Genomic DNA, 144,179 nt, shown 5'->3' with positions numbered 1-144,179 from the left:
ACTTAATTTTGAAAACCATGCATGAGGGGATTGTTTCAGTCCATATAAAGATTTTTCTAAGTTGCAAGCATATCCCTGTTTATTTTCGATTCCTTGCGGAATTTCCATGTCGACTTCTTCTTCGAGGTCTCCGTGAAGGAAGGCATTTTTGACATCAAGCTGCATAAGGCTCCAGTTTTTGTTAGAAGCAATTGAGAGAAGAGTCCTTACCAAATTCATTTTGTTACTGGAGCAAATGTTTCATTGTAGTCAATTCCCTCCTGTTGTGTGTACCCCTTTGCAACTAAGCGAGCCTTGTATCGTTCAACACTACCATCATTGTTGTATTTTATCCGATAAATCCATTGACACCCTACAACCTTCTTTTCTTTTGGTAAATGGACCACTTTCCACGCTTTGTTCTTTTAGAGAGCTGAGAGTTCTGCTGACATGGCTATTCTCCATTTGGGGTCTTTGCTGGTTTCTTCAAATTTAGTGGGTTCATGTTGGGTATAGGTATTAAGAATATAATCTTGATAAGGTTTGGATAAGTTAAAATATATATATAAATTTGTTGATAGGATACTTGCTAGTAGACGCAATATAGGTTTGGTAGTCTTTAAGATAGTTTGGTGGTCTACTAGGGTGGATAGATCTCCTTAATGAAGACTCGGTTTGGTTTTGGTCTGGTTCAAGAGTTTAATCAATATTCGATTCGGTTTGCGTAGTATCAAGTTTGGCTTCATTTCGGTCCTCATTTGGAGTAGATCTATCTTGGATCGGCAACACAGGACCTGTATGGGTGTGTTCAGACTGGTCATAGTCTTTAGGCATGGCAAACTCTCCCTGGTTGGGATTTTGAAAGAATGGTTCTTCTTCAAAAAAAATTACCTCTCTGGATATTATCATTTTTTTGTGACAAGATAGTAGCACTCGTACCCTTTTTTTTATCCTGAATACCAATGAATTATGCATTTGGTGGCTCTTTCTTCTAATTTGTTTCTATGGACAGCTTGTATGTGAACATAGCACTTACACCCGAAGGTTTTAAGGTGTCTAATGGAAATAGGTCTTTTGTACAACAATTCCAAAGGTACCTGATTATCTAGACTGGAGTTAGGGATACAGTTGGTCAAGTAGCAAGATATGGCAATGGCTTCCATCCAGAATTTAAAAGGGACATTTATATGAAACAACAAAGAACAAGCAACGTTGAGCAATTGTCTATTTTTTCTTTCCGCCATTTCATTTTGTTGGGGAGTCCGTGCACAAGTGTTTAGAGGCAAAATTCCATGGTTGTTCATAAAGTTATGAAGCACCTCATTCACATATTCTCCACCATTATTTGACCGCAAGCATTTGATTTTAGCATTGAATTGAGTACAAACCAGGTTGAAGAAATCTCTAAAAATTATAACTTCATTTTTTGTTTCTAAGAAAATAAAGCCAAGTAGTTCCAGTTTTATCTTCAATGAAAGTAACATAATATCAATAACCATTATGAGAGTCAATGGGCGCAGGTCCCCACACATCAGAGTGTACTAAATCAAATATAGATAATGATCTACTTTCAAATACAGGAAACGACAACTTGGTGGATTTGGACAGCTCACAGGCATCACAAGCTCTCCCATCAGAATGAAGATCTGGGACCATCTTGTTCAACACCTGATCTGATATGTGCCCAAGACGTGAGTGCCATTGACGATATACCTTGTGCTGATTTTTAGTAATCAAAAAATTAGAATGGAAATTTTTCAAAAAATACAAACCATTGTATTCCAATCCTCTACCAATCTCCTTCTTCGTTCCCAGTTTCTGAAAAACCACATCCTTTGGAGAAAAAATAGCAAGGCAGTTGTATGTCTTGGTAAGTTTGCTTACAGATATCAAGTTGACAAATAAACTCGGAATATATAAAACATTTGATTTTCTATTTTGCAAGAAAAAATCAGTATTGTTGATTCCTTCAATGGCTATGGGAGATCCATCGACAATGTAAACATGTTTGTTGATGATCTTGCATAGATCATTGAGCCTTGAAGGTATACTGGTCATATGATTAGTAGCGCCAGAATCGACAATCCATTTAGGTTTATCAAAATTTGCAAACAAGGCTAAATTATTACCTTCCATCTTGTTGGCCGATTGAGTGGTGATGAGGTTGGTCTTAGAGAATTTTTGCCTTAGTAACAAAATTTGCACTTTCTGGATTTTTTGTACTTTGTTTATCCTGATTTGGCCTTCCCACAATTTCCCAACATTTTTCATGAATGTGTCTAAGTTTTCTGCAATGGTTGCATCTAGGTCTTGTACGACCCCTTGATTCTTGTTTGTAATCGGCTATTTGTTGGTCTCCAAAAAAATCCCTTTTGTAGCTTTGAGTTTGAAGAATTATTTTATCTTTAATTTCTCCTTTAGTTTTGATTTTTGAATGTGTTCATGACTTTTCGCCTAGCATCCTCACGTTGAATGGCTTGACAAACAACATTATAACTTGGTAAAGGATTAGTCATTAATATTTGACTTCAAAGACCTTCAAAGTCGTCTCCTAGATTGGCCAACACTTTGAATATTTTATCTTCTTCAAGACGTTGTTTGTAAACATTTGGATCAGAAGTTGATGACCTATACTGCATGAGCTCATCCCACAATCCTTTTAATATACTCAAGCAAATATGAATTTGTTTATCATCTCTAGCGCATTTCAAAATTTCTTGTTGAAGTTGGTAAACACGAGTAGTAGTATTTTGTTCGCCATAGAGTTCGTAAAGAGAGTCCCATACCTCTTTTGTGGTTTCTTGGAATAAGAAAGAGTTGGCAATATGGGGTTCCATGTAGTTGAGAAGTCATCCCATGACCTGATCGTTGGATGAAACCCAATCATCATAGTTGGATTCAGTGATGGCTGGTGGCTTAATTTTGCCATTGATGTATCCAAATTTGGATCGAATGTTGCGAAAGAGGCGAGCAGCCTTTGCCCAACTCAAGTAGTTGGTGTCGTTCAAAAGGTGAGTGGTGATTTTCAGAGTATTGTCGCTCTCTTGATGATCTGAGCTGCCTTTACTTAGATTTGTGTTTTGACTTCCATGGCTGGATCCAGATGCACTTGATTCACTAGCCATCGAATAAGCAGGAAGGAGCAACAACTATAATGAAGATTGAATCACGACTAACCTCATTCTGATACCATGTTAAAATAAATAAGACAGAATGTAACATTGTTCGGCATGTAGCCTACATCCATGATGAAAGAGCTTGTTGTGCTTTTTCTTGTTATTGTCTCTTCCATTTTACAAATGCATAAAGGAGTCAGATCCTTGATTTTAGGAAATGACGAAGAAGGAAGACAAGCAATAGAGAAATGCTAAACAATTGAAACAAATATTTGAAATCTCCAAATGAGGATAAATGATCCTTATCTGATAACGGCAAGCATCCTAACAAAACCATGCTATTATAATTGCTAAGAATAGGAAAAAAACTTACAGAAGGTTTACCTCATTGATTCTCACCAATAATAGGAAAAAAAACCAAGCTTTGGAAAACCCACTTTCAAAATATAAGAAACTTTATTCCTTTTAATAGTAAGCGTGCTTCCTCATTTTTCATGTACTTGCTTAATCACTTCACAATTGTATCCCGCTTTCCACTACATACTACTTGTAAGCACTTGCCTCCCCGCTTTCACTTCACACATCGCTTCTTGTATCTATTTCATTTCTTGGTAATTATATTATAGATTGAAATGATTATAGTGACTTCACACATCGCTTCTTCCCTGCTTTCACTTCACACATCGCTTCTTGGATCCTATTTTTAAGATCTATATCCAAGGGCAGTGTCTAATTTGGATCGTAGATCTGTTGACCAAAACTGGTTCATTTGGTCCACCTATGTTTATCAACATTCATCAACATAGCGAAATGTATTAGAACAGGTATTGAATATGAGTATGTGCCATAGTCTGAGTTACATGGGAAAAGCAGATTTGGGTCAAGTTAAGGTGTCCTAAAATTATCCAAGTTGATAATCCTTTCCTCCTCTTTTTGTGCACCCTATTATTATTGTAATCAAGTGTTTGGCTTGAATGCCACCTGCCCTCCTACAGGCTGTTGGTTTGAGCTGGGCGGATCCAGTGCAGGCCCATTTTGGGCCTGGAAGATTGGCCCCTTGACAAGCTATATCTAAGCTTGGTTCTATGCAGGTGAGGGATAGCCCTACTTAACAAACAATTAATAACAAGGATGGACCCCCATAATAGAATTTGAACAGATTTTTGTATCACTCTTTAATGTTTTGCAACTTAAAAGCCCCCTCAAGATTGCAACCGAGTCTGGAAAAGGAAATGGGGTGATCGTGGCTTGACTCTCTTCAAGCCGTAGAGAGCCCTCGTCCATACTTGTACAATATGCTCTACAATCTGAACATGAACAATGAGTTTTTGCTCGGCTCAACTCGTATAAGCTCGTTAAACTTTTATATCATAAAAGGTAGATGGTTGAAGTGTTTTGCATGCAAGCCATAAGTTTAGAATAAAATCTGATTGCTTACAACTTTGAAACAATGCATTTATTTTGTAAATAAGTCAATTTAATCTTAGCTCAACAAGTTTAGAGTGCAATTTCTATCTTTCTTTTATAAGATGTATTTATCTTTTTCTTCTCAAACAGCAAGTTGGGTTTAGGCAAACCCCAACCAATTTATTACACCAAAAAATGGATGTAAAAATTATACAAGGTTAGTCAAGGGATATCGATCTGGTGGTCTGTCTTGCCAGTGGCACTCATCAAAACAATTAGACATGCTAATCAGCAATCTGGCAATTTTATTACCGGTCCTAGTAATATGTATTCTTAACCTATCAAAATTGTACAATGTATTCACAATTCCATGGGTAACTAAATTTGGTATGTTTACCTCTTCCTTAAATCATCCTAGTAAGATGGAGTATCAGACCCCATTGAGAAAGACTATAATAACTTGTTGCTTGGCATTCATCGAGCCCAAAATTTCCTCTCAATTGGCACACGTAAATCTTCTTTGTCTGTGGTACATGTTCTTTGTGTGTGCTCTTGTTTTAGCATGGTATCAAAGCTTACACACTAATGGCATTTTCTTCAGCTTCTTCAAGTTCAATTCTCCCTCCACATTGTCTGGTATGGTTGTTAATCCTATCATGCCTAGGGGCTTGCACATTTTTTTTGTTTATCAAGTTGCTTGCTTAGGACTCTTGTTCATGTATGACCTAATGGGTCTGGTTGATGCTAGTCGGCCTGCACCACCGAAGTTCAAATATAACAGTAATGAGTAAGGTCCTATTTTTCTGACAATCTGGTCAGTGTTTTCTCATTGTGGATTAAGCACCAGCACTCTAGAACGTGTGAGACACTTTTCCAACCTTTTGCATACTTGTAAGTGGTCTTTAATCTCAAATCCTACCCATAGTTAAGCCTTTGACATTTTTTAAAACCTAGAGACAGAAACCGCTTCCTATCTAGAACCTGACCTACCCATTAGACGAATCTGATATCTTCAAACCGTCAAACAACCTACCCAGCAAACCAGTCTCTATGCAGACATTCTCTCATGTCTTAGACATTGTCACCTAACCTCGAGAAGCTTCGTTGAACCCTGGTGACAACCCTTAGACTCGAACTCCTCAAAATGACTTTATCGATTAGGAAAACCCATGTGGAATTTATCATTCAGCCGCTTCAACCTTCACCAGATTCTTGCTTGTAATCACAAACCTTTAGAGCATGTATCAAATCTCTACACACGTCCCAAGGTAGCCTAGGTACTCATAAACCAAGTACCCAAAGTCCTAGCTCTATAGACATACCCGAACCTTTCACCGAACATATTATGAACTTATCTGCTTACTCGATTTGTTATAAACCTACAAGGCCTCGTCTCCCATAAACTCGTAAATCCCCAAGCCTCCTACCCATCATACTCACAAGGGTGCAAACTGATCATGCATATATTTTAGGGATATTTCATATAAAAATATGCATGATTTCATGAGAAAATGATTTAAAAACCCAATTTTATGTTAGTTTCGAGTAAATGTGCTAAAATGATTTAAAAATAGAAAATGCATGAAAAATAGTTTTATTTTACATTTTAATGCTTATTTTAGTTTTTGTCATAATTGTAGTTGTTTAGTTTTTGAAAATCATAAAAAAATTAGATTTCAAATAGACTTAGTTTTATAATTTCTAGAACATAGTCATTTTGAGTTGTTTTGCAAATGTTTTTTTTAAGAGAGGTTTTGAAATGGAATTCTTTGAAATAAGATGGACTTATGGAAAAACTTTCAAAATTATAAATACCATACGTAGGGGGAAGAGAGGCTTGTCTTCTCTTTTATGCTTTTGCCTTCTTTTCTAACCCTTCCCCTTCACCTTGTTTCTTTCCTCCTTCTTCTCCTTCTCCCTTGATCTCTCTTCTTTCTCAATCCGGTGGAGGTATCCAGCTACGATAATGGCATATAAGAGGATTCCACTTCTCTTCTAACCCTTCCAGTTCGGTAAGTTCTTCTTCTTCTTTTTCTTCTTCTTCTTCTTCTTCTTCTTCTTCTTCTTCTTCTTCTTCTTCTTCTTCTTCTTTTTCTGTTTGATTAGTCTGAATTCTTGTAACAGTAGATATAATGTTTGTTTTCAATTCTTGTAACAGTAGATATAATGTTTGTGTATTAATTCTATTTTGTTTTTGTTTTTTTTCTCTGTTTGTTGTTTGTTTGTTGTTTTTGTGAAATAAAAAAATCGGTTCACTTTGATCTTCAATCTGATATATTTTTGCTTCTATCAGTATGATTTTGTTAACTAAGCCAAAGTAATTAAGCATAATTCATCAGATCTGTGTGCATCCGATTGGATTTCAATTGTTTTTTTTAGAAATTTGATCTCAAATCCATTATTCTCTTATTTTAAATCTGTCGCTTGATTCCAAAACATTTCTATAAACATTTGATCGATCATCTGGATCGATATTTTTTTTTAGGAGACAGATTTGTGCTTTGTTACTTTGATCTGAATGTTTAAATGGATCATCGGATCTGAATGTCATTTTAAGCTGATTTGAGGTTGCCGATACTCTGATTTGAAATTCCGATTCACCGTGACCTGAATCTGTCACCGAATTTAATACCTTTTAGCAAGTTCTGATGCATCCAGATCATCTTGATCGGGATCGATTTTTTTTTGTCCTATTTTTTGTTCATCTGAATTTAGATCATCTGGATCATCTGCAAGACACAAAAAAATACAACAATAGAAGTAATGTTCACCGGAATGACAAATCCAGATCATCTTGAACTTTGATCTGCCGTAATGTCTGTCCGGCAGAGTCATTCCGGTGGATTTCAAGTTGATACTCTGAGAAATTCACATTCCGGTAACATAATGATGTTGTGTTCCTTTTTGGTGGATGCGTTTTCTTCCGGTGCATCCAGATTATCTTGATCTGAATCGATTCTGTTGAGTGGAATTCCATTGAATCTATGATGTTGATATTTCCCATTCACGATTAGAATCGTGAATAGTGCATTCTTCCGGTGACTACTGTTTACTACATCCTCCGGTGAACATTATTTCTGTTGGAAATAACTGTGAATGTTTTTTTTTTAAATTTGATCGGATGTCTGAATCTCATATGAAGGGGGAAATTACCGATTTTTGAATTTGACTACTATTTTCCAAAGCTGATTGAATTTGATTTCTAATTTTATCAAATAGTTGAACTTTGAATCAAATTCAGTGTATCAAAATTATCTCTTTGTTATCTGTTATTCCGGCAAGAGTGATGGGGTATTGGACCAGTTAATTGGAGATTCGGATCCGGTTTGAGATATCGAATTATCAGATGATAATACCTGGCTGATATTTTTTTAGATAGATACAACTTAGTACTTAGATTACTTAGTGTGTTGATATTAGATTTCTTAGTTAATTGATTAAATCATTGTTAGATTACATAGCTGCTAATCATTTTGCTATTAAAAATAGTTTAGTTAAGAAAGATAATTAGCATTGTCAATTACTTTGCAATTAGTTAGTTAGACTTAATAAAAATAAAAAATATATCATTTGCATTTAAAATTGTCATTTAGATTTCTTTAATGATTTCTTTCGTATTCTTAGCATTTAGTTAGTATATTTTGTTTAGTACATTCTATTTCTTCTTTCTTTGGTACTGCTTGTGTTCATTTGATTTGTGCAGGATAGCACCATACTGGAGCGGAAGCGATTACGTGACACGAAGTACGAAGAATAAAGCTTCTTTTTGCTTTTATTTTTAGAATTAGGAATTTAATTGGGTTTGTAAATATTGCACTTTACGCCCTCTTCGAAGGGAATTCATTTGTTGTAATAGTTAGTTGTTTTACTTTTCTTAAGCATTTTACATTTCAATAATTCGGCAATAAAGATTACTTTAGATTTGTGTACTTGAATACGATATATTCCCGTTCTCTGAGTTCGACCCGGTCTCATCCACTAGTGAGAACCGGTTTTTATTATTTGATGTCTGGTTTTCACATGTTTTTCATATAAAAATCTTTTCAAAATTACAACGATTTAAAAGAAGACATCAAATTTTTGGCGCCGTTGCCGGGGAACGGCGTAATATTAGTATTCACTTTATTGCCTAGTGTTTGTGTTGCATTTAGGTTTAGAACCACGTATGTGCATATCTTAGAGACGAGCTTACTTTTCTGCATAGCCCACCTATTAGGACTCCCTTAGAGGTGACTGTGTACGATTGGTACCGTACACATAGATTTCATATTTCTTATGCATAATCTCTGTTATGTGTAATTGCGTGGTGTTTGTTTAGTTTTTGTTGTTTTTAGTTTACTCGCTTTGTGGTTTGTGTGGTTTGGCCGCTTAGTGCGTTAGTTAGGTAGAAAACCCAAAGTTAGGACGTGTGCTACACCGGTCTACTCTAAGGTGTACGCAATGGCTGACGATCATCATTTGATCCATCCTTTGAGGGAGTACTTCATGCCAAATACGTATACTCCCGCCTCCTGCATCACTAGACCTGGTGTAGGAGCGAGCCATTTTGAGATTAAGGCCAGTGTGATTCAAATGTTACCTTCGTTTTATGGCCTTAGCGATGAGGACCCATATCGTCATCTCGACGAATTCCTTGAGATTTGCTCGACTGTGCGAATCAATAACTTTGGAGACGACGCTATGAGGTTAACTTTGTTTTCATTCTCTCTCAAAGATAAAGCCAAGCACTGGTTAAAATCTCTTGAGACGGTTCGTATTACTACTTGGGAAGGAATGCAAAAAGAAATTTTAAAAAAATATTTCCCAATTGGTAAGACGAACCAGTTTCGTAAAGCTATAACCAGTTTTTCTCAATTTGAGGGAGAAAAGTTTCACGAGTCTTGGGAGAGATTGAAAGATCTTCTCCGCAAGTGTCCCCATCACCAGGTGCCTCGTTGGCAGTTGGTGCAGTATTTTTATGACGGGCTTACTGAAAAGCACCGTCAAATGGTTGATTCGTCTTGTGGGGGCACTTTTATGCTCAAAAGTGAGGACGAGGCGTGGTCTCTATTCGAGACCTTGAGTGAAAACACGATGCATCATACCTTGTCTTCATGACTCGATAGGACTACATCTCTGTCTAGTGGTCCTAGGAAAGTTGGGATTTCCGAAGTTGGGTCCGAGTTAGAATTACGTACCAAGGTTGACCAGTTGACTAGGAAGTTAGATCAATTCCTAGCCAATTCTTCGAGAAGTCCAGTAGAAAGAGTGTGCGAGCTATGTGCTAGCCCTGCACACTGTGTTTCAGATTGTCCGGCAGCGCCATTATATCCTGAATTTGTTCAGGAGCAGGTGAATGCTGCCCAAGGTTTCGCTAAACCCATGCTCGATTCATTTACATCCTCATATAACCCAGGTTGGCGAAACCAGTTTATTTCCCCATCCCATCAGCCCTCCCAGACATAGTATAGACCTAGTAACCCTTCACAAGGTTACTCGCATCCTATATTTCCACAGGTTCATCCCCAGTATTGTCTACCTTCTCCTCAGGAGCCCATTCCAAATTCATCATTTCAAGAGAAGATGTTAGAAGCCTTTTCTGATATCAAGGCCACTCTTTGTTCCCATACGCAGTCAATAGCCAAGCTAGAGACTCAAATGGGATAGTTAGCTCAGACATTGAGTAGGCAAAACCAGGGGAACCTTCATAATCAGTCTGTTGTCTCAAAGGGAGAGGATTCCATGTCATTTGACTTGCAACCCACTGCTTCACATCATGAGCAAGTCAAATCTGTTACATCCCTTCAGTATGGGAAGGCGTGTCACCCCACTCAGGAATCAACTCATGAACCCCATATCAATTCTACTGACGAGTCGATCTCAATAATACCTCAGCAGAAGGGGCCAGACCTACAACATACATTTTCATCATATAAAGCCCCATTTTCTCAGCCTTTAGGATCACCAATTTTTAGTAAGCAAGAGGTACAAATGCAGAAGGTGCTTGACCAAGTCAAGCCAGATCATATTCACCACTTGTCTGAAGTTGCATTCATTGATACTCGGTCGGTCCTAGACTCTCGATTCTTAACCAGTCTCTCAGATGAGACTAATCTCCGTTCTTCATGTCAAGAGAGTCATGATACTACATTTGGAGGTAGAAGGGATGGAAACACAGTGCGTAGTGTCACAAATGACACTCTTTTCTTCATAGAGCCCGGTTGAGTCTAACTTCATGTCCATTAATCTCATGGACGATGAAGGTTTTTCCAGGGATCCGTCTGACTGGGGATGTGAAACTTAGCGCTTTATGGGAGGCAACCCATATTCTGTACAGTATTACATTTGTTGTTAGGATTTGTAGATTTTATTTGGTTTTATTTTTCGTTTTCTATCTTTTTCTATGAGTTTCATGTTTTGTCATATATATATTGCATTCATTACATTCATAGAACGTGCATATTTTTTCATGTCAGGTCATTCTACTCTTTTCCCTCATTTATTTCTCCCATGTGCATTCCCGTAGTTTCATATAAGCATGGGGGAGTGCCACTGGGACAGTGTCATTCAAGCATGGGGGAGGGTGTAGTTTGCACACCTTGATATTTCTGTTTACGTTCTTGCACATGTTTACACATATCTCATGAAAAGTAGATTTTTAAAGAAAGAGTTTGAACTTATATGAATGTTATTTCAAATCTATTGTTTTTAGAGGATTTTTAAGCCCAATCTAATGTTTTTAGAGGATTTTTAAGCCCCACGAAAAAATTTTCTGACATAGATCTAAAAATTATGGTTGTTTATGCGGATTTCAAAGAAATGATGATAGATACATGTTAGAATTTATTTTGAATCATAAATATGAATATGCACATTTTTATTTTTGAAAAACTAAGCAAATAAACAAAAGTGTAAAAAATGAGCTCAAAAGAGAAAAAATAGCATGCGTTAGGTTGTTTGGATAATTCCACAATCCTTAGTAGATGGAACTTAGATGTAAGTTGAAACTTTTAATTCCATTTTCGAAAAGGAGAGTGGAAAACTTCGTGATCCTAAGTAACTGAGAACAAATACAAGTTGAAATGTTTGACTCTCATGTTATAAAGGTGAATGAAGGAAGTCACTTTTATGTCTTAGTTGATATCTTTTGGTATGTATTGAAAAAGTATAGAAGATATTGACATTGCACAAGGCATAAAAGCAGACCACACGCAAGCTATAAGAGAAGAATAAGTGCGCAAAAAGAAAAAGCGTGAAAAGAAAAAAAATTGAGAAAAGAGCTGAAAAAGAAAGAAAAGTTCAATGCTTAGAAGTGTGATTGAGAAAACCTGTGTAGAAAACATATGAGTGAGGATAAGTAAATAATAATATGTTTTATTGGATTTTCTAAGAATAAAACATAAATAACTGTGATATTTAGAAAAGTGAAAGAAATTCTTTTTTTGTGGTGGTGCATAAAAGACTCTAATTATATTTCGATTTTGAAATAATACAAAATATTTGTGAAAACAAAGTCTTTAATTACCTACTGCTTATGAGGATGTGTAATATTTTGCATACATGACAGAGATGTTTGTGGGTAGCATCACTGCAAACCCTCACGAGACCTTACTCGTCCATTGGGGTAACTCAGGGGTTGAAAGGGCTTGTTGCATGAGCTAAATGCAACCGTGATTCCTACGAAAGTGAGTTAGGTGATAGTTTAATTTCTTGCATTTTTCTAATTTGCTCGAGGACTAGCAAAACATAAGCATGGGGGTATTTGATCATGCATATATTTTAGGGATATTTCATATAAAAATATGCATGATTTCATGAGAAAATGATTTAAAAACCCAATTTTATGTTAGTTTCGAGTAAATGTGCTAAAATGATTTAAAAATAGAAAATGCATGAAAAATAGTTTTATTTTACATTTTAATGCTTATTTTAGTTTTTGTCATAATTGCAGTTGTTTAGTTTTTGAAAATCATAAAAAAATTAGATTTCAAATAGACTTAGTTTTATAATTTCTAGAACGTAGTCATTTTGAGTTGTTTTGCAAATGTTTTTTTTAAGAGAGGTTTTGAAATGGAATTCTTTGAAATAAGATGGACTTATGAAAAAACTTTCAAAATTATAAATACCATACGTAGGGGGAAGAGAGGCTTGTCTTCTCTTTTATGCTTTTGCCTTCTTTTCTAACCCTTCCCCTTCACCTTGTTTCTTTCCTCCTTCTTCTCCTTCTCCCTTGATCTCTCTTCTTTCTCAATCCGGTGGAGGTATCCAGCTACGATAATGGCATATAAGAGGATTCCACTTCTCTTCTAACCCTTCCAGTTCGGTAAGTTCTTCTTCTTCTTTTTCTTCTTCTTCTTCTTCTTCTTCTTCTTCTTCTTCTTCTTCTTCTTCTTCTTCTTCTTCTTCTTCTTCTTTTTCTGTTTGATTAGTCTGAATTCTTGTAACAGTAGATATAATGTTTGTTTTCAATTCTTGTAACAATAGATATAATGTTTGTGTATTAATTCTATTTTGTTTTTGTTTTTTTTCTCTGTTTGTTGTTTGTTTGTTGTTTTTGTGAAATAAAAAAATCGGTTCACTTTGATCTTCAATCTGATATACTTTTGCTTCTATCAGTATGATTTTGTTAACTAAGCCAAAGTAATTAAGCATAATTCATCAGATCTGTGTGCATCCGATTGGATTTCAATTGTTTTTTTTAGAAATTTGATCTCAAATCCATTATTCTCTTATTTTAAATCTGTCGCTTGATTCCAAAACATTTCTATAAACATTTGATCGATCATCTGGATCGATATTTTTTTTTAGGAGACAGATTTGTGCTTTGTTACTTTGATCTGAATGTTTAAATGGATCATCGGATCTGAATGTCATTTTAAGCTGATTTGAGGTTGCCGATACTCTGATTTGAAATTCCGATTCACCGTGACCTGAATCTGTCACCGAATTTAATACCTTTTAGCAAGTTCTGATGCATCCATATCATCTTGATCTGGATCGATTTTTTTTTGTCCTATTTTTTGTTCATCTGAATTTAGATCATCTGGATCATCTGCAAGACACAAAAAATTACAACAATAGAAGTAATGTTCACCGGAATGACAAATCCAGATCATCTTGAACTTTGATCTGCCGTAATGTCTGTCCGGCAGAGTCATTCCGGTGGATTTCAAGTTGATACTCTGAGAAATTCACATTCCGGTAACATAATGATGTTGTGTTCCTTTTTGGTGGATGCGTTTTCTTCCGGTGCATCCAGATCATCTTGATCTGAATCGATTCTGTTGAGTGGAATTCCATTGAATCTATGATGTTGATATTTCCCATTCATGATTAGAATCGTGAATAGTGCATTCTTCCGGTGATTACTGTTTACTACATCCTCCGGTGAACATTATTTCTGTTGGAAATAACTGTGAATGTTTTTTTTTTTAAATTTGATCGGATGTCTGAATCTCATATGAAGGGGGAAATTACCGATTTTTGAATCTGACTACTATTTTCCAAAGCTGATTGAATTTGATTTCTGATTTTATCAAATAGTTGAACTTTGAATCAAATTCAGTGTATCAAAATTATCTCTTTGTTATTTGTTATTCCGGCAAGAGTGATGGGGTATTGGACCAGTTAATTGGAGATTTGGATCCGGTTTGAGATATCGAATTATCAGATGATAATACCTGGCTGATATTTTTTTAGATAGATACTACTTAGTACTTAGATTACTTAGTGTGTTGATATTAGATTTCTTAGTTAATTGATTAAATCATTGTTAGATTACATAGTTGCTAATCATTTTGCTATTAAAAATAGTTTAGTTAAGAAAGATAATTAGCATTGTCAATTACTTTGCAATTAGTTAGTTAGACTTAATAAAAATAAAAAAATATATCATTTGCATTTAAAATTGTCATTTAGATTTCTTTAATGATTTCTTTCGTATTCTTAGCATTTAGTTAGTATATTTTGTTTAGTACATTTTATTTCTTCTTTCTTTGGTACTGCTTGTGTTCATTTGATTTGTGCAGGATAGCACCATACTGGAGCGGAAGCGATTACGTGACACGAAGTACGAAGAATAAAGCTTCTTTTTGCTTTTATTTTTAGAATTAAGAATTTAATTGGGTTTGTAAATATTGCACTTTACGCCCTCTGCGAAGGGTATTCATTTGTTGTAATAGTTAGTTGTTTTACTTTTCTTAAACATTTTACATTTCAATAATTCGGCAATAAAGATTACTTTAGATTTGTGTACTTGAATACGATATATTCCCGTTCCCTGAGTTCGACCTGGTCTCATCTACTAGTGAGAACCGGTTTTTATTATTTGATGTCTGGTTTTCACATGTTTTTCATATAAAAATCTTTTCAAAATTACAACGATTTAAAAGAAGACATCACAAACCACGATGCCCATAACCCACAAGCCCTACCTTAGATCCAGTAGGTCTGATCTGCTCAAGTTTGTGGGAGTCTGATTAAAGTGTCGGTCATTGCACTCCGGTCCTACCCATTGGGACCGATTTAAATTCCATCCCCGATGTGTCCATCACGAATCCAAATTTTTTGGAGGGTGCAACACAAATTGATGCAGATTGTGCGGAAGAGGTGGTTGTCATTCAAGTCAGAGGAGAATGAGAACCAGCAGTAGCCAACAGCCTGTTGAACCTTTTCAGTTTGGTAGTGCGGCCAATCAACATCAACTTGAGTCAGAATAGGCAAAACATAAACTAGTTGACCCTTGCTAAAAGTCAGAACATGTAGGAGAGTGTGGTGCTCTCAGTTCCACTGCTATGGTCGTAGATAATGTAGGGCAGTTGGGAGCGCCCAGGCCATTACCCGCCTGAACAAAAGGCACGTTCAATAGCCTCTTGTTCATGGTGTGTATTGTGGCTAGACAAACCCCTTCTCGTTGGTAGTTCTCACATGAGGGGGGGCATAGTTCCTTGTGTGGGCATTCAAGAGCAGCAAGCTGAGTTTTTCACATGTGCACACAACGACGCTTATTTTGACTTCGACGCATTGCAACCCAAACCCAAACTCCTTTGCCTAGACTCAACCCAGCATGGGAGTTGGGTAGCGACTATGTGACAACAAAAGTGCAACAACAGAATTGCTGCAATGCATAGGGTTGATCAAAACATCATGTTTGATCTGGTAGGGGTGGCCAATCAGTTGGGCCTTGGTCTCTCCAACTGTGGGGGCAAAGTGTTGTGAAACGTGGTGGTCTGTTACCATCTAGAATTGACCCCAATTTACTTTGACATTCTTTTAATTTTTATTAAATTTGATGTTTTGGTTTCTTTCTCCAATGGAGGAGTGTAGCAGGTCTTTGGGTTTGGATGTTAGTATTTGATTCATTTATTTTTAAATAAGTGGGTCAGGTATGTACGAATCAAGATCTGACAGTTGTCTTTGACCCAAATCCAGCTACAGCTTCAAACCCAAGAGGATATCTAAATCCAGCCAATGATCTAGATCTAAATGGTGTCCAAGATCCAGTGTTGAGGTGGACAGCCCAATTAGTGTGGGACCCACACATGCTAATATGGTAGCTTAGGTGGTGGGTCAAGAATGGACCCTACTCAAGACAAGTTCAGCATCCTACAGAGTTTCTGGAATTGAGATGGCATCTTTAGCATATGACACATGTCAACACCAAAACGAAGGAGAGAAAGCCAAAGGGACCCACAAGGGGGTCATGTTTCGTCCTATCTGAAAAAATCTTACTCCTTCCAAGAAGGAGAGAATGTATAGAGTTCAATTATGCTTATTTAATTATCTTTTATGATTTTAGAAACAAGGTTTAATAAAGAGTTTTGTCATGATGAGACTCTAGACTTCATTATCTAATTTAGCTTTTGTTGCCAAGTAGGACTCTTATTTTGGCAACTAGAGGGTGTTTTAATTTTATGGGTTAGCTTTAATTTAGTACTTAGAATTGGACTCTACCCCAAGCCCCAAAGCTAAAAATAGAGGCTTGGAATTCCTTTTTTATTATGAATCAATAAAATTGAATGAATTTGGCTTTATAAGCTTCTCTCTATATCTTTCTCTAGGTGTCTCTCTCTTCTCTCTCATATTTCTCTCGCTTCTCACTTTGACATGGACGTGAGTCCAAGCCCTCATGAAAAGGTTGGTCACATCCCTGCAAGGGCCCAAGCCCTTCTAGCCCCTTGGTGCCAACGAGAGGTGATGCCTGTTCTGAGGATTCGATGTGGTGTTGCTCCTAAGTTGTGGTTCGGATGGTTCAACCACTTATTGGAATTCCTAGAGGTATATTTGAGGTATACCTAACCTGACATAACCTTTGAAGCCTCGTTGAACTGTCCCATAATCCAAATTTAACTAAACACCCAAAATTGTACCTACTAAATGAGTGTTATTCACATACCAGGATATTCTTGAATTTCAAAACCAACATGTGCCTTCTCCTGCATCTCAAGCCTATACCATAACACAACCCATGTCCCAGGACCTATCCACATCACATCCAAACCATGGACAAAGCCCTTGACCCAACCTTTGACTTGTAGAACCCAAACTGCCTAAAATAGGCCTACCCAATCTAGACAATGGGACCTGTTTGACCTAGATCCACCTCCCTGTATCTATCCCAATGTCCCAGACCCCTTGAATGTGTCATACCTCATCCCACATTCCAAGAAAGTCTCAGAATCTCCTAAACTAGACCCTAATCCATTGAATCTTGAATGACGAAGATCCAAAGCATTGGGTCTCACCTATAGCTTGTGGCTATCTCAAGGCTAGACACAACCCATAACCCATAGCTCCTAGGATCGAAATTATATGCCTAAAATTTGGTACACAACACCTCACAATATAGAAAATCTTAAAAATGTTGATTTTATAGTCTAGATGAACGGTCCCACCTTAAGCACCATTCTATGGATCTCAAATTTTGAAAACAAAAAAGAGGGTTTTTCAAAAGAAAATGTTTTAAAGTGAATCTTGAAATTAGATCTAAATTTGAGAGTTGTGGTGTCCATTCTATAAGTTATGTACCTTTCCTCCTCCATTGAGCAGGGATCTACCACACCAGAAGCTTGAAATCTTCATTTGTAGGTCTTTAGCTTAAGAGTACATGTACCTCGTACGTTGGTCCTAAAAGATGGTGAGCTTAGTGGCGTGGGCCACCAAAACTTGAAAAAAGAATAAAAACGAATACAATATATGAAAGTTAGAGAGGTGGGTTTGAACAAGGTTCCTATGAATTTAGGAATTTCATATCTGGACCCACTCATGGAATGACATGGTGAAATCCGATTGGTGGGATTTTAAATCAATGATTTTAAATCAATGATTTTGATTGGCTAGGGATACTTTTAGTCTGATTTTAGAGAGTAGGTTGGTTTGAGGTTAGGATAGGATAAATCTATTTTTTTTTTAAGATTAGGATAGGATTTTGGGCAATTTCTTCAAATGGCATATATTTTTTAACTCAAGAAAGGTGACTGATGACAAACAGAGATTGTCAAAAGTGTTGACGACAAACCCAAAATCGGTTGACGGGTGATGACAAACATATGTGTCATTAGGAAAATCCTAACGACAAACTATGGATCGGTCAACTAATGACGACAAACACATGTGTCATTAGAAAATTCTTAACGACACATTTGAAAAGACTAATTGTTGATGACAATCAAGAGAAGATGTTAACAACAAACCAGATGTGTTATTAGAATATAACAAATTATTTTTCCCATAACTTTAGATTCTGATATCAGATTGATCTGATTTTTAGCTTGATGAAAAGCTGAAATTCTCTACCTTTAATTCTCATTTTGGTCAAAAATATTGAGGAAATATTTATGAAGGACAAAAATAAGATTAAAGTTTACTTTATTTTAGAATAAGCTGATAACATGAGATTTTTGTTGAATGAAATGCCTCGATAAAAAATAGGGTGTCTAAATCCATAAAATCCTTCTCTAATGGTTAATTTGTATCTGACCAACACTTTACTGGATAAGAATCAAGTCTAACGACAATAGGATTTGGATCGGGTCTAATGATTTGAATGATAATTAGATCCCGATCAGGTTTATGATCCAAATAACAATTGGATCCAAACTTGGTCCATGATCTAAATGACAATTGGGTCTAGATTGGGTATGACTGACCATTTAGGTAGGATATGGATTGAATCATATCTCTTTTGACATAAAAAATTGTTTTGGCTATAACTTTTAATTTAGGAGTTTGTTTAATGTGATGTTTGGCTTGTTGAAAAGCTTATGACCTTTTTTAATTTGTCTTTTAAGAACAAAGCTTGAGAATGTCAGTTTCTTAGCCAAAAATTTATTTAAAGTTTAAGATGGCTTAAAACTTTTTTACTATGACATAGCGGATTTTAATAAAAGGTATTTGGCTCAAATTTGAGGTGTCTACAGATTCCTTTCTTTGTCGTCGATTGTGAAAAGCTTGAACGATGAAAAAAAGTAGACAATCAATTTTAAAAAGACAAAAGACATTTCATAGAAAAGTTTGATGGTCATCATAATACCTTATCAAAGACTTTGGACAGTTTTGGGATTGAGTGCATTCCATAGCTTTAGGCGCATGCATGGTTACATGCAAGGATCTCCTAGGCTCTTCATCAATTGACTCAAGGTTTTGTGGAGCCAACATCTTGTCCCACACGAGGGTCTCCTAGGCTCCTCATCCATTGACTAGAGGTCGTGACAAACTGATTTAAAAGATGAGACAAGTTCCTATAATCGTAATATTATATGAAAAATATGGTAGACAAATTTTAATATATAAGGTTGCTTTAGAAAGAGATGATGTGAAACATTTCTTGAAAATGCCTAGACTATTTGGACAAAAAGGATTTTTTGGAAATTATTTTTTTAAGATATGAAACTCACTTGGTTGGGCAACGGATTTCTCCATCAATTTAGAAGACATCTAGGTTAGGACCTAATGTTCAACTATCTAAGTTTATAAAATCCTAAGATAGGATGGGGTAAGGCTTACCTAATAGAACAATGTTAGTCATAAGAAAACATATTATTAATGTGGAATACTCATGGAATAATGCATGAAATGTACATTAAGAGATGCAAAGAAAATTTTGAACATGCGTGCAAGTTTAAAATGTGCATAAGATTGCATAGAATATGCTTGAAGTTTAACATAGATATCTTAGGCATGAAATATGAATGCATAAAATGATGGTTTTTGTTTTTTATGTTGGTTTAGAGCTCTCAGAATAATGATATTGAATATCATACCCTTTGCTTTTTGACCTTTTTATTTTGATGTTTTAAAAAAAAACATTAGAAGTATTTTTAAAGTATCAGTGCTTCTTTCACAAAATGACAAATATAAGAAGTACACGAGAAATCACTCCTGCACATTTTCTCCTTAACACAGCCAAAATCACATTTAGATACTTCTCAGGAGCTTATCTAGGGTTTTCAAGATACAAGATTTAGCTTGACGAATTTTTTGTCATTGACATGCAAGATATAGGAAGTAGACAAGGATTGACACTAGAAATGTGATTCGTAGATCTAAGATTTTCCCTTGGCACTATTGACTATGATCTTCATGATATGATTTTTTGTGATGCATCTAATAGAAAATGCATGCATGCATGCATGCAACTTTTGGGTAATGAATGAGAAAACTTGAGCAAGAATAAGTGAGCAATGCTTTGATACCATGTTTCAGACTTATCTAATCCAAAATTTTAGAATTTTTTTTTAAAAATCAAAGCTATGTGTGTAAAAAGTGTGCCCTTTTTATCATTATTCAATGTGGTCTTCCTGAAATTTTAGTTGATGTTGACTTTAAAATTTAGCCATGTTTATCTTCTTCCTCCTTTTGAGGTTATCATAGGTCAAGGAAACCAATTTGGCTTCATTGTCATCCTCCTTATTGATCCTAATGGAAACTCAAAGTTGACGAGTCATAGGTGTTCTTAGTTAGGATTCATAGCACTTGACTACCATAATGAGTCATACGACGGCTAAAACTCTATATGTCGCCAAATAGGGAAAGCACCTAGGGGAATTTTTGTTGCACTCAGGGAAGAGAAGATAATAAAGATAAGTCTAGGTTCACCCTAAACTAGATAGCTTCTTCATGATTTCCCCAACCAACAATCACCTCATTTCCTGACTTTCACACTTTCTTTTATGTGTGTCCCTTTTGACTCTTTTTTTTATATTTTTCTCTATGTGTGGGCATTTTGGCTTTTTTCACATCTCAGACCATTGCCACATGAACCTAAGACTAGACGATATCCTCCACAGAAACCTTCAAGTCCAGAGGTATGGCAAAAAATTTCCTCACTTTTTATACATGTTTCTCACGTTTAGCCCTTTTTGGCTTTTTGCACCTCTTTAGTTTGGCAATTGGTGAAGTCCAATGAAGGCTATTGACTTAGGATTTCTTATGACCGACCAAAGGATGTTGAGAAACAAGGCCAAGCAGAAGGTGTCTTTAGCCTACTTTTAAGCTCATAGAGCTAGTCACCTAAGCAAGTCCCATATGGTCTTATGCTGGTCTGTGAGAAGGCTAACCTGAATTCCAATGATTCATCTCTCCAAGCTTCAATTTAGGATATAATGATTTAGATAACTGTCTCACCACCACTTCACCTTTTCTAGAATATTCTTTGAAGACTTTGGGTTGTCTTTCAAAATTTCAAATTTGACCCAATCTTACGGGATAAACTTTTCAAATGCATGACATTGATTGGATCAAAAGAATTTCAGGTAAGATTTGTCTGACAATATATGGTACTTTCTAATCTAGATGTCATAGAGCTTTCAATAAGGACCAACACATTGGCTTGAAATGATTGCCTAATAATATCACTCACCCTTTTTCATGCATAGAGTAGTAGGTTTCTAACAGATTACACTCACAAGGGGACAACTGCTCAAGCAATAACTCGTAAGGAAATGCAATGGATGGGTAAGAATGACTATATGCAATAATGCAATTTTTTTATGATAGAAAATATAAAGTTTATGAGCCCCTAAATTTGTTCCTTCTAAGCTAGGTCCTAGAAAGTGATGAATGAAGTTTGAAAGAGAGAAGCATTGGTTTTTTTTGGATTTTGAGATTTTCTCCTTTTTTGGATTTTGGATAAAAACCAAGGACATCAACGAAAAAGTGGATTAGCACAGACTCATGGGGTTTGGGCATGAGAACCCAGTTGTTCATTTTTGAGTGATCCATGATCTGGTAGTAGTTCTTGCATAAAGAGACATACCAAAGAGAAATACATCCAAACCTAGGGCTTCAAGATCTAAATCCAAAAGATTGGATCCAGCCGAGAATTTAGGGTTATTACACACTTTGGCTACCATGGGAGGAAGATCCATTGTTTGAGATTGATCCAAGTTATTAGAAAAAGAGTTGAGACAATTTAAGACATTAGTGGGTCCTTGGCCTTACATAATCTACAAATGAGGAATCCTTTTAAACCTTTTAAGTGTGACATGGATGATGTTCAAATCTACTTGAAAGATGCTTTTTAGTTCAAAAATTTTCATTCTGCATCAAACAATCTGAAATTAATCTTATACTGCTTCTAGTGAAAGGCTTTATGCTCAAATGTTGGATGTGGGGCCTCATTGTAGTATTTGTATTTCTTTCACTTTCTAAATCCAATGCCTTCTCTACTATGCCTTATTTGGATCTTTAAGGGCTCTTGAATCATTTGCTCAAGGGCTAACCAATCTTGCCTCTTTAGAAACTCAACATATGGATCCTTTGGCTTTCTTTCCTTCATTTCTATTTCACTGATCAATCATGAATCATTTACACCAAGAGATTTTTGAGGAGGGAATGGTATTTGCCTGTATTTTTGGTCTATTCTCTCTAACTCTTCTTTTATGAATGAAGTTGCATCTTCTTTAGTGAGAAATTTTTGCTTCTGCTGCTCCACCCACTTCTCATACTCAAGTTGTACTTTCATTGCCTTGTTAATAAATGGCATCCATTGAGAAGAGTTATAAACACATTTCCCATATATTTTTGTTTTTGGGCTTACATGAAGACTGGCACTCCAATTTTGAAGCAATGTAGGTTTAGGATCTTGATAAGGGTCTTCCCATTTTTGGTCACTTGTTTCCTCCTTGTAATCAGTGCTCCATGGGTATTTTGCTTCTAGCATCCTTGGGCCCTCCTCTTGGTCCACTTTAGTATCCTGGGATATGACATCTTCTAATTCAATTTCCAAATCTTGAGGACTACAACCACAAAAAATGTCTTACGGGCTTAGTAGATTATCCTCCACCATCTCTAGATCAACTTACATAACATTTTCCATGGGCCTATCTTTATGTTGATACCCAAAAGCTTCTTCTTTCAGGTATTGGTCCCAAATCGGTTCGCCCAATTCTTATTTCACAATGGATGCTAGATATATCTTCTTATGAAAAATATTGGATAGATGGGTCATGACCTCTGGTATTGGAGTAAAGGAATTTGATGATTCCTTTAAGGGCATAAGTTGATAGTTCACTCCTTCAAGCATGGTCAAGTCAGGGAGAGGTGGAGGGACTTTCTCATCTTGACTTAGTTGGCTTTCCTTTTTTGTTGAACCAACCCTAGTGATTGGTATCATGGTCCACTTTGGAGTGACCTACACATCTTACGGATCTATGTAGATTTGTTGTATAACCACCACATTAGACCACCTTTCTTAAGAGAATATTCTTTGGCATGGACTATGAATAGTATTAACTTGTTGGTGACCGAAAAAAGGGTTTTGGTATATTTTCATATCTCCATTACTTGTTACTTTATCCTCTATAGTGAGCTCGAGCTCTCCCTTATCAAGATAATCTTAGCTAATATGTGTCAAGGTAATGCGTTGTTCTTTGTCAAGACCTACGGCTTTGTGAAACTTGTAGAACTTTAAGGGATCCTTGCCCTAGACTTGTGGAGGGTTTTGTACTCCTGGAAGTTTCATCATGCTTGATTGCAATAGAAAATCTCACACTTTTGTCAAGCATTGGCAAAACTTGGTGAACTTCCTTTCTCGGGTCCAATTTGGATTGTATTGCTTCTAAGTTTGTTGTGGTCTGCACTGATTTATGGTTTTTGGATCAAGTTTTGAGTTGGTTTTGATTTCATTTTTACCCTTTTAATCCAATAATATTATTTGGGTTCTTGAATTCAGATTTCTATGATCCATTGTTTTTTCCAAATCCAATCTTAGGAATCATATATTTATAAAGAACTCGCTTGATTCCCATCTTAATCCGATTGGCATGATCAAACTAACTTAGAGAAGCTCTTAATATCTTTGAGGGCCAAAAGATCTTTCAAGGGCTATGCAAAACTTTCCAAAATAATGGTCAAGGCATGTAGTTATGTTATGCGATCTTTTATCTTGTTGCAGATCACTTTAGTCTTTCTTTTGCTTCAAGTCATATAAATGACTTATAATAGGAAGTACAACCTTTCAAGGAATAAATTCATCGTATCATTGAACTTTTGGATTTATTGGAAGTTCAGGGTGTAGAACCAAGCAAGGGCATCACCCTCTAAGCTTCTTGGGAACCAACGGATCAAGACTCAATCATTATTTTTATGTTCATAGTTGTAATTCGGGAACATGGTCAAATGGGTCCTTGGATCTCCCCACTCATTAAACTTGATGAGTTTTCTTGAGACATTATCAGGCATTTCATTAACTCCCTTTAAGATAAAATCATTCACGGTATAGTTCTATCTCTCACCTTGGTTACCATAGACCTGCTGAATTAACTCCCAAACCATATTCTCCAAGTTTTTCATCTTTTGGTCCTGGTTAGAAGGTTTTGTTTGGACCCATAGTGAAGACTCTGTCTGACAACATAGGACCCTGATACAGCAGGTCCGAGCTTGCTCATCTTGCTTTTCTATCATCTTTCATTGTCTACCAGTTTGTGCGGAAGTTCCAAGATCAATGTCTTGATGGCATATATTTCATCACTCTTTAGATCAACATCATTGTTCTTGCTTATAAATCCAGATCCATTCTCCCTCTCCCTTCTCTCTTTCTTCTATTTTTTTCTCTTACACGTTTTTGGGAGAGTCCTCTTATATACATATATTAACCTTTACATATTAAGAATCTCTTAAGAAAGGTTACCAACATTTACAAGCATGATGTATGTAAGGTTTGCCATAAGATAATTTCCTCTCATAAGGTAACATGAATTTCCTTGCTTCATAAATCATCCTTGTTGACATACCTTCTATTCTCTTCTCATCCTCTTTCCTTTCTCTCCTCTTTGCCATGTTTAACATATTGTCATCTTGCTGAAGCTTTCTCAATTGAACCTCCTCATGTGACTGAGAGTCAATGTTACCTTTTTTAATATTGTCATACATTTCGACATTACCATGCGTCCTCACATTGTTGCCTTGATGTGGATGACCAACTTCCACCTTCTTGACCTGACCATCTTCATCCTTCCTTACGTGGATCATATCTTCCACACCTTCCTTAACAATTTTCGATCGAGTAAGTGTAACAAATTCAATTACTTGCTCAAGTCAAGCTAAAAATACAAGAAACTGTATCATTTTTTAAGGATCCTAATAAGTTACCAAAATTTTTATGGCCCCATATCCTCACTCTAGAGAGAGTGTTAGAAAAAGAGGAGACAAACAAGTATTTTTCTTAAGTGACCTCACCAACTTGCACAAGACCCCTCTCTCTCTCTCTCTCTCTCTCTCTCTCTCTCTCTTTTGCCACTCTATGGGCCAGTGGCTCCTGCGTGAGCCCCTTTTGTCTATCTGGTGTTCTTTTTCTCTTCTACTTTCTTTTATTTGTTTTGGCTTTTGCTCTTATTCGGCTCATGGGTTCAACATTTTGTTGATCTTCATGCGTGATGATGCTCTCTCTCAATGATATAAATGTCCCTGTCGGCTTTAAAATTTTCTATTAATGTTAGTTTGTTTTGCACAGGATTGGAACCACCAATTATACTATATCCAGATGTCATCATTGTCACGGGCTTAGAAGCGAAGGCCCCGACGACGTAGCTTCGGTGAAAAATATGGCGGTCCAGAACAATCATAGTGCATATGTATAAAAGAAATTCAGTTCACTTTTAACTATGAGTAAATTGACCATACTCTACATTTCTGTTGTAGCTTCAAATATTAAGAAATAAACAAATCTAAAACCATAAAAAAAATGTCTAAAATTGTATGCCAAGTCAAAAACTACTCTGTGAAGAAAAAAAGTTGGTCAAAGATTTGACAAGATTAAAGTCACCAACCAATATAGTGGAAAAGTCAATAACTGCTTATCTAATGTTGTTTCGTTACCCAACAAAAGTGAAGGTTCATTTGTTGAACTTTGTAGCATAAGTGGGATCAACATATCTCAAGTAGTTGGTGATTTCATTATGGTCACCTACTCCTTTTTTAATGAAACTGTCAATCTTTGACATGATAGCAGCCCTTGCACAGTAGGGGTGCAATTGGATCGGGTAGTGGCTGGATCATGTCAGATACAAATCTGAATGACTAAATTTCAATAAATTGCCAAGTTGTTTGGAATTTGCTTTGGGCTTTGCCCCATCATTGTAAGAATTGTTGTGAATCAGTCCATTTGTATGGAATCGGCTCGAATTTGATTTTACAAATGGCCTATTGATTTAATCTTTTTTAAATTTTATATATTTTTTAAACAGAGTTTAAATTATTTTTTATATTTTTCATTGTTTTTATTTTTAATGACATATGTGTTTTTATTTTTAAAGACATATGTATTTTTATTTTTAAACACATTTGCCAATTCAGCTCGATCCGGTTTAATTCTGATTCCACCAATTCTCTGAATCATTTTCAAAATCGATTCTAGCCCAAACAGATTCTAACAACATAAATTGCTTTACGAGACTAGCTAGGAGTTTGTGAAAAGTGCATTATTTGGAATCTATATGATTATCAAGGGAAAGTTTCATTTACAGGCTACCCTTTTGCATCTAATTCGAAATATGGCCACATGTTTCTAAAATTTCCAATACAACAACAACAACAACTATGCCTTCATCCCAAAACAATTGGGGTCGGCGAAATAAACCAAAAAAGAAAATCATTCTGGGTCTTCCACATGAATCCTTCTCTTCCAATCATTTCTATCCAATGTCATGTCCTCGGTGAGGTTCAAAGCATTCATATCCTTTCCTATCATCTCCATCCTGTCTTTCTAGGCCTACCCCGACCTCTTTTAACCAATATATTTTTTCATTTCTCCATCCTTCTAACTGGAGCATCATTAGGCCTTCGTCGAATATGTCCAAACCACCGTAAATGATTCTCTCTCATCTTATTTTCAATGGGTGCAACGCCTACCTTTTTACGTATCTCCTCGTTCTGAATCTTATCTTTTATTGTATTTTCACACATCCATCTAAGCATATACATCTCAACTACACTCATTTTTTGAATATGATGTCTCTTGGAAGCCCAACATTCCATACCATATAGTAAAGCGGGCCTAATAGTCGTCCTATAACACTTTTCCTTCAACCACAATGGCATTCTACGATCGCACAACACTCTAGTTGCACTTTTCTATTTCATCCACCCAACCTTTATCCTATGATTTACATCTCCATCAATTTCTCCATACTTTTGAATGATAAATCCCAAATATTTGAAACAATCATCCACTGGTATTTTTTGCTCACCAAGCTTCACTACACTCCCATCGCTACTTCGTTGCTTACTAAACCGACATTCCATATATTTTGTCTTACTCTTACTCAACTTAAAACCTCTTGCTTCCAATGTCTGTTTCCATAATTCTAACTTAGCATTAACCCCAGCTCTAGACTCATCAATCAAAACAATATCATCAGCAAACAACATACACCACGGCACATTTTCTTGAATTGATCTCGTAAGCTCATCCATCACTATAGCAAATAGGAAAGGGCTTAAAGCAGATCCTTGATATAACCCAACACTTATAGGAAAATTGGTTGTCACCCCTTCACAAGTACGAACATTGGTTACTACTCTTCATACATATCTTTAATTATACTAATGTACTTGAGATAGATGCCTTTCTTCATCATTGTCCACCAGAGAACGTCCATAGGTACTCTATCGTATGCTTTCTCCAAATCAATAAAAACCATATGCAAATCTTTGTTCTTCTCTCTATTTCTCTCAATAAGTTGTCTAAGAAGATGTATAGCCTTCATAGTTGATCTTCCAGGCATAAAACCAAATTGATTCTCTAATATCATGACAACCTTCCTCAACCTAGACTCAATCACCCTCTCCCAAAGTTTTATAGTATAACTCATGAGTTTTATACCATGATAGTTTGTCCAATCTTTCATATCACCTTTATTCTTATATAGAGGCACCAAAGTACTCTTCCTCCACTTATTAGGCATTTTATTTGTCCGCCAAATCTTGTTAAAAAGATTTGTCAACCATTCTAAACATTTCTCTCCCAAGCATTTTTAAGCCTTGATAGGTATACCATCTGGGCCAACTGCCCTTCTTGATTTTATTTTCTTCAAAGCCTCTGCAATTTCTTTCTTTTGAATCTTGCACATGAAGTTACAATTCATCTTATGAAAAGAAATGAAGAAGTCTCCAAGATCCTGAGCATGACTTCCATTAAATAGCTTATCAAAATAATTTTTCCATCTCTTCTTAATCTCCTAATCTTTGACTAAAACCCTTTGCGCTTCATCTTTGATACATCTAACCATACCCAGATCCCTCGATTTTCTATCTCTCATCTTTGCAAGCCTATAAATATCCTTTTCGCCCTCTTTGGTATCCAACTTGTCATAAACCTTCTTATATACCTTATTCCTCGCGTTTCAAACTACTTTTTTAGCTTCCTTCTTTGTTATCATATACTTCTTCAAATTCTCATTATCACGACTTAGATTTTTATAACACTCTTTTAACCTTAATAGCTAATTTGACATCCTCGTTCTACCATGATGTATCCTTACCTAGCGGTGCATCGCCTTTAGACTCACCCAATGCCTCCTTAGCCACCTTTCTCATGCCATCTTCTATCTTATTCTACATTGATTCTGAATCCTCCTCGAGACACCAATCAGCTTCCTTAACTATCTGCACTATAAACATTTCTTGTTTAGCTCCTTTCAGTGCCCACCACTTAATTCTAGGATCTATCCTATGTCTATCCCTTTTGCGGCATTGTCTAATTCTAAGATCTAAAATTAAGACTCTATGTTGTGTAGCTACACTTTCTCCCAGTATAACCTTACAATCGATGCAACAACCCCTATCTCTCTTTCTAAGTAGAAAAAATCTATCTGACTCGTATTAACCCCACTTTTAAATGTTACTAGGTGAGACTCCCTCTTCCTAAACCAAGTGTTTGCTAAGATCATATCATAGGACAACCCAAAATCTAAAATCTTTTCTCCACTTTCGTTTCTTTCTCCTATACCATAGCCTCCATGGGTACTCTCAAATCCATCCCTACTAATGCCTACATGTCCATTAAGGTCACCGCCGATGAAAAGTTTTTCTCCATAAGATATTCCTTGTACTACTCCATCTAAATCTTTCCAAAATTGATGCTTAATGGAATCATCTAAACCTACTTGAGGTGCATAAACACTAATAATATTAATAATATCCGTACCCAATACTAATTTAATAAGTAAAATCCTATCACCCTTCCTACAGACCTCAACTATATTATCTATAAACTCATGACTCATAACAATCCCTACTCTATTCGTATTCTTATTTATTCCTGTATACCAAATCTTATATCCTCAAGGTTCTATCACTTTTGCTTTCTCACCTACCCATTTGGTCTCTTGTAGACATAAAATATCAATTTTTTTCCTACACATAACATCTATTAACTCTACCAACTTACCAGTTAAAGACCCTATGTTCTAAGTGGCTAACTTAATTTTATGGTCTTGGACTAACTTGTTTACCCCCACCCGTCCAACAAAGTGAGGGCACCCTTGCCTATTTGACACCACACCTAGGCGCCAGTGTGATGCGTCGCTTCTGGGTGACGACCTAGCAACCCTTGCTCATTTATCGCTACCTCCGAGCTAATAGAGTACAACGCGTCGCTCAGTAGGGAACGCCCCAACGAAATTCTTATATTGATTCATATTCATAGGGTATGACTAAGTTTTTATGTTGGCTGTCACTGGCCTACCGCAACCCTCCTCCTTTATCCAGGCTTGGGACCGGCAGTGTATAACTAAATAGTTATACACATGCAGAGTTGTTTCTAAAATTTCCAATATCTGAGAAATTTTCTTGGAAACTTTCAAACAAGGGCTTGCACTTATTAAGTCAAATTACAGCAGTGACCTTCATCGATAAAAGTTTACACTGTTTACTTTTTGTTATTTTTATGAGGATAACTAAGTACTTTGTAGTTTTTCAGGGACACTACAACAAACCAAAAAGGACTTATGTTTTTCAAAATGATGGGTGTTGACTTGAGCAATGTTGCCAGTATCGGTGCTCGTATCAGCAGAAAATCAATACGATACTAACCTGATTGGGCTATTTTTAATCAATATAAAGAAATACTTAAAATTATTTATTTATTTTTTTAATAATTTTAACACGTGTCACGTTCTGATTGACATGAAACATTTTTAATTATTTTTTAGCCGATTCAAAACCATTCACTTGAGAATCGGTATTGGTCGATTCACCTTAATCATTGGCCAAACGAATTCAGCACTGATACAGATACTGACAATATTGGCCTTGAGGTCCTTTGATAGTTTTCATAAAAAGTTTGACATATATTTGGAATTTCAAAAATGTGTGGCTCGTAGAACTAATGAGCTAGAAATCATAAGAGCAAGTTGTATTGACTCAATCTAAGCATAGCGATGTGTTCAACATGGCTTGTTTGCTAAGGATCAAGCCTTGGATTGTGCTTTTCTGATATAAATATGTGATCTTTTTGAGTTATAAAATTTTTGGACCCCTTTAAAGACCTAATTGCTTGCCATAATCACATGATTCAAAACAAGTTTCTTACTAAACAAACCATGTAGATCACATTCGTAACATTTGATATACAAAAAAAAATATAATAAAAAAGTGATTTTTACTAATTAGTTTGTTACCTTCATTAGTAGTCAATATATATATATATACTACTATTTTTTAAGCCTACCGCCAATGAATAGGTGTTTTTAGGTTGTTTTGAGCAAATTTGACCTTTTGGGATGTGTTTGACATGGTCGATTTGCTAGGAAAATGACACGGGAATCATATTTTTTAGATAAACAACATGATTTTTTAAGCATTTGAATATTTTTGAAAATATTACAGGCTGCCTACCAAACTATTGAAGGGTTTTTTCATATTTTTTCTTAATTTTGTTGTTAAAGATGTGTTTTAAATGCTTGATTTTATAAAAATTCACTCTTGGATTGTCCAATTTTGAAACACGGGTAAGTTTTTATAAGGTTTAAAAATCAATGTTGTAATATATTCATAAATATTCAAGGCTTCAAAAACATGTTTTTGATTGAAAAACATGATCCAAGTATTGGTTCCTTTTAAATTCATGATTAGGTCGTTGTAAGATTCAAAGAGCTACGTTTCAAATTTGAGCGAAAATGAAGTTAAAATGGAGAAGTTAAAGGCATTTTAATGTTTTGGAGCAAAATCGATAGTGGATCGAGTCCAAATCTGACCCAAATTTAGCATTTTGGGTTTTGGATTAAACAAGATCCTAATATTCATTCCAAAACCCAAACCCACCTAACTTCATGTTTTACAAATTTCAAAATAACTCAAAAGAAAGGAGCATTTTTAGGCTAAACACATATGTAAGATCAAATTTAACAAAATAACTTGAAAACACTCATCAGTAAAAAAAAATCTCTATATATATAAAGAGAGGTGGTAGTTGCTAACCACTTTTTTAGCTAATCGTCGTGCTAACCAGACTTTTGAAGAAATTTCAGTGTTTTTCCTTAAATCAGATCATACAAATGTGTTCTACATGCTTGATTTTATAAGGAATAGACTCTTGGATCATCTCATTTGGACACACAAGTAGGTTTTTATAAGGTTTAAAAAATTGTCAGTCTAAGATTTCTTAAATATTCAAGGCTTAAAAAATTATGTTTTTTAAAAAAAAAAGGATCCAAATGCTGTTTCCTAGTAAAGAGACCATGACTAACACATCTGTCCGATTATATTATAAAAACCTTTGAAAAATCAGTTAGTAGATGAGTTAGCTAGAAAAACAGTTAATCACTATCACCTTTTATATATATATATAGAGAGAGAGAGAGATTAGTAGCTGCTCACAAGTTTGGTGCTAAATGAAATGTACAATATGGGTTTTTTGGCCCTTTTGGTGTTTTTTCGTAGTTTGAACCTCATAAATGTGTTGGACATGGTTGATTTACTATGAATCCACACCTGAAATATGTGTTTTTGATGAAAAAATTGATTTTTGGAGCCTCAAAAATTTACAAAGATTTTGAATCGTTGATTTTTTGAACCTTATAAAAACTCACCCATGTGTAGGAATCAAATGCTTCAATAGTTGATCTCTATAAAATCAAGTACATAGATCACATCTGTATGGTCAAAATTTATAAATAAAATGAATGAAAAACCCATTTAGCACCTAACGTGAGCATCTACCCATATATATATATATATATATATATATATATATATATATATATATATATATATATATATATATATATATAGTAATGGATAGGTGCAAAATGAGACGTGCTAAATGAGTCTTTTAGGGTATTTGTTGTTTTATTTTTAAGTTTTGATCGTACACATGTGATTTATGTACTTGATTTTATAGCTCTTGAAGTGTTCGATTCCAAAACACAAGTGAGTTTTATAAGAATAGAAAAACTCTTTGTAAAATTTTACGACTCTAAATATCATTTTTTTCTTGGAAAACACATAAATCAAGTGTTGATTCCTTGTAAATAGACCATGCTAAATACATTTATGGGATCAGAACTGTGAAAAAAACACCAAAAGGGCAAAAACAACCTATTTAGCATATATTAATTTCACACATACTCCTTTCTCTACGTAGTAATGATAGGGTGCTCCAAGAGTACCTAGTCCCTAATCACAATCATATGACCTGTAATGATTCAATGGTTGTGATAATTCATTTATTACATGATACTCAAAAAATAAGAAATAAGAATCATTTATTACATTTAAAATGGGTTTGTAAACTTCGATATTCTCTCTCTCTCCGTGACAAACTTAAATAGGATGCGTTTAGCGTGGTGTTTAAATTACTATAGTATAACTTCCCTACGTGGCTATGCTCTCTCTCTCTCATGACCAATATCATCATTTAAAAAAAATTATGTGATAAAATTGTCAGAAATTATTTTTTTATTATTTTTAAAAATTTCTTTGTGAATAATAATTAAAATTGTATTATTTAAATTAAATTTTTTCTATTATTATGAGAATTTGGTTGTTGATATTCACTGGAAAAAAATATTGTGTTGATTACGCTCTGTTGCATATTGAGTTTGTTTATTTTTAAGCAACCATACTTAATGGCTTATCACAGCCAATGGATTGTAAACGATAGCTTATTTAAGGAGTAGGTGCACTGGTTCGCTGGTTATATGTCCCCCCGTTAGCTACCATGCGTGTTTAGGGGTCCCAATGAGTGCCACGTATATAAGCTCGTGGAGCTCATATCCCCGTGTGTGTCTGCATCACTTAGATGCGGTTGCAAAGACTTAAGTACCATTTCCCGCCATTCTTGCCATGAAACTATAGTTCGAGAAAAGAACAAAAATGTCCTTCATTCAAAAAAGGGAAACGACAGTTCAAGATCCTCCATCTAGAAAAGTGAAATGCCGGTTCAAGAATGATGTTAACTCTTCAAAGTCCAAACATTCTGTTTTTGCCCTAAGCAATAAACTTTTGCACCATCTACTGTAATAGGAGATCCCTTTGACGACGCACCATTTGTCGTCGTTTGCTGCCACCAGACCCTCCTTTGTTGTCCTCTGCTACCGCCGGGGCATCCTTTGTCGTTGTCTGCGTCGGAGCATCATTTGTCGTCATTTGCTGCCGTTGGAGCACCCTTTGCCATCATTTGTTGTTGCTAGAGCACCCTTTGTCATCGTCTGTTGTCGTCGGAGCATCCTTTGTCATCGTTGTCACTATCGTTCGCGTCTACCTTCTGGGTGTTTCTCTTCCACTGTCGGATTACCAAGGTTTCGTTATGCAAACAAATCGATTTATAAATCTAAATGTTAAATCTTACAACTGGTTTTACTATTCATGCTAAATAACACATATTTTCATACTGAAACAAATCGATTTGTACCTATCCACCTTCTGGGCATCGAAAAACAGTTAGCACGATTTGTTCTTATGAAAGCCAAACATTTCAACAATATGTACTTATGAAGGGTAAATTTCTATAATGATTTGTGTGTTTGAAGCATGGACAATTTATACATTCAAATCAGTAGCGATTTGTACGTTCGATGCAACAACAATTTATACATTTGAAACAGTAACAATTTAATGAAATTACCATGATTTGTACTTAACTTTAATAAATCATACAACAATGTTTACGTATAAAGTCAAACGTTACAACGATATGTACTTATGAAGGTTGTGATTTATACAACGATTTGTAAGTTTGAAGCAACAACAATTTATACATTTAAAGCACTAACAATGTGTATTTATGAAGTTACCTCCATTTGTACTTAAGTTTGCTAAATCTTACAACGATGTTTACTTATGAAGCCAAATATTGTGATGATTTGTAATGTTGGTGATTGTGTAATGAATAGGATAATTTGTATTATGATATACTTGGGGAGGCGGTTGTAATATATAATAATGCAGTTAAATTTATATGTTGTGCAGGTTAGAATGTCTAAAGCTCGTCAAACAAGAAATCTCTCGTCGTTCTATGGGATGATTATTAGAGAAGTTATCCACTAGTCCCATCTATATGAGCGTTATGAAATGTACCAAAATATAATGAAGATTGAGAATGATAAAGACAGGGATAAAGCGTTGGAATTGTATTATACGGAGGATTATCTATCAAATATTGAGGCAGAAGAGCAAAGGAAGAATGAGGAAGAACTAAAAATGAAGAAGAAGAAGAAGGATGAAGAAAAGGAAAAACAAATGAAGAAGGAGGAGGAGAATGAAAAGCAAAGGCAAAGGAAGAAGGAAGAAGAGAATGAAAAACAAAGGAAGAAAAGGCAAATGAAGGAGGAGGAGGAGAGGGAAAGGCAATTGAAGAAGAAGGAGGAAGAGAAGGAAAGGCAAATGATGAAGCAAGAATATTTTGAAAAGCAAAAGAGGATAATCCAAATGAAGAAGGAGGCAGAGAAAAGAGAAAGGCAAACAAAGAATAAGGAGGAGGAGGAGAGGGAAAGGCAATTGAAAAAGAAAGAGGAGAAAGAGAAGGAAAGGCAAAGAAAGAAGCATCATGATGAGGAAGAGAAGGAAAGAAAGGAGAAGGAGGAGGAGGAAGAAAAGGAAAGGCAAAGGAAGGAGAAGGAGGATGAGGAATATAAGGAAAGAGAAAGGAAGAAGCAGAAGGAAAGGGAAAGGAAAAAGCAGAAGCAGGAAGAGAAGGAAAGGGAAAGGAATAAAGAAATTGAAAAGCAGAGGAGGGAGGCAAAGGAGCAATGAAAAGAAGAATTAGAAAAGCAAAGAGAGGTGGTGGAGCAACAAGAATGGCAGAGGATGGAGGGAGGGGATGAAGAGGAGAAAAGTATGACTAAGGTACATAAATCGATCATGTCATTCATGATTTATTGTGATAGGTATTACTATGACTGTGATTACTATGTATAGTGATTATTGTGATAGCGATTACTGTAAACAATTTACTGTGATAGGTATTACTATGATAGCGATTACTATGATAGTGATTACTATATATAGTGATTACTATGTATAGCGATTACTGTGATAGTGATTACTATGTATAGCGATTACTATGTATAGCAATTTCTGTGATAGTGATTACTATGATAGTAATTACTGTGATAGTGTGTGTACAATGATTATTATTTATAGTGATTATTGTGTACAGTGAGGTGTAGAAGTACAAATGAGACTAATTTACAATTGATACGAATAATATGCTATTTTGTGTTACAGGGAGGTCAGAAGAGAAGTAGATCACCAGGTGAAAAGCTCAAAGGGCGGTGTTAGTGGTCTGTAGTTCTGTCGTGGTATGGACAGCTGAGTGAATATCAGAAGGATCAATTACGAAATATGCACTTTGACAGCCTTTTGGACCAACATTATTTTAAAACGTGTTGGAACACCATAACCCACCTGGTAAATAAGTGGAATCATCAAACAAACACATTCCAGTTTGATTCTTTTGAGATCACCATGACCCTAGAAGATGTAGTGCGGATTATTGGCCTTAAGTGTCATGAAAGTGTTGTCCTATTACGGGATTCAAAGTATAATGCAAGGGAAAAGTGCACAACCCTTCTAAGAATGTCGATGGACGACTGGAGTCAATGTATTTCTTATGGAAGCAATTCCACATCGATGAAAGTTTCTTCTTTCCGTAATAAATAGGAAGACTGGTCTGCTACATGTGTATCTGAAAGAGTCTTCCTTCGTTATTTTCTTGGACTTACTTTATTTTCTGATTGTTCTGGTTCAAGAATAAGTTACTTGTGGTTGTAGTTCCTGGAAGACTTAGATAAAGTCGACAACTGGGCATGGGGTGCTGCTATGCGCACACACTTGTACAATCAACTTTACCGTACGAGTAAAGGTACAAAAACTGTCGGGGGGTTTTGGCCATTTGTTCAGGTATTTGTTTATTATATATTTAGTACTTGTAGAATAAGCTCGTTAAAGGTTGTAGTGTTATTAATATATTGTTTTTGTAGGCCTGGGCGTGAGAGCATATTGTTGCATTGCGTCCTCAGTGTGGCCCTGTGATTTATGGTTTTCCAAAAATCGGTCGGTGGGCTAGAATAAATGTCAAAGAGGATAATGCTAAGTTTATTTTAGATGGTCTGCAATTAAATGAGGTAAATGGTTTAAAATCATTTACAATCGTTTCAGCATTTATCATTTATTAGTATAAATCATTGAAATGTTTAGCATTCTTAAGTAATCATCACTACAGGATTTTGTCTTTGTTGGTACAAATCATTATCGCTTTAGCATTTATCTTTCAGTACTGTAAATTGTTGTAATCGTTTGCATTCTTAAGTAATGATCGTTGCAGAATTTTGTATTTCTTAGTACAAATCGTTACCCCTTGAGCATTTAACTTTCATTAGTGTAAGCCATGTGATTGTTTGCATTCTTAGTAACAGTCGTAATATATTTAACACGCGTTATTATAAATAATTTTAATATTTAGCATTCATTAGCATGAATAATTATCTATACCTAGACCATAATCTCCAATATACAGGTTATGTGGAGACCATATAGAGATTGAGAGGATGATGACCAAGAGCTTGTTGCTGAGGGTGCAAGACTGTCTAACCGCGATATTTGGCTGTTTAGCAATTATGAAGCCGAGTTGCAGCATGGTAGTCGAGTTCTCCTACAATCTGGCTTGGGACAGTATATCCCAAAGAAGCCTGTGGAAGTGAGAAGGAAAATGAATAGTGGTGGGGCCATCTACGTGAATTGGCACAAACGCTACAGGAAACAATTGGATAGCTGGAACAAAGGAGGTGTTCATGATATAGCATATGATTATAAAGAACGATAATATGATCCCAACTATTTTAAAAATTATTGGGAAGCCATGCATCAAAATCTAGAGATTGAGAATATTGGGAACCCATGCCTCCCTCCTATCCCCCATTATGTCGCATCTCAGCATAAAAAACATGTTCATCGTCTCCCTTCGGCTACAACAACGATTACATCAGTAACACTACACGATGAGGAGCGAACACAACTCACAAAAGAAAAGGTAGTCTTCGGCACAAAGTTTGAGATGTTGGAGAGGAAGAATAAGGAGTTACAAAAGCAGATGAGGAATTTGAGGAGACAAATGCGATCACTGGTAAAGATGATGACCTATGTTTATAATAAGATCGAGGGAACCAAGAGGCCACTGAGGATAGAGAGTCCACCAAGAAAAAGAAAGAGACTAGTCCATCTGAGTCGTTAAGTGCCATTGAATAAATGATAGCGATTCTTTTTATCCCGATAATTATTTATTATAATTCTATAATTCTTTGTTGTAATTCTATAATTCTTTTTTGTAACATGACATTCTTTAATTCTTTAATTTTTTTTTAATAAGGGTAACACATAAGTGCCACTAAATAGTTCATTGTAATGTTCAGCTTTCATAAATAAAAGTCATCACATTTATTTTTTATAAGAGATCGCGATTAGAGATCGTGATTTGTTTTTTATAGAAGGTGTTCTATCACAATCTGTATAGTCATCCCACCTAAACCCATCAAATAATCGAACTAAATCTGTTTGAATATCCTATTGCAATTTTTTTTCATGAGCTTTTTCCTAGGGAATGATATGTTCCATCGCAATTTACATAATGACATTAAAAAATGGCAGAAAAAAAATAAACAAATCGACATGATGTTTAGACTTAGTAAAGAATAAATCAAGTTAACTTCATTGATACAGACGTCATTGTATATATTGCTTTGGGACAATATCTGGTATAATAATTCAGATACAATATATGTACAATGATTTGTTTTATCGTGATTTACACAATGACTGATAAAAAGCAAAAAGTAGAAAGAAAAAGCAAATCGACATGATGTTTATTGGTGAAGTCCAAATCTAGGTAACTTGATAAATACAAATTAAGTTAACTTCAATGATACATTACAACCACATTCATTTACATGGGTATTTAGTTACAATATATCATAAGCAATGGTTTGGCTTAAATACAATACATGACCATCATCATCAAAGAAAATAGACATCATCATCAGCATCAACCCCACGTCCAAATAGTGATGTACTTTGAAACAGATATCATCAACATCATCATCAGTATCAGCACCTTCAGTTTACTAAGTGGCCTTCGCTAGTCACTGAGAACGATAGAAGGCAAATCTATCTATCAATGGAGGTCCTTATCTCTTTGCAAGTTTTTTTCATCAAGTATATTGAGAACAGATAAAGGTATGGATCTCAACAGGCAGAGAATATGCAGTTCGCATGACTAACATATTTGTCATGAAGTATATCAAAGATTAGGCAGATATTTTTTCAACTGAAAAGTATGGTTTGTGAACGATTGAGGGACCGACAGTAGGAATAGATCAAATAGATGGTCATATGCATCCCCTTGTCTATCATGCAAAATATATGTGCTTGCTCCGGTATGGCGGCAAAGATTGAGGATGATTATGGTCGTTATATTCTGCGTAAGCTTCGATATACTTCACAACAAATATGCCACAGTCGTATGTGTCATGAATATATCGATGTATCCACAGAAGATAACCACTATAATCATCATCAAAGATTATATAGATCTTTCCTCACAGCATGAAACAACTACGGTATCAGCATCAAACCCTATCCATCAAGCATAGGTAGAAGGAACATAGAAGAAGAAAGAAAAATACAAGAAAGAAGAAGAAGAAGAAGAAGGCGGAGAAGAAAAAAGAAGAAGAAGAAGAAGTTGCTCCGCCACAGAAAAGAAAGAGGAAGAGAGGTTAAATAGATTAGGGCTTTAGACCTGGATAATGGGTCGAGTCACTCTCCCACCTAAACCCATCACACAAATCGAGACGTTGTTTAGACTAAATAAAGTTAAAATCAAGGTAACTTCATAAATACAAATCGATTTACAAATCGCCATGATGTTTATTGGTAAACTACAAATCTAGGTAACTTAATAAATACAAATCGACTTATAACCAAAATACTTTAAGTTTCATAATTTAACAATATTTGTCATATTACAATTTGTTGTTACGAGCTTTGTCAATATGAACGATATGTCCTATCATGATTTACACAATGACTGATTCATAAATGGCAGAAAAGAAAAACAATAAACAAATCGAGACGATGTTCAGATAGATAAAGTAAAATCAAGGTAACTTCATAAATATAAATCATTTTACAACTTGATACTGATTTAAGTAAGAGTTGTGAATCAATTTATGCCATCACGATTTGCGTTGACGAGCTTTGTCTGTGTGAATGATTTATCCTATCATGATTTACACAATTACAGATTCATAAAATTCAGGAAAGAAAAATACTGTCTAAACAAATCGACACGATGTTTAGACTTAGTAAACTACAAATGGAGATTAGTTGCAAATCGATTTCACTGTAACGATAAGTGCCATCACGATTTGCTTGATACATCCTATCGCGTTGACTAGTTTTGTAAAAGGCAGATAAAACAATGTTTTTTTATTTAATTAATGCGCAATGCAATTAATTTATGCACGTTTTTTTAAAATGGGTGGTAGGTGAAATGACTTTTTCTTTATATATGAATGACATGTCGCACAAGTTCAGGAGGGTGTCACTTCGCTTCGTGATTAAGGAACAGATGAACTGATGTTTCTTTTAGAAATGATGTGTTCGTGAAATGAACATATAACCTACTTCATTGCAAAGGGGGCATCGATGTCAAGGAAGGAGACGACGATAACTATACAGCGAGTGATGTCGAGGAAGAAGACGACGACAGCTACACGGCTAGCAATGGCGATTCAGGCATATATTGTCTAAACCTCATGACTAGTTTCTTCAATATTTGCCTCTTTTATGGTGTATATTCGATTTGTGTTGTGTATTGTAGAAAGGAATTATAATGTCGTTCATTGAATATTTTGCTTATGTCAGTGGAACATCCACAAAAAAAAGTGGTCGAAAACTCTGCAAAGAGCTCCAAGAGAACATCAATCGACTGCAAGATAAATTTGCATAAGGGAATACTATCAGTAATTTTGTACGTATGAAACCACTATCAGTTATATATTTACGTATGCCATGGGTATGTATGTTAACAAGTTCATATTTGCTGCAAACAGACTATATCTGATTTTGTTATGTATATTAAAAACAACGCAACAAGCAATACTAGATGCAAAGTCACCCCTTATTTCATGGTATATCGGTCCTCTTATTTGTTTATTTTTTTTTATTTACTCTTATTGCTTTGTGTTTTAACCTTACTATTATCATGATTTCATTCAACAGACTTACGCCCGTCAAAAGCCATACACCATTGGATTTCAAGATGCACTACCATGTTGTGATAACGATGATCACTGCGGAGACTTTAATCAAGTAAAAAGGTAAGTAAAGAAACATTTTGTCCAAGGTTTAGGCCTAACAGTCCTAACACGATTTGTAAGATATTGCATCGATTTGCAAATATTGATTCCTACACTCTGGCAAACTGCTGAGCATTGGGTCTTATACGTAATGGATTTATGGGAAAAACAACTATGGTGCTACAACTCATTGGACTTTCACACTGTTATACAACGTAACATTATGCATTTGGTAAGTTGCTATCTATAAGTGTATTGTATCTTTTACGGTGGCTTAGATTTTACTTAATTTTGCATTAACCATAGAAGAGATTCCTTAAAGATGTTTGGGGTGTTGACATTGGCGAGTGGAGCTTGCTCTGTGCAGACCATGCTCCTTTACAAAATAATGGCATCGATTGTGACATGTTTGTAATAAAGTATGTTGAAGCAATATACAAAGGATGAGAACCTGATTTCGACGTTGTATGCTCTTTATTATCATCTATTATTGGGGACTCAATTTATATATTGGTGTCACACTATATTTTTGTTGCAGGATGATATACCTGAATTTCGCACAAAACTATGCCCAAAATTGATTGAGTTTCTAATCGTGGTAGAGAAAAAAACTCAACCAACAAGAATACTTAAAAGGCAATGAACGACGCGACCCTCTCAAGAGTAATATGATGTATAGAGATTTCTAACAGATTTTGTAACTGTGTATAACAAATTTTGTATAAAAAATTTATAAGACTGTATAAAAATTATGTAAATCTCTCTGGGTTGAAATAAAATTTTAATTTTACTAAACACGCGAATAAGTTGGACTCTTATTTGTCACTTCTATAGATGACTACTCTCTGTACATGTATCTCTACTTACAATTTGAGAAATTTGAAGTCTTTCAGGTTTTTAAAAACTTCAATAGAAAACTATAGAAACATACTGGTAAAGTTATAAAAATAGTCAGGTCTGATAAAGGTAGAGAATACTATGGGCTTTTTACTGAGATGGGACAAAAGAAGGGTCATTAGTGTGGTTTCTAAAAGAAGAAGGCATTATGCCTCAATATATCATGCCTGGTAGTCCCTAATAGAATGGTGTATCTGATAGAACAAATCAAACTCTTAAGAAAATGGTTTGAGCGATGTTAAATCACTTAACATTTTCTTTGACCTTATGGGGTGAAGCTCTTAGAACAACAATGCAGATATTGAACCAGGTTCCTATGTAGGTTGTCTCTGACATAGACGTCATTTTGCAAATAGTATTTATCCTATCACGATTTGTTTTTGCGAACTTTGTCTATGTGAACAAATCGTTCTAATGTTCTCCCTTCATAAATGAAAATCATAAAAGGGATTAGTGATGTGTACGGTGAACAAATCGGTGTAATGTTTGCCCTTCGTTAATAAAAATCGTAAAAGCGATTAGCGTTGTGTACTATTAAGAAATCGTTGTAATGTTTACCCTCCATAAATGGAAATTGTAAAGCGATTACCGTTGTGTACAATGAACAAAGCCTTGTAATGTTTGCCCTTCATAAATGAAAATCCTAAAAGCGATTAGCGTTGTGTATAGTGGAAACGAGTTGTTTTCTATAACGTAACATTCTATAAGTGTAGCACACAAATGTCACTGAACAAATCGTTATAATGATCGACCTTTATAAATTAAAATCGAACAAGCGTTTATATAAGTCTGAAAAGATTTGCACAAACATTCATAAATGGCTAATACGATTTGCACAAACAATGACCGTGCACTTTTACTGCGATTTATATTCATGCATAGTATGATTTTCATCCAGTTGTACCATCACGATTTACACAATGATGTATGAAGGCTATGTCTATGTCAACGATTCCTAATCGCTTTTACGGGAGATTGGGAAATAGGGTTTAGGGTTTGGGATTTGGGGTTTAGGTTTTAGGTTTAAGGTTTAAGGATTTTGGGTTTTACTTCAACGATATAAAATGAGTTAACTTCTTAAATGCAAATCAATTTTGTTCATACAAATAAACAAAAACATATCGATCTCGCTGTAACTTCGTAACTACAAATCTACGTGATTTACAACCACATTCATATAGAAAAAATATTAGTATTTAGTTACAATATCTATGGGAGGACATTTTCATCAAACACATATCTATCTTTTAGAGACTCCCATTTTTACAGAAGAGATCACCAAAACATCCATATCGTTCATCGTCGAGTTCATTTTCTGCTGCAAAGCGATTCTATATGTAGTTGAGGATACATCCTCTCCAAGAGAACGAGCTCATTAGTAATGACAGACCACTATACCGTTTTTCTATGACTGAGGTTGATTCTTAGAGACTCTAGCAATGGTGCACTCTTGAAAATATGCTTCACAAACTTCAGCTCAAGCACTGTACCATATTTGTCATAAAGTATATCAAAGATTAGACATATATTTTTCTAACTGTGAAGTATGGTTTGCGAACAATGGATGGTCCAGCAGTAGGAATAGATCAAATAGATGGACATCAGCATCACCCTTATCATGCAGAATATATGTGCTTGCTTCGGTATGACAGCAACGATTGAAGATGATTATGGTCGTTATACAAATCTTTCCTCACGGCGTGAAACAACTACGTTATCAGCATCAAACCCCATCTAGCAAGCATAGGTAGAAGGAACAAAGAGGAAGAGAGGTTAAATAGATTAGGGTTTTAGACCTGGACAATAGGTTGGGTCGGGTAGGGTAGGGTTTTATATATAGATCTATATTAGGGTTTTACATTTTATAGGTTTTTACGCACGTGTGCACAAATTGACACGATGTTTAGACTTAGTAAAGTACAAATTAATTTACAACTTGATACTGATTTAAGTAACAGTTGCAAATCGATTTCGCTGTAATGATTTGTACAACCACGGACATAAAGCAAAACATATTTATATCATGAATCGATTTAGGGTTTAGGTTTTAGGGTTTAAGGTTTAGGATTTAGGGTTTAGGGTTTAAGGTTTAGGATTTAGGGTTTAGGGTTTAAGGTTTAGGATTTAGGGCTTAAGGTTTAGGGTTTAGGTAGTAGGGTTTAGGGTTTAGTTTATAGGGTTTAGGGTGCAGGGTTTAGGGTTTGGGGGATTAGGGTTTAGGGTTTAGGTAGTAGGGTGTACGGTTTAGGGTTTAAGGTTTGTAGTTTAGGTTATAGGGTTTAGGGTTTAGGTTATAGGGTTTAGGGTTTTGGGGATTAGGGATTAGGGTTTAGGGTGTAGGGTTTAGTATTTAGGGTTTAGGGTTTTAGGATTTAAGAAGCTACCGCGACAATGATATATCTTTGTTTATCTTTGTGAACGGTATTGATATATGATATCGCGATTGACGAGATTTTTGTTTTAGGTTTATGGGTTTTTAGTTTACGGATTTGGATTTAGGGTTTAGGGTGACGGGCTTTGTCTATGTGAATGATATATCCTATCACAATTTAAAACTTGATATCGATTTAATTCATAGTTGCAAATCGATTTCGCTACAACGATTTATTCTATCGCGATTTGTTTTGATGAGCTTTGTCTAAATTAATGATTTTTCTATCGCAATTTACACAATGATAGATTAAAGATGGAAAAGAGGATGAAAAACAAATCGACACTAGACGTGCTATCATGATTTGACCGATACGGCCTATCGTGTTGACGAGTTTTGTAAAAGGCAGATGAAATAATATTTTTTTAATTTAATTAATGCACAATACAATTTATTTACTCACGCTTCTTGAAAACTGGCGGCATTTTTTTGAAAACTGACAGTCTGTGAAACAATGATTCCTTTATATATGAATGACACATCGCACAAGTTTAAGACAGTGTGGCTTCGCTTTGCTTCATGAACAAGGAACAGACATACAGATGGTTCCTTTATAAATGATGTATTCGTGAATCGAACATATAACCTGCTTCGTCACAAAGGGGATATCGATATCGAGGAAGGAGATGAGGAAGGAGAAGATGACAGCTACACGACCAGCGATGACGAATTAGGTGTATATTGTCTAAACATCGTATTGATTTTCTTTAATTTTTGTCTCTTTTATGGCAAATATTTGATTTGTGTCGTATATTATAGAACAGAATTTCAATATTGTTTCTTGAATATTCTACTAATGTCAGTGGAACATCCACAAAAGGTGGTGCCCAAAAACTCAGCAAAGAGCTCTAAGATAACATCAAACAGATGCAAAATGAATTTACAGAAGGGAACACTATCAGTAATTTTGTATGTATGAAACTACTATCAGTTATATATTTATGTATGTCATGGGTATGTATGTTAACAAGTTCATTTTTGTTGTAAACAAATTATATCCGATTTTGTCGTGTATATTCAAAGCAACACAACAACCAATACTAGACGCATCGTCAGCCCTTATTTCATGGTATATTGGTTCTCTTATATGTTTATTTTTTTTTATCTACTCTTATTGCTTCGTGTTTTAACATTACTACTATCACGGTTTCGTTCAACAGAGTATCATCCATTGATTGCCATACTCCATTGGATTTCAAGATGGACTACCATACTTGAGTAACGATGATCATTGTGGAGACTTTTGGTCAAGTGAAAAGGTAAGTGAACAACCTATTATCCAAGGTTTAGGCACAACAGTCCTAACATGATTTGTACTATCGATTTGCAGATATTGATTACTACACTTTGGCAAACTGATAAGCATTGGGTTTTATACGTGATGGATTTACAGGAAAAAATAATATGGTGCTACAATTCATTGGACTTACACAGTGGTGTACATCGTGACATTTTGTGTTTGGTAAGTTTTCATCTATAAGGGTATTGTATCATATACGATGGCCAGGAATTTACTTTCTTCTGCATTAACCACAGGTGGAATTCGTCAAAGACATTTTGAGTGTCGACATTAGCGAGTGAAAATTTTGCTTAGTACACAATGCTCCTTTACAAAATAATGGCATCGATTGTGTCATATTTGTAATGAAGTATATTGAAGCAATATACAATGGATAAGAACCTAATTTCAATGTTGTATGCTCTTTATTATCCTCTATTATTGGGGACTCAATTTATATATTGGTGTCAAATTACATTTTTCTTACAGGATGATATACCTGGATTTTGCACAGAACTATGTGAAACATTGACAGAGTTTCTAATTGCGGAAGAGAAAAAAAATCAACTGGCAAGAATACCTAGAAGGCAACGAACGACACGACCCCCCAAGGGGTAATATGATGTACATCGACTTCTAACAAATTTTATAAACTGTACAACCAATTTTTTTATAAAAAAAATTGTAAGACTGTGTATACAAATTATATAAATATCTCTTGGTTGAAATAAATAAAATTTCAATTTTACTAAACACGCCAATAAGTTGGACTTTTATATAGTAAAAACAAATCATTGTTATGTTCGTCCTTCATAATTGAAAATCATAAAAGCAATTAGCGTTGTGTAAAGTGAAAATGAGTTGTTTTCTTTAACGTGACTTTCTATAAGTGTATAAATCTATTTTAATCAGTGTAGCACATAAATGTCACTGAACAAATTGTTGTAATAATCAGCCTTCATAAATTAAAATCAAACAAGCATTTATATAAGGCTAAAACGATTTGCACAAACATTCATAAACGGTGATCACGATTTGCACAAACATTGACCATTCACTTTTACTACGATTTATACTCATGCACAGTGCAATTTTCATCCAGTTGTGACTGACATAGACGTCATTGTGTAAATCGTTATGCCATCACGATTTACACAATGACGTATGTCTTTTAGACAATGAGATTTGTTTAAGTGAACGATACGTACCATTGCAATTTACACAATGATGTATGAATGCTATGTGTTATCGCGATTTGCTTTTATGGGCTATATCTATGTCAATGATATTTCCTAATCACTTGTATGGGCGATTGAGGTTGAGGGTTTAAGGATTTTGGGTTTTACTTCAATGATATAAAACAAGTTAAATTCTTAAATACAAATCGATTTCATTCGCAAATACAAACAAAAATATATTGTTCTCACTTTAACTTCGTAACTACAAATTCACATGATTTACAACTACATTCATATCCAAAAAATATTAGTATTTAGTTACAATATCTATGGGAGGATATTTTTGTCAAACACATATCTATCTTTTAGAGACTCTCATTTTTATAGAAGAGATCACCAAAACATCTGTATCGTTCATCGTCGCGTCCTTCTATGCTGCAAAGCGATTCTATGTACAGTTGGGGATACATCCTCTTCAAGAAAATGAACTCATTAGTAATGACAGTCCACTGCACTATTTTCCTCGAATTGAGGTTGATTCTTAGAGACTCTAGCATTGGTGCACTCTTGACAATAAGCTTCACAACTTAAGCTCAGGCACCGTCTCCTTGAAGGAGCCGAGGGGCTATATGATAAATCACTTTTACGTATTTATCATGAAGTATATCAAAGATTAGGAAAATATTTTTTCAACTGTGAAGTATGGTTTGCGAACAATGAAGGGTCCGACAGTAGGAATAGATCAAATAGATGGACATCTGTATCACCCCCTATCTATCATGCAGATAACCACCATAATCATCATCAAAGATTATACAAATCTTTCCTCACAGAGTGAAACAACTACGTTATCAGTATCAAACAACATCTATCAAGCACATGTGGAAGGAACATAAGAGAACAAAGAAGAAGAAAAAATACAAAAAAGAAAAAGAAGAAAGAGAAAGAGAAGAAGAAGACGAAGGTGGAGGAGAAAAAAAAAGAAGAAGAAGAAGTTGCGCTACCGCAAAAAAGAAAGAGGAAGAGAGGTTAAATAGATTAGGGTTTTAGACCTGGACAACGGGTTGGGTCGGGTAGGGTCAGTAGGGTTTTATATATAGATCTATATTAGGGTTTTATATTTTGCAGGGTTTTACGCACGTGTATAATAATCGACACGATGTTTAGACTTAGTAAAGTACAAATCGATTTAAGTAACAATTGCAAAACATTATGAGTAAATCATTATATTACATATCGATATCGATCACATAGACAAACAAAGACATATCATTATCGTAGTTACTTCATAAATACAATTAGACGTCCCATTAATTACCTACTGGTGATGATATCTATTTTTTTATGATGATGGTCATGCATTTTATCTACGCCAAACCATTATGGTCAGGTAAAAAAGACTAGGTTTTTTCATAAATGATTGTGGTTGTAAATCACATCGATTTGTAGTTTTAAAGTTATTGCATCAACAATATGTCTTTGTTAGTCTTTATGAACGAAATCAATTTATATTTATGAAGTTACCGCGACAACGATATGTCTTTGTTAGTCTTTGTGAACGAAATCGATTTGTATTTATAAAGTTACCTCGATTTGTATCATTGAATTATTCTCGATTTGTTCTTTACCAGTCATTTTGACCATTGGTCATAATGTATTGTAAATAGATACTAATATATAAGAAGCTACTGCAACAACGATATATCTTTGTTTGTCTTTGTGAACGATATCGATATATAATATAACTCATCGATTTGCAATTGTTACTAAAATATTGTTTCTGTATAAAACATAAATCGGTACCATGCTGTAAATCACTTCGAATTTACCCCAATTTTTTTCATTGAATTTTACATCAATTTGTAGACGAGACAACGATTTATCTGTGCACTTTTATCGTGATTTGTACTCATGCACATTATGATTTCCATCCAGTTGTACAAATCATTATACACATGGCAGAATATATTACAAAAATCAATATGAAAATGCAACATAATAACTTAAAAAACGATATTAACAAACAAAATAATATCTCACAAATCGGTATTATGTTACTACAACAGCGATTTGCGATACATTGCATATACTGAGTGAATGGACAATATCGATTAGTGTAGACGCTCTCCCATACAATATGGATGATACAATATATGTATAATGATTTGTATATGTGAAGGATAGATAAGACAATAATTTTTACTAATTGTATAAGTACTGAGCAACGGCGATTTACTTATGGTATCAAAATTGCAGCTCTGTATGCTAGATGAGATAACAATTTATACATGTGAATGATACATATTATAATGATTTATACATGTGAAAGATACATTATTAAACAGAGCTCACACGCGATTTCTTTGTTCCATAACTTTTTAGATGAAGCCATTTTCATGAACGGTGATCCACAAAAATATTAACAATTCTATTTTTGTGGCTCACAATTCATGAAAATGGCTTCATCCAAAAACTTTTTCTTAATAAGACCATCCAATATATAAGCATATTTACCTCCTATTTTGTTAAACCCTTAACAAATCCGACAATGTAGAAATTGAGTCATGCAAAGAGGCATGACAACTAACTTTATGGTAAGACTTAAACAAATCTACAACATGCATAAATGACCTACATAGTGGTTTGTAACGGGAGGCTATGTGGCACTTCTCATCAACGCTAGATTGTCTGGCATTATCTGCATCCAACAATTCAATCTTTGCTTGTCTCCTCCATATTTGCATTAAATATGACTCAGGTATTTCTTATATCTTTTCTTAATTAAGTGTCTTTATTGCATGTCGACATCAAATACCTTTGAATTCATACTTTTTGCACGTACATTCAACTATTTTGTTGTCAACATTATACGTGACATGTGCTTCTTACCTTTTCTGATACTCTTCGCCCTCCCATACAATATGATATTTGTGCATATTCACAGTTTGCACATGTTCTTTTATGTTGTAATTCATGACCTGTATAACCTCTTTAATCCATTCAAATACAATTAGTGTGTACAAATCTGCAGGTAGCATCAATATTTTCATGTCCAAAGTTACAGGGTGTGTATTGAAGCATTTCACATCTTGTTCAAGCTCATTCTTTCTAAGACCGCCTATAAATAATTCATATTGTTCCATGAAGTAAAAAATTATTAAACATGAATACAGGGTTTTCTTCAGTGTGGCATGCATAGATTCAGCTCTTTGTGTGCTTATCATACCTACACAAAAATATTATCTTCTATATGCCAATGCCCACTTCTTCTTTTTTGCATATAAATTTTGTAACCACAGATAGTCTTCAAGGTCGTGTATCTGAATCATTGCCTCCCAATCAGACATAAATATGACCTCATCTATGCTCTCAAGTACATACATTGTAAACTTTTTGTCAAACCCTGTCTTCTAATTAAATACGTGTCCTATGTTCTTTGTTGCATTTTGAAAGATATGCCATAAACATAGGCGATGATGTGTATCTGGCTACACATGAGACATTGCAGCCACAATTGCGTGATCATCATCTATAACTACAGCTTCAGGTTCCTTCCCATTCATTGCCTATGTAAATATTCTAAACAACCACTCAAAGCTTTCCTTGGTCTGGTCATACAAAAAAATGTCGCCTAATATACAACTTTGTGAGTGATGGTTTACTCCGACAAACTGCGCAAATGGTCACTATTCAGTATTAATCTTCACTGTCGTATAAAAATAAGCACATCATTGAAGCATTCATAATCTACTCTTGACTTTGAATCTGCCCAAAACATATTCACAACATATCCATCTTCATCCATTTGCATTGCACTAAAGAAACCAGGGTCAATGCTTGATTTCTTCTGTGAGTAATCAACCAAAGAACATATTTCTCCATTCTTCATGTTATTTGTCATCTTCCTTCTCAAGTGGTTTCTTAGATCCATAGGTGTGAATGACATATTTTCACTACCACTATCTATGTGCGCACATAGATTGTATGTCTTTCTTGATGCAATGTCAACGCTATCAGTTATTTCAGCAATTGCAACATGCACTTCAGTTACTTTATCATAGGAGTCATAAATGAAGCAGAAAAATCATGGTTATGATCACTGATTAAAGTATGAACTACATATTTCTTATTCAAGTCTTCTTAACACCATTCTCACTGAACATCCACATCTTGATTCTGACTTGCTTCTTGTTGGATTTTCACTTGACTTCTTCCAATCTTCCTTAGAACAAACATATGTCATTCTCACCACGACACCCTATGCATTTTTTGACCAAGAATACCTTCTAACACTGAAGCTAAATTTTAAGGCATAATCATTGTAAAATTTATATGCAGCATACTCATTATTAAATTGCATTTCTTCTACGGGAACAAAGTCAGATATACTATCATGTACATTCCCAGTGCCTGCACCTTTATCAAGTATACAGTCACGATCGTCTACCTCATTATCGAATTGCATTTCTTCTACTGAAACATTCAAGTCAAGAGTGAATCCAATGTTTGCACCCTTCTTATCATGTGCATCATTAGTGCACATGTTCACTTAAGGTGCATTATTAGTATAAATGTTCTCTTCTACATAACTGTCTAATGATTGAGATAGATCATCTTCATTACAACCAGATGATAAGCTCACTACTATTATAAGCAAGATATCAATTTGCGTTAGCCAACACATACGTTTACTACGATTTATTCAAGATGCATATAACAATGAATACCGATAAGGTTAAGCAAGTCAAAGAAACGATTGAATGAATCATAATATAAAAGCAACATTGATTTGTTATTTGCTTATACTATGTAACAAGTTGTTATTTACCATGCCAATAAAAGAAACTATTTGTCGTATATGTGTGTTGACGATAGCGATTCACGTGACAACGATTTAATTATATCTACGACACTGTGAAGCGATTTCGATAGAAATAGTTAAATAAGCAGCGATTTGAATACGAAAATCGCCACTGTAAGCGCACAATAATGTATTTCCGCATACACACATTTTAAAATTCTTTCTACAAATATCTTACAAATCGATACTAGAAAATATACAATATCTTATAAATCGATATACACATCGCGTAATATATTACAAATTGATACGATAATTCAACATAATAGCTTACAAATTGACACTACAAAACACATAATATCTTATAAATCGATATAGATATCACAAAATATATTACAAATGGATATAGAAATTCAGCATAATAGCTTACAAATCGATATTAACAAACAAAATAATATCTCACAAATCGGTAGTATGTTACTACAACCGCGATTTGTGATACATTGCATATACTGAGTGAATGAACCATACCAGATGTGGTAGAGCCCTTTCACGCATATGTAAACAAGCATTTTTTTCCACAGGTCCCAGCGTCTTACAAATATCATTAAGTTTTCAACAGTCGAAAGGACAAGATCCCCCTGCAATAATAAAACAATGCTTTAATGACACTCACGACGACATATGTTCTTCAACAATAGCATGATGACATGGAAATGTACTCACGACGCCTTAATGGCAATTGTTGGAATGTTTGTGCATCATTGCTTTCTTTCATACTGCCTAACGCCAACAAAACAGAAGAGAAGACTGTAAAAAGAGATGACCGACAAATGCCCCTATGACGCCTACCAATGATCAAACCAGTCGATCGTGAACCAGGGAATGTTTTGTAACACAAGGCAGGAACGAGAAGGCAACAATGTGTTGTAACACAAGCTAAAAACCAAGGCGGGAACCTGGACTTGAGACGACGACAAAGGTTGTTCAGACGACAGCAAACGACGGTAAATGTGCGTCGTCAAAGGGAGCTCCTGTTACAGCAGATGGTGCAAAAGTTTACTGCTTAGGGCAAAAATGAAATGTTTGGACTTTGAAGAGTTAACATCATCATCGACTTTGTGGATGAAGAACATTTTTGTCCTTTTCTTGAATCGTCGTTTTCATTTTTTTGAATAAAAGACATTTTTGTTATTTTCTCGAACCATCGTTTCATGGCAAGAATGGTGAAAAATGGTACTTAAGTCTTTGTAACCGCACCACATTCTGATGTTAAGTGATGCCGACATACACGGGAATACGAGTCCCACATGCTTATATATGTGGCGCTCAATCGAACCCCCAAACACGTACTATAGCAAACAATGCATTTTCGGGGGAGAACATACAACACCCAGGTTATATCCCCCCCCCGCCCCCTTAACACGCAACACACACTCTGCATCAGGAGAACCCTATAATATATATATATATATATATATATATATATATATGCAAAATGAAATATGTTAAATGAGTTTTCCTGTTTTGGTTTTATTTTTTAAATTTTGAGTGTACAGATGTGATATATGTACTTGATTTTATAGGGATCAACTCTTGAAGTGTTCCATTTTAGCACATGGGTGGATTTTTATTAAGTTAAAAAAATCAATGATTCAAAATCTTTGTAAATTTTTAAGCTCAAAATATCATTTTTTTTCATCAAAAAACACATGATCCAGGTATGAATTTCTCGTAAATTATCATGTCCAACACAATTATTTGGTCAAAACTGCAAAAAAAATACAAAAGAGCAGAAAAATCCATTTAACACTTTTGATTTAGCATATATATATATATATATATATATATATATATATATATATATATATATATAGAGAGAGAGAGAGAGAGAGAGAGGGAGAGAGAGAGAGAGAGAGCTACTGTCTCAATTTGGATCTATCAATCGGTTTATATCTTGATCCAACATGCAACTCATCAGCAGCCATGCACTTTTCCCCACAAACAACATCATATTAAATAAGCAAAGAGAAAGCATTAAAAAGTCTCAAACAAGCGTTGGTATCCGTTCCACACCAACCAAACATTCCAAAACCCAAAAGAAGAGAGAAAGACCAGGTGACCTCCTCTTTCACAGTTAACACACAGCAGTTGTGTGTGTGTGCGCGCGCGCTCTCGCTCCCTGACTTATGGTCGTAATGATGGCTCCAAACCGATCGTAATAATCAAACCCACACTCGCTGGTGGATGCCAGGCTGTTCCTGCGCTGTCCCCGAGGTCATCTCCTTGCCGGATTCCTGCCGGAGACCAGAGTTTTCCGTGTCCTCTCTCTGCTGTGTTTGGACGGAGGAAGAGCGTGACTTCAGAGTGTGGGAATCGCGATTTCTGGAGTTCTTTTCGTGATTTTTTCTCTTAGTTTTGCCTTTGAGCTTTTCTTCTTCTCGGTTTTCCCTTTTTTTCTCTCTCGGATCCTTTCTTATGCCGTGTTTGGTTGAGTAGGGTTCGGTTTGTGTCTTTTGAAGTGTGGGATTAGGGTTAGGGTTCAGAGTGCCGTTTCCGGCGTTCTTGGAGTCGGGATTGGAGGATTAGGGTTTTTATGGTGTCGAATTTGTTTAGGTTTAGGGTTGTGTGTGAGCTTGTGAGTTGGAGTTTGTAGGAGAAGTTCGTTTTAATTTGTTTCTGGTTTCAGAATTTCTTTGTGAGGTATGAGAGGCGGAGTTCCGCTTCTGCTGGATGGTTTAGGAGTTTTTGGGGGTTTTGTGAGTTGATGTGAGAGTGAATTGTGAGCGAAGGAGGAAGGAAAGATGATGTCGCGGGGATTGTTTGGGTGGTCTCCCCCACACATACAGCCGCTGACGCCGGTCTCGGAGGTGTCGGAGCCGCCGGAGTCTCCGTCGCCGTACTTGGATACAAATGCGGAAGGGATTCAGCTCGAAGATGAAGAGGAGATCGAGGCGGAGGAGGAGATCGAGCCTCCACCGGCTGCTGTGCCATTTTCCAGGCTTTTTGCGTGCGCCGATGGCTTCGATTGGGTCTTGATGATTGTCGGCTCGTTGGCTGCGGCAGCTCACGGTACTGCCCTGGTTATATATTTGCATTTCTTCGGGAAGGTGATCAATCTGCTGCGACTTCAACACTTGCCTCCCGATCAGTTGTTCGACGAATTCAAGAAGGTGTGTGTTTCGATTTGTTTATTGGTTGTTTTTCTATTCTTGGTCGTGCTAAGCACGACTTGGTGTTGCATATCTGGAGTTGTTGCTTATAGGAAATCTTGTTTGCAAAATTCAGTTCGTTAAGATGATGCATCCATCTTTCTTTTCTTTACATGTAGTTGTCCGCTGCATATCTGATCATGTTCGTGACATGTTATTGATCTCAAGTCAGCCTCATTGTTGATTGAGTTTAAGAAGTTGACATTGCGGGGACTCTCCATTTCACAAATTTAATGGATCTCCGTTTCAATTGAATTCTAAATTCTTGCTATTATATGATTATATCACTAGGAAAAAACTGAAAGCAAATCCGAATAGGATTTGGTGCTACGCTAAATAGAAAATATGAAAAATAAATTGATATAGGTACATGGTGTCATAGGAAGATTGCGGTAAGAGGCTATACTGTTGGTGTCGTAAGAAAATTGCTGTAAGAGACCATACTGTTCTATGTTGTAACTTGGATTTTCTTGGAAAAGTAGACAAACTCTGGTGAGAGAAGTTGCATGAGATAACTGACGCTTCCAGCGAGAAAAGCCTAAAGCACTCACAAAGCTACACTCAGTACCTTTAGAGCAAAAATTGGTGTTTAAGCTCGGTAGCTGGACAAGTCCTCATTTAATTCTTTTGAAGGAATTAGAGCCTTTTCCTCGTTTGAGCTTCTCCTCCCTTCTTCCACTCTGTCCTGAAGAGTAACTATGTCCAATTCAGTTACGTTTTCATGTTTCAATTGAACACTTTCCATTTTTTATTATGATCAAGGGAGAAGATTATTCTTGAATGGATGATAGAGGACTAGCATATATGGGATTTTGTGAGAGTAATGGATTGGAACTGAGGAAGACCATTATGGCCATCAGATATATGCGACTCAGAGATTACTGCCGACACTGCAGGAATAGGTACTTGTTGTGCAGAAGTCATATGTGTTGGCACTCTTGAACACCGTCTTGATCGATATACACAGCAAGTCCTATGCATTGGTATACATATAGTTTTTTCCTTTTTTTTTTTTTGAATTTCTGGTGGAATTGAGGCCTAACACTTTAAATAATAAACTGAACTCTGGAAATTGTTATCACTTATTGAATTTCAGATACAACTTTGAGTCTTGGCAAAATATGGAACCTATGATAACAATTTGAATCACAATAGCTATGAGCGTGGTTCATGGCTAACAACAGTGTTTGATTATTCTGGAACTATTGATAGTTATCTGGATCAGTTCAACACAAGACAATGGTGCATAGCATTTATGCCAAACAACTGGTCCTTGCGCTAAGCCCGACCTTCAAAACTCATTAGACCTTTTCCAATTGGCTTTCTTTCACCATGGTGCTTGTGCCTTCCACTAGGCTCTTTAAATGCTCACTGGCCTTATCCATGACCGTAAGTCCTAGGATTTCATGAAAGAGGTCTAGTGAGGCTTCGGGAGTGTCAAAGGCTTAAAGGAAATAAGAAACAGCTTGAAAACTACCATGATTTGAGAGTGACTGATGGACTGTGTGGAAGATTGTGGAAGGGTTGGAGCAGAGGGAAACCAAGGGCATTATGAGTAGTTGGTGCTACAAAATTCTTCATAAATTGACTGATGGACAAGTGTAAAGTAAATTCTTTGCTAACATTGAAGGTCACACTTGGGCCAACATTACGTAGGCGCAGAAAAACTGCAAAGGGATGTTTCTTCACATCAACACAAAGCTTGTGATTCTGATGGCTTACGAAGAAGAAGCTATGAGCAGCTAGATAATCTCAGATGTGCTTCCTTTATGGACAAATGCTTGCCTAATGAAGCACCAAGCAGAGCTCCCTCAGGCTTCATGGAAGGAAATACAATAAATAGGTTCTTTTCCTTTCTCCCTTAGGGTAATGGTTCTCAAAAGGGTACTAAATAGTTGATACCAGAGTTACCGGAAGCGCGAAACGTCGCGCTTCCGAAGCGTGATGGGAAGCACACTTCCCTTTTATGGGAAGCACACTTCCCTTTTATGGGAAGCACACTTCCCTTTTATGGGAAGCACACTTCCCCCACGTTTCCCCCACGCTTCCCCCTCGCTTCCCCCATTTTTTTCATTTTTTTCGCTTCCCCCTCGCTTCCTAGGTCGCTTCCGGTTCGCTTCTTAGGTCGCTTCCGAGACGGTTCGAAATTTTCTTCTAAGTGGTCCCACGCTTCCCCGCTTCCTAAAATTTTGAAAGTGCCTCGCTTCCCGCTTCCTCGACTGGTAACTCTGGTTGATACAAATTCTCCTTGTGAAGGCCAGTACAAGGCTTCTATAGCACCAGCAATCCTTAAAAAGTTAGTGGTTGCACTCACTAAGGTTTTGCAGTCTACCTTCTAAGACAATCATTTTTTGTCTGGAACAGTCTAGATGCTGATCCTTTGATTCAGTTCATATTGCATGGAGTGGTGGTGCTAAAGATTCTTTAGGCACACCCTCTTCAGTTACATGATTGAGTTTTTAGTGATGATTGTGACAAATACCATCTTCTTTATTGCTTCACATGCTACAGAAGCTTGATGCTAAAAGGCGCTTTGGAAAAGGCGGGGGTGTTGGTGGTGGGGAGGGTCATGGGGATATTGTGTTTGGAATGAAGGAAATTTGGTAGCTGATTTATCAAATTCAGTGAAACCTCCTTGTTTCTATTTTGCATTTGTTCATTTTCTTTTACTACAGTTTTTCTTTTTTATTCCTTTCACCAAGAAACAAGAAGGTTAAGCAATGCCATCTCCCTTATTTCCAAAATGCTGAAAATGGGGATACAAGATCATTAGTTTCCTTTTTCCCTTTTTGGGTTTACTGATTTTCTCTAACCAAAATAGGTCATTGTTTCCAAATTGAGATGATAAACTTGTGCATGATTGATTCATGTGAAACCTTAGTTGTCAAAAACAAGGTTGTAAGTAGCGTATCATTACCCATTTCGGTCGGGCCCAAAGTTAGATATGTATTGTAAAAAGACATAATTTTTTAATAAAATTTTCAAAAATTCCTAAAAAAAACAAGAAAAATCAGAAAAAATAGCAAAATATTTAAAAAAATCATAACACATGAAACAATGATGAATTTCACAAAATACAACCATAAATTTACATATGAAACATTTATGTTTCTTTGAGCTGCATAAGACATCATTAAACATCAAGTAATATAGATAATATTGCATGCATATCTCATAAGAACAATGCAAAATATTAAATATCTTGCAATTAAGAATATGCCACAAGACTCGTACTTTCAAATTATCTCTAATGACATATTTTGCCTTATCTATGACATCATAGATATAACCCATAGTTGGTCTACCTTCACTTGTCAACCAATCAAAACACCTTCACCAAGGGTATAGTGATTCTCAACAACTTCACACATTAATATGCAAAAAGGATGAAAATGTACTTTTACGTGAGAAATCCACAAAAGCCCTCTCCCTTGTGCACAAATCAGCACCCAAATCGCTCTCACACCTCTTAGGGTGCATGAGTTCTCAAAAGGCCTCTACACAAACGAGAGAATCAGTCCTAAGGAGGTCTTTAAAACCCCAAATTAAAAAAGTCGAGTTTTGACCCTTTTAAAGTGCGCTAGACATGTATCGTATGATACGTTACGATATAAGGGATATATTGTACCGATACATATACGAAACACACTCGTATCAATATGAGTGTGTATCGTATCGAGTTAGGCCATAGTTACGTACCATATCGTACGATATAGTATGATACTTACAACATTGGTCAAAAGAGGTGCTTAGGCAGGCTAGGCATAGGGCCATTGCCTAGGCTTATGAGTCTAGGCAGTATGCCTAGGAAGCGCCTAGGTTGCATAGGCATGGTTGTCTTTTCTTTTTTTCTCTTTCTTTTTCTTCTTCTCCTCCCAAACCCTTTCTTTTTTCTTCTTCTTTCCTTTTTTTCTTTCTTATTTATCCTTTTTTTTTCTTCTTCTTTTCTTCCTCCTCCTTTCTCCCCTCCACCTTCTCTTTTTCTTCCTCTTCCTTTTTATCCTTCTTTTTTCCCCTTTTCTTTTTTTTCATTTTTTCCTTATTAAATTTTTCCTTTTTTCTCATTTTCTTCTTCTTCCTCCTGTCGCCCCTCCACTCTTCTTTTTGTTCCTTTTCCCCTACTTTTTTCTTTTTTTTCTTCCTTCTATTTTATTTTTGTTCTTTACATGTATGCTTGTGTTTTTCACAAATATATATATATATATATATATATATGTGTGTGTGTGTGTGTGTGTGTGTGTGTGTGTGTGTGTGTGTGTGTGTGAATTACACACTTGTACTTCATTCATAGTTAAAATCATAGTTTTTTACTAAATTTAACTATTCATTGTATTATTTTTGCTTTTCCTTATGTTTTATCTTTATGGCAGTGACTAGTTCTTTTAAGGGCCTTTCGCCTAGGCTCTGACTAGCGCTTTTGAAAACTAAGTGTAAAACCCAAAGCGAACCAAAATGGTGATGGATACCAACTTGTGGAATCCTAGTGCATAACTTCTCAAAGGGGTTGGCAATATATTGAGAGCGAGAGAAAAAACTCAATAACACATTGAATTAAGATCCACTCTTGTTGCTTCAATATTTTAGCTCTCACAAAGAGAATACAAAAAGTAAATGTAGAATAACATGGAGTTTGTTAAAATATAAAATATAATATATATATATATATTTATTATATATATTTTTTGTATTTTATCTTTTATTTATTTTATGTTTTTTATTTTCTAGTTTAATTAGAACTAGATTTAATAAATTAGTCAAGTCCCAACTAGGACTTGACTAGCTCATAGTGGCTATATTTAGAGCCGTTGGACTAGGGTCCAACAACTCTATGGAGAGCTCTAAATGAGCTCTCCTCTTCTCAAATGTGTATAAATAAGGGTGAACTCCTCCATTGTAAGTACTTCAATGCTTCTTAAGCATTTTTTATTATTAATAAAGATTTATTATTTCTTTGTTGTGTTATTCCTTTTATACCCTTTTATGGGTTTGCTTGAAGTGTCATTATAGACACTCTTTTGGTGGATTCAAGTGCGTTTGTGGAAGACCACCATTTTATTACATGGTATCAAAGCCGTGGAGATTTTAGATCTTGAAGAGCATTCACCTCGTTTTTTGTGCCTCACTTGCAAAAGGTGTTTCATCACCTTGTTCTTGGCTTAAGAAGATTCATTTAAAGAAAGGAGGACTTGCGCTACAAAAATTTGTATTTTACCTTCTCTCTTATTCACTTATCCACTCTTTTCTCTCTCTCTTCTCCCATCTATCTCTTTCTTACCCTTGTAAAAGATGGATGACAATGATAAGATCAACATCATACCCATGAAGCTAAATGATACTAATTATATAATGTGGACTTCGATTATGAAGCACCACATTTGGGGAAAAGGGTTATGGGGTATAGTGGATGGTTCTGATTTGGAACCTAAACTATCTCTTATAAAAAAAGAGGGTGATAAAGAGGTTCCTCTAACGGAAGAGGAGAAGTGCAAGACGTTAGCCACTTATGAAAAGAAACGGAAAGAGTGGAGGATAGGGCATGCAAAAATTATGTCATGGCTAACTAATAACATAGACATTAAAAAATGCTCTAGTCTTGCCAAGTCCGAAAATGCTGATAAGGCTTGGGAATACCTTAAAAATATGTATTCTCTTAAAGATACTGCGCATGTGTGCAATCTACAAGACAAAGTTCAGACAATGACTCAAAAAGATAAAACCATTCGAGAATAGTACAATGAGTTGTCCGAACTTTGGGAAGAATTGGCTCTTTTAGAGCCAAAACGACATTGTCCTGAAGACATTAAGCTCTGTAAAAACGACTTGATATGGAGCATTTTTATCAATTTATAAACGGTTTAAGATCGGAATTTGAGTCGAATAAATCCGCTCTTCTTCGTCGAGGAAAAGTTTCCTCTATTGTTGATACTGTAGAGGAACTTATTATAGAGGAAAACAAAATTAAAAATAATACTCCAAAACCGTAAGATGATTATGTTTTAGCTGTTTAGACTGGGTAATCATGTGCACTCTTACAGGCCACCTCACTTCAATAGGCAAAATGGTGACTTTGACAAGAGAAAAGTCATTTGCCACCACCGAGGCACTATAGGCCTCGGTGTCCTAAACTTAGAGAATTAAGAGAAAAGAGAGCGACAACTATTGGATCGGAACCCAAAGATCACGATGCACCAGTTTTTATGACTCAATTAATGGAGATTCTCCAACCTCTTATCAAAGGAGCTTCTTCCTCATCTGAAGCCTCAATTGGAGCAGTTGTTTCGTCCTTATCCAATCCAGGTAACTTTCCTTGGCTTCTTGATTCCGATGCTTCCTTTCTTCAAATAACAATAGCTTATTTGGATGTTTAAAAAATAAGTCAAGTGTGTCAAAAGTTTTTATAGTTGATGGAACCTCTCTTGAAATAAAAAGAATAAGAAAATTTGAAAGAATCCATAAAACTAAGAAAATTGTTATTTCAGAAGTCAGATATATTCCTAAATTAAATTTAAATCTTTTATCTATTTCTCAAATAACTGATTATGGATGTAATGTCTCCTTTTCGTCTCATGGTTGTTGGGTACAGGATCGCCAGTCAAGAAAGTTGATTGGGGAAGGCTATAGAGAAGGATGACTCTATTACATGGATTGTTTGGAATTACCTAAGAATGCCTTTTATTATAATATTTAGAAAATAGAGTTAGATTTGTGGCACAAAAGACTTGGTCATCCTCATATAGCCAAAAACCAACATTTTCCTAGTCTTGAAAAATTTTGTAATTATGAAAATTTTACTTGTAAAGATTGTATTCTTGGCAAAATGAAAAGATTGCCATTTTTTTATAGAACCTTTGTTTCTTTTAGATCACTTGAATTAGTACTTTCAGATGTTTGGGGTCCTGCACCAATTATTTCGAAAGGTGGATTTGCATATTATGTTATTTTTGTTGATGATTTTTCTAGACATACATGGATTTACTTCCTCAAACATAAATCAGATGTCTTTTCGTACTTTCAAACATTTCATAACATGGTTAAGAACAAATTTCAAAATGATATATCCATTTTTTGCACAGATTAAATGGAAAAATTTATGTCTTAAGAATTCAAAAACTATCTAAGTTTACATGGCATTACGCATCAAAGGTCTTGTCCATACACACTGTAAGTAAACATCGTCGTATCATGGAAACAACTAGGACTTTATTAATAGCTAATCATGTTCCAAAGGAATTTTGAGCAGAAGCGGTCTTAACTACTACCTATCTTATTAATCGAATGCCATCTTCTTCCTTGAAAAATATAACTCCAATTGAAAAACTAGTGAATCTTTCTCCGGATTACTCTAGATTGAGAGTGTTTGGAACTAAATGTTTTGTTTTCACTAACAAAAATAACAAACTCTCTCCCCGTGCGATTTCCTGTGCCTTTTTAAAATATGCCGATAATAAAAAAGGCTATAGGTGTTTTGATTTTCAAAATGAAAAACTATACGTGCTGAGAAATGTATCTTTTCTTGAAAAGGAAAGCTTCTTTGATTTGGAAAACCTAAGGAAGTCATTGAATATTCCTTCTTAATAGATTTGACCTCAAAACCTATTGAATGTGACTTTGGCAATGATCAAATTACTATTGATCTAGAGCGCAATGACGATAATGAAGAACAAGACGATAAGGATGTTAGTTTATAATATTCTAAACGAAGAGAGTCAAATCTTCCATGTGCATTAGAAAAATATTCCGAAGTATCCACCAGGAGGTCATCCCGAGTTTCGAGGCCTCCTAAAAAATTTGTGTCATACGAATCCTTTTCACCAACATATATGACAATTATTACATTAATACACTCATACGAGGAACCATCATCGTACTCTCAAGCAAAAAATCGTGTAAAATGGGTAGAAGCCATGAAAACTGAGTTAGATGCACTTGAAAAGGTGTTTACTTGGACTATTCAAGATCTTCCTCTAAGTAAGAAACTTATAGGTTGTCGATGGGACTACAAAGTGAAAACCAAGAGTGATGAAACCTATGTCACATGGGTGCGGGTGCAGGGGTGCGGCACTTTAAAAAAACTTGGGTGCGAGGGTGCGGCAAGAATATAAATAAATAAATAAATAAATAAATAAATAAATATATATATATATATATATAAAGTCCAAAAGTTGGACATAAATGACCCTGTGTGCGATCAGGTTGATCGCATCAGGTGCCGTACTCGCACGTGCACCCGCATCGACGTAGGTGCGGCACCCTGTTGGCCGAGTCCCTGTGACATAGGATGGAACTCTTGAAAGATATAAAGCCCGATTAGTGGTCAAAGGCTATGCCCAAGAATATGGCATTGATTATGAAGAAACCTTTGCCCTAGTGGTCAACGCACCCAGGGTCATTTATGTCCAACTTTTGGACTTTATATATATATATATATATATATATATATATATATATATATATATATATATATATATATATATATTTGCCGCACCCCTGCACCCCCACACCCAAGTTTTTTCAAAGTGCCGCACCCGCACCCATGTGACATAGGATGTGATCTACAAGGTTTGTTTAGTAGAAATGAGTTTTGAATCTTGTGATTGTGACATGTAAACATGTTTTTTAAGGGCTTCAAAAATCAAGGACCTATAGTGCACTAAAATTTCATGACTCCAAAGTATCATATTTCTAGGTCAAATAACATGATCTAAGGTTTGATCCTTAGCAATCAAAGTATGCAGAATACATCTCTGTGGTCAGATTGAGTTGATAAAGCTTGAACCTGTTATTTCAAGCTCAATAGTTTGATTCCTTCAATAGTATCAAATATTAACCTTATATATATGTATGAAATTTTTTCCCCACTAACCATCCATACAATGTGGACAGTGCTGTGTTTTTTTAATGTTTCAAGTGTTGTTTAGCAAATCTGACCCACCTTCAGCATGTTCCATTTGCTAGGAATGGACTGTTGGATCATGTTTCTTCGGTGAAAGAATATGATTTTATGAGCCTTTAAATTTATGAAAATTCTAAGTCATTGATTTTGAAGCCTTATTAAAACCTTGTCACTTGTCATAATCAGATAATCCACAAGCCTATTCTTACTAAGCATGCCATGTAAATCACATCTGTAAGGTTTGATTCTAAGAAAAAAAAACTAAAATGTTGAAAATTAAGACTGTCCGCACCTTCCTACTGTTTGGAGGAACCAATCACTATATATATATACACACACAAATGAGTTTTCTTTTTCATTTTTTTGTTATTGTTTTTCATGAAACTAACCTTACAGATGTGATCTACATGTTTAGGTTAGTGGGAATCAGCTCTTAGATCGTCCGATTACGATGTGCAGGCACAATTTTATGAGCCTTGAAAAATCAACGGTCTACAATGTGCGATATTTTCTCTTTTTCTCAAAAACACGATCCAACAGCCGATCTCTAGCATTTGGACCATGTTAAATCCATCTATGAGGTCCAATTGGGTCAACATGACCCGCATCTATGTGTTTCAGCTCATTCAAAAGGATATATATATATATATATATATATATATATATATATATATATATATATATATATATATATATATGTGTGCTGCCCCTTTTTTTGTTAGGTCACCATTAGGACCCTCCAAAAATTGTAGGTTTAGGTGTTTTATGCTAGATATGAACCATTAGATGTGTTTATCATTGATTATTTATTAAAAAACAAGCTTTGTATCAAATTGATTTGATGAAAAAATGTGAATATTTTATCATCAAATTTTAGTACAATGTCAACCATTATTTTTTTTACCTCTTTAAAATGCACATATGAGCATAAAGATGCTTAATCAAAAACATATTTTCTATTGAATAAACAATGATAAACACATCCAATGGCTCATATCTATCATAAAACTCCTAAAAGTGTGAATTTTGGAGGGTCCTAAGCCTCCTAACAGTGTGACCTAACAAAAAAGGGGACAGCAAAATCCCCATTCTCTCTCTCTCTCTATATATATGTGTGTGTGTATCAATGAGTAATACTTCATTATTCATGCATTTTAAAGTAAATCCGACCATACAGATGAATTTTCTTGGTTCATTTATTTTACGGTATACTTGAAAGACTGATAAATTTAAATGACTTATTTTGAATAAGAATAAAACATGGTTGCATGATTATGAAAAGATGGTCTTTCACATCCAAATTGTGTGATGGAAAACATGATTTTTAATAAATAAACCATGTTAAGCCCATTGGTATGGTTCGATCTACTTGAAAATGCATGAATAGGCTAACTTGCACTGGCTTTACATGGTATGCACATCATTATACTTGCGAACATTGACCAAATCTAAATTTGGTTGTACTTGACATTATTTGACCATATGCAACCATGCGTAGTGTAGTAGAGTTGCAAATGGATTAGATTCAGCAATCTGAATGAGATTCTTTATTTTTTAGTATGGGCCTTAAAATAGAATCTGAATGTTCTTCTGTAGTGGGTTTAGACACATGGATGGACTCTTTTCAAAATTGGACCTGGATTCAGATTGACAATTTTCTGTTGGATCTATCCAGATCTAATCTGATCTGTTTGTACTTTGCTACATGCAAAATACATCTTTTCAGCCTGGTTTTACTGGATCTGATAGTGCCATATAAAATTTGGATCCTGATCCAAATCTACTCCATCAGATCTATTTCTTATTCAGATTTGGTTCAACTGTGATCCAACCTGTATCCAATCCATTTGTCCCATTGCAGGCAATGCAGATGCCTGTACCTTTGTCGCACTATGTCGACATTGGGACCTGGGCCTTGTTACATTGCAAGCGATTAATTAGATTAATAGCAAGATTTTCAGGGACACATTCCAATTTTTCTCTTTCAGAATTCATCTGTGGACCAGCAAAATATAAGGGAGAACATTGTATGGTTATGGCAATAATAGGACATATGATACTCCGTTTAGGTAGGCATGCATGTTTTGTGTGTGCATACTCATGACCACATGGAGCAGATGAGCGTTAATGCATGTGTGGGAAGCCATTTTGTGAGATTATTTGCCCATCTAGATGATTATGTTAAATATATGTATGTATATATAAATTATTAGAATGTAATTTAGGATTTAATGTAATTCCTTTTTTGTTTATTTTTATGTTTTTCTTTTTTGTATTTTGCCCCTTTTATAAGGGGCATTTAGGACCTTTTTGCTAGTCGTTGGGCTAGACCCAATGGCTAGCTAGTTAGCCGTTGGGACTAGCCTTCCTTTCTCTCGTACTAGCTCTCTCTCTCCTTTCTCTTATGTTGTATATATATATATATATATATATATATATATATATATATATATATATGGGGTAAATCCCTCCTCTCAAGTATGCTTCTCTTGAGAACTTTTGAGTATTAATAAAAATATATTTTTATATTGTGAGTGTTGCCCTCTAGTGGCTGTGTGTGCTCTTGAGTGTTGCTCTTTACCCATTGGTGGCTTATGTGTGTCCCTTTAGTGGACTTGTGTGCATGTGCACACATTTTCATATTTCATTACATGATATCATAGGTGATAGGCTCTTGATCTTATTGGAGACCTACACTGATCGAACTTTGTCTTGGGAAACATGACAAGGCCTCCAACCTTCGTCAACTCTCTCTCTCTCTTGTCTCATCAACTTTCTTTCTTATCATGGAGAATGAGTTCGTGTTCGTCATGCCTCTTAAGTTGAATGGCTCCAACTATCGTACTTGGGCCTGCACTATGGAAAATCACATCCTATCCAAAGGACTTATTAAGTACATTCAGGGAGATTGCCCAAAACCTCAACTCTTGTTCACAAAGATTGTGGATAAAAATGTGAAGTTCCTTGAAGAAGACGAAAAGATCGTTGTCACTCTTGAACTTGAAAAAGACATATGGAGTGGCGTATGGACAATGCAAAGATTCTTGCATGGATTGTAAGTAGTGTTGACACCTCAATTCTTGATAGTGTGTGCACAACACACAACACAGTCACTGTGCACAATGCACAACACAGTTGTGACTGTGCACAATGTAATGAAGTGCCAATCGAGAGAGGCAAGAACTCCAAGAGCAAGCACGGAAGCACGCACATACACAAGAGGCCACTAGAGGGCACACAATAAACCACAAAAGGTGGTCAAGCACACAAAGAAGAAAAAAATATATTTCATTCACTAAATGCTTCACAAGAAGCTTAAGAGATACATGGGGCCATGCCCCTTATTTATACACAGCAAGGGACCCAAGGAGGGGCTCCCATAGGGACGTTGGAGCCCCTCCAACGGTCATATTTATGACCGTTGGAGGGGGTCCAACGTCTCTATGTGGGACCCCCTTTAACAATAAAAAGAAATAAATAAAAAACAGAAAAAGGAAAAAGAATAAGGAAAAAGAAAAGGAAGCATATCTAGGATATGCATGTACATGTGAAATGACATAAATACCCCTATCGGGTATTACAATATAAATAGGTGTGATTGCTAGCAATCACACCTTTCAATGTGCTTTGTTCGTTCATGAAAGGTGTGATTGCTAGCAATATAGATAGAGCTCTTGTTGTCGCAACACAACTTTGAAGGAGTTGAGAAGGAGACACCCATATCTTTAAGCAAGCGTCTTAACCATACAATCTCAGTTGTGGTAGTGGCCATCGCACGATATTCTGCTTCGGTAGACGAGAGAGAGACTTTATGCTGCTTCTTACACCTCCATGAGATAAGTGAATCACCAAGAAACACACAATAACCTGTGGTAGAAATACGGTCATCGGGGTTACCCCCCCAATCGGAGTCAGTATACGCAAGTAAAGTAAGAGGTGAAGAAGAGGATAAGAATACTCCCTTAGTTATGGAATTTTTCAAGTATCTGATAATCCTCATTACTGCTGCCATATGAATAGTAAAGGGAGCAGTCTGAAATTGGCTTGCACTATGAACTGCATGAGAAATGTCGGGCCTGGTGATAGATAAATATGTTAGAGATCCAATCAGTTGACGGTAAGGCGTGGGATCTGCTAAAGGAGTGCCATCACTGACTCTCATCTTGGCATTGATGACTTCTGGAGTCTCCACCCTTTTGTCATCTGTCAGCCCAGACCTAGCAATAATGTCAGAGGCAAGCTTCATCTGAGATAGGACATACCCCTTGGGGGAGTATGCAACTTCAATACCTAAGAAATACCTTAGAAAACCCAGGTCAGACATATCAAAATTTTTCTTAAGAATATTTTTAATAAGGTCAATACCTTTCTTATCATTACCTGTGATAATCATATCATCAACATATAGCAATAAGATAGTTATGTATTCATTAGAAGATTTAACAAACAAAGCAGTATCGGTGTAACATGAAGAAAAGCCATTATCAAGCACTACTTTGCTAAAAAGATCATACCAAGCTTTTGGTGCTTGTTTAAGACCATAGAGAGCTTTGTTCAACTTTAGAATATTTCCTTTCCCAATTTCAAGACCCGACGGAGGATCCATAAGAACTTCTTCACACAGATTTCCATTTAGGAACGCGTTTTTAACATCAAGTTGATATATCGGCCATTGCTTAATGGAAGCTAGAGCAATTAAGGTTCGTACACTAGTCATCCTAGCTACAGGAGCAAAGGTTTCTTCATAATCAATCCCATATTCTTGGGCGTAGCCTTTTGCAACCAAGCGAGCTTTGTATCTTTCTAGGGATCCGTCACATTTGGTTTTGACTTTATATACCCATCTACACCCAATTGCTTTTTTTCCTAGTGGTTGAGGAATAATGCTCCAGGTTTGGGCTTTATTAAGAGCCTCTAACTCAATTTTCATAGCTTCAATCCAATGTGGATGATCTTTAGCTTCCTTAAATGACGAAGGTTCATGGTATGAATGTATTAACATAAGGCAAGACCTATAATTTGGAGAAAAGGATTCATAAGACACAATTTTTTGTGGTGGCCTACTAGTACGAGAAGATCTCCTAGGTGGATTGTTGTCAATAGATTCTTCTAAGGAGAAGTCTTGAGAGTATCTGTCAATAGCAGGTTGATGTTCATTTCCTAACCGCCGGGTATATACATTTATATCATTTAGACTTTCATTTTGGGAACCATTATCTTGTTGTGAGATATCATTATAGTGTAAGATGCCATCACAAGTAGTATCACAAATAATTGCCTCAGGGGATTCAAGTCTAGGAGCTAAGTCAAATAGAAAAGAATAATCAATGTCTTCCCTAGATGTGTGGATATCGAAACCATTTTGTTCTTCAATGAAGTTCACATTTCTTGACACATAATTTATTATTTCGAATATCATAGCATCTATAGCCTTTTTGATTCTCACCATAGCCAATGAACACACATTCAAGAGCTTTAGGAGACAATTTATCTTGTCCTTGACTAAGTACAAAGCATTTGCATCCAAAGATTCTTAGTCTATTAAAATCTGGAGTAATTTGAAATAGTTTTTCAAAAGGTGAAATATTTTTTAAAGAGGAGGAAGGCATACGATTTATAAGATATGTTGCGGTAAGAAGGGCTTCGGCCCAAAAGTTTTTGGGAACTTTTTTTTGACACAAGAAGAGTTCTTGTGGTTTCAATTAAATGTCTATGTTTCCTTTCCGCAAGACCATTTTGTTGCGGAGTTTTAGGACAAGAACGTTGGTGCACAATTCCATTTATTTTAAAGTAATTTTGAAAATCTTTAGACATGTACTCTCCTCCCGAGTCTGATCTAAATATGGCTATATTGTTTTGAAATTGGTTTTGAATAAGAACATGAAATTCTTTAAAATTAGTGAAGACATCGGATTTATTTTTAATGATGTAAACCCAAGTATATCTAGTAAAATCATCAATAAAAGAGACATAGTAAGAATAACCTCCTTTGGACATAACGGGTGCCGGCCCCCATACATCGGAATGCACAAGTTCAAAAGGTCTTTTTGACACAAAATTACTATGTGAATATGGAAGAGAGTGAATCTTTCCAAGAATGCAATCATTACATGTAAATGTATTTGTATTACAAAATTTTTCCAAAAATGGAAAGAGATTTAACTTGGAAATACTAGGATGTCCAAGCCTCTTATGCCAAGTCTCAATATCTTTAGTTTGGACATGATTACAAAATGATTTGGATGGCAAAGACAAAAAATCCATATAGTAAAGATCCCCTATTCTATGGCCTTGACCAATCCGCTTCCCGGACCGGAGATCCTGCACATAGCAATGAGTAGGTGAAAAGGAGACATTACACTCAAAATCGGTAATTTGAGACACGAAAAAAAGATTTAGGTTAAGTTTTGGAATAATACGGATTTTGGGAACAAAAAATTCTTTATTTTGGTCATAGATTTTCTCAAGATTTCCAATGCCTTCAACACCCAAGGATGTTCCATCGGCAGTGGAGACGTATGATTTAAATTTATTGAGACTTGGTTTTGACAAAAGTGATGCATTTGGGGTCATATGAAATGAGGCACCCGAGTCAAGAATCCAAGAGGTCATACCTGGAAAAGAGGAGATGGCGGCGCTGGACGTGGAGGGTGAAGACGATGATGAAGAGTTCATCTTTATGAATTGTTGGAGAGTTTCAGTTAGATGAGCGATGGACTCCTTTATGTCTCCATCCTTCTTTGAATCTTCATTGGCGTTTGGAGGAGTTTCACCAACGGAAGCCACCTTCTTCTTGAACTTGGGGCAATCCGGACGAATATGGCCCGGTTCATTACAATTATGACAAACGATTTTCCTTCCTCCACCACCATTATTCTTTCAAAAATGTGGTGGTTTATATGTTCTTACATTGTTGCCGGGTCTAGACACGGCATGAGCTTCATCAACATCTCGTTTTAAAGCCAAACGAGTTTCTTCTTGACATAAATCGGCTAAAATATCACTTAGAGGAGTAGAGGCCCTATGAAGAAGGGATCCTCTAAGTTGCTCAAATTCGGGGCGAAGCCCATGAATAAATTGAAAGAACCTTTCTTTTTCCATTTGCTCTTGCCTCATGGCAATAGCACTACCTTCCCATTGAGGTTTGAGAAGGACAAGTTCATCCCATAGAGAGGATAGGGCACTATAGTAGTCCCTAATACTCATATCACCTTGCTTGGTAGCCCTTACCTTCTCTTGAAGAAAAAAGTGTCTAGCAAGGTCCCTTTGAGTGTACATGCCTTTCATAAAAGACCAAGCTTCATTAGCCTTCTTGAATTTGGCAAGATTTGCACAAATCTTCAATTCGACATTGTTCATGAACCATGCTAAGATTTTAGCATGCTCACTTTCCCAATCTTCTATTTTAGAAGAATAGTCAAGGATAGCCTTCTCCTTTTCTTCTTCATTTAATGCTTTTTCCTCATCACCTTCAAATTTAGTCAACTTCAATTGTGGTTCCGGAACGGTTCCACATACATAACCCCAAAGTTTCTTACCTTTGAGATTGTTCTCCATTGCGGCTGCCCACATGCGATAATTGGTCCCATCCAATTTGAATGAGAGATCGATTTTTGCATCCTTGTTTGCCATTTGTAGAAGAAGACTATGAAGGCAAGAAAGAGAAGGATATTGCTTGTCAAAAGAGGATCCGATGAAGCTTTTTCAACTTGGCTCTGATACCATGTAATGAAGTGCCAATCGAGAGAGGCAAGAACTCCAAGAGCAAGCACGGAAGCACGCACATACACAAGAGGCCACTAGAGGGCACACAATAAACCACAAAAGGTGGTCAAGCACACAAAGAAGAAAAAAATATATTTCATTCACTAAATGCTTCACAAGAAGCTTGAGAGATACATGGGGCCATGCCCCTTATTTATACACAGCAAGGGACCCAAGGAGGGGCTCCCATAGGGACGTTGGAGCCCCTCCAACGGTCATATTTATGACCGTTGGAGGGGGTCCAACGTCTCTATGTGGGACCCCCTTTAACAATAAAAAGAAATAAATAAAAAACAGAAAAAGGAAAAAGAATAAGAAAGGAAAAAGAAAAGGAAGCATATCTAGGATATGCGTGTACATGTGAAATGACATAAATACCCCTATCGGGTATTACAATATAAATATATATATTTATATATATAGATAGACATATATATGTCAATGTATATGTGTATATGTCATAATCTAAATATATAAATATATATATACAACATATTTTAACACACAACACAGTCACTGTGCACAGCACAATCTCTTTATATATATATATTTTAAATATATAAAAAAATCATTTTTTCTTAGTTTTTTCACCTTAAAAATGAACGAATATAGACTCGGTCAACGTTGATCAAGTCCAAAACGAGGACGGATTCGACCTCGATTCGTTGACCGAGTCCGGACCATGTCTTAAGCCGCACCCGTGTCGGGGCATGTCGACTCGGGTGCGGCGCCTCTCTAGCTGAGTCTGTGTGACTTAGTTTGAAACAAGGTTGTAAGTATCGTATCGTTACCCGTATCGGTAGGGCTCAAAATAATATACTTATTGTAAAAAGTCATAATTTTTTAATAAATATTTTTCCAAAATTTCCAAAAAAATCATGAAAAATCAGAAAAAATTGGAAAAAAAAACATAACGCATGAAACAATGATAAATTGCACAAAATACAACCATTTCTGCTAGGTCTGCACATAGTCCATTTCTGCTTCACTCATCTTTTTTTTTATGTCTTTTTTCTCTCAGGCCAGTAAATAATTGCCGACATTGTCATTTCACGACATCCGACAAATTCCTTGACATGCATGCCGCAACATTGAGATGTGTCCCAACTAAATTATGCTTCAATCGAGAGATACCACCTGAAAAATTATCATAGCAATAGTCTTGTTGGATGATGTGAGAATTATTGGAGGGTAGTTTTGTAATTTTATCCTAAAGGTTGCCCTAGATTAGGGATTTTTTTTACCTTAACCCACTTCCTTGAGTGAAAAAATGGTAAAAATGCACTCTTGAGCAAACCGCAAAAGCCCTCTCTCTTGCGGATAGATCAGCCCTCAAATCGCTCTCTCGACTCCTAGGGTGCGTGGATACCCCTCTAATGGCCTCTATATAAATGGGGAAGTTGACCCTCAAGAGGTCTTTAAAACTCAAAAAATAAAAAGCAAGTTTCGGCTCTTTTTAAAGTGCGTTGAAGGTGTATCATACAATACAAGGATGTGTATCTTATCGCTTTTCCCCATAGTATCGATTCGTACCGTACCGTACCATACTCTGATACTTACAACATTGATATGAAAAATAAAAACTATATATTTTGAGAATGCAACTTTTCTTGAAAATGAAAATGGTTTTGAAAAAGAAATGACTAAGAAAGATAATGATTATTCTTTCTTATTTGATTCATTGCCTAAGGAAGTAAATCAATCATCAATGCCAAACCGTGAGCTATCGATGGGATTCCTTTGGACGATCCAATGTTGTATAGACAACTGATTGGGTCCCTTGTCTATTACTCAACCTGACATAGCACATGCAACACACAACACCAGCCGATTTCAACATGCACCCATTACGGTTTATATGAGTGCCATCATGAGGATCATCCGATACATCAAGAGAACCTTAACTAAAGGATTACTCTTCTCCTTCTCTTCTTGTTTAAATTTGATTGCTTATACTGATTCAGATTGGGAGAGACAATCCTAATGATCACATTTCTACTACACGATATTATATTTTTCTTCGAAGTGTCGCTTTCTTCCACCAAAGCAGAGTACCATGCAATTGTGACTACTATCTCATAGATTGTTTGATTGAGAAATCTGTTGAAAGACATGTTTGTCATCATCTCAGCTCTATTGAAGATGTGTTGCGATAACAAAAATTCTATTTACATTGCCAACAATCACACCTTCTATGGCCGCACAAAGCACATAGAGATGGATTCTCACTACTTTTGCGAATAGTTTCTCAGATTTACTATTGAGCTTCCCTATGTAACATCTGGATATCAAATTGTGGACTTTTTCACCAATGCATTGCCGATGCCTCATTTTTCTTTTCTCCTTGTCAAACTTTTGGTGGTCTCACGCCAGTTTGAAGGGGGGTGTTAAATATATATATTCATGTGAATATATATATATATATATATTATTAGACTGTATTTTAGGATTTAATGTATTTCTTTTTTGTATTTTGTCCCTTTTATAAGGGGCATTTAGGACCTTTTTGCTAGCCATTGGGCTAGACCTAATGGCTAGCTAGTTAGCCGTTGGGACTAGCCCTCCCCAACGGCTCTCTCTCTCTTTCCTTTCTCTCATGTTGTATATATATGGGGTAAACCCCTCCTCTCAAGTATGCTTCTCTTGAGCACTTTTGAGTATTAATAAAAATATATTTTTATATTGTGAGTGTTGCCATTTAGTGACTGTGTGTGCTCTTGAGTGTTGCTCTTTATCCATTGGTGGCTTATGTGCATGTCCCTTTAGTGGACTTGTGTGCATGCACACACATTTTTCATATTTCATTACAGATTATATTAGAATCTATTACTATCTACTTCTGTATCTTATGTTAAATATACAGTCTTAGGGTCTTTTGATAATTAGGTTTGAATTTGAATATGATACCTGGACTGAGCTGGGGGTTCGAAACCATGGAGGTTATCATCCCTATTACCATTCAAAAAGAGGAAAAAAGAGTTTCCTGAAAAATATACTTTAGACAGTTCAGACTGTGTAGATGCGATCTCTACTTTGTATTTGTAAGTATAAATGAGAAACTAAATTTTTTCTAACCTATCCAAATTTCAGCTTGATCTTCCTTTTATATTCAGGAATATGGTTGAGTCCTTACTCCTTAGAGCATCTCCTGTCGTTTGTCTTTGAAACGCAGAAGCGTTCACCACAACCAATAATGCTAATTATATATTTGTCCTTGTTTAATGTGCACTTATATTGGTGATCAAAATTCCTTAGAGCATCAAACTATTTTGTTATGCTTTCTTGTTTGTTCTTAATGAATTACAATATTTATGTCCTGATCATGCTGTGTTTTCTGCATATTGTTTGTTTCTTTTTGTTTCTCTTGTAATGTTTGATTTGTTTGTTCCACAGCATGCTCTAAACATTGTTTACATAGCTGTTGCAGTTTTTGCTGCTGGATGGATAGGTATGCTTGGATGTTTTTCATTGCCAGTTTCTTATTCATGTTATGTGGTTGGCAGTTGCATATTCCCCACTTTTTCAATCCTCTAACTACTTATTTTATCTTCTAACAGAGGTCTCTTGCTGGATTCTTACTGGGGAAAGGCAAACTGCTGTCATTAGGTCAAAGTATGTCCAAGTGTTACTTAACCAGGACATGAGTTTTTTTGACACATATGGGAACAATGGGGACATTGTTAGTCAAGTATTGAGTGATGTGTTGCTTATCCAATCTGCTCTCAGTGAGAAAGTATGTTCCATATTTTGCAGAAGATTACATTACCTAGAGATTTTAAATTTGCCTACATAAACTTTTTTGTGTCTCATCATGTTTTACAAAGGATTACATTATGTAGAGATTTTAAATTTGCCTACTTAGATTTGTTTGTACCTCATCTCTTTTTGAGTGTTTCTGAGAATGGTACTTTTATTACAGGTTGGAAATTACATTCATAACATGGCAACCTTTATTGGTGGTCTTGTAATTGGATTTGTTAACAGCTGGCAAATTGCACTTCTTACACTAGGAACTGGTCCCTTTATTGTTGCTGCTGGAGGAATATCAAATATTTTTCTTCACAGGCTAGCTGAAAATATTCAAGATGCATATGCTGAAGCAGCTAGTATTGCTGAGCAGGTTGCCCATGCCTTTGCCTTTAAATTAATGCAGTATACTTGTGACCATTCATGTTCCACCTACCGATCTATCTTCATTTGCCTTTTCTTGAATATTGTGAGCCTAATTTTTCTTTTTAGCAAGCCACGTGCTAGTATGACTTGTTACTGGTACTGGCTTGACGATTGAGATAAAACTTTTATGGCGCTTTGATCTGAATTTGTTACAGGAGTAGACTTCATGATTGCTTGATATGCCAGCTATTTCTCATCACATGTATATGTTGCATAACACATGCAGACAGCACAGATGAAATTGGGCACATGAGAATTAGCTTGCATTATCTTTGACTCTTGGGACATTGTTTATGACAAGCACCCAAAAGTTTTGTGTTGATTATGATGTTAATATCACTTTTCCATGGTGCATCTTTTGGTTTCCTAGAAGGATAGTTAAATGTGGAAAAATACTGACAGGGTTAAAAAAAGGATACATTAGATTCTATGTTTTTTGAGGAAAATGTGAGTGGCATTGGTGTATTACTTTTCCAAAATACCATTTTTGTTGAAGTACTATAAGTTAGCAAAATTATGGCTATTGTAGGATGTCATGAGTTTTTTTTTCTTTGTGATTTTTGCTTATTTACATTCCTTTCTGAGGTTTGGCTTTGGATCATAGCATGGTTAGAGGCAGTTAGCATTGAGATTGGTCATCAATATAAATATGTTGACACAATGCCATATTCAGCAAAGGCTGCAATTTTGTTACTTACACTATGAATTGTTTGGAAGCCTTATTTGAAGCTGGTGATGTATGCAGGCAGTTGCTTACATAAGGACCTTGTATGCATTCACAAATGAGACATTAGCAAAGTATTCTTATGCAACTTCACTTCAAGCTACACTTAGATATGGAATATTGATTAGTCTTGTCCAAGGCCTTGGGCTTGGTTTTACTTATGGCCTTGCCATATGCTCATGTGCATTACAACTTTGGGTTGGACGATATCTAGTTTCGCACAAAAAGGCCAATGGAGGTGAAATAATTACTGCCCTCTTTGCTGTGATACTGAGTGGCCTGTAAGCATATCCTTCTCTTTTCTTAATCACCTGATTGACATGATATTGTTTTCCTAAATCACGTCTTTTATTTCCTATTGTTTGCTTGATGTTTTCTTGATTGTTATTTTACAGTGGACTAAACCAAGCCGCTACAAACTTCTACTCATTCGAGCAGGGAAGAATTGCTGCATATAGGCTTTATGAGATGATAAGCCGTTCAACCTCCAGTGTGAATCAGGATGGAAATACTTTAGCCTCAGTGCAGGGGAACATTGAGTTCCGAAATGTGTACTTCAGCTACCTCTCTCGTCCAGAAATCCCCATATTAAGTGGATTTTATTTAACTGTCCCGGCAAAGAAAACAGTGGCCCTTGTTGGCAGAAATGGCTCCGGAAAGAGTAGCATAATCCCCCTAATGGAGCGTTTCTATGACCCTACATTGGGTATGACTAATTAATTTTGAACACCTTGGCTCTGTTATTCCATTATGTATTTATATGCAAAGATTGTGATAAATTCTTGCACAACCCTTTACTTTTGTGCTTTTGCTTTTGGTTCAGGAGAAGTGCTCTTGGATGGGGAGAATATCAAAAGCCTCAAATTAGAATGGTTGAGGAGTCAGATAGGACTGGTAACCCAAGAACCTGCTCTTTTGAGTTTGAGCATTAGGGACAATATTGCTTATGGCCGGTCAGATGCCACCCCTGATCAGATAGAAGAGGCTGCAAAAGTAGCACTTGCACATACTTTTATCAGCTCGCTTCCCAAAGGATATGATACTCAGGTAAGGGGTCCTAAATCAGTTATTGATTGAATTAAGGTATGATAATTACTTATATGTTGTGGACGTTTCACCTCAGGTAGGTAGGGCTGGGATAGCTTTGACTGAAGAACAGAAGATAAAACTCTCTATTGCTAGAGCAGTACTTTCAAACCCTTGTATTCTGCTACTGGATGAAGTCACTGGAGCTCTTGATATTGAGGCAGAAAGGACAGTTCAAGAAGCTTTGGATATCCTCATGTTGGGTCGGTCAACTATCATTATAGCCCGACGGCTTAGTCTCATTAGAAATGCTGATTATATTGCTGTGATGGAAGAGGGCCAACTTGTTGAAATGGGTACACATGACGAATTATTAGCAGCAGATGGCTTATATGCAGAGCTTCTGAAATGTGAAGAAGCAACAAAACTTCCAAAGAGGTGAATTGCAATGCATTTGCTTTTCTGTTATCATAGGCATGTTTCTGTTTGATTTGCATGCTAGTGTTGCCTACAAAAGTTCAGAATGCCAGGTGAAGCAGCAGCATAGAGTTTATATGTTGTCTAAGTTGTGAATGCATAGGGAAATAGGATCTTCTGATAAATATTAAGATCAAGTAATGTCCTCCATGGACCTGAAAAATTGATGCCATTTCAGCAATTAATCATCTGGTTGATGGTGGTATTGTAAAACTGGTGCAATCCAGCAAGAGGCTTTTATAATCTCAGTTATACAGATTTTGCATGTATTTGAGCTCTGGCACTTTGCCCAGATTGTATAGAGATGATTTTGGAATCATGTGCAATCATGTTTTTGAAGATTCTGTTGTTCTTTACATGATATAAATATTTTTGCTAGAGGAGAAAGATTGATTTGATTCTTTATATTCTGAAACTTAGAATCTGGACGCTGTTGTTCATTGGTTATGTGATTGTCTTTATCTGTAAATTTAGATTTTGGTTACAGACATAGACGTGTCTTTTATGTGTCCTTGTTAACATTTTTCTCCTGTGGCAGAATTCCCATAAGAACTTACAAGGAAGCTGCTCCTTTCCAAATAGAAAAGGATTCCTCAGCAAGTCATAGTTTGCAAGAACCTTCCTCGCCTAAGATGATTAAGTCCACTTCTCTTCAAAGGACAGACAGCGTCCATGATTCACATCAATTTGAATCTGGCTATAATTTGCAGGAATCCCCTAAGGCACATAGTCCACCATCAGAAAAAATGCTTGAAAATGGGGTGCCTTCAGGTGGACTACAGAAAGTACCTTCAATAAAGAGGCAGGATAGCCTTCAGATGTTATTGCCTGAATTACCAAAAATTGACGTACATCCCACACAGCAGCAAACTTCAACTAATTCTGACCCAGAATCACCCATTTCACCACTTTTGACTTCAGATCCTAAAAATGAGCGCTCACATTCCAAGACTTTCAGTCGACCCCTTTGTCAATTCGATGATTTCCCTATGAAAGAGAGGTGCTTCAGAGACTCTCAGCATCAGAAACAACCTTCTTTGTGGAGATTAGCAAAGCTTAGTTTTGCTGAGTGGCTTTATGCTCTTCTTGGAAGCATTGGAGCTGCTATATTTGGTTCATTCAATCCACTTCTTGCATATACTCTGGCACAGATAGTTTCATTTTATTATAGAGCACCTGGTCATCACATGCAGATTGAAGTGAACAAATGGTGCTTAATCATCACATGTATGGGTGTTGTGACTGTGGTTGCAAATTTCTTGCAGCACTTCTATTTTGGAATAATGGGAGAGAAAATGACAGAACGAGTAAGGAGGATGATGTTTTCAGGTACATCAGAAAAAATGTGACCTGCATGTTTTTTACCTGTACTTGGAACCATTCGATGTTGCGTATTGTTGGATTATTAACAAGTGGACATCAATCATGCCTTTTGATCGATCCATGACTTTGTTATTTCAGCTATGTTGCGGAATGAGGTGGGTTGGTTTGATGAAGAGGAGAACAGTGCAGATACCCTATCCATGCGCTTAGCAAATGATGCAACCTTTGTTCGTGCAGCCTTCAGCAACCGTCTTTCGATATTTATCCAGGATGCTTCAGCTGTTATTGTTGCACTTCTTATCGGGATGCTGCTAGAGTGGCGAGTAGCACTGGTGGCACTTGGAACTTTACCAGTGCTTACTGTTTCTGCTATTGCACAGGTTGGTAAAATGTTTTTTATTCAAAAATTATGGTTTTGTTCTTAAACTACATTGCTTTGTTGCTACTATGTTTCATTACCAAGTTTTTGATACATGAAGTGTCTTTTTGTCCCTTTGGTGTGTGATATTTTTACCTGTTGGTATTTCTATCACTTAGTTTTTATAATTTCAGTTAGCTGTATATTTTTTGTAGTTACAAATATCGGTCTCAGCTATATCTAGGTGAAGCAAATCTCACAATAATATAGGTTTAGTTGATAAATCTTGGGAAAATCTCAAAAAAATCTCAGGACTTAAAATTTTTTAAAAGTATAAAAATAGCAGGAATAAGAAATGATATGTTTAGATAATAAAATACACATGAAATATAATAGAAAAAAGAAGTAAAAAATATAAAATAAAGAAGAAAAAACATATTTAAGATATATAGAAGAAATAAAAAAGTAAAATTAACTGAAAATATCACAATGTTATCATGATATTATCACGTTTACATCACTATAAAATTATTTTTGAAAATATCTTGACATTTTACCTTTTAAATCATTTTTCCAAAAAATAAAAGATTTATAAAGGTCGATATTTTCAAATTATCGGCTATATCTGTAATTATGATATTGTTCAGTTAATTTGCTTTATGAATTTATTCATTCTTGTATATATGGAAGCCTGGTCCTTATGCTCTATTTTTTGTCAGTTCATTGTGCTTCATGTTATTAGTGTCAAGAATTTCAAACAAGTCTACATCTCGACTGAGAGCCCACTGGTTCAAGTTTATGCTGATTAGAAGTGTGCAATTGCCGTCTATCTTTCTGCTAAAAAGTGGGTCAACATGTGACATGGATACTCCACGTTTACATCTGTACTCTGTCCCTATAAATGCTATTCTTAATGGAAACTCCAGGAGAATCCATGTCCCATATCTACTTTGTGATGTGTGTGAGCTGGACCCAATGTTACAAATCTCAGTATTAACATTTTCTAGGCGTGGGAAAGTCTTGCAATAAATTACTTTTTTTGGGAATTCTTGAAAAAAATAAAATTAAAATATATAGAAGTATGTAAAAGTATAAAAAATTGCACAATATAATCTTAGTATAACTTCTAAAATATTCTCAATATTTGTTAATATTGGTTGGACCCATGTGTTAAGATTGTCAAGGCCTTTTTGTATGTCAAGGACGATTCATTTGCATGCTGTCTAGTTAGTGTGTGCAATGCATGTAGTATCCTTTTGCTAAAGAAGAAAATTTCACTAGTCAAATAAAAGCATTTTACACCAAGAGAAATGGTCAAGTGATGAGGAGCCATTAGCTAGACCCGGGAAAAAAAGAGAGTAATAGAGGATCACAACAAAGAAAAAGGTAGGAGACCTTATTAATTCAACACTAAGATCAAGCAAGATTTATGTAAGCCCATGGGTACAAGTAGGAGTGTCAATAGGTCGGGTTTACCTAGACCCGACCCAGAACAAACCTTATAGGGTCCGGGTATGGTGACAAATAAGAAGATCCGATTAAGACCCAGGTCCAGACCCTAAGGTCCGATTAATACATGGACCCGGGTATAGTTTGTGAAATTTTATACCAGACCTGGGCCTGATCCGAGTTCCGATTAAGACCCCCAAATTTTCAATATAAAAATTATTACTTTGTCGGGTATTCTGCCTGGTTCATGTTGTTCTTATCGGGTCCGAGTATGGTTTCTCTTATAGTAGACCCGATTAGACCCAGATCCAAACCCATTACCATACCCAAAAATCTGGTCCAAGTCTGGTTCCACCTGGCTCCGAACCAAACCTGACTCGTTGACACCTCTTGTCCTATGCCCAAGATAAAGAACATTTTGAATGGGTAGAAGCCATGAAAGTAGAATTAGAGACCTTAGAAAAGGCCAAAACTTGTATTCTTTAGTACCTCCCACAGGGAAAGAAGCATATAGAATATAGGTGGGTGTATAAAGTAATGGGGCCCTTGAGGGTTATAAGGCTAGATTAGTAGTCAAAGTGTATTCCCAAGAATATGGGATAGATTATGAAGAAACCTTTGCCCTTGTTGCCTAAATGACTACTTTTAAGATCTTTGTAACAGTTGCATCTATTAGGAACTGACCTATATACCATATGAACATTAATAATGCTTTTCTTAATGGAGATCTTGTTGAATAAGTGTACATGGAGGTACCACCTGGTATCAGTATCCCTAAAGGGAAGACACTTCGCTTGAGTAAGACACTTTATAGCTTAAAGCAAGTGTCAAAAACATAGTATGATATATTTAGTAAGGTTATGGTTGATATTGGTTTTAGATATTGCTTGACTAACACAACTTTGTTTGTTAAAAAAACTGATGAAGGTATTGTCATTTTACTCTTATACATCGACGATATGATCATCATTGGGGAAAACACACAAGGAGTTGAAAATATTAAAAGGCTTCTTAAAAACAATTTTGAAATGACTGATTTGAGTTTTTTAAGATACTAAGGATTGGGGTTGCTTATTCTCCAAGAGGGTATCTCAGTTTAAATTTGCTTTTGATATTATTTTGAGGTATGAAATTATGGATGATAAGAGAGTAGAAACTTTCGAGGTTACTAATGTGAAGATGAAAATCGATGATGGAGAGCCCCTTGAAGATCCAATACCTTACCGACAATTGATCAGAGCACTTTCTTACCTATCAATTTACTAGACCAGACATCTGCATAACTAGTCAATTTCAGTATGCTCTTACATCTGTTCACATGAGAGCATTCTTAGGAATTATTAGATACATTAGAACATCTATTTTTAGAGGCTTTTTTTTATCTTCTTCGTCTACAATAAATTTAATTGTCTATACTGATGCGGAGTGGGGAGGTGATCCCTACAATGGATACTCAACCACATGTTTTGTGTTTTTCTAGATGAATCTGTAATCTCGTGGAGGTGTAAGAAGCAACTAAAGGTCTCACTTTCATCAACATAAGTTGAATAATAGGCCATGACCACTACTACAATGGAGGTGGTCTGGTGAAGAAGATTGCTATCTGACATTGAAATTTGAATAAAAGGAGTTTTGAAGATGTGTTATGACAATAAGAGTGTTATTTACATCTTTAACAACCATACGTTTCACGAGAGAACAAAACACATTGAGATGGATTGTCACTATGTACGAGAGGAGTATCTTCAAAGGCAACATTGATATGCCTTATGTCACATCAAAATACCAATTGGCAAACTTTTTTCACTAAACCTCTCCCAGCTCTTGCTAAAATGTATGGTGTGTATATATATTGGGTATTTGACCTGGGGTATTTTGGTTATTTTATACATGTAATATAGATAATAGGGATCAACAGTTTTGGGGTTTCTATTTTTGTTTTTTGTATTTGTAAATTCCCCAAATAGCGAGGGGCTCTATGGTCAATATGACCATAGAGTTGTTGGGGCTCTCCAACGGTCACAAATGTGACCGTTGGGGAGATCCCAACGTCTATATTGGGAGCTCCCCAATGAACCCTCTTGTGTATAAAAGGAGATGTTAGCTTCTTGTGTGTCTAATGCTTTCTTAAGCATATTTGAAATAATATTTATTTTTATGCTAAGTGTTCTTCCTTTCTTTGAGAGGTTTATGTATTTATTCTCTTGTGGTTGTGGTGTATTTGGCCCATAAGTGACATTTGTAGCCTCTTTGAGGCATTGTTGTAGTGCACTTGTTGTTTTATTACATGGTATAAGAGCCTGAAGTTCTTGAAGGCGTGTGTACTCATAAAGAAAAGGTGTTGAAAGGAGGTGTTGGAAGCTCAAAACTTGCAAAGAATCCTATGATATATCTACATAAACTTGGAGCACCACCTCCTCTTTTTATCTCTCTCTTTCTCACTCTTACCACTCTTTCTTCTCCACTATGGTCGATGGAGAAATTGTAACGGTTGTTCCCATCAAATTTGATAGAAAAAACTACAATATGTAGGTCACGGTGGTTAATAGAATTTTTTTGGGTAAAGATATGTGACAATTTGTTGATGGTTCTGCATTGGAACCACAACCAATTCTCACAAAGATAGTTATTGGAGAAAATGATGAATCCAAGAACGAGTCTTAAAGGAATTGATAGAGAAAAGGCTATGACCGAATATAAAAAAGACTATAAAGAGTGGAAAGTAGGCCATGCCAAAGTACTCTCCCTCTTCATGGGTAGTATGCTTGAGGAACCATGTTCCGACATACTTGAATTTGAAAGAGTCGATGAGACTTGAGAATATGTTAAACAAACATATACCCAAAAAGATGTGGCTCATAAGTGGGATCTCAAGGAAAAAATACATAATTGCAAACAAAGTGACAACCGTGAGGGAATACTTTAGTACCCTCAAGAGGATTTGGGATCAATTAGCCAAACTTGAGCTTATATGGGAAACTCCTAATGGTGCTCAAGAATGGAAAAAATACATACATAAGGAATAATTGTTACAATTCTTTAGAAGTCTTCGACCCAAATTTAAACAAGTTTGGGTCAATATTATTAAGAGGGAAAAACCTCTTCTAGTACATGAAGTCTTGGCTCAAGTATGTATGGAGGATACAAGATTAAGATCCATGTCTGATTCTAAGGAAACAAAGGATAATGTGTTGGCCGTCTCAAGACTGGGTGCCAATACAAATGTTTATAAATTACCACATTTTTCAAAACCTTACTATGAGAAGTCTAGATATGATGACAACAAGAAAAGAACTATATTGACTTGTCATAACTGTAGAGAACCGGGCCATATTGTCCCAAATTTAAAGAAAGAGAAGACAAAAGGTGGCATCCGTAGGAGCGTCTCACGGAAAAAGAAATGAGACTAATGAAGATTCAAAATCTATTGGAGCCATGTTCTCTCAAATCATGGGGGCCCTTCATCCACTAATCAAGAACTCCTCTTCCTCTCTTTTCAGTGTCACAGTGTCTACATCTTCACCTCCCATTAAGGTTTCTTGGCTTTTGGATTATGGAGCCTCATTTCATATAACTTTACATTCCTCTTTACTTTCCGAGTGTTGCACTAATTAAACACAAAGTAATGTTTTTACCGTTGATATATGTCACAGGGATTCAACAAACTTAGTGTCGCACCTGCGTCGACGCGATGCGGGTGCACGTGCTGGTGCGGCACCCGATGTGGTCAACGCACCCATGGTCATTTTGGTCTAGTTTTTAGATTTAATTTTTTTTTTGCTCGATGAAATGGGCTGCAAAGGGAGGATTAGGGCAATTTTTTTTGCCCTAATCCTCCCTTTGTCTCCTCTCTGACTCTCTCTGCTCTCCGTCACCGCCGACCGCTCCGTCGTACCTCTTCAGGTATGCCCCCGACTCCCTCTGCTCTCCTCCTCTCCTTTCTGACTCCCTTTGCTCTCATCCTCTCCTCTCCGTCTTCCCTCTCTCCCTCTTAGAATGACGGGGAGGGGCCTGGCGGTGTTGTGGCTGCGAGCGGTGCTAATTTACCACGAGGTGTTTGGGTGCTCGACTTCTCAACATGTCCATCGTGCACATGGTTGTGTACATGGCTTGTGCTTTTTTGGGTCTCTGTGTTTGCTTTCCCTTTGCCGCAACGGAATCGTGTCCCTACTCGGTGCTAACGGCTCAACTGCAAGGTTCCTTGTGCATCTTGCCAGAGGGCTTAGACATGCAGTTTGGCAGACCACACTGCAGGGTTCTGTCGTTGTTGGTTCCCTTGCCGCCATGTGGGCTTTCGAATGTTCGGTATGTGTTGGCTCAGGTGGGGAGTCAAAACAACTCTCCTTCCTGCACTGATATTTTCAATGTCGGAATTGACGGTTGACACTTCACAGTTGCGTGGCCTTCGGGCCAGTGTTGCGACGTTTACGAGGGCACACAGACAAAACTTAATTTTTTTTTGCATTAGTGTTAATGTTGTTAACTTATAAAACTTAAAAATTATATATATATATATATATATATTGTTTTTTTTTGTTGCACCCCTGCACCCAAGGTTATTGAAAGTGTCGCACCCGCACCCATGTGACATAGCCGCTGATAGATCCTCTCTTAGCATAAAAGGCATTGAAAATTTTCAAATTACTTCAAAATTTTCTATTCCAAAAGTTAGACTTGTCCCAAAACCAAATTTGAATTTTTTTTCTGTTTCACAAATTGCCAACCTTGGGTGTAGTGTCTCCTCATTCAACAAGTGTTTTGTGAAGGATCTTCAGTTCGAGAAGCATATTGGAGAAGGATATAGAGGAGACCTTTACTACATGAATGGTCTTCTTCTAAAAAACAAATTTTGTTATAATGTTCAAAATGTAAACTTAGCTTTATGGCATAAAAAATTGGGCTATCCTAGTTTATCAAAATTATCTCATGTACCCCATTTGAATAAATTTTGTAATAAAAAAATCTATTGTGAGGATTGTATTTTTGGCAAAATGAAGGTTCTTTCCTTTTTGAAAAAAACATTCTTCTCTTCTAAACCATTTGAATTAGTGCACTCGGATGTATGAGGATCTTCTCCCATTTTATCTAAATGTGGTTTCTCTTATTATGTGATTTTTGTTGATGATTATACAAGATTCTCATGGATATACTTTCTTAGGCACAACTTTGTTTTTGAGAACTTTAAAAAATATCATTAGCTTAAATGTCGTGGTATAAAACTCATGAGTCATACTATGAAACTTTGGGAGAGGGTGATTGAGTCTAGGTTGAGGAAGGTTGTCATGATATCGGAGAATCAATTTGGTTTTATGCCTTGAAGATCAACTATGAAAGCTATACATCTTCTTAGACAACTTATTGAGAGAAATAGAGAGAGGAACAAAGATTTGCATATGATTTTTATTGATTTGGAGAAGGCATACGATAGAGTACCTAGGGACGTTCTCTGGTGGACAATGATGAAGAAAGGTGTTTCTCTCAAATATATTAGTATAATTAAAGATATGTATGAAGGAGTAGTAACCAATGTCCACACTTATGGAGGAGTGACAACCAATTTTCCTACAACGGTTGGGTTACATCAAGGATCTGCTTTAAGCCCTTTCCTATTTGCTATAGTGATGGATGAACTTACGAGATCAATTCAAGAAAATGTGTCCCGGTGTATGTTGTTTGCTGATGATATTGTTTTGATTGATGAGTCTAGAGCTGGGGTTAATGCTAAGTTAGAATTATGGAGACAGACATTGGAAGCAAGAGGTTTTAAATTGATTAAGAGTAAGACAAAATATATGGAATGTCGGTTTAGTACGCAACGAAGTAGTGATGGGAGTGTAGTGAAGCTTGGTGAGCAAGAAATACCGGTGGATGACTGTTTCAAATATTAGGGATCTATCATTCAAAAGTATGAAGAAATTGATGGAGATGTAAATCATAGGATAAAGGTTGGGTGGATGAAATGGAAAAGTGCAACTGGAGTGCTGTGCGATCGTAGAATGCCATTGCGGTTGAAGGGAAAGTTTTATAGGACGACTATTAGGCCCGCTTTACTATATGATACGGAATGTTGGGCTGCCAAGAGACATCATATTCAAAAAATGAGTGTAGTTGAGATGCGTATGCTTAGATGGATGTGTGGAAATACAATAAAAGATAAGATTCAGAACGAGGAGATACGTAAGAAGGTAGGCGTTGCACCCATTGAAAATAAGATGAGAGAGAATCATTTACGGTGGTTTGGACATATTCGGCGAAGGCCTAATGATGCTCCAGTTAGAAGGATGGAGAAATGGGAAAATATATTAGTTAAAAGAGGTCAGGGTAGGCCTAGGAAGACTTGGATGGAGATGATAGGAAAGGATATGAATGCTTTGAACCTCACCGAGGACATGGCATTGGATAGAAATGATTGAAGGAGAAGGATTCATGTGGAAGTCACAGAATGATTTTCTTTGTTGGTTCATATCGCCGACCCCAATTGTTTTGGGATGAAGGCGTAGTTGTTGTTGTTGTTGTAAAAAATATCATTACCTTAAATCAATTTAAGACCGAGATTTTTATCTTCCGCTCTGACTTTAGGGAAAAATTTATGTCAAATGATTTCAAAACTTATTTTAAAAATAATGGAATTATTCACCAAAGATCATGTGATTATACTCCTCAACAAAACAGATTAGTTGAGAGAAAACATAGGCACATAATTGAAACTACTAGAACTCTTTTAATTTCAAAAGATGTTCCAAAACGTTTTTGAGATGAAGCCAGTTTGATGATCGTATATCTCATCAATAGACTTTCGTCATCTAAGCTTCAGAATATTTTTTCTTATGAAAACTTTTTAAAATCTCTCCTGATTATCTTAGACTAAGACTTTTTGGATGTAAGTGCTTTATTCTCACTAACAAAAATGACAAACTCTCTCCTCAAGCCATGCCATGTGCATTTTTTGGATATGGGGAGACTAAAAAAGGGTTTAGATGTTTTGATTTCGAAAAGGACATTATATATATCTAGGAATGTTTACTTTTTGAAAAATGAAAGTTTCTTTCAAAGTGTGCCTAAGAAAGACCCTGGGTATTCTTTTTTGCTTGAATTATTACCTCAAAGTGGAGATGATTCTTTGTTTGAGAATGATAGATAGAAATGAAAGCCTCAATCAAATCAGGATGGTGAAAATATGAAAACTGAAGGACCTAGCATAATTTAACATAGAAGACATGAAAATGATAGTCAACCAAATGCTTTAGAAAGATACTCCACCTTATAGAATCAACAGTCAGGAGTCAGAAGATCAAATAGGACTTCTAGACCCCCCAATAGATTTGTTTTATATGAATCTCTTTCACTACAATATAGGGTTTGTCTAGCTAAATTTATGTTCTATTTTGAAACTGTCACATATAAACAAGCAAAGGAATATCTCGAATGGATAAAAGCTATGAATGAAGAATTAGGGGCACTCGAAACATTTATGACTTGGGAAATATTTGCTTGCCTAAAGGTAAGAAAACTATAGGTTGTATGAGACTCTAGAAAGAAACAATGCAAGGTTAGTTGCCAAAGGGTATGCACAAGAATACGGGATAGACTATAATGAATCATTTGCACCATTAGCTAGGATGACTTCAGTTAGGACCCTTATTGTTGTTCTTGTTGTTAAAAGTTGGCCTATCTAACAAATGGATGTAAAAAATGCATTTTTAAATGAGGAGTTAAAAGAAGAAGTTTATATGGATTAACCTCCTGTATATGAAATTTCTTCTGGTAAGGTGATTCAATTGAAAAATGCTCTCTATGGTTTGAAATAGACACCCAAACCCTGGTATGACCACTTTAGTTCTGTTATTGTGAAGTTTGGTTTTAAATCTTGTTACACTGATACTGTCGTGTTTATTAAAAAATTCGATACAGGGATTGTTATTCTTCTCCTTTGTGTACAGGTGAAGACAAAACGAGAGTAAAGTATATTAAATGTATTCTTAAAAAATATTTTGAAATGACTGATCTTGGATTTCTTAGATTTTTTTTTGTTGTTAAAAGTTGGCCTATCTAACAAATGGATGTAAAAAATGCATTTTTAAATGAGGAGTTAAAAGAAGAAGTTTATATGGATTAACCTCTTGTATATGAAATTTCTTCTGGTAAGGTGATTCAATTGAAAAATGCTCTTTATGGTTTGAAATAGACACCCAAACCCTGGTATGACCACTTTAGTTCTGTTATTGTGAAGTTTGGTTTTAAATCTTGTTACACTGATATTGCCGTGTTTACTAAAAAATCCGATACAGGGATTGTTATTCTTCTCCTTTGTGTACAGGTGAAGACAAAACGAGAGTAAAGTATATTAAATGTATTATTAAAAAATATTTTGAAATGACTGATCTTGGATTTCTTAGATTTTTTTTTTTGGGAATTGAGGTTGCTTACTCTTATAGGGGATATTTACTTTATCAAAACAAGTTTGCTAATGATATCATTGATGGGTGAGACATTACTGATGAAAAAAGGGTGGACACACCTGAAGTTATTAATGCTAAGATGAAGATTGATGATGGGACACCTCTGGATGATCCTACTATGTATCGTCAAATGATTGACACCTTGATTTATTTAACTATTATTAGGCTTGATATTGTGCATGCATTTCATATTGCTAGCCAATTCCAACATTATCCCATCACAGTTCACATGAGTGTTGTGATGAAAATTGTTAGATATTTATAAGCCTCTATCTCTAGAGGTCTTTTGTTATCATCCTCTTTCTCTCTTCAGTTGATTACTTATTCTGACTTAGATTATGGAGGAGATCCAAGCTTTTGTGTTTTTTTAGGTGATTATCTAGTATCATGGAGGTGTAAGAAACAACAAAAAGTATCATTATCATCCACTGAGGCTGAGTACCGTTAATGGCCACTATAACATCAGAGATCGTTTGGTTGCTAAGATTACTTACATGAGCGTTCATCTTCAGACACCCTTCAAACTGTGTTGTGATAATAAGAGTGCAATATACAATTATACATAGCTGACCACCATACATTTCATGAAAGAACCAAACATATAGAAATTGATTACCACTATGTGCGTCAAGAATTCCTGAGGCAGACCATCACCCTATTATATGCCACTTCTGAGTATCAACTAGTAGACTTCTTCACCAAGGTGCTTTTGTTACTTCGATTTTATTTTCTTGACAAACTTTCGGTGATCACACCGTAAGTTTGAGGGGGGTGTTAAAATGTATGGTATATATATATATATATTGAGTTTTGTAATTTGGTATTTGATCAGGAGTATTTTGGTCATTTTGTACATGTAATAGGGATAATAAGGATAAATAGTTTTGAGGTTTCTTTTTTTTTTTATATTTGTAAATTCTCAAATAGCTAGGGGCTCTATGGTCAATATGACCATAGAGCTGTTGGGGCTCTCCAACTATCACAAATGTGACCATTGGAGAGATCCCAACGTCTATATTGGGAGCTCCCCAATGAACATTCTTGTGTATAAAAGAATTAGCCTCTTCTTTGTCTAATGCTTAAGCATATTTGAAATAATATTTATTTTTATACTTGGTGTTCTTCCTCTCTTTTGAGAGGTTTATGTATTTGGCCGCTTGTAGCTTTGGTGCATTTGGCCCATAAATGGCATTTGTATGTGTGTGCACATTTGTAGCCTTTTTGAAGCATTGTAATAGTTCCCTTGTTTTATTACATGGGTTTCATTTCCTTCTTAGCAAACTTTTGGTTATTTTACCGTAAGTTTGAGGGGGAGTGTTTATATATATATATATATATATATATATATATATATATATATATATAACGGGTCTGGGTATGGTGACAAATAAGAAGACCCAGCTCCGGACCCGAAGGTTCGATTAATACATGGACCCGGGTATAGTTTCTGAAATTTTATACCAGAACCTGACCCGAGTTCCAATTAAGACCCACAAATTTTCAATGTAAAAATGATAAAAAATATTATTTTACCGGGTATGGTCCGGGTCTGGTTCATGTAGTTCTTATTGGGTCTGGGTATGGTTTCTCTTAAAGTAGACCCGATTATACCTGGGTCCAGACCTGATACCATACCCGAAAATCTGGTCCAAGTCTGGTTACACCTGGGTCTGAACCTATGTCACACGGACTCGGCTAGGGAGGTGCCGCACCCGAGTCGACACGCCCCGACACGGGTGCGGCTTCGGACTCGGCCCAGACTCGGTCAACGCCGAGTCGGACTCGGTCAACGAGTCAAGGCCGAGTTCGTCCACATTTTGGACTCGGTCAACTTTGACCGAGTCCAAAAATGTCCATTTTTAAGACAAAAAAAACATTTTTTATATATCTTTTTTTTTAATATATAACCAGACTGTGCAATGCAGTTGCACAGTCACTGCAACTGCACAGTCACTGCACACAGTCTGTGACTGTGCACAGTCTGTGTGATTGTGCACAGTCTGCACAGTCACATACTGCATTGCACAGACTGTGTGCACAGTCTGTGTGACTGTTTCACAACTTATGTAAAAATATGTATAAAACACGATAAAAGGTAACCCAACCATTTGAGGTAGCTAAATAAATGCTTTTCCAGTTTAAAAAAATACTAGTTTCACAAGTATTAGAAAAGCTAGCTTAAGAACTACCATAAAGAAATGGGAGTGCCAAATTGAAACTTTCGAAAAAATTAAGGTCATAGTTTTGGCTACTTAATTTACTGCAGACTTGAAGTTTACTATTACAAGTCAATTTAAATTATATTTGTACAATGATAATATCCTTTTATCTTATATAGTTTTGGCTACTTAATTTTAATTGTTTACTAGAATTATTGTTATATATATATATTTATATATATATATATATATATATAGCCGAGTCCCCGTGTCCAAAAATTTTGAAATTGCGCCGCACCCGTGTCGCACCCGCACCCGCACCCGCACCCATGTGACATAGGTCTGAACCAAACCCTACCCGTTGACACCCCTATATATATTGTATATATTTTATATTTTTATTCTTTGTAATTTTTTATTTTTATTATTGTTATTTTGGTCAACTCGAAGTTGACTAGCCGTTGGACTAGCTCCAATCCAGTGGCTAGAAGCCCTTCTCACTTGTATATATAGGGGAGATCCCCTCCTTGTAATGTATGCATCTTACATGCATTTTGTGAAAGGTTAATAAAATATTATTTTATATATTGAGCTCTCTTGGTGTGTGCCCTTTGTGAGTGTGCCCAGTGACTCTTTGTGCTTGTCCATTTGGATTCTTTGGTGGACATTTGTTCTCATTTGGAGCTCCCACTCTCTTTACAGGTGCATGACTAATTGGCTAGTTATTTTATATGGGATTGTATACCAATTATGTGGACTCAAAATTTTGTTTTGATTGAAGGCAACCAATATCTAAGTGTCCTTTTGGCCTTTTTGAGACTGGACTTTTGTCTTGCCTATACACATTCCATTTCATGAATGAAATGTGTAAACGACAGATGGTGCATCAGGAATATTCACCGTTCTTTGTTGGAACATTAAGCTTATGAAGCAACATCCTCTTTTCTCTTTCATTTTTAGAGTATAAGAAAAATTATGAAGGAAAATGTGAACTGGTTTTCGTTCTCCAAAAATATTAAATCACTGTGATATTTTTCTCTCATTACCAGTGACGAACCGAGCAAAATGTTTGGGGGAAAAGTAGTGGTACTGATATCAATCTTGACTCTAAACAAAGAACCTCCAGCCTGTCAGAAGCCTTATAGCACTGGGTATAAACTCAACTATTTGGGGTCTGACCCCAAAAAAGCAAAGAAACACCAAAAAAAGTTGTCTTTTCTTTTCTGTTATGTTGCATCGTTGTTCTTTGATCTTCCTTTGCCTGAGTCAATATGGGATCATTTTTGGCTTGGACCTGAGATACCTTGATCAATTGGGTGGTGATTCTAGACATTTGTTCACTACTTGCTCCTTCCTTGGCTGGAGTCTTGAGTAGAGATAGATCTGCCTCTTTGCTTGAGGTCCTTTGGTGTCATGCGTGCACATATGCATGTAATTTGTGTTCTCTCACCCATGGAGAGAGAGAGAGAGAGAGAGAGAGAGAGAGAGAGAGAGAGAGAGAGACTTCATGGTATGATCTTAGAGAGAGCATGACCCGTGGGCTGAGGCTACTTGGGCCAACCTGGCGATTGATTTTACATTTGTCCTTCCTATAGTGGTTGATGTTTGCAGTTGCATGTGTAATTGGTTTTAGCATGGCAATTTTGAGTAGGCCTTGCCATCAGTATGTCTTTCTCTCTCTCTCTGGGTGTTTCCATTGCTTTATTTCTTTTAGATCTTCTGCTATGTGTCCCCTATCCACTACCACTTGAACCTGATTTTGTGCCTCCTGAATTTGGAATTGCAGAAAATGTGGCTTGCTGGATTTTCAAGAGGCATTCAGGAGATGCACAGGAAAGCCTCGTTGGTCCTTGAGGATGCTGTGAGAAACATTTACACGGTAGTTGCATTTTGTGCTGGCAACAAGGTAATGGAGCTTTACAGGGTCCAGCTTGGGAAAATATTCAAACAGAGTTTCCTTCATGGAATGGCAATTGGATTTGGCTTTGGGTTTTCACAGTTCTTGCTGTTTGCTTGTAATGCACTGCTCCTGTGGTATGCAGCTTTCTCTGTAAGACATGGTCATGTTGGTCTGATGACAGCTCTGAAGGAATACATTGTTTTCTCTTTTGCTACATTTGCTCTTGTGGAGCCTTTCGGTCTTGCACCTTACATACTCAAGCGGCGGAAGTCACTGACTTCAGTGTTTGAAATCATAGAACGGGCCCCTAAAATTGACTCAGATGAAAACAGTGGCCTGAAACCACCCAATGTATATGGAAGCCTTGAGTTGAAGAATGTGGACTTTTGTTACCCAACCCACCCAGATGTAATGGTATTGAGCAATTTCAGTCTCAAAGTCAATGGTGGACAAACTGTAGCTGTAGTTGGAGTGTCTGGATCAGGAAAGAGCACAATAATATCACTTATAGAGAGGTTTTATGACCCTGTTGCTGGCCAGGTTTTGCTCGACGGTAGAGACTTGAAGCTGTTTAATTTGAGATGGTTGAGGAGCCATCTGGGCCTTGTTCAGCAGGAGCCAATAATTTTTTCGACAACCATACGTGAGAATATCATATATGCTAGGCATAATGCAACAGAGGCAGAGATGAAGGAAGCGGCACGAATAGCAAATGCTCACCACTTCATCAGCAGCTTGCCGCATGGTTATGACACTCATGTGGGCATGAGGGGTGTGGATTTGACACCAGGGCAGAAGCAGAGGATTGCAATTGCACGGGTAGTGCTAAAAAATGCACCCATTTTGTTACTGGATGAGGCAAGCTCTTCCATTGAATCTGAATCAAGTAGGGTGGTGCAAGAAGCTTTAGATACACTAGTCATGGGAAACAAGACCACAATACTAATTGCTCATAGAGCAGCAATGATGCGGCATGTTGACAATATTGTGGTTCTCAATGGTGGCCGAATTGTAGAGCAAGGCACACATGATTCGCTAGTGGCTATGAATGGGTTGTATGTGCGGTTAATGCAACCACACTTTGGCAAAGGACTTCGACAGCAGCGTTTAATATGAGTTGGTATCCTGGGCCAAGATTTTCATCTGACTCTTCTCTGAAGCCCAATGTTTATGCTTCCTAAATCGTGGCTCAGAGATGGTATCTCCACGATGTCCCTTCTTTGTGTAGGGGTGTTAGACAAAATTGTTGAAGAGAGTTGTGGCTTGTAACAATGTTGAATTGAGTTCATGATTGGCCTCAGTTGTAGGCAAGCAGAGTTCTGCAAGTGACAGGTGATTGGTGTGAGAGCTTTATGCAGTGTGAAGGCATTCTTTTGGGGAGATGAGCATTCCTGTGCAAAAATGCTGTCTCCTCATAACTTATTTGTTATAATCAAAGGGGGTAGGGTAACCAAATTCTTTATCTTAAGTCTGTTAAATGAAAAATGTATTTGATTCATCGTCCTTGCTCCCAATATGTTCCCGATTCATTTTGTGCATATTGTTAATTAGACAATCAGCTTAGTCTCTGATGTTTAATCATGCTCTTATATCCTGATTACAGCAATTGGTACGCCCTTTTCTAATCCGAATATTTCTTTGAATTTCAGTTGCTTCTAGTGAAAACCTGTACATTTCTGCATGTTTGCGTGCATGCATATGCTCCCATGAACGTGTGTGTGCGTGCCATGCCCACGCCTGCCCAAGTCTTCTTGCTAATCAATGCAGGTTGTTATGTTACGCTAGAAAACTAGAAACTTAGCTTCGCAATGGAAAATGCTAGTTTTGTACATTCCTAAGGAATATTCAAACAAATTTTAGTTAAGGCCGGTATGAGTTGGGTAAATCTGATCTGAACTAAGATACCGGAAGTATTTGACCAAACCAATCTGATTTTTGATAAAACCAAGACTTGAATTGGGTCCATTAAGAACACAGGTTGATTTTTTGGGTGGAAACTTAAGATCCAAAACCTTTTTGTACCTGACATATTTCTATTTCCATTCTAATTGGTTCTTTACAACGTGCATCCAAACCGACCATAACGTGAATCCAATCATTTATTAAATTAGTCTGTGCATGATCTGATTTACCTCCATCAGAAGTGATAATCTGAATCTATCCATAGTTTAACTTTTTGCTTAATCAATTTAAACTCTATGTGAACATAAGGTATCAGTTTTATTAAAAAAAAAACTTGGGAATGTTACGTTTAACAGCCTATCTTTCAAAATTTTGCGATCAGGCGCCTGTGTTTTCAGCATATTGCTCATATGACCACCTGCATCACTTTCCTTGCTGAATTAACTTTAACCGTCCTATAGCCCGATATCACTTTCCTGGATAAAGTTACTGATTTAACGTTATCTGTTCTACAACCACAAAAAGTCACACTCAATCATTAAAAAAAAACAAATGGTTAAAGTGTTGTTTTAAAGAGTCGGTTGAACTTGCTAAAGTTACTTATTTAGCCTTAACTTTTAAAAGTTGTTGAATACATTCAGTCATTTAAAAAAAAGAAATGGTTAAAATGTCATTTCAGTAAGTCCACTGGAGTCTAATGATAAAAAAAGTAGCCTCAAGCCGGTCATATGAGCAATATGCTTATCATAGGTAAGCGGGTTAAACGTAAAATTTTCGCATTCGATCTAAGCATCCAGCTATCTCATTCAACACCTACAACACAACACTAGGTAATATCATCGAACTTCAACACAAGTTACCATGAAGTTTAGTTTCCTAATCAAGTTCAACCATCTTAACTCGATTTGGGTTCAGTTTGAATGGGAACTTGGTCTGCACACAAACTAAGCCAAACATGGAAACTGTTTATAGACCTGAACCAATTCTATCCCAAACCAAGTTTTTTACATCAAACTTAGACCCCCACCCTGTCCGCTTGGGGGTTGGTCCGACCTGTTGGTACGAAAATGCCCTTGAGAGGAGCCAAAAAGGACTGCACATGTGGTGCTCGGTAACGGCATAATGAGGGTGGATAGTGTATAAATCACCATTGGTGGAGATTTTCAATATCACCTGATCCGAACCCGTCTACTCGCACCAAATGCTTATCCCAAAATCCTAAATTAAATTTGAGGGAATCGATCATCCCTTTTTCTTTATACCAACCAACCATGATAAGTAATCACATACATGGACCCTTTGGCTAATGTGTATCGTGGTTCAGTGTTGCACGCGTGATGCTAAGAAAAGTTGGTCTTTGGGACATTGGGAGTCACTTCTAATAAATTGCAGGACCGAAAACCAAAAAAGTCCCAAATTGTTATCACCAGCTCTGCGTCATAGAGTGGGTGATAGGTCGATCACATGTCCCATAACAATCAATTATCAAATCAAGCTGATTGAGTTTGAAGCAAATTTAACTTTGTTAAAAACTCGCTGTGCTGCATTTATTAAACTAACAGTGCAAGTTCAAACACTAATTCTAAGTTTGAAAATAAATCAGCCAAGCTCAAGCAACACCAAGTTAGTTCAAATGCTCTCTCTCTCTCTCTCTCTCTCTCTCTCTCTCTCTCTCTCTCTCTCTCTCTCTCTCTCTCTCTATATATATATATATATATATATATATATATATATATATAATGTTTAAAATATGAAGAATGGCTTCAACCGGAAAGAGAAACCAAGCACTAAGGTAAGACGTGAAAACACTATCCCATTTTGAACAACTGTGGAATCGTCTTGCACCATGGAGGGGATGCCTATGGTGTAACTTGGATGGATATAGCCACCTACCTATGAGATATTAGAAGATCGAATCAACAGAATGAACTTTTTACTTGCGGCAAAAGATGTCTCCACTTCACTTTCCATCAGCAAACTTCAGTTACTCTACAGTTGGTGAAGATGACACAGTGACACGAACCGGACACCTAAGGACATTATTTTAACATTTCCTTAAAAAAAAGAACATTATTTTAACATAATTTATTAGTTTTAAATAAATTCTAATAATATTTTAATAAAAATGGTTTTTATATATTGAAATATAAAAAATTTGTTTTTAATTTATTAAAATAGAAAAAACTCGGTAACATGGATCCTATTATTTTAAGAACATTTTCCAACCTGTATTTCAAACTAGAGTTGTCAGTCGTACCCGTGTGATTGTGACATAGGTACTTGCTGGGAAACCAGCCGTAGGCTATAGTGAAAAAGCACAATCCTGGCCTTTGAATCAAGATTTGCCTTCTGATTTAAAGCTTCCGCTAAATTCAAAGAACAGCTGATGCGGTCACTGGCTTTTGCATCTACAAAACGTTTTTGCCAACTTGTGATGGTTAAACCAGAGTTACCGGACTCTTCTTAGATAGGTGGGAAGCTCGCTTCGGAAGCACGATACTCCTCACTTCCGAAACTTGACGAGAACCTCTATTCTCTCACGCTTCTCTTATGCTTTTTAGACACTTCATTTATTCATGTTATATGTTCTCTTACTCTACTTTTCATGTTCTTTATGTGTTTTCTCTCACTCTTCTCACTCACTTCCATGTGCTTTCTTTAAATTGGTAATCATTTTTAGATTTTGTTAAAACTTTAAATGAAATTTAATATTAGTGACTTTTATTTTAGTTTTTATTTGTGTTTCATTAGGATTCACATTCAATTATTATATTTCTTTTCTTTATTGCTCGCTTCCCTCTTTCTATACATTTTAAAATGCATCGCTTCTCGCTTCTCGCTTCCGCTTCCAGTATCGTTTCCCGCTTCCGCTTCCTAGTCTGGCAACCTTGGGTTAAACACAAGTGAAGAGTAGTAGTGAGATCTTTGACGAATACAATATGAGCCGTGTAAGACAAACAGCAACACCAACATCTCCACAAACAAAAAAAGGAACCCGGTTCATCCTTCCAATTCAGAAGTAAATAGTTGGAGAAACACTAAACAGTTAATTTCTCCTGAACTTGTTTTCCTCCATTGGATGCAGCAACCGAATATGTATTTGAGCAACTTCATATTTGGTTCATGAGACACCAATCACCAATTCAGACACAGAAGGAGCTGAGATTGCTGAATCTTCATGCTCACAGTTTTCTCCAGTCCATAAGCTTAGTTTTGGATCAGGAGCCTGCCTCCATCACTAGCATCGTGATTGGAGAACCCATAATTGAACCTCAGTTTTCCAATGCACACTGACCTGGGCCTGTTTCCCCACGAAAACCATGGAGTTCAGCAAACAGTGAAGAGAATGGGGAGGTGTAAATGGTAGTATGAATCTCTTTCTCATGAACATCTTTTCCCATTAAAAGTCCCCAAACAGTGTTGCAGAGAACTGCTTGAGTGGCCGTTAGAATTGTATCCCAATAACTGATCTGGGAAAAGAGCAGTTACTAATGAGAATGAAACGAAACCCCTATCTGGAGGAATGGAATGCATAAGAACACTTGAGCAACAACCACAGCCACACTTCAACACATTCTCCCAGACAAATAGGGCAATCTCCATCAATTTTCGCACATTCATTACCAGGCTTCTTTCTTGTCTTGAATTGCAACAAGACTCTCCAAAATAGTTGGATTGAGCTCACAATGGTTGCATAATTCTGAGGCGCTTCCCTGGTTCACCAAAAGAAGCCTGACTGAAACAAACGTAGGCTGATAGTCGTGCAGTAAAAGAGAGTGAGGGAGTTGGTGCAGACAGCCTGCTCTACCATGGATATCAAGCCCTTTGGAACTTTAAAACTCACCAAATTGAGCATCAGTAATCAAACTATCAGAATTCAGCTAAAGCGCTGCATGACAAAGAAAGAGACCAAACATGAAGCAACAATCACTTTCTGAATGAAAGCGATTATTGACTGAAATTTTAAAAGAGGCAGAGGATACCAGGCACCAACTTTTCTTCTCCTGTTCCAATGATACAGTGGGGAGGGTAAGGTGCCTTGGGCTTATCTGGATAATGGGTATCAAGAAAAACAAATATTGGCCATTTTCTCTCACTGAAAATCCTGTCCAGCTTGACAGATTCAACCACCATGTGAGAGATTTGATCATTGGGTTCCACTCGAAACAAGCCAAATACAAAATAATGTGATAAAATTAATGAAAATGAATCTCACCTGAGCATCATCTCTTGTCTAAACATGCGAATGTAAAGGCAATTGATATCAATTTGTGTCCTGAACTCTTAGTGAAGCACAATTCATTCAAGATCCTCGTGAAGCTTATAAATTATGCTTGGAGAATACCCTGACTCCTCCAACTGGAGATAGCAGTGCCTCAACATAGCATATATCTCATCTGACAGAGGATGCCTTATATCCATAGTGGAAAATGTAGAGACCGTACGCCTGATCTCAATCCAACTGCAGCCAGGTATTCTTTTCATTCCCTTATCATACATCATTTTCCGCACCTTTGACACAGCATACCAGTGATCGGCTGCAGCATAAACATTTGACAGTAACACATAACTGGAGGCATCCCCTGGATCCAAAGCCAGTAGTTGCTGTGCTGCAAGCTCAGCCATTCCCATGTTGGAATGAATCTGGCAGCCACCAAGCATAGCCTTCCAGAACCCAATTCCTGGATCAAATGGTAGTTTCTGCAGAAAGGATTCAGCTTCCTTAAATCGGCCAGAACGTGAGAGGAGATCAACAACACAAGCATAGTGCTCAGCTTGCAAAATCTCAGGCTTCTCTTGCCTTACTAGATCAAATAAAACACACCCCTCATCTACAAGACCTGCATGATTGCAGGCAAACAGTAAGCAAAGAAGAGTGACACCATTGGGCCTCAGGCCATCGACAGCCTTCATTTCCTTGAACACATTCAAAGCTTCCTTTGCTCTGCCATTTTGTGCGTATCCTGAAACCAAAGCATTCCATGAAACGACGTTCCTTTCAGACATCCCATCAAACACTTGGCGACTGTCCTCCATTGCCCCGCATTTTGCATAACAACTAACAAGAGAATTACCAACAAACACGTCAAGTTTTCTCAAGGACTTAACAACACAAGCATGCAAATGCCTGGCTATTCCAATTGCTGCTATGTTCCCAACTGCACTTAAAACACTTGAAAAAGTTGTAGCATTGGGCCGGTCTCTCCTTCTACACATCTCAACAAACAGATCCAATGCTTTTTCATTATGACCTGTTTGACTGCAGCCAGAAATCATAGCATTCCAAGACACCACATTCCTTTCAGGCATGATACTAAACACATTGACAGCATCATCAACTCTCTCATTTTTTAGATACCCAACAATCAAACTAGTGTAAGAAACAATATTTGGCTCCAAAATGTCATGAAACGCTTTCATGGCATCTTCTACGCTGCCCAACTTAGCATAAAGGTCAACTAAAGCACTACCCACAAAAATATTCGAGTGCAAACCCATCTTTGCTGAGGCAGAGTGCAGTTGCTTCCCTACACTGAGAACTTGCAGGTTGGCAAAAAGATGGAGGACAGAGCCAAAAGTAAACTGGTTGGGTCTTATATCCCACATGAGCATGCGAGAGAAGAGATGCAAAGCATCCTTCCCACGATCAAACTGGGAGAAAACGCCAATCATGGACGTGCAGGAGACCAAATCCCGCCCAGGCATTTCGTCGAACACTTGGTTGGCATCCATAAAACGATTGGATTCACAATACAATTGCACTAGCTTAGAAACCATGGGCTTGTGCAGAAGTAGTCCAGACTTGAGGAGGCGTGCATGGAGCTCTTGGGTGTGGGACAACGGGTTGGGATCTGCACGGGTGGAAAGGAGACGAGGGGGAGATGGAATCTTATGCCTAATGGCATGAACTATGGCCAGCATTGAAGGACATTCCCACCTACTTTCTGTGAGGGTGCATGAGAAACTGGGGAAAGAGAAATGTGATCATAAACGTGTTAGATCATCTGGCTCAGACCCCAAGCTAAGGTTCAATTTAAGTAAGTCGACCCTCAAAAATGTCAAGCTTTGCTCATTCGGCTTTAGTCATGATAGGGATGTTCTCCTTCACTATTCAGCCTCTTGAAATTTTCCTTGGAGTACATCATTCATGGTTTGCTACTGCACCAATAGTGCTCCAAACTCTGAGAAAATAGAGAAGAAACGTTACAGAAGTCACGTGATTCAAAAATACCTTTATTAATACCAAATATATAATCATGACACAGTAATGTACCAAAATTTGATGGCTGAAAAAACTGTGTTGTCATAACAGAAAAACACGGTTCAAGGTTATAACCTTAGCAAACAAATCATGTTGAAAACATCTGTATAGTTAAATTGAGTCAGCACAGTCTGTATATATGATTAAAAAGTAAAAATTAAATATTAATCAATAATATTAAACTAATAATAAGCTAAAATGACTATTTTTTAGGATTAAGGAGACTGCATAATTGGTTTAAATTTTATTTACTTCATCATTAGGGCATGATAAGAGTTAATGAATCTAATATATGTTTTTTGGGCACTTGAAGACATTAATGAGGTTGTGATCTTAGTTTTGGTCTTTAACATTGCCATAATTTGTACTAATTTAGTTTGGAAATATTCTTGGATTGGGTTCGAGATTTGCAATGTCATTTAGACACATGCCAATGATTGAAAAGATCTAGTACTAAATAAGCCTGTCTGGCTTAAAGCTTTATAAACCAAACTCTAGATCCAACTTGAGATCGGATTACCATCTAGCATTTGTATAATGGAACATATTAAGGGCCCATTTGGATGACGCTAAAACCGGGTTAAAACCCTGGTTTTGGTGTCAAAACCTAGTTTTCAGAGTGAAACCCAGTTTTTTGGTTTATTTGGGTGACACTCAAAATCTGGTTTCACTAAACCAGATTGGGTCAAACGACTCAAACCTGGGTAAAACCCAGTTTAGAAAAAAACAAGTTAGGGTAGATTTTCCTTTCCCTCACCTGGCTTATCGGGCTCTCTTTTCATGCACTCTCACATCCCTCACCCTCTCTCCCACAGTGCCACCCATCTTCCAGTTTAACAGCACCATCTGCCATCAGTCCGTCACCGTTACTGCTCGTAACGGACGTCGTGCTATCATCGGTAACATCCCTCTCTCTCTCATGGGCGGAGCTAGAAATCTAAACTAAGGTGGGCACAATGGCATTGTGAAAAAAAAGTAATTACTAATAAATGAAGTTTATGAAATATCAATCAAATGTTTACATTGCAAATATATATATGAATAGTCAATCTACCTCAATAAAATATAGATATATCTAATAATAAAATAAATCAGCAAAAACATTACAAATTTTAAAATCATAATAAAAATAAAAAATAGAATCATGATTATTGTTATTTGAAAAACACAAACAAACTCGATCATAATAGAAATCAAACATAAAATGATGATTATTACTAATTAAAAAGCTAACGAAAAAAAAGGACAAAAAGTTCTAAAACCACACAGGGTTCTTAACCTCCAATATCCCACCACAGGAAGACGTGCACTGACAGCTCCTACCAACCACATGGAGTACAATTATGAGCAAAGCATTAGACCTATTTAAGTGAGGCTCACCCTTCAAAGCGCTCAACTCTTTACTTTTTTTTTTTTAACATGTTGAAAGGAACATTTCCCTTAAAAGACTGAGGGTTGTCCAAACTGTGTTGATTGCACAACCCTCAATGGTTCAACCAGAGAAATATACATATTCGAGGGACTATAGACACACATTGACCGAGTCATTTCATGCGAGAGTCCCTACCAAAATTTAGTGTTTTTGGCTTATTTTAAAGTGACGTTAAATTCAACTTCATTTTTGGCCTCTAAAATGACATTAGGTTAATACGACATCAAAATAAATACTTACAACCAAAACAAGGTGACTTGTTTATTAAAAAAATATGTTTTTTAGGTAGGGCTCACTTTGACTTCATTTTTTATCACCAAAACTATCAAATTTGGATTTGCACTCGAAAGATAAATTAAAGTTGATGATGTTAGCTTTCAAACACAACCCAAATTACTTCAAACGAAGATCCAGATAGAAAGTTATGGCCGAAACAAGTTAGACTATCAGGTTAGTTTTACTTGATTTCGTCGACAACAATTTAAAAATTATGAATTGTCGTTAGCACTTTTGCACAAAAATCATTGACAAAAATTCAGGTTCTAAGAATTGTCATTAGTGGACCTTGATTTATCGTGAGGGCTTCATTTTGACCAAGAATTTTCATCAGAGGTTAAAAATTATCGTTAATACTAGTTATCATTAACACTTCATTGTTTTTTTTACCTCACCTCTTGAGCAAGATTTACCTTCTCAGCCTTCTAAATTCGTATTTGAAAACCTCATATTCTTAAAATCCACTTTCTTTTGATAAAACATCCATCCAAGGCAATAAACCTTGGACGAATCTCAGTCTTCTATTCAAAACAGCCCATTTAACAACCATTCATCTAGATGGATCCCGGATACACAAAAAATGTATCTGAATTCGCCTAGAAAACTATAAATAGGGAGTCTCACCCCCTATTTCATCATCTGAAATTCATGTATACACTCTATCAAATTCTTTACAAGACCTAATCTAGTATATCTAGCCTAGCCAATGAGGTCAAAACCTAGCCTAGTTTAGGAAAGAGATCCTTAGTCACACCCATCTTTTGGAGCCCACGCCTAGCCAAAGTGTCGCTCGTGCTCCCCCGTGCTCGTCAACATTATAGAAAGGGCCACCTAAGCCCAATGTGAGACTTGGTTCCCATTTCTTTTGGTGTTTTATTATAATTGGATTTGTCTAATGTCTTTATATTTTTTGTCATTTGTGATTTTTTTGAGTTTTGGTGGCTCCAACTTCCGAACTCAATTTTCTTTTAGGTCTCAACTATGACGGTATAAAACTCTCAAATGTTGTCTCCCTAAAACGAAGCTAGAGGATTCCTGATTCGGCTGATCCCAACTAGTCAGAGGAGAAAAAACTCCTTACCTTTAAGAACAGTGCTCACCATAATAATAATCAACATTGTAGAAAGATAATCAATTAGCCAATTATAGAAACATTGGATTTTTTTAAGTATTGTGACAATTATTGTTCTGATTTATAACTAAAAATAATAATAATAACAATAATAATAATCACCATAAGGAAGATAATCAATTAGCCAACCAGAGAAAAATAAGTAATTGGCTATGCTAATGGTTAAATACTTTGATAGAAAAGTATTGCCTAGATACATTAAGCAAAACTATAGTTGATGAAGACACATACTAAGTATTAAATAAAGGAAGTAGACTTGGATTGGATCAAACCCAATTAGAGTTGGATCCAATTGGAGATCCAATATGGAAATTACCTAATTAGGGATTTCTAAAATGAGAATCAATGAAATATATATTTTTTATAAAAATAATTATATTAAACAATATGATATTAGAGTTAGTTGGAATGAAATCAACTAAGCCAACCATCGGGGGGGGGGGGGGTCGCTAGAGACCCTACTTGGGAAACGTGTGAAGAGTGAGACCCAAAGAAGGATCTTCACCTTCCTCAAGGAAAAACAAAAAAAGCAATGCTTGTAGAGAGGCCTTGTAGTAGCATACCATTTTGGTGAAAAAATCTCACATGCCTTTGATAAAAGAAGTCAACATGGGAAAATGTTTTTGGAGTAGAGGGTTGGACTCTACCACAACCCTTTATCTCCCATATTGTGTGCACAACCACACATCTCACATGGCCCTAAAAATGCCTATAAATATTTCTCAAAAAGTAGAAGAATCATTCCTTCTCTCTCTCTCTCTCTCTCTCTCTCTCTCTCTCTTTCATATCCATCGAATTTTCTTTTGTAGCTTTTCACCTCTTTTCCACATAAGTGTAGAGTGGGGTACCTTAGAGAGACTCCATTCTACACAATTTTGTGGTGGAGGATTTACTTAAGTCAAACAAGATCCATCATGAAGAGTAAGCTAATCTCACACTTATGCAGTAGTTTGAATATACCATTGTTTCTCTTCCTTTCATCCATACATATATGCATTCATATAATGCATGTGGGTGTGGACAAGGATCTTCATGTGAAAAACCCATGAATACACATGCAAGTGTTCTTTCTCTTATAATATTGTCATTATCCATTCAAAACCATGGTAAAAAATGATATTCACCAATTTTAATGGTGTTTCATCATTTCGATCCATGTCAAGGGTTAGGAGCCTTGTTCATAGATGATTATTATTGTTTTATCATTTTTTAAAATACATCAATGGTTAGAAACTTTGTTCATATATTATTTAATGTGTCTTATCATTTTTGAAGCACATCAATGTTTAGAAGCCTTGTTCATAAATGAATTATTATTGTCTTATAATTTTTTAAATACATTAATGATTAGAAACTTTATTCAAATATCATTTAATGTGGCTTATCATTTTTTAAGCACACCAATGGTTAGAAACTTTGTTCATATGTCATTTATTGTTGTCTTATCATTTTTTTTGAAGCACATCAATGATTATTTAGTATTGTCTAATCATTTTTGAAGCACATCAATGGTTAGAAGCCTTATTTATGGATTTTTATTGTTGTCTTATCATTTTTGAAGAACATAAAAGTTAGAAATATTATTCATGTATTTTTCATGGAGTCATATTGTTTTTAAAACATGACATTAAGTTATGAATGCTCTCCATGGATATTTCTTGGTTAGAAGTATTATTCATGTATTTTTCATAGTGTCAATTCATTTTTTAAAGCATTTCAATGGTGAAAAACATAGAATATAAATGTTTAAGGTAGTTTTATCATTTTTGAAAGCATTTCAATGGTGAGAAACATGTTTAATGTAGTCTTATCATTGTTTGAGAAAAACATTTCAATGGTGAGAAACATATTTCATGAATTTTAACAATGTCTTGTCATTTTTAAAGCATATCAATGGATAAAAACATTGTTCATAAACTTTTAATAATGCCTTATCATTTTTGAAACATATCAACGATTATAAAACCTTGTTTATAAGTTTTTAATGATGTTTTCTCATTGTTAAGGCATATCAATGGATATAAACATTGTTCATACATGTCCAATAATGACTTATTCTTTCTTTTGAAACATATTAAGGTTTAGAAACATTGTCAAAAGATTTTTAAGGATATCTTATTATTCTTAAACCATACCAATGATTAGAAATGTAATTTATTAAATTTTTTGGCATCAAAATCTTTGAACCCATGCTTTGTTTGGTTCAGACCTGCTTGGGCCACACATTGGTCCAGGTGTAGCCTGGACCTAGTTGACTTAGGCCGGCAAGAACCGATCAGTCGGATCAAACTAGGCCTGAGCCCTTGCTGCCCAGACTAGCTTGAACCGAGCACTCGATGATCAGACCTGATCTTTACCCAGAAAAACCAGACCCGATTTGAACCAATCACATTCGGTTTAGACCTGGCCACTAACCAGGCGTGCTAGACCAGCCTGAACCAAGTGGTTCTATTCAGGCCTAGTCTGCGCCCAGTCGGGTCAAACCAGCCTGAACCGACTACTCGGTTTAGACTTGGTCTGAACCCAACCACGACAAACTGACCTGAACCGCAGATGGGTTCGGATCCAGTCTATACCTAATCTGACCAGACCGACTTAGTCTACCTCACAAATAGTTTGAGTAAGAAAAATATATATGGAGATTTTAAATAAAAAGAAATGAGATGCATATAATGAAGTAAATCATACACATTTAGTTTTATGTATTGCATAAGTAGACATGCTTACGTTAGAATGCACGTGCATAGGTATACATGTGTTCATGCATTCATGATGGGATGAGATGCATATGAGGAAGTAAATCATATATGTACTGCATAAGTAAGCTTCAATGTATGAGATTATGTTGGAATGTATTTATATATGCACATATGTTCATGCATTCATGATAGGATGAGATACACATGATGAAGTAAATTGTACACATTTAGTTTTATGTATTGCATAAGTAGACATGCTTATGATGGAATGCATATGTATATATGTTCATGAATTCATGTTGGCGTGAGATGCATATGATGAAGTAAATGCATACACGTGTTTGCCACAAAAATTTTCACATCATGTCGTGGAATGAATACATTATAAACCATGATGCATGTCTTGAGCAAGAAGCATGTCTTGAGCAAGAAACATGGTATAATGATGCCATTAAGTGGTTATAGAATGCCATGTTTGTCAAGTAGGATGCTAAAATTATTTCAAAATGAATGCTACATGATTTTTTCAAAGAGACACAAACATTATGACATAAATGAAATGCATTATGATCTTAAATGACATGATGTAGAGATGTACACTACAAATGTAAATGTTGTTTGATCTTATCCTAAAAACACTATGCTATGAATTGGATGTAATTTTCTATGATTGTTTGAAAAACATGATGTAATGATGCACATCATGAGTTAAATACAAACATGAATATATTTTATGCTATACTATGAGATGATGTATGTTCTTCATAAGGCATAAGTTTCAAAGAACCTAGTGAATATTATTAACTATATATGTGGATTTTTTCTGTTATGAAAATGAATCTTGTAATGCATAACTAAAATGTTCTCCTATGAGCTCGGGTGAGATATGAACCCATAAAGTGCGAGAGGAAGTCTCACACTCATGCATACATCCACACTATAAAAATTATTGTTATCACCTTCATTGGAAAGGTGTTCCTATGGGCTAACGGCGCCCGAGCACATGAATGAGTTGGGTGCAAACCATGTCATGACATGAATACTACCTTGAGGGGGGTATTGGAGCAACTGATCCTATTCACCTCATGAATCGAGGGGTATGAATGGTTAACCACCTTAATAAATTAAAGACCAGTCTAGTAACTCATTCACACTGTTGGTCCACCTTGAAGAGGGTGGAATGGTACAACCTCGAGTGACAATGTCTCATGTAGATTTCACCTACATGGCATACCGACTTGAATTTAGGAGGAATGACATCCTTGGACTTTCGGGTCACGCAAAGTTAGGGAGGTTGGGCTTATCCAAAAGTGGTACAACTTATCTGTTGCAATAGTATAAATTGCAATCTAGTTAACCCTTGCGGAGATCTCTCAGTTACAGACCGCTCGCTTGTGGTAGGGACACCGGTCTGTTAGATACTATGACAAAAATGAATCAAATGGCATAATAAACACCATAGTGTCCTCAACAAATATGATGAAGTCATCCTTCACGTACCCAAAGGTATAATTAAGCGGAACAAAAATTTAACATTGCTAACTATCTAACCTCAATGATTGTGATATCCATTGCTAGTTGATCTCATATTATAATATATGTGGATAGTTTTTTTTCTAATGCATTCATATTGCATATGCAATTGTTAAATTGTGAAGCCATGATAGCATAATGTGATAGATGTTTTGATATTGTTCATTATCTATATGATTGTGGATTATCTTACTTGCTCGCAAGAGTTTGACCCTGTTTCATAGGGTGCTGATGATGTTTGAGAAACAGTGTGATGATGATATGTGGCAGTGAAGCCAAGAACCATATTTCTATTTATCTTGTCGATCTTGGACTTTTGTGTATCTCAGCTAGACTGAGATGTTTGAATTTAATTCAGAGACTTGTTGCTTCAAATTATGAGCAAATGATATGATTTTGGAATGAATATGTTTTTCCTTATAAAGTGAGTGGATCCAGTCCAGTTTAACTTTTCATCTCTGTAACCTGCCTAGGGTTGTCCAACTTTTAAACCCAAACTATTTCTGTTGAGGTACATAATGAAAAAAAAATCGGGTTGAAATTTTGACATATCTTAAGTTAAAATTTTTGAGACGTTACAGCTTTGGTATCAAATCATATTAGAAAATGGTTCAAGGCTCGTTTGACATCGACATCGACTGTGAGTACTACCAACTTTAATTTTTTGCTTTATCCTGAGTTAAATAGCTACATTTTACATATGATGAACTGAACAAAATTGCTTGTGTTTAGATATCTTGGGAAGATAGATGCAACTTGATGCTAGGTGCACTTCAAGACCTAGCATATGGTGCTGAGTATCTGAACCAGGCAATTCATAATATATCATTCAACATCCAGATGCTCCTACAGGAAGCACAATCTTGTAGAAGGTGTCACCAGGACTACACAAGACCGATTTGTCTGCGAGAACTTAGTGATTGTCTCTACTATGGCATAAGAGGGCATATTATAGATGAATGTCAGTTGAAAACTGCCCAGGACATGTGGCAAGAGAATGCAACAACACTCGAGGATGTAGTTTCTTGAGTCAGTCACATTCCAACTCCATTGATAGTTGAGGATCCTAATTCTTAGGAGATGATCATAGAAGCAGAACTGAATTCGCTGATCTACGTACTGACATCTCCTGTATCATCGCAGTATCCACCAGCATCACCACCACATCCTCCTTTACCTAAATGGAGGCGTACGATAAACCTGATCGAGTACCACATGCATTATACTAGACATAGCTAGGATGTTGTGACACATCCAATTTTGTTAGGAGTCTGATGATAAAACTCCTAGTTTTTGTGTTTCTAGGTTCAAATTTTTTCTAGTATTGCTGGGTTTTTATTTTATGAACCTATTTTTTCTAAGAAGCAAATGATAGCAGTGTGCCTAATATAATATGTGACTTATATTTGCATGCTTCTGGTCTTATAATTGTCTTACTATAGCAATGATAACAACTCTATAATACATGTGACACCATAAATGAATTTTTGTAACTCCTAAAATGCTTTCTTAGATGATCGTTTAGATGGAATGGCAAGGATGATGCAACAATAGCATGGATACCCTTAACAACCTTGCAAGGGTTGTGGGGCAGCAAGCTGAGGCAATGCGTATAATGGGAGACAACCTCCAACAGATAGTTCACAATCGTGCAACACCATTGACGAAGTTTCGTATAAGAGGTTTATGGACATGAATCCTCCTTTCACAAAAAAGTCTAACCTCGAGATAGCGACAAATTGGATATGGGAGATAGAAAGAATCTTTTGGGTATTACAAGTCTCTGAATATAATAAGCTAGACTTCAAAACATATCGGCTTAAGAAGAACGAAAAAAGATGGTGGGCTACGACACTTGAGGTCAAATTCCTAAGTGGACTAGTATTATGAGAATAATTCGTAGAAGTGTTCTATGCGAATTATTTTCTAAAATATAAGAAAAGCCAAAAGATGCAATAATTTTTGTACTTACAATAAGGTGGAGCGACATGGCAGATCACATCACTAGATTTTGGGGTTTAGAGCGCTACTGCCCCAATGTATGCACCACAGAAGAGGAACATGCGGTAAAGTTTGCACGTTGACTAAAGCAAGTTTTGAGGACCAAGGTCTACATGCGTGGACCGAAGACTTTAGATGAGGCCATCAAGGTGGCTACTCTCTTGGACAATGACTGGTTAGAGTCCAAAAATGCCCAACATAACCAAAACATGCGGCCATCAAATGGCCAGATGAGCTGGCCAAAAAGAAAGATTTTCTAGAAGAACTCTAGTGGAAAGAAGTTCACTCCGCCAGTGAAGAATCAAAGACCACAAGGAGGCATGAGGCCTCAACAACATAAGTCATCACAATCTTTCAAGAAGTATAGTCGTGATCACCCAGGGCAGCCTTGTCCTCACAAGACCGGTGGATGCCTATATTGTGGCAAAATGGGTCACTATATTAAGGAGTGCCACAAGAAGTATGATGAGTGAAAAAAGAGTTTTTGAACATCGCAACAGCGGTCTCAATGGCCAATGTAGCAGCAACAATACTAGTAGAAGCCAACCGAATAAAAAGTAGTGGTGGGACGTATTTATGCCACTACCATAGAGCAACTTACCAAGGGCGAATTGGTGCAAGGTAATATGTTAGTCACTGGACAAGTGACTCTTACCATATTTGATTGTGGCACCTCTCATTCATTCATTTCTATAGAATTTATAAAACAATTACATGTGCCTATTGATTATTTGAACTACCCGTGGGAAGTACATACTCTGACTGTTGAATATTCCTTGTGTGTAACATATGTGTCAAACATAGAAGTATTGATAGAAGGAAAAAATTTACCAGATGAAACTATCCTACTAGATATGACTGACTTTGATGTCATATTGGGCATTAATTGGTTATTCGAGTATCATGCTCGAGTCTTTAGCTAGGAAAGAAAGGTTATTTTGTCTCGACCCAAATTTCTGAAAGTAGAGTTTAAACTCTCTAGACCCACACTGAAGGGTAGAGTGATTTTTTTGTTGAAGCCAGTGAAGTATATGAAAAAAGGAGATACTACCTTTTTTGTCAGTATTACTCTAGTGGAACCAAAAATAGTGTTGATAGAAGAACTAGACATTGTACGAGAGTTTTCATATGTATTCCTAGAGGAGTTATCTGCACTTCCTCCACATCAAGAAGTAGAGTTTAGTATCGAGTTGTTGTCTAAAACTGCATGAATTTTCAAGCACCATACTGCATGGCACTAGCTGAGCTCAAAAAGTTGAAGAAATAATTGCAGGAGCTAATGGATCGAGGGTTTAATCGATTGAGTGTATCTTTCAGGGGTGCATTGGTATCATTCATGAAGAAGAAAGACAAATTAATGAGATTGTGCATTGACTACAAGATGCTCAATCAAGCTACCATAAAAAACAAGTATCCATTGTCGCACATCGAAGATTTATTCAATCAGTTAAAGATAGAGATGAGATCTTTTAGAGGTAAGGCAAGGCAAGGTGGTCGTGGGGCCCCATCTGAGGTTTTCCCGGCTTCATCCTCATCATGAAAACTAAGGAAGATAGAGATGACATAGGGATGAGTGGAACCAATACCAAAACACATGGCCTCTAAGGGCATGTTTGAAACGTGAGACAAATCTCACCTAGGGATCACTTTGTGTTTGTGTCAGGTTGTCCTGCATTCAAAATGCGCTGGGGCCATTTTGTCTTAAACTTTTGTGGTTCAAACAAGTTGTGTCGGTTGGCTTTTGTCCCAAGATGCAAATGTTTTTTAAGGGGCAAAACTATAAGAGAAAGAGATAACAGGGTGAAATGTAGGGGTGAAACTAGGTTGGGTATAACATACCAGATCTTAGTAGAGCCAAGGGTTTGGGTCAGGTCCAAAATAAGAATTGTTGAGAAAAAGGGCAAATTCTTTGGTATGTGAATGTAAACCCAAACACGTTTAGATCCAACCTGTTTTTATACCCAACCTAAATGGTTTTGCACAATCTATACTGGAACAAACCCGAATGTGATCCTGATATGTACCAGAACTGGCCTTAACCAAAATCCATTTATACACAAAGTTGTGCATGTTTGAAACATACTATGATTTTGATTTATAGTGATTTTAATGAGTTTTCTTACTTTTATACACATTATTGGTTATATAGTCTTAATTGTTTAATTTTAAACATGCCAAGATTTTTCTAAATGTAACGCCTCAAAAGTTTTAACTTAAGATATGTCAAAATTTCAACATAATTTTTTTTATCATGTACCTTAGCAAAAATAGTTTGGGTTTAAAAGTTGTACAACCCTAGGCGGGTTACAAAGATTAAAAGCTAGACTGGATTGGATCCACTCACTTTATAAGAAAAAACATATTCATTCCAAAATCATATCATTTGCTCATAATTTGAAGCAACAAGTTTCTGAATTAAATTCAAACATCTCAGTTTAGCTCAGATACAAAAAAGTTCAAGATCGACAAGACAAATAAAAATATGGTTCCCGACCTCGCTGCTACATCGTACCATCACATTGCTTCTCAAACATCACCTGCACTCCATGAAATGGGGTTAAACTCTTGCGAGCAAGTAAGATAATCCACAGTCATATAGATAATGAATAATACCAAAACATCTATCACATTATGCTATCGTGACTTCACAAATTAACCATTGCATAAGCAATATGAATGCATCAACAAAAGAACTATCCACAAATATTACAATATAAGATCAACTAACAATGGATATCACAATCATTAAGGTCAAATAATTAGCAATGTTAAATTTTTGTTTCTCTTGATTACACCTTTGGGCACAAGAATGGTGACTTCATCGTATCTGCTTAGGATGCTACAATGTTTATTATGTCATTTGATTCATTTTTGTCGTAGTACCTAATAGGCCGGGTCTTTACCACAAGAGAGCAGTCTGTGACCAAGAGATCTCCGCATGGGTTAACTAGATTGCAATATATACTACTGCATTAAATGAGCCATACGACTTTTGAATAACCCCGACCTTCGTAACTTTGAGAGACCCAGAAGTCCAATGATGACATTGCTCCTGAATTCAAGTCAGTATGACATGTAGGTAAAATCTATATGTGACATTATCACTTGAGGTTGTACCATTCCACCCTCTTCAAGGTGGACCAACAGTGTGAATGGGTTACTAGGTTGGTCTTTAATTTCTTAAGGTAGTTAGCCATTCATACCCCTCGATTCACGAGGTGAATAGGCTTTGTGGCCTCAATACCCCCTTAGAATAGTATTCATGTCATGATATGGTTTGCACCCAACCCATTCACGTGCTCTGGCGCTTTTAGCCCATAGGAGCATCTTGCTGATGAAGGTGATACCAATAATTTCTATTGTGTGAATGTATGCATGCAATGTGAGAATTCCTCTCGTACTTTGTGGGTTCATATCCCACCCGAGCTCATAAAAGAGCATTTCAGCTATGCATTACAAGATTCATTTTCATAACAAAGAAAATCCACATATATAGTCAATAATATTCACTAGGTTCTTTAAAACTTATGCTTTATGATGAACATATATTATCTCACAGCGTAGCATAAAATATACTCATGTTTGCATTTAACTCATGATGTGGATCACTCATGATGTGCATCATTATTACATCATTCTTTTCAAATAATCATAGGTGATTACATCCAGTTCATGGCATAGTATTTTTAGGACAAGATCACACAACATTTATATTTGTAGTGTACATCTCCACATCATGTAATTTAAGATCATAATGCATTTCATTTATGTCATAATGTATGTGGCTCTTTGAAAAAATCATGTAGCATTCATTTTGAAATCATCTTAGCATGCTACTGAACAAACATGGCATTCTATAACCACTTCATGGCATCATTATATCATGCTTGTTGCTCAAGATATGCATCATGGTTTATAATATTTTCATTCCATGACATGATGTGCAAATTTTTGTGGCAAACATATATATGCATTTACTTCATCATATGCGCCTCACGCCAACATGAATGCATGAACATATATATATATATATATATATATATATATATATATATATATATATATATATATATATATATATATATATATATATGCATTCCATCATAAGCATGCCTACTTATGCAATACATAAAACTGAATGTGTACAATTTACTTCATCATGTGTATCTCGTCCCATCATGAATGCATGAACATATGTGCATATATAAATACATTCCAACATAAGCTCATACATTGAAGCTTACTTATGCAGTACATATATGATTTACTTTCTCATATGCATCTCATCTCATCATGAATGCATGAAAACATGTATACATATACATATGCATTCCAACATAAGCATGTCTACTTATACAATACATAAAACTGAATGTGTATGATTTACTTCATCATATGCATCTTATTTCATTTCATTTAAAATCCCTATATATATATATATATATATATATATATATATATATATATATATATATATATATATATATATTTCTTCCTTAAATAGTTTGTGATATAAACTAAGTTGGTATGATTGAATAAGGTACAAACCAGATATGCGGTTCAGGTCGGTCTATCCTGGTTGGCTTTAGAACAGGTATGAACCAAGTAGTCAGTTCAGGTCGGTCTGAACCACCAGGGTGCAGACTAGGCCTAAACCAAACTACTATGTTCAAGCTGGTATGGCCCGCCCAGTTAGTGGCTAGGTCTGAACCGAATGTGATCGGTTTAGACTAGGTCTGATATGCCTAGGTACAGTCCAGGTCAGAACTAAGTGCTCGGTTCAAGCCGGTCTGGCCAGCAAGGGCTCCGGCCTGGTCTGATCCGACTGATCGGTTCTTGCCGGCCTGAGTTAACTAGGTATGGGCCAAACCTGGACAAATGCGTGGTCTAAGCATGCCTGAACCAACCAAAGCATGGGTTCAAAGATTTTGATGCAGAAAAATTTAATGAATTACATTTCTAAATGTTGGTATGGTTTAAGAATAATAAGAAATCCTTTAAAATCTTTAAACAATGTTTCTAAACCTTGATATGTTTCAAAAGAAAGTACAAGTCATTATTAGACATGTATGAACAATGTTTCTATCCATTGATATGCCTTAACAATGATAAAACATTGTTAAAAAACTTATAGACAAGGTTTTCTAACTGTTGATATGCTTCAAAAGTGATAAGACATCATTAAAAGGTTATGAACAATGTTTCTATCCATTGATATATTTTAAAAATGATAAGACTGTGTTAAAATTCATGAAATATGTTTCTCACCATTGAAATATTTTTCTTCAAAAAATGATAAGACTATATTAAACATATTTTTCACCATTAAAATGCTTTCAAAAATGATAAAATTACCTTAAACATTTAGATTCTATGTTTCTCACTGTTGCGATGCTTTCAAGAATGAATCGACATTATGGAAAATACATGGGTAATTCTTCTAACCATTGAAATGATTCAAAATTGGTAAGACGTCAAGAAAAATCCATGTAGATCATTCATAACTTAATGTCAAGTTTTACAAATAATATGACTCCATGGAAAATGCATGAACAATATTTCTAACTTTTTAAGTTCTCCAAAAATGATGAGACAATAGTAAAAATCCATGAACAAGGCTTCTAACCATTGATGTGCTTCAAAAATGATAAGGCAACACTAAATAATCATTGATGTGCTTCAAAAAAATGACAAGACAACAATGAATGACATATGAACAAAGTTTCTAACCATTGGTGTGCTTCAAAAATGATAAGCCACATTAAATGATATTTGAACAAAGTTTCTAATCATTGTTGTATTTCAAAAATAATAAGACAATAATAAATTATTTATGAACAAGGATTCTAACCATTGATGTGCTGCAAAAGTGATAAGACACATTAAATAGTATATGAACAAAGCTTCTAACCATTGATGTATTTTAAAAAATGATAAAACAATAATAATCATCTATGAACAAGGCTTCTAACCATTGACATGGATTGAAATGATAAAACACTATTAAAATTGGTGGATATCATTTTTTACTATGGTTTTGAATGGATAATGACAATATTATAAGAGAAAGAACACTTGCATATGTATTCATGGGTTTTTCACATGAAGATCCTTGTCCACACCCACATGCATTATATGAATGCATATATGTATGGATGAAAGGAGGAGAAACAATGGTATAATCAAACTACTGCATAAGTGTGAGATTAACTTACTCTTCATGATGGATCTTGTTTGACTTAAGTAAATCCTCCACCACAAAATCGTGTAGGATTGTGAGGAGGCTCCTTGGGTCTCACCATATTTCCCAAGGAGGGCCTCTAGCCAAAATCCCCCCCCCCCCCCACCTATGGTTGGCGTAGTTGGTTCCATTCCAACTAAGTCCAACTAACTCTAATATTATATTATTTAATATAATTATTTTATGAAAATTATTTATTTCATTGATTCTCATTTTAGAAATCCTTAATTAGGTAATTTTCATATTGGATCCAACTCCAATTGGGTCTGATCAAATCCAAGCCTACTCCATTTATTTAATACTTAGTATGTGTCTTCATCAACCATAGTTTTGCTTAATGTCTCTAGGTAATACTTTTCTATCAAAGTATTTAACCATTAGCATAGCTAATTACTGATTTTTCTCTGGTTTTCTAATTGATTATCTTCCTTATGATGATTATTATTATTGTTATTATTATTTTTAATTCAAAACAATAATTGTCACAATACTTAAAAAAATCCAGAACTCAGGTATTTTCATAAATCTATTACACACGGATCAAATTGGACATGTGAAATGAAATTTCCTCATATTGAATACAGAAAGTCTTGTTTAAATTACTAAAAATTTTGTGGGTCTTATACCTACCCTCCTTAAAATAGATTCCGTCTGCGAAATGATATTACACAGTTAGGTAAAAAGGTTAGGATATTTTTCTCTCATGTTGACCTCTGGTTTTCATGTGCATTTTTTGATGTCATGGTGTTCTCAACGCACCTTGACCAAAGGGATCATCTTCGATAGTAACACTTGATCTCGATGATCAATAATTTTTATCGGTTGTTCTGACACAGTCAAGTCTTCTTGTACTTCCACGTCTTCATATCGAATGACATGTGAAGGATCATGAATGTACTTTTACAGCATTAATAGGTGAAAGATGTTATGAGTCTAGGCATATTGTGGCGGTAACTCTACACGATATGCTGCTTTACAAATTCGTTTCAGGATTTTGAACAGTCCAACAAATCTCGAACTTAACTTTTCTTTTTTTTTCAAATCTGAACACATTTTTTGTAGGAGATAGCTTCACAAAGACCATATCTTCTTCTACAAAAATGAGTTTTTGACATCGCTGGTCGGCGTAACTCTTCTATCGATCATGGGCAACTTTCATTGTATCTCAAATTTTCAATACTTGATGAGTGTAGTGTTGCAACACCATTGGTGAGTCGGTCGATCGTTCGCTGATATCATCCCAGTACGGTACAAAACCACCATATAATTTCCACACACACTAATGAAGGTACACAATTAATGAGTAGAAATCACTTTTTTCTTCAAAAAAAATCAGTTTTTGAAAGATCAAATGTTACACATGTGATCTACATGGATTGCTTAGTAAGAAACTTGTATCGAATCATGTGATTATGACAAGTAATTAGGTTTTTTAAAAAGGTTAAAAAATCAATGGCCCACAATGTGCCAAAATTTCATAACTCAAAATATCACATTTTTACATCAGAAATACACTCCAAGGATTGATTCTTAGCAAACAAACCATGCTGAACACATCTACCTCGTTAGATTGAATCTATACAATTTGCACTTATGATTTCTAACTCATTAATTCCGTACCTTCATTTGTAGCCAATATTAACCCTATATTATATTTGAAAGATTTTGGTGCCAATGTGCATATAATATCAATGAGCTGAAATGAGCAATATCTTGTTGCACATTCTTTTTTAAGTGAATCTAACCCTACAAATATGATTCACGTGGTCCATTTGATGGTGTAGACTTTCAAACCATCCAAAGTCCGTGTGCATGCATGCATATTTTTTTGGGTAGTTCAAAAATCAATAACTGTAAATGCATCGATTTTTTTCATGATTTTAAAAAACATTTTTTTGTTAAACAAATTATGATCCAAGGGTCCATCTCTAACAAATTGACCGTACTGAATCCATCTGAGAGAGAGAGAGAGAGAGAGAGAGTCAACAAGTAGAATGATGAACTTTATTGCGTCTCAAATGATTGAAGCATCTTCAATCTCCTTCTTTTCTCCCTCTTGTATATTAAATAAAACCCTTTCCCTCTCTATGGGAGGGAGCCTGATGCAGAAGGAGGTCGTTGCTGTTTATAAGGGCAGGCCTTGAGGCAATCCTGGTAGGAGATGAAGCATATCCCGTTTGGACAATGCCAACAAGTGCTGCTTACTTTGCCGCACATAACCCAGGGTGGCAGCTGGTTCGATATGGCATCCGTCCCTGCTGCTGCTGATCCATCAACAGGTTCATGTCCTAGGTTGCGACACCACACATCTATAAAAAAAATTACAAAAAAACGATCAAGTCAATCAGCTGATCATATTAATCATATGGAGAATGTACTGCTTAATTTTCATGCAAAATGTGACCAAGTTCAAGAAATAGATCGTTTCTAGTGCTAAGAAATTCAAGAAAGCTTGCCACATGATCGGGCTTATGAAACTAAACACTTGATCCTCATCTTTCTATGGTATGGGTCTCACGAATTTCTTCATTTTGCTTATCTAAAATAGAGACAAAAATGTGTTGGTGTCAGATTTCTAGCAAGGGAAAATCTCATGTAAATGACATTTTTTATATTTCTCGACAAATCTTGAAACAATTTGGGCACATATAAAACTTTAAAAAAAATCACAAAATAAAAAAATAGGAAAAATGTACACGAAATTGAAAAAAAGAAGTGTTTTTGGAATGAAGCTGGTTTCTTTTGCAGTACTGTAGATGGAAAGACAACATCTACAGACTACAGTAACCCCTTGGTTAAGTAACCAGATAGACAGAGAAAATGTGCAGCCTGATGGAATTACCTTGCACAAGAAGAGCCAAGCAAAACGCAAAGCAAATATAAAAGACAGAAGAGCGAAACAAAGCAGCCATGGTTGGAGGGATTGACTCTATGGGAGAGAAGGACAATGGTGTGAGGTATTTATAGTTGAGCAAGGAGGTGTGAGATGAAAATGGTGCCCTATAAACTTGGCAATAATGGATTCGTTTCAGGGAAATGCACTCATGCATGTCATGATTATTTCCTGTGTTGGCCCAAGTTCACTAAACGTATCGTCGTATCTAGAAGAAATCAAATATTTCCATGGATTGTTTTAAGGATGTTAATTCGTAAGAAGCAAGTTTGGATAGGGAAATTTTTGCTGATTCCATCCGGTTACCCATATAGCCTATTCGCTTATAACATGAAAACAGTAAAAATCGTCATAAATGGGTAGGTTTTACTGATAACATTTAGATTTTGGGATTCAAAATATCAGCAATATTTGTGACACTGGTCTAAAATAATTGGGTCAAAATGGTCTGATCTGTTCCAAGTTTGACTGATACAAGTGAGGTAATACTTTTCAGGTGCAGGTTGGATCCAGGCATCATAAATTACGTAAGGCTGCTGCAAATACTTCTATTATTGCCAAAACAAACTATACTACTATCATTATGATCATTATTACTAGTGGTGGTAGTTGTAGTATTGGCAAGCAGGAGGATGTTTCCTGACAATATAGCCAAGCAGAGCTCCATCGGCAAAAATTATATAATGTCCGGGTTTGTCATGGAAGGAACTTGGACCACACCACAAATTTATAGATCTATAATTTAGACCCGACGCCAGAAAAATTTTGGGTCCAGAACAAGTGATGTCAGGCATCTTCACTAGCCCTAAACCACTCTCTCTCTCTCTCTCTCTCTCTCTCTCTCTCAAAGGTCCATCACCGGTAGCAATACTGACCAAACATAAGTAATTGAATTAGTTAAGAGTACAAAGAACAATGTTGCACCAGCGTCTCTCTCTCTCTCTCTCTCTCTCATAGGCTTAGAGATAAGCACCACTTGTGATTCCGTACATATGCATATAAACTTTTTTGTAACTTCTTGAATTCTTTTCTTCATAAACAATGCCTAAATGAAAAGAAGACAAGCAGAGAAGTCTTCACTATTCATTAAATGGAAAGAAGCAAGTTGAGAAGACTAAACGACAATACTTAGATGGTGATTGCAAATTTTAAGCATCTTATTGACCTACTAAAAGTCTTCTAAGAAAAGGAACGCAAATACTTACAGATTTACCTCTAGTTATTCTGCACTGTTGATGACTGTTGACCAGGATGTAACCATGCATGAGGACCTGACCAGTATGTTTTATAGACAATCATCTATAGCAAACTATGTCTAAGGCAAATTTCGAATTCATTCAAGTACTTTTTTTATGTTCATGTTTTGCTGTAAAATAATAAACCAAGTCAATTATTTAGGATCAACTCAATTGGCACACTAACCCAAGTAGTCATTTTAATTTAGATAAACATGTTCATATGGTTGGTTGATAGGGCACGTGGGCCCCACTGAAAACGGGAGGGTAATTCCCCCAGCAGAACTTCCCCCAATTTTCAAACGTCCCCCTTAGAGACAAGAAGATCATAAGGAGAATGGTTTCCAAGGATGTCATTTTAGGAGTTATCTATAAAAGAGGATATAATAAGAAAACATCCTCTAGAAATATCATGATGGAATCTGTAGGGCCATGTTGGAGCTTAGATGATGAATAAAGATATTGCTTGAGTGATGGGCTGAGTATTAATGGACAACTTTAGGTGTCACTGGCTTACTTTTTCAATAAGCCAGTACAGCGCAATGGTCCTTCCTTATCGCCGCAAGCCTACTTATCGCTCTATCATGGGCATAGAATGCTTCGCAAACCCGCGACATGCCAAGCTGCCTAAGCTGGACAGCCTAACGGCCAAAGGCCGCATGCCAACACCATTCCATGTGCTGAATCATTTTCATTGGCCCTGCGCACCACTTTGTATGCAGCTGCCTAGCGAAAGCTGATCAAGCGCATTTCCAAATGCGCATTCCATTTTGTCCATGCCGCTTAGTGCATAGTTGTCCTATATCAGCTATCACTTCTAAAAGAGACACAAACTTTACCTTAGCATTGTGTGCCATGAAGCGTATTGCAGCTCCATGCACACAACATAGCATAACCTCGCCACTGAAGGAATAAGACATTGTGGCCCCCAATTCGAAGACCAGTTGATGATTGAACACCATAGCGAAGAGCACCACCCAGACCCATTCACCGGCACCTAGGCATTCACTCGCCTAGCCCCGAGTCACCAAACCCACATGCACCCCCGTCCGTCCAACCGCTACGCGTTGGAATAACTCTTGCAAGCTGAGAGGTTCTTTGCCAAATCTCCAAAGGAAACATCCTCTGATCTGTTGTCACTGCTTAACCGAACAATGCTCCATGTCTATGCCTCCACACAACGATGTACTAACGATGATATCGATGCCTATCGCATGTCGTGCTACCACCGTACGTCACCGATCAAGCGAACGCATACCGCGTGTTTTTATACTCAATGCATTTTCTACTCAATAGAGTTGCGCATTGCACATGCCTCATTCTAAAAGATTGGCCTGAGACATTCTCCCCCACTCAAAATCATTGTCGTCCTTGACAATGTTGATGCAGGTAAGAACACAATCTTTACCAATATGCTCTTTTCCCTTTGTACTTATCTTTGGTTTACTCTTTTTCTCCAGCCTACTCAACTTATTCTGGTTTACATCCACCATCACTGTAACCTTTAACACGTCAAGTCTCATGCCTTTAATGCATCTTTGATCACTTAGACAGTAGTCTTCTACATTATCAACATCGAGCATTCTCTGCTCATGAGATCCCAGTGCAGTCTCAAACACAAACGGGTCATTCTTGCCCATACGACAAACTTGTTGTCTTGATGTTCATGGCTCGGGTGCCTTTCAACCTCAGCAAGGGCAAGTCCAAGCTCTTCGTGGTCCTCACAAAGAAAGACAACCATCAATGCATGTCGCAGGGATATAAACTTTCTTAAGCACCAACTTGCGGTTTTTTACTAGTCCAAACTAGTTCTCAAGTGGGGGACACCTTGCGTATCACCCCAAAGTGGTCCTTCAAAGTGTCTTTTTGAGAACTCATTCTCACATGGGCACCTTTAGTCCAACACTGGAACTCCACTCTCGAAGCTAGCATATTGTAACTCTCTCTCAAAGTCAGCAAAATATTCCCGTAGGAACTAACGAGCCATGAACAATAACTTTTTCTACACACACAATCCATTGATGATTTGCCAACTCAAGGGACCAAAAAAATGAGCTTTCTGCTCAACGTGGGCATTCCGCTAACCCACAATCTTAAGAGAGTATCTAGAAGTTTAATCGAGTCTCCCATACCTAAAGGTGCAAATCCATCTAGCCGAATCTAATATGCATTCTCTATGTGCACAACACAAATGTCATGCTCCACCTGTGAGCCTAACGCATAACGGGTAGGAATCTTTGGTTTATCTACGTTCTCTTAGCCAACTGAATAGCAACCTCATACTTCTGCTTATCATCGACAAGATGTCCCATACCATCCTGCCAGCATCTTGCTTCTGTACTCGACCAACCATAATTCAGCAGTGCAAAATTACGTAACCAAGATAAACCATCATTGTCCTCTACAGTGTCGCACACAATGAAGAACAAGGTTTTTGTGAATATTTTTGCTCTGATGCCAATTTATCACGGGCTTACTTTTTTCAATAAGCCAATGTGGTGCGACGGTCCTTCCTTACCGCCGCAAGCCTACTTATCACTCTGTCATGGGCATAAAATGCTTTGCAAACCCGCGACGCGCCAAGCTTCCCAAGCTGGACAACCTAATGGCCAAAGGCCGCATGCCAACACCTTTCCATATGCTGAATCATTTTCATTGGCCCTGTGCACCACCTCGTGCACAGCTGCCTAGCAGAAGCTGATCAAGCGCATTTCTAAATGCGCATTTCATCTTGTCCATGTCGCTTAGTACATAGTTGTCTCATACCAGCTATCACTTCTGAAAGAGGCACAAACTTTACCTTAGTCTTGCGTGCCATGAAGTGTATTGCAGCTCTATGCGCACAACATAGCAAAACCTTGCCACTGAAAGAACAAGACCTTGCAGCCCCCAATCCGAAGATCAGTTGATGATTGAACACCATAGCGAAGAGCACCACCCAGACCCATTCGCCGACACCTAGGCATTTACTCGCCTAGCCCCGACTCACCATACTCGGTTGGAACCACCTAAGGTGATTCCTGGGGGAATTAGCCCTAACCCACACGTACTCTCGTGCGTCCAACTGCTATGCGTGGGACACTCTTGCAAGCTGAGAGGTCCTTAACCAAATCTCCAAAGGCAACATCCTCAAATCCACTGGCACTGCTTAACTGAACAATGCTCCACGTCTGTGTCGCTACACAATGATGCACTAATGACAAAACCAATGCTTATCACATGTCATGCTACCACTGCATGCCACCGATCAAGCGAACGTATACCGCACGTTCCTACACTTGATGCATTTTCCACTCAATAGAACTCCGCATTGCATATGCCCTATTCTGAAAGATCAGCCTGAGACACTAGGACTCCATTGTTATAATCATGTTAAGCGATGTAGATGTTTTATGTCCATGAGCGTGTAGTTTATGCTCTACCATTAGTTCTTCATTTGGTAGTTATGTCTATTTGGTCCTTACACCCAACATAAACCTAATTAAAGATGCCTATTAGGACATTCTGAATAAATGCATATGATGTAAGGATGCAAACTGTTTGGATTCAAATCGGATGCGACCAATACCATATTTGATTAATCAAATGTCTAAATGGACTCAAATTCAGAATCAGATTCAATAGTGACAAGCTCATGCCAGATCTGCTTTTTTACATATAAACAAATGTGGATATCCATTAAATTAAGATATTTCTCATATTCGGTAGCAAAAACTCAAAATCATATCCTTATCCAATTATAATCGGATATTGTTTTGGCTTATCAAATGCAATTAAACATAACTAAATTCAGTTGGATATCAGATAAAGTCTGGTTCATGAACATCCCTAGCTAATATGATGGAAGTCACTGGTTACTAGTGTAAAAAAGGTTGAAATGTTCATATGCTTTTTTAAAAAATGATTGCATTGTCCTTATAAAAAGGCATGATTTTGAAAATGCCTCACAATTTGTCAAAATCCAAAATGTCTGATTCTTGACCTTTTTAGGATATTTTTATCCTTCTTTTTAAGAGCCCATAATTTTGCGGACCTAATGACATTCACATAAACAAATTTGCCAACTCGGCTAACTTGAGTCCCAACAAAGGAGATTCGCATATCAAATGTGAGCATCTTCTCAAGTTTGCAACCCCTATGCAAACCTTCTGTAATTTAAAAGTTCTAGCTTGGTAGGTTCGCCCCATACATTTATGGCAGTCTTGACATTTGCGCACATGTCATGCAAACCTCCTATAATTGAAAGCTCTCTACATATGTCTTTAAATATAGTATGACCTTTACAAATCATTTTTGCGAATGTTTGCAATTTTAACACATATGTCTAAATATTTTTAACATATGTTGTATATAATTTATAATAGTTTTTTATACTATGTATGAATGTATATGTTGGAATAAGTGTTTATAATAGGGTATAAATAGGATGGAGATTGCACATTAGAGTGTGTGAACACCATGACATTTGCAAAGTCCGATATTAACAATTCAATGAGATGACGTTCACACATCAGAGTGCGCAAACATGAGGATATTCACACACACTAACATGTGATTTTCATCTAATTATAAGTTTAATGACCTACACAAAGGTAAAAATGTTTACAACATATGTTTGTAAAGTTTAGACACATATATGGATGTGAGTCTTGAACCTAAACAATTTTTTACTTAAAGCAGGTTTGTGTGACAACTACCAAAATGTCCTGAATTTCACAAACTCTAATATGTGAATGTCAACTAATTGAAAGGTTAATCAAATGAGTGAAGGTAAGAACATTCAAAATATATGTTTACGAAGTTCAAACATATTTGTGGATGTCAACCTTGAACCTAAGTGAGTTTCTATCTAAAGGAGGTTTGCATGATGTCTGTGAAAATGTCTTGAATTTCATACTCTGATATGCGAACATCGTCTAATTGGAAGGCTAATCAAATGCATGAAGGTAAAGACAATTGCAATATATGTTTGCAATGTTTGGACACATATTTGTGGACATCAGTCTTGAACTTAAAGGTAGTTTGCATACAATCAACAACATGAAGGTCATGACATCTACAATTGTGTGACATGCACCTGCCTATCTCATAATCAACATAAATTTGTGAAGTTAGGGACTTTTGCAACATATATTTGCAAACTTCAAACCCATATTTGTGGATGTCATTCTAAGCGAGTTTTTACTTAAAGGATATCGCATGACATCTGTGTGAATGTCCTGAATTTCACACACTCTGATATGCAAACATTGTCTAATTGGAAGGTTAATGCTCGACATGAATGTCCTGAAGTTAGCACACCTTAACATGCATGAATGTCTTCAAGTTAGCACACCTTAACATGCATGAATGTCTTCAAGTTTGCACAGTTCAGTAACCTTTCAATTGAATGATCTTCCTTTGCGAATATTGTTTGGTTCATATACTAAGATATGTGAGCATCACCTAATTATGAGGTTAATGACCTGCACAAATGTCATGAGTTCACAGAATATGATATACAAAAATCATTCAGAACCTACTATTATCATGTCTCTACTATTATTATCCATATAGTATCCACAATAAATCCATACAGTCATGAATTCATGATTTCAAAACCTATTATTTTACATAAAATCTCATGTTTGTGTAAAATTTATAGTATAAACCTAGCCAACAATGCATATATCTTCCAATAAATTCATACATATCAATCATAATACAAAAAAAGTAATATATAAATTTATACATATCAAATACAATTCATACAATCATAGTATAAATGTTCAATTTAGAAAAGCCCACGTCATCAAATAACAACTTCCTCATCATAAGCCTCCAACTTATCCTCCTCTGCCTTTTTTTTGGCCTGCAGACCTTTTATCTTGCTTGCCTCTACATTTTTTATAGCCTCTAGTTTCATCTCCTTCTTATTTAGTCCCTCATAAAATATGACCATGCACACTCTTACGTGTGTTATATTCTCTTGAAAAAAGGTTATTAGCTGACATCCCAAACACCCAACAAAACAGGACATATGACAATGTACATGCATGAAAGTGAGTTCATTCCTCTTGCCCAACTACTTCATGTACAATAACAAACATGTACTTGTATATATTGTGTTAAAAAACATATACAAAGTAATAACTTGCTATTTTGTTGAAAAATCTCTTGCATGTGATAGACTTGGAAATCAAAATAAGTGTTGTAGCCAAACAACTATGCAAAAAACTAAACTTGAAACACAACATTAATCCTACTTAATATGAGAGAAAACTAAAGACATTATTGAATACATAATGAGTTTGTACTAGATCTTTGAGGTCCTAATTTACATGAGTTGTGGTCTCCGCATAATTGTATAACCTAAACTCTCTTGCTTTCATGTTCATCTCTGAAAGAGCCTAGTGTTGATTCTCCCAGTTAAGAGGAATTAAGATCTGCAGTATAAATCGAGTTGAAGACATAAGCACATATCATATGTAATGTAAATGTAAATGTAAGTATGTAATATTATTAAGCAAATATTTTGTTGCATTCTTTAAAAGAAAATAACAAGTTATGGTTCTCCATGAAAGGGCAAGCCCCACATCGCCTTGTGAGATTGGCAACCATTTATTGTGAACAATAATATTAAGAAGTTAGTTTTGGTGAGTCGGTAGAAAGAAACGACTTGCTTTTGAGACTCATCGAGAACCGCATATTAATGTAAATGGTCTTTGGTAGTTTTATTCATGCTGTCATGTCCCATTTATAGATTCTAACAATTTTGGTTATGAATCTTTTTAGGTGCTACATAATCAACATATGTGATACATTCATGTCAGATTTAAATGAATCTACATGCATACCTAACAAACATGCAAATCTAGCATTTGTGACTCTTTAATATATAAACAAATAAATAAATATGCAAACCTAATACTTACATCACTGCTCAATAAAGTGTTCATGCCAAACTCATACTTGGGTGACTCTTTTATTGGCTACTCTTCTAGGTGGGTTCTCAACCACTTGTTTTCATGACCAATTGCAATTGAATATAAACATGCATATGTAATAAAATTAAATATATGAACATACAACTTATTTTTTTATACATCTTACCTCAATCAATTGCTTTTCTATTGGTGGTGGTTTGATTGTAGCATTTTTCTATCATTTTTCTCTTTATGTGCTTTATTCATATTGTCAGACATAAGATATACATAAAAGACATATGACATTAGATCAGTTTACTAAAAAAATGTTTGATAAATACATAGAAGCAATTCTTAACAAATACACACACCTATACAAAAAAATACACATACATACACACATTTCATAATAAGAGGTACTCAAACATATTGTTATGTATGCTTTTGCCTGTTGTGGCCAACTTCACTACATATACTGTACTTGTATAGCACAATATCCTTTGGTGTTGTTTTTCATCTGTTCGCCTTAGGTCATTTTGGTTTATGCATTACCTTTGGTAGATAGATTAAAATAAGAGTCAATGGAGGGTTTTATGGGACATTATCTACTATAAAAAAATGTGAATGTATGATATATAGCTATATGCAAATCAACTTTGAAGTACTTATTGCAGTAATCTTATAGTAGTTTGCCCTCATACAAAATACATGCAATCACATATTTTCATGAAATCACACTCACCTATCACACATTACAAAAGCATCTGCTCTTTTTAAGACTAACACTATAACCATGAGATCAGTCGCGGGGCTCATATAGATGTTAGTGAAAATGTCTGACAACCACACATAGTTATGCATTTTTTTAGTATCTCTATATTTTCTTTTAACTCAAGAATGACAACAACTAATATTTTCTGCTCGATATTCTTTATTTTCTCAAACAGTGTTATTAGCATGAGATGAAGACTCTAAAAAAGAGGCACTAGGGGCTTATCACGTATGGAAATAATCTACAAATTGAAGCTATCTATTATATTAGATGTTAAGCACATATATCTTTTTTCTGAAAAGTGAGATGCTCAAAATTGTGGTTTCATATCGGTAACAATATAATCATATGTGGCTTGATCTTGCTCCTAAATTTTTTCAAGAAAATATATGCATTGTTGCTTTGTAGTGCTTAAGTTGCGCTACACTAAAGTACACTGAGTTGTGAACCAATTTTTCTAGCAAAGTTATTTGTCAAGTGACAACTATGCCATGTGTAGGGGATGACATACAAGAGTCGTGAGTGCTTATTTGAGATAATTGTCAATTGTTTTCTCTCTAAAGTCATTAAAGTATATGAGTTCTTGCTTCAAATGCTCCAAAACCCATACCCATGACTTCTTGGACTCTTTATCTATAACTATAAACACTATAAAAAATATCTCACTACAAGGATCAATACTATGAGCCGACAATAATATATACATGTGTTTTTTCTTTTAAGAATGTGTCATCTATCATAAGAATTGGAGGACGCCCCTTTAAAAAGCCATCTATGCATGGACAACATGATTAAAATAGTTAAATTATTCTCTCCTATTAGTCTCAATGATCACTAGTATTCTTCGGGTTGTCTTTATCAAATGATCCAAATATGCCAAAAGCATTTTGAAGGACTTTATATGTACTATATAGTTTTTTCTTTGTATGTTCTCGTTCACAACATGCTTGTTTGTAACTAATTTTCACACCTTCCTTGACTAATATTATTGATTATTTCTCTTGGAGTCATCTTTAGCTTATCATGTAGGCATACAATAATAACACATGCAATCCATGTGGAAGGCACTTTTTCCACTTGAAGGTTATCCAATGAACTACCGCATATATGCTCTCTCTCATACTTCTTTACTTGAAAGAACGTTCTTTTGCATACCTTTGTGCAATGAATCTTTTAGGTGTATCAGCCATAGTCTTCAGGTTCCTTCTCATGCATACGACAATCACCCTATTGTTGCAGATTCTTAAGAATTTTATTTTATAGTTATTCATGATCACATGATCTTTCAAAAACTCATAACAATACTTTAGATCTTTAAACCTTTGACTGAAAGTAATGTCTTCATCATTTATGCTAGTTGTTAGCCATTGAAAAGAGCTTGATCATTAAGTTTTTTGTTACATAACTCGTCAATCATTTGTGATGTTTTTGCTTCAATGATTTTCAGTTACTCTTCATTGTAAGAGAATCCATTGAACAAGAACCTATTCAACCACATCTCATTAATAGAAAAATAAAAAACAATTTTACTGCCTAATAAATGAATCATATAACTTATACAATATACCAAAAGTTTAACTTTCCAATTTTCATATATGCATCATTTGCATCTAATATTAATTGTCTCATGTCATCAGTGTCTTCGTCCTCTCCTATCATTTCAGAGTCATCTTCATCTGACATGGTATATTCGTCATCATCATCATTCAGTTCTCCATTGTTACCACTAATTGGTTATTCAGATGTATAAACTAAATCAAAAGTCATCATATTTATCTCTTTATTTGCTTTCATGTATGCATCATTCTTGCATTTTCAAATTTTATGATTAACTATAAAAATGATACATTCATCATTATACCAACATCTCAAGCATAGATTACAAAGTCCAACAACTTGTACCTTGTTATGTCATCTGCCTTAGAAGGCTGAATGTTATCCGCAATATTGCAACAAACATCAATAGCAGTAGTTTGTTGATGTAGCTCCACATCCTCTGCAAACATCCTTTGATCATATACAACATTAATTGTTAGTGCAAGTTGTTCATTGCCTACACATACGACATCATTATCCCTAATTGGTTGGGACAACTTCATGCCCTCTACGTTCATGTTATGAACATTAATATTGCTAATTGTATGGGAGAATAAGATATTTGTCTTAAGACTGTGCTCAATAGATAGTGCCTGAGATAGATGCACATTCTTCACATGATTTCTATCATTTTCATAATCACTTCTTCAGTGAATATTTTATTAATTAATTGCTTCTTGTAAATCACTTTTTATTGCTTCTTATAAATTATTTTTTATTGTTTCTTGATTAACTTTGTCATCTTGTACAATAAAAGCAATTAAGTAAACATCACTACTACATAACATCAAGTCTACGTCATCATCATCTAAAACTTCTATCAATCTGTGTTGGCTTTTTATGTTTGTAGAATAACTATACCAGAGGCTCAAATACTCTTTTGTATATCTGGTTTTACGATATATCAAAGCCATAAATCTTTTAAAGCTACTATTTGTGGATAACATTATTGATCTCCAATTAAGGTAATCAATGAATAATAGCATACTTTAACTATTTTAGAAGTCGTTATTATATGTCTATACTAACCACACAACATATCATTCATCAAATGAAAATAGCATGTATGAAAATGTCATCTATATAGCCTTCATATATTCAATTAACACAACTGCCTATAACAATCATTCTAAAAATCAGTCACTTTAACCATAATCTCATTACCTTTATTGAATGTTTATACACAGATAACTCCAACCCCATTACATTAATTGAATGCTTGCACACAGTCAACTCTAACCTCATTTTCTCAAAACAAAATAACCAAATATTAAATAAAAGGTAAGCAAACAAACATAAATCATCCATAATCAAACATAAATATTATAATACCAACATATATATATAGTCAACTCTAAATTCATAATTTGTTGCCAAATATTAAATAAAAAGCAAACAAACAAACATAAATTATCCACAACAATAACCAAACACAAATACTACAAGGCTATTATATATATCTATAAAAAAACTTAAGAAAGCAAGAAAACATATGAAATTCACCTTTCAACCTATGTTACTAGAGTTGTTTAGAAGATGAAGAAGTTGATCAAAAGGATGCCACAACCTCGTCAAAATACTGCAAGATGAATTTTATAGAAATCATTGCAAAGGGGAGAGGAAAAAATGTGAGAAAGGGTTATGGTTCTAATGAGAAAAAAATGCAATGACTTTATATATGACTCAAAAGCATGTGAAGATAAGAACATTCACAAAATGACATTGTGAATGTCATTCTGCATTTATGTAAAGGTAAGAACATTCGCAAAATGATATTGTAAATGTCATTCTGCATTTATGTGAAAGTAAGAACATTTAATTTATATATTCTAAACATCATGGTTTTATGCAATTTTAGTTAAAAGAAGTTTGCACATTACATAAGCGAATGTTTGGGTCACCCACAAATGTGTGGTGTGAATTTGCCGAGTTCAAATAGGATAATATGTGAAGGTAAGAATGTTCGAAACACCTGTTTGTGAATGTCATGACATATTTGCAGACATATGCAAGGAGTATATAGTTAAAGGAGGTTTGCACGGCATTTGCGTGAAAGTTGTGAGGTCCGTAAATATAGAACGAAAACTTGTCAATCTCTTATAAGAAAATATGCAAAGATTGTGGACATTCACAAAAATGATTTGTGAATTTTGTACTATATTTGCATACGTACATAGCAAGTTTTTAGTTAAAGGAGGTTCACATGACATGTGCGAGAATGTCAAGATTGCAAAAAATGTATTGGGTGAACCTACTTGCCAAATCAGAACTTTTCAATTACAAAAGATTCACATAGGGGTTGCGAGCTTGAGAAGATACGTATATTCGATATGCAAATCTCTTTTGTTGGGATTAAAGTTAGCCAGATTCACAAATTTTTTATGTGAATATCATCAGGTCAGCAAAATGTTCATGTGAATCTCCTTTTTATTGAGAAATTGCGAGCTTCAGACGATGAAACTTGTATATTGTGAGAATCTCAGCAAGTTCATTTGTGTGAAGAGTAAAAATGTACAACAAAAAGTCAAGAATCTGAAATTTTGGACATGAGGAGGATTTCAACAAATTGTGAGGCATTTGAAGAAAGTTCCATTTTACAAGGACGGTATGTTTGTTTTCAAACTTTTTTTGTTTTTTATTAAAAGAAACTACACCAGAATTGAAGGCCTGGTGTGTTGGTTTTAGTCAGTGGTACCTATTAACACTATCTCAGCTAGGGGTGGCAATCGGGTCGGATTGGCGGGTCGACCCGATGGGTTGGCGGGTCAGCATACCTCAACCAGAATCTGACCCGTTTATTAAACGGGTCGGCTGTGGCAAACACGAAACCGACCCGTTTATTAAACGGGTAACCCGACACGACCTGCCAACCCGTTTAATAAACGGGTTGGGTCTGGTAAACAAGTTGGCGGGTTAGCGGGCGGGTTGGTGGGTTGACCCGCCCGCCTAACCCGTTTATTAAACGGGTCAGCCAGGTTAGCGGGTTGGCATACCCCTAACACGAACCCGACCCGTTTAATAAACGGGTTAGGCGGGTTGACCCGTTTATTAAACGGGTTAGTTTAAGCCCAACCCGAACCCGCCTAAGAGGCGGGTTGGCGGGTAGTGTCAGGTTTTGCCACCCCTGATCTCAGCAGCACACCCCCTAGTCCCCCAAGGAGCCTTGCAAAAAGGGAGTGCCTACAAGGAGACCCTAACTTGGGATAGGGGGAAGACCTCCCTATCCACGAGCCCAAGACCATGTGGGCAACCCTTTGGAGTCAAGAAACATCCATAAGTTAGGTTTTTACTTTTTAAATGCAAGGTTATTTTCTTAATATAAAAGATAACTGATCCCTTTGGAAGGCTTTAAAAAGGGTTGGTCGCGCACTTTTGTCAACTAAGGTTGTCATAAGATTGGTAGATGTAAAAATGAATAAATCGAAGTTGGTTAATGTCCATGGTGTGAGCGAGGCACAGTTCGAAACCACAATTTTGCATTTGACCTACCAAAAAAAGCAAAATTCTTGACAAAATAACATATTTCCCTTTTCTTCCTAATTCAATGGCACTATCTTCAGCATACAACTGGCCTAGTCAAATCATAGTTTTCTCAGCTTTGCACAAAGGTGATTGTGAAATAAAGTCTAATTCTTTTTTTTTTTAGCAGCTAAGAGCTTTTAACTGTTTGGAGATGGGCCATGTGGCAGAGTGTCAATCTCTCTGGAGCCCTACCACCTGAACTAGGGTTTCCTTTTAATAAATATCAAGAAAGTTAAAAACTTTATAATGTGTTGACTGCCATAACTATAAAGATAAAAAGCTAATACAGTTTGTTATGCAAGGGAAAAGGTGAGATCATGAGAAGACCAAGAAAACAGTGAAACCATATAGCAACTCTTGATCAGCAAATTTATTTATTTTTTTGGATAGGCAAGCTGGGGTTAGGCAAACCCCCCACCAGTTACACAACATACCATTGGGTTTTGAACTTGCAACGTGCCAACACATGGTGACGTTCACTAACAGCTCCTACCAACTAAACAAAGCCCCCCTTTGGTGAAAGTGTTACCTGCAGTCAAGGCCAACATATGAGTATATTGACCTAAGCATCCATCAAACTTGTCAGTCCTTGGTTTTTATATTAGTTTTTCTTTCCATAAAGAATGGGAAAGTTGAAACCACCCTCGGAATAAAAAACCTAGTCGTGCTGGGTAAGCCTGCCAGTCGCCAAGCTTTGGCTGAGCAAGAGCCTTATCCCCCTTGCTCTCATTAACACAAGGGGCTGATGCTCGTGGGAATGGAACCCTGACCACCCAGCTAGTGACCAAGTCTCCTTCCACTCCACCAAACCCCTTAGAAATGTTATGTTTAGGGCGTGCCAGTGATGTGCTATGACATGTACAAATAATATTTTATTCTAATAAATTTTAATTTTAAATAATACTCTTAATTAAAATATATGTTTATATATTAAAATATTTAAAGGTTTTTTAATCAATTAAAAAAGAAAAAATTCACATCCTCGTCCTTTAAAAAAAAAATTTGTAAATTCGTGCCTTGTGATCATATTCAATCAGGACTCGTGTTTGTGTCTATGCGAGATAGATGTCTAACCAAAATCAACTCTTTGATCGAGTATAGCATCATTGGCTCAGTCAGGTACCCAGCTTGTATCGAGTCTGATTAGATAATCGGGTCCTAATCGGGCTGGGCTCCTATGTAAATTACACAAGGCCTGACAGGCCCAGCCTGTTAACTGGGTCAGGCCTAAAGGGCTCCGCCTGAGCTCGAGTATAACTGAGTCAGACCGGGGTCCGGCCAAGACATGAGTCGGTCCTGTTGAGCCCTAATCCGGCTGGTCCCATGGCCACCCCTAAGCATAACATTTCTAAGCCAATTTGGATGGTTTGATATTGGAAGCCCTTTGCCAGGTCCATCTGAAAATATAAACAAAATCTGAAATTGGATCTAGACATTAGACATACCCTACTAGGTGGGATCATCTAGGTCAAGTACCGCACTGAAACCCTACTAGTCCTACACCCCTCTGATTCTGCAATCGGTAGATCCACTGAAAATTAACTCTTTTCAATCCCTAGTACTTGCTCGTACCATTAATACAGATTGGTACTCTCTGCAAGTATACTAGGTGAAAGTGCAGCAGGTCTATATGTGTGTCCAATTTGAGTAGGATCACAGTGCACCAGCTTCTGACATTATTACTGACCAAAGTCTGATTTAAGGAAACAGATGAGTCACATGGACACAGCCGCGGACACGACAATATGGCCATTTTTATAAAGTTTTTTATATGACTAATATTCAAGAAAATACAAAAATGAGAGTCAAAATGAAATATCCATGAAGCTATTGGAAGAAAAATGGTTTACTGTTGATTGCTGGATTTTGGATAATGTGAGATGGATTTGATATGTAGTCGTCACTATCTTTATCTTGCTGCATATGCACTCAGAGGGCATGTCATGGGTGACACGAGTCGAACACACTGACAAAACTCTAACCCAACATTATTTTTAATTTTTAATACTATTTGAACATTTTAATAATATATCAACAAAAATGTTTTTTGGTATATTAAAATATCACAAAATAAGTTTTTTATTGATTAAAAAAAAACATCCGTGTTGCCATATCGTATCTTTCAAAAACTTTTTAGACTCACATTGAACTCGGGTCACGAGCCAGGTCATACCCGTGTCTTTGTATATATATATATATATATATATATATATATATATATATAGAAATTGCACATTTGTACGAGAAGTGGACGGATGTCAAGCTCTCACTTTGCAATAAAGCTATGGCATTGAGGCTTTCCACTATAAAAGATAGGTGAAGAGCAAATTTCCAAGATATTTCTGCCATTTTCAAGAAAAAAGAAAGCCAAAATTCACTTCCTCTTATCTTGTGTGAAAGTGAAGCCCTAACACAACATTTTCAGATTTTCAATGCCATGGTTAATTCCATAACCAAACAGAAAAAAGATGAAGCAAAGAAGGGTAAAAGAAAAAGGGAGAAAAAAAATATTTGAAAAGGAAGAGATAAGTGGAGTGACCACAGGGGGGGCTAGTGTGCTCCACGTCATACTGCCATGTCTCTTGTCATCTCTTCTCCCCACAGACCCCCCTCAATCAAATCTGCCCCTGCCCGTCCGTACATCTCATGGATTCCTTGCCACCACAAATCTAACGGCTGAGCTTATCATGACGGCATTTCCCACTTTGATTAATGCAATGCCACACAATACATAATGCTAAACATACAACATAAAAATATGTTAGTCAATATTATACATTATCTTACTATGAATTGTATATTGTTACATGGTTAATTAAAGGATTACTTTTGCTAATTATATTTTTTAATTGCAAGATTACTGTAAATGTCTTGATTTTACCAACTTTGGGACATGGGGTTTCACAAATTTCACCCAAAAAAGAAGATAAGCACATATGCCAATTGGTCAAGAGGGTCATCCCCAAGACTGATGGCAAACAACATATATAGATTGCACACTGATGGTTGCATCAAGAGCAATAAGAAACCATTTTAGACAATTTGTTCTTCTCTTTTCACCAAAAATTGCATTAAAAAAATTAAGGGGAGACAACTGGCGATCTTTTTACTATTATGATTGAAAGTTACATTTGTTGGTTACAAAATTACCAAAATCAACCCACCATAAATGTTCTAAGGACCACATTAGCTGATGACATTTTTTACAAAAGTATTATATTGTAATCATGTGATGCATGAAACCATTTTACCAGCTCTAACAACTCATAACCATCTATTATTTTCAATTCAAATTTGTTGGTATCCTTTAGCAAAAGAAGAAAACTCAGGGGAAATTATTTTCTTGGTGCTATGAAGAGAGAGAGAGAGAGAGAGAGAGAGAGAGAGAGAGAGAGAGAGAGAGACTATTAATATGCAGCCTAGAGGAGAGGCAGAACTTGGGCCATAGATCTGGTTGGTAGATAGAAGGAGAGGATGGTGGTGGTGCATGAAGGGGCTCAGACTCGGAAGGGTCCATGGACCGAGCAGGAGGACCTCCAACTAGTGTGCTTCGTGGGGCTCTTTGGAGAAAGACGCTGGGATTTCATAGCAAAAGTATCAGGTTTGAGGGGAGGAGGGTGACACTGCTAGGTAGACTTAAATTTGGAGCTGAGCTCATGCTGGTGGGGGGTTTCAGGGTTTAACCCCTCTTGAATTTTTGCTGTAGGTCTGAACAGGACAGGCAAGAGCTGCAGGCTACGTTGGGTTAACTACCTCAGACCTGACCTCAAACGTGGAAGGATGACCCCTCAGGAGGAACGCTTGGTCCTTGAGCTCCATGCTCGTTGGGGCAACAGGTCTGTCTTTTGCTACTACTGACATGCATCAAACTGAAATGGGTAGAGTTGCTTTTAAGCATTCAAGCCAATCCCATTCTGATAGATGTATGTGTGCATGGTGGATTTGTACATCTTAGACTGAATCTGCTGTGGATGTTGGCTATGCATCATATCTCCAATTTCGGTGTCACCATGACTAAGCTAACTTAATGGTCTCAAGCAGCTAGTTCTTAATCATGGCCATTAAGTATTAATGATATGATATACAACTTCTAAACATCAATTTCTGGCACTTTGGTTTTCTGGTTTTTAGTAATACAACTTTTACTACATGGTTCAACCTATGTCACAGGGATGCTCCAACTTAGCCATAGTCGTGTCCCCTTGTATACTATTTTTAGTAGAAAATTAAACAAAATAATGTGCCCCGTGTCCGAACTCCATGTCCTTATGACAAAGGGTTCAACTTGGATGGGTCCATGTGTTGTGTTGAACTAACCATGGTTGTAACAGTTCACAAATAATATTAGAAGATTCTAGAGTTTGTTTTTCTTGCTATGATGCACACAAGTTGCAGTAGTATCATGATTATGCAGGACTCAGCATAGTTCCATTTGAGCTTGGCCAATATCTCCAAAAGTATGAAGAGAGTCATAGTTTTGAGTTTGTGATGTTTTTTCAAGCATTGTAGTAACCAAAACAGCTTGCAGGTGGTCAAGGATTGCCAGGAAATTGCCAGGCCGCACAGACAATGAGATCAAGAACTACTGGAGGACACATATGAGGAAGAAGGCCCAAGAACGTAACGAGAATTTGTGTGTGTCTTCGTCTTCATCTTCACCTTCATCATCATCACTGTCTTGTTTGACATCAGATCAGCAGCAAGTGAGGTCTGAGTTAGAAGCCGGGGCCTCCATCCCTGAAAATTCAAAATGTGGAGGTTCGAGCGAGATGAGTCAGAAAGATGCCGTATGCACAGAACCAGCAGAGGGCAGCAGAGGAAACTTCATGGAGCAGATGTGGAAGGAATTTGCAGCCTCGGAGATGCTTAATTTCCCCGTTTATGAGAGTGAGAAGGAAGAAGGAAGCATGCTTTATTGCACTTCAATGGCTTCTCCTTTGTGGGAGAACTACTGTGACTCACTATGGAAGATGGATGAAGATGAATTTTCTGCTGGAGACCCTTTTGTTTAAGGCTCAAACATGGGGACAAATTCTTGGTAGATTCTAAAGTGGCTTGTTTCACACTACCAACCAAACTGGACCACCAATGTATGCATGTGCACCTTGCACATAAGCCTGCCACCCATCCATTCTCTGTTGTGTGTGCTTCTTGTATATTATCTTAGTCATGAAATTTAATGCTCATTAGTATGTAATATCTGTCTTTATATTTCTTTGAATTATTTCATAGTGATATATAATAATACACAAACCACCTAGAGGACCACAAAAAAAACTATACTTAGAAAGCGACACCACTGAGCCAAATTTTTGTGGTGGAATTTTCTTTATATTTAGAGAGCCAAAAGTAGGATTTTTAGAGAGGCAATGTGGGGAGATCTTTGTTGGGAGACAATGAACATGATTATTATTCTTTGCCTTTGGAACACGAGGTTCATTGCCGGTAACAGATGCATGCATGTACTGAAGGATAAAGTCGGGGACTAGAGTGGAACTTGGTCCTTTTGAGAGTTCGTGGGAGTAGGTAGTGACAACATTATTTTGACGACATTCGGACAAGGAAATCTCTCTCTCTTTTGGTCTTTTGAGAGTTCGTGCGAGTCGGTAGTAACAACATTATTTTGACAAGACATTCGGACAAGGAAATCTCTCTCTCTCTCTCTCTCTCTCTCTCTCTCTCTCTCTCTCTCTCTCTCTCTCAAATTACTGCCACAAGGCCTTGATCGATCTAGACTGACTAGCTTATCATGGTCCAGATATGCCTGAAGAAGTCCTGATCCACCCAAATGATTAAAGGCCAAAGCCCCAGAGAAAACTGAAAATAACAACCACCAATGTTCACAGGCATAGTTCTATCTAAAGTTAAAGAGACTGTCATATAGTACAGCACTAGTCCTGTCGAATCCTGATTGACTATGATAAGACCAAAGCCATACAAATTGTGATAACTTAAATGTTGGCTTCAGTGCTCCAATTTCAATCCTGGTCCACCACAGAATAGGAAACGAACAGACATAACCATTGAGTAGACTTGCAGGCCCACCTAGTTATCAAAAGAACCATGATGAACACACACACATGCATGCATGCATGCGAGTGCACACATGCATAGGAAAGGGCTCGTTTGGCATTTAAGATAGAAGTATGACCAAATCATGCGACCACAACATACAAATAGGTGCATTCTAGTTGAGCAAAGCAAGGATAGGGTGAGAAAAGTAGAAGGAAATGGAAATATGAAGGCAATGACAATCCAATTTCATAGATCTCTTGAGAGCGCAAAAACTATTCATCATTAAACTATGAAGTAGATAACAAAAGCAATAATGTATCAGGTTCACTGATCCATAAGCCCTGCTAGTTGAATTGTGGTCCTGAGCACAAGCTAAGGGAGGGTGTCTGGTGATACAGCAAAGCTAACCTAAGGCAGAAAGCCAACATTTGAAAAAGGAAAAGAGAGAAAAAAGAAATGAGGGCCTAAAAGTTAAGCCTAAGCAATGGTGAGAAAGTGGCATGCTACTCCACCCAATACCACTAATATTTTGAGTTAATATACACTTCTGTTATGTTTTTCTTTCCGCTGGTTAAAAAAATCACAAGAAAATGGTATAGCTCACTAAACCTTGGATAATCCAACCCCAAATAAAGATGCCTCTTGGTGGTGGTCCTTTTTTGTTATATCCAAGCTGTAAGATTCAAATACAAGATTCCTTGGATAAGGCATCAAACTCTTATTATTTGATAATCAAGTCCGGACCATATGGTCCAGCCTACCAAATAGTGTTCTATCCAACTAATTCAACTAAGAACCTCAAGATTCCTTGGTCGAGGCATCAAACTCATACCATAGTGCAGTCAAATCCAGTGCAGATGGTCCTTCTTACCTAAATTTACAGATCATGTATCCCAATGAAAGTTTGCTGCATGAATGTGAACATGTTTGGACAACTAATCAAAATGACCTGTCAACAGATTGGCAGATTTTTAACATTTGTCTTGAGCTATGAACATCAAAACCCTCAGCTTTTTTCATGTCAGAAGTCCATGGAGTATCTGAATGAAAAATAACAAACTCGACAAAAGGTTTAGGTTTCTCAGCACAAGTTCGCGAGGAAGAATCACATAGTACAAAACAATATGCAATAAAAGATGACATAATGAAGTGCGATTACCCCTACAAAAGGACCACAGAAGAAGACAACACATGATTCTTCACATAAATTACAAAAAAGTACAGTTTTTTGCAAGCCAACCCACCCAAAGAGATATTTTAGGAACTGTTCTAGACTAATCACAGCAGAACAGACTCATAAATACCAGTTCAGCAAGGCCAGTCACATAAACATGATTATCGCCCTCCCTCCACTCTATCATCAATGGACCATCAGGCAATGCCACCAACATTCCTATTTAACATGGTGCAGCATCAAACATGTCTACAGATAGTGTACAATAAGACTGAAAGAAACATTTAGGATAGAAAACCCACTTAATTTTATCATCATTTAATTGATCCTTTCAGAGTGACCCAAAAGGACAGCTGTAATCATGATAGCACAAGCTCTGGTCCCACAGGCAATTGTTGCTCCTGCATTTAAATTTTCTTTCAGATGCAGACCTTTCAAATGAAGTAGAATGTTACATTGCCTGAACATGCATTAGACGGTCAAATTTTCCTCTGCCAGCATAACAGAAAATCCTTCCTGTGAGACTTTGTACTGTTAAAATGGAAATGGAAATCTATCTACATAAAAAAATTTAGGGATGAAATTCATAAAAGGACAGAGAAAGAACAGGGGAAAAAAACAGACCACCAAACTGAAGCAATTTCAGGTTTGGAGTTCCACAAATATTTCTTATAGAGTAAAATCTAAATTGAAAAAAGAAGGCCTAAATAAGGTTTTCAAGTCTGCAATACAGTTTTTGCTTTACTTTGAAGGAGTTGGTATTTTCCCGTATTACAAAATAGGTGGGCCTGTACAAGGCGGAAATCAGAAGGAAGAATGGACATCTATGTGGGAACTATCCAGATTGCATTGTTAGTGGTATGAATGCAGACATGATTTTGTATTGAGTAGATAAAAAATGACAAATAACCAAGCAACAACAAACTAGTTCATGAGGGTATAACTCCCTCAAATGGTTGACAATAAGGTGAAATTTAGGGCTTCAGAATATGCAAACTGAAATACTAAGTGGCAGTCAAAAGATAAAGGGGGAAAAAATAGCTCATGAATCAGTAGGTTCATGATGATGATGAGAAAAGTGAGGCTGATTTGTAGAAAGAACAGTGGGATGAGATTTTCTGTTGAAGAAATTTATTCTAATGATGATCCAGCATGCATTGGATGAGCACATCAAAGAAGAGAATGGTGAGGAAAAGTGAACTCTAATTTTGCTACTGCATATATGTAGATGGTACAAGATGGAAAGAGATGAATTTGGAAACATGGCTTATGCTGATTTGGACAATCATTTAAATCCGTGGTGCATGTATTTGGCTATTTGCCATGACAATGGAAGTGCCTTCTGTTCTTTTAACATGTGCTTTAATATAATATTAATTTAATTTCAAATTTCAATTACTCTATATAAAATAAATCTCCTTTCAATGTGCCCTCATTACAATTAACTGCATAATACAGGAATTTTGGGAAGTTAAGGCACATATACAGCAACCTTTCAAAATGCTACACAACATGACTATAGAATGATTAAAAATTCAAAATAGATATGCACATGAAATATGGTTGAAAATATCTTTCATAGAATTGAATACGTTTTCTTTTTCATTCTTTAAGCATTTAAGTTTTTAACAAGACTTGAAGGATTCAACGACCTTCAAATGCATAGCTCATTATATTAGAGAGTGGCAAGTGTTAGTTTTAGAGTGTTCACGATGAGTGAAGAATGAAGCTGAGGAAGAAGAGGCTGCTGCACAACCAAGTGCAAGACTTACTGCCTGGGTCCTATTCATTTAACAATATAAAGAGGTAGGGTTACAAAATATAAGGGGTCGATTCTACCCCTAATAAAATACAGAAAATTACAACTGTAACAAAAACTAAAGACGTCACATGGATATGGATCTGGATCTAGATTAAAACAAATCCAGTATGATCCATCCAATCTCTTTTTCTTTCACTCTCCCTCAAGTTGTACATGGTTTTGGACCATGGCCAACTTGCCTTTTAAAGCCCAAAATTTGTCCTTCGTGAGACCCTTGGTAAACATATCTGCCACTTGCACTTTTGTACGGACAAAGAGAGGTTCTATTTCCTTGTCTTCAACTTTTTGTCGGATAAAATGTTGATCAATCTCAATATGTTTTGTCCGACTATGACAAATCGGATTGAAGAAAGTGTTGATAGCACTCTGGTTGTCACACAATAAGAAAGATTGTGAAATGGGTTCTCCTATCTCGGTTAATAGATGCCATCGCCCTGTACTCGGCCTTTGTGCTAGACCTAGCAACCGCTTTCTGTTTGCGGCTGCTCCAAGACACTAAGTTTGGACCAAGGAAAATACAGTATCCTGAGACAGACTTTCTGTCATTTGGATCTCCTGCCCAATCAGCATCAGTGTAAATAGTAATTTCATGAGCACTTGCCTTTGTCAAATTTGGTTTATATACAATTCCATCTCTAATTGTTCCCTTTAAGTAGCGCAATATACGTTTTACCGCTTCCATATGACCAGTACGAGGCTGATGCATGAACTGGGAGACTTGATTGACTGAATATACAATGTCAGGGCGGGTAAATGTAAGATATTGTAGCATTCCCACTATGCTACGGTATCCTGTTGGATCTTGATACAAGTCTCCATCTTGTTCACTAAGCTTCTGATGCAAAACACTAGGAGTACTGAGAGGGCGGCAATACTTCATCCCTGTTTTGGTAAGAACATCAAGAGTATATTTGTGTTGGCTTAGAGTCAGTTTTGCTTTATCTCTGTCAACTTCCACTCCAAGAAAGTAACATAAATCTCCAAGATCTTTCATCTTGAATCTATGACCCAAAAGCTTCTTAATGTTTTCAATATGACTCCTGGAGTTACCTGTAAGAATAATGTCGTCCACATATATAAGAAGGATGGTAACAACAGACTTTTCTCTAAACATAAAAAGGGAATGATCAAAGGTTGAACGACAGAACCCATGCTTTTGTATCTCAAGAGAAAAACTCTCAAACCACGATCGTGAGGCTTGTTTCAATCCATACAAGGCTCTTTTCAGCCTACAAACATGTGTCTGAGGGTCCTTTTCTGCATATCCGACCGGTTGCTCCATATAAATTTCTTCCTTTAATTCACCATGTAGGAATGCATTTTTGACGTCCAACTGACTCAATGACCATCCATGTTCAGTAGCCAAAGATAAAATAATGTGAATGGTTCCCATTTTTACCACAGGACTAAAAGTCTCATCATAATCCTGCCCATGCTCTTGGGTAAAACCCTTTGCAATGAGCCTGGCTTTATACCTCTCAATGTTGCCATCT

The 144,179-nt window shown here is 36.2% G+C and overlaps 3 protein-coding genes across 3 annotated transcripts; 2 read left to right on the top strand and 1 right to left on the bottom strand.

The window, feature by feature from the left end:
* Positions 1–53,417: 53,417 nt before the first annotated feature.
* On the top strand, positions 53,418–94,921 carry LOC149823411 (ABC transporter B family member 20-like). The gene is made up of 11 exons (XM_090018822.1): positions 53,418–54,530; positions 74,620–74,674; positions 74,784–74,959; positions 75,146–75,346; positions 76,145–76,404; positions 76,519–76,829; positions 76,947–77,170; positions 77,247–77,587; positions 78,165–78,955; positions 79,088–79,329; positions 93,161–94,921. Exons 1-11 carry the CDS (start codon positions 54,162–54,164, stop codon positions 94,388–94,390), a joined length of 4,200 nt encoding a protein of 1,399 aa, XP_089874948.1. The 5' UTR covers positions 53,418–54,161; the 3' UTR covers positions 94,391–94,921.
* A 4,554-nt stretch (positions 94,922–99,475) lies between these two features.
* LOC149823410 (pentatricopeptide repeat-containing protein At5g42450, mitochondrial-like) lies at positions 99,476–100,882 on the bottom strand. The gene has a single exon (XM_090019953.1). The coding sequence runs from the start codon at positions 100,880–100,882 to the stop codon at positions 99,476–99,478; it is 1,407 nt and encodes a 468-aa protein (XP_089876079.1).
* Positions 100,883–137,149: 36,267 nt separating this feature from the next.
* On the top strand, positions 137,150–138,872 carry MYB59 (myb domain protein 59). The gene is made up of 3 exons (XM_090020040.1): positions 137,150–137,276; positions 137,382–137,511; positions 138,204–138,872. Exons 1-3 carry the CDS (start codon positions 137,150–137,152, stop codon positions 138,685–138,687), a joined length of 741 nt encoding a protein of 246 aa, XP_089876166.1. The 3' UTR covers positions 138,688–138,872.
* Positions 138,873–144,179: the final 5,307 nt, after the last annotated feature.

Source organism: Nuphar pumila, chromosome 10 (genome assembly GCF_984573655.1).
Source record: "Nuphar pumila chromosome 10, dmNupPumi1.hap1.1, whole genome shotgun sequence".
Lineage (NCBI taxonomy): Eukaryota > Viridiplantae > Streptophyta > Magnoliopsida > Nymphaeales > Nymphaeaceae > Nuphar > Nuphar pumila.
The sequence above is the reverse complement of the archived record's forward strand: the minus strand, read 5'-3'. Positions and strand labels throughout refer to the sequence as shown.

Excerpts from the sequence above, each read along its gene's own strand:
- LOC149823411 (XM_090018822.1), top strand. The coding sequence starts at position 54,162 with ATGATGTCGCGGGGATTGTTTGGGTGGTCTCCCCCACACATACAGCCG. Across the intron at positions 54,531-74,619 it reads TGTTCGACGAATTCAAGAAG|CATGCTCTAAACATTGTTTA; the intron begins GTGTGTGTTTCG and ends TTTGTTCCACAG. Across the intron at positions 75,347-76,144 it reads CAGCTAGTATTGCTGAGCAG|GCAGTTGCTTACATAAGGAC; the intron begins GTTGCCCATGCC and ends TGATGTATGCAG.
- LOC149823410 (XM_090019953.1), bottom strand. The coding sequence starts at position 100,882 with ATGCCTGGGCGGGATTTGGTCTCCTGCACGTCCATGATTGGCGTTTTC.
- MYB59 (XM_090020040.1), top strand. The coding sequence starts at position 137,150 with ATGGTGGTGGTGCATGAAGGGGCTCAGACTCGGAAGGGTCCATGGACC. Across the intron at positions 137,277-137,381 it reads TTTCATAGCAAAAGTATCAG|GTCTGAACAGGACAGGCAAG; the intron begins GTTTGAGGGGAG and ends TTTTTGCTGTAG. Across the intron at positions 137,512-138,203 it reads CATGCTCGTTGGGGCAACAG|GTGGTCAAGGATTGCCAGGA; the intron begins GTCTGTCTTTTG and ends AACAGCTTGCAG.